Source organism: Stenella coeruleoalba (assembly GCF_951394435.1).
Source record: "Stenella coeruleoalba genome assembly, chromosome: 8".
Classification (NCBI taxonomy): Eukaryota; Metazoa; Chordata; class Mammalia; order Artiodactyla; family Delphinidae; genus Stenella; species Stenella coeruleoalba.
In genome coordinates this window covers 87,485,726-87,629,904 of record NC_137154.1, presented here as the reverse complement: position 1 = coordinate 87,629,904, position 144,179 = coordinate 87,485,726, and the positions used below count along the sequence as shown (strand labels likewise).

General features: G+C 43.5%; 3 protein-coding genes across 3 annotated transcripts; 1 reads left to right on the top strand and 2 right to left on the bottom strand.

The window, feature by feature from the left end:
• Positions 1–13,436: 13,436 nt before the first annotated feature.
• POU2AF1 (POU class 2 homeobox associating factor 1) lies at positions 13,437–35,323 on the top strand. Its single transcript, XM_079929895.1, is given in 6 exon segments — positions 13,437–13,646; positions 13,648–13,808; positions 31,134–31,264; positions 31,784–31,826; positions 31,911–32,176; positions 34,855–35,323. Coding segments are annotated over 6 exon segments (1,041 nt in total). The 5' UTR covers positions 13,437–13,521; the 3' UTR covers positions 35,170–35,323.
• A 34,767-nt stretch (positions 35,324–70,090) lies between these two features.
• Positions 70,091–79,432, bottom strand: POU2AF3 (POU class 2 homeobox associating factor 3; the record flags this gene model as incomplete). The annotated part of the gene is made up of 6 exons (XM_079929588.1): positions 70,091–70,462; positions 71,855–72,084; positions 73,490–73,544; positions 77,471–77,565; positions 78,342–78,794; positions 79,426–79,432. 6 exons carry the CDS (start codon positions 79,430–79,432, stop codon positions 70,091–70,093), a joined length of 1,212 nt encoding a protein of 403 aa, XP_079785714.1.
• Positions 79,433–88,624: 9,192 nt separating this feature from the next.
• On the bottom strand, positions 88,625–117,690 carry POU2AF2 (POU class 2 homeobox associating factor 2; the record flags this gene model as incomplete). The annotated part of the gene is made up of 4 exons (XM_079929315.1): positions 117,586–117,690; positions 93,020–93,062; positions 90,220–90,518; positions 88,625–89,026 (listed from the first exon to the last, which is right to left on the bottom strand). The coding sequence occupies exons 2-4, from the start codon at positions 93,024–93,026 to the stop codon at positions 88,625–88,627; spliced, it is 708 nt and encodes a 235-aa protein (XP_079785441.1). The 5' UTR covers positions 93,027–93,062; positions 117,586–117,690.
• Between the last annotated feature and the right edge of the window lie 26,489 nt (positions 117,691–144,179).

Here is a 144,179-nt window from a genome sequence, read left to right as displayed (position 1 = left end):
GCCCAGGTAAGTTCTCTCTGGGTAAGTGATGCTTAATCAGAAAACTGAAGATTTACCAGGAATCGACCAGGTGAAGGCATGCAGGGGAGGGAAGGAAGGAGTGAGGAGAAGAACAATTTATAGACAGCGGAAGAGCTCATGTGAAGGCCTGGAGTCGAGAGAGGGCATAGTATGGAAGTTTTAAGAACTGCAAGCTGAATATGCAAATCCTAGAAAGCACAGCGGATGCGATAGAAGGTGAGGTTAGAAAGGCAGCAAGTCTGGATCACCCAGGGCCTAGGAAGTTAGGTGAAGGATTTGGACTAGGACCTAAGGGCAATTGGAAGCCTCTGGGAGGTTTAAAGCAGTGGAAGAAGATGACAGATTTGCATGATAAATAAATCTCTTGGCTGCATTTTGGAAAGTGGATTGGAGGGGGGTAGAGAGGGTATTGGGAGACAGGAGACATGTATTATACAGACCAAACTTATGAATGTTTGCTTAGGAAAAATCAGAAATGAACTAAGAAATTATGAGATTAAAATTGTGTTTGCTCTTACATTCTTCTTTCAGCCTTTTTTTCTTTGGATGAAGCAGGTTTATGGCAACCATCTTCAAAGAGTGTGTAAGTATATAACATGTGGCGGACCTAGACAGTGCATGGGTAACACAACCAACATTAGTTAAATACTAGTTGTTTTCAAATCACAGTATAAAACATGGTGCTGGACACCATGGGGGATTCCAGGAAGGCTTGGTCCTTGACTACAAGAAACCAACAACTGAGTTATGGAAATAAACAAAAGCACTTCAATGTCCATTGAAAATTCAGGCAGTATGTGATTAATTATCACAATTGAGGATGGAATCATAAGTAGTTTCATGGAAGATGTAGGTCTTGGGCAAGGCTTTGAGGATCCTGGGAAGTGAGTAGATGGACAAGCATGGGGAGGATGTTCGAGGTGGGGGAGTAGGATGGGCAGTGGGCCTTGCGGTTGGATCCACATTTGTGGCTTCAAGTTGTCATGGTTTTCAGGGAAAGTCAACCAAACCTCAGACATGACAGCAAAGCACGCTAGCTTTTGGCAAAGAAGAAGGGAGTGGTGAATGTTGCCATCTTAATTAGTGGCCATTTTTCTGCTGTACCTGTTGGAACTGCAGCAGAACAGGGGCCTGTGGGTAGACTTGCTGGAAAGGGATTTGGGGTTGACTTGGAGGAGGTCTGGCAAGGGTGGGTGAGGGGCCTAGGCTCTGCTGCAGAGGAGCGCAGTGGGCCTTCACTAGCTGACCTGTCAACCCAGAAGTCAGAGTGCTCTGGTTTTTCGAGCATTACCTAATACCAAAGCAGTTTAGAAGTTACATGTAACAGGAAGGCTCATTTCTGAAGCCCCACCCCTCACTCCCCCAGAAGCCCTAATGCTTCGCCCCTTAGCACTGAGGCAGTCTGCCTTGTGCAGGAAGATCAACTGTTCTGAAGGGTAGATTGGGCTCTGTATTGCCCTCAAGTTTCAGGTGCAAAATGCCACTGGATGGCCACCTGCCATCATCCTGGGCAGGGCGTAGGGAGGCGGTGGAAGGGCAGAGGGATGGAAATGGGACCCTGTAACAGCAGAGTCAGGTCTGGACCAGGCTGGGAGAAGACAGGCGTGTCTCTGAGGTGCCTCCTGGGAGCCGTCTGTCATGGCCAGTGGGCCAGGATGAGAGGCTGAGCCAGGTGACGGGGCTGATGCAGGGAGTGTGTCTCAAAGTCTGTGAGGTGAGCTCAAAGGGGATGTTCTGAGGCAGAGCATTTCCAGCTGTGTGTGTTCTGTGCAGGTGCTTGTGGGGCTGCCTGGACTGAGGGCTAGGGAAGCTGAAATGTGGGGAGACCCAGAGACAGCCTACAGACCCACCCTGTTTTCACTGGAGTTGGTCCTCCTTTATCTGTTTTATACTTTGGGGATCTGCTTAATAACTCATTTGGGGAAAAAAAAAAGGGTTCTGATGACAGAAATCAGTTAAAAATCTATGTCAATTAAATGACTTTTCCACAATACACTGCTTTGGTTCCTGCTTGAAAGAATGTCCCCCAAATAAGAAAGTGCTTGTTGAGCACCCCGACTCTGTGGTGCACACCAGGGTGGCAGTGCTGAGCCCCAAGGCTGGCTCAGCGTGTCCAGAGTGGTGAGGCTCTGCTGGGGTCGCGGGGGCAGCAACCGGGAGGAAGAGGTAGAGAGCCTCCGGCAGGAAGAAGAACAATGGGCCAGTGTGAGTGTGCCCGAGGGTCCGCGGAGGTGACAGTCCACCAAGACTGTGGAGGCGTGTTTGTCCAGGCAGGAAGCCACAGGGGATCCTGAGCCAGCCTCCCTTGGCACGTCTCCTGACCTCAACTACAGTGGAACCCCGGGCACCTTGAGGATGGCGGGAGCTGTTGCTGGGAAGCCCGCCCCGGTCCACCTGGCAGGACCAACTCTTTCCTGATTTCATGGTTGTGCTTGAGGGCTCCTTCCCGTCCCCACTCCAGGCAGGATTCTCCACTGCACTCAGGTTGCTCAGCCTTCTCCCTTAGTCACCTCATGGTCTCACCGTCCGGGGAACATGTACTGAGCCAGGTGGGGCACTAAGATCTAATGAAACAGCGGCCAAGGGGGAAGGGTCCGACGGGGACAGGGCACGGCGTAGGCTCTCCTTGACACACGCGGAATAGATGGTTCTATGAGCATGCTGGGGCTCTCCCACCGTGTGAAGACTCTTGGGCCAACACAGGTCTAACCATATCTTGGTGGGTGGGAGTAACTGTATGACAAGACGACACCATTCCTGGCGTCGATGGCTCAGGGAGGAGGCCTGCCTCTCAGACCAGGTATCGGGTTGGGCACAAGTGTCTGTGAAGGAGTGGGAGTGGGCCCACGAGGAGATAAATAGTAAAAATGAAGGGGCAGTAGAGGTGGGACATGGATCTGGCATTAATCTGAACATCGTGTATGGAAAAGGCAGGGCCTGTGAGTCAACAGAAAGAGCTGGTCATTCACCACGGATGGTGTCTTACATGTATGTTTTCCATATAGCTAATCTAACCCTCATAGCAATGTTATAACATATGTACTCAGAGACGATAAGTAACCTGCCCAAAGTTGGTGGAGGCAGGATCAAACCTAGGTATTTGGCTGGTGAGTCTGGACTCTCAACCACCAAGTTATATATACACCATTGCACAGCCTGCAATGCCTATTCTCCCCAAAGCTCAGAGCCAAGCAATGAGGGGTGACAGAGCCAGGCCAGGCCTCCCCGCTTTTTTTTTTTTTTGTTTAGAAAAGACAGCTAGGTATTGTAGAGGGCAACTGGGTAAGGCAAGACGTTCTTAAATGTGATCCCTGGACCAGCAGCTGCAGCATCACCCTTTGGAGCTTGGTAGAAATGCAAATTCTCTGACCCTATCTCGGACCTATCAAATCACAAACTCTGAGAATCATGATTTTGACACATGACAAAGTGTGAAAATCACTAACCCATCTCTGCCCTTGTCTATCTAAATGACAATGGGCAGGTAATTTCTGATCCTGGTTTCCTCATCTTTAAAATGAATGGCTTACTCCAGATTCATTTACTTTTTATTAATCCAACAAATACCTACCACGTGACAGATTCTGAGACTACAAAAACACTGTGCCTTCAGAATGGAAAAAAATGACAACCAGGTGGCTTGGGGTCATCTATGGTCACCACTCTAGGTTCAACCCTAGCTGATTCTTGCTGGAACAATTGTGAGAAACACTCTCTCTGTACCTCCCCTTTCTCCTAACTCCAATATATCTCAGCACTGTTGCCAAAACCACATTTAAAGGGAGCATAACTCTGACCCTATTTCTCCTCGGTTAAAAACCTCCAATAGCTCCCTATCATCTATGCTTTCCAAGTGGATCACAATGAAGGACCAGTCTGCTTGTGATACTTGGAAACGTCAGAGGCCTCAGACACAACTCTGCTCAGGACACATAGGCCTGCAGGATGGTTAGGAGTAAGGACTCCTGGCCAGTGAAGGTCCTAGGTTCTACGGAACATGCGTCCCGTGGATGAAAGAAGGAAAGTGTAAGAATCTTATGCAACATTTGGCAAAACTTTGCTCTTTCTTGGGGATCACATGACATTTCCCCAGGTAAACCTGGTTAAATTTCCTGCCTGCATTTCAAAACCTACAAAATGTTCAGAGCAGAAGAAAATGGATTTGTTGGCTCAGTACTCTCACCAGCGTGTTTGGCCTGCTGTGGCAACTGGAGCTGTTGTGCTCATCAGTCAGCAGCCTGAATCAAGCCCCTGGGACTTAAGGACTGCAGTTAACCTCGGTAGGCTGGGAACTTGCTCTCCAGGTTCAGGTGCAGCCGCTGCTGTCTACATGGTTTTCTCACCCTCTGAAAAAGAACGAAGAACTGGTGATCAATGAATCCATGAGAGTTTAGTGAGCACATACTCTACAACTGGCATTGTGTCAATTTTTCTGGATAAAAAAGAAACCTGAGATGATTCCCCAAGGAACTCAACACTTCTTGCACCAGAAGAGGCAGTCTTCCAAGGTTTCTGCAATCCACAGCTTGGTAGCATCTACACACCGGGCAATCTACGCTCTGGGACTGCTTAGCAATCTGTCTGGATGTTTGCTCTGAGTCTGTGCATCTTCCTGTGAAGGCCACCTCACTGGTACAAAATGGTCCCACTGTTTCAGAAAGACACGTGTTCTGAGTTGCATCTTTGGCTGTGCATGTAGGACTGGAAACCTTTGGAGAAAGAAGGAAGGCAAGGATGTTCAGGTTGTATTACACTGTTAGATTTTGGCCTTAGCATCCCCTGGTAAAATCCTTCTAGGCATCTGTGGCAGAGTGGGAAGCTCACCAGAGCACTGGCCCCGCTTCCTGCTTATCTGACTGAGCTTGGGCCTCCCTGAGCTCAGTTTCTACTTTGCCGCTGTGAGGGCAGTGGCTGGTGCTTAGTTGGTGTTTACGGAATTTGTTGAATGTAGAATATCTGGGTTTAATGCCATTGATGGTTTTATCTGTATCCCTTAGCTGAGTGTTTAGAAATGTTTTTCTAAATGTGCCCTGTGGAAATATAAGGCTGGAGGCCTCAAGACGTTTATTTGAAGAGATTCTTTCTGATCTACTGCTTTCCTTGTTCTGGTGAGAAGAAATTTGTGCTGTCTCTCTTCCACCTCCCCCCAACTCCCACGAAAGTGGAAGCTCTTTGAAGTCAGGGACCTTACTTTACTTGTTCACTGCTGTATCCTCAGTGCCAAATACAGACTGGATGATAGTAGAGTGACAGTCAACAAATATTTTCTGAATGAATAGATGGATGGACGAATAGGTTGAGGGATGGAGGCATGAATCATTGGTTACGTGGGACTTAACTCTCTTGGGAGGTAGTGACATATGGTGATTAAGAGGTGTGGAATCAGATTGCCCAGGTCGGAACCCTGGCTCTTCTGATGAGTTGTATGTTTTAGCCAAGTTTCTTAACCTCATTCTATTTCTTCATCTGTAAAATGAGGCTAATACTTCAAAGCATTTCTATGAGGATTAAATGAAGTAATATGTGCAAAGTATCTAGAACAGTTCCTGGCGTATAGAAAAGTCCAGAAATCTTGGCTATCATTGGCTTTGTGAACAGGAAGGTACATGTGGGGTTCCTGGAGCTGTTGGATCTCTGTCTTCTGCCCCACTGCCAACACTTTTTTTTCATGGTGTGACTTCGTGGAACACCCTAACTAACTGAAATTTGTTTTGTTTTGTTTTTTTAAAGTTCTCATGCCATTCAGTTTATATTACTGTGATACTGTTACATTTCTTGCCCTGTTTTTGCTTTTTGTTTTGTATTTGCTCCCATAGACAGTGGTAGAAATGCTGGGCTCAAGTCAAAAACTTCCATATTCATTGTTAATAAAAGTAATAATAACAACAATAATGGCTACCTTTTATAGAGTTTGTGTGCTGGGCATTGTATACTTTTCTGGCTAAGTAATCTGATCCCTGACCTGGATCAGGGGTCATGGATACCCAGGTACCGACTGACTGTCGTATCTGACTTTGTCTCTGGGTTTGCTGAGGCCAAGCTTAGCTTCGTTCACTAGTTTCTCTCTGGTGTTAGTTTGACCACACATGCCTCACTTAGAGTTACTGCTTGATTGAATTAACTGCTTTGTCTTTGGAGGCAGATCTTTTTTTCCTTTGGACCCTTGAGATGGCTAAAATTCTGAGTTGTCTTTGTCTCTTTCTTGCCTTTTCTTTTCTTCCATTTCCATTTCTATTTCTATCTCCTTTTCATCTTCTCCATGTCTTCATTCATTCATTCAAGTTGCTCTCCTACCAAATTAGAGAAGTGGCAGTTCAAAAAAAGCAGCACAGCTGCCCGCCCCACAGCTCCACCTGTGACCAAAAGTAGCCCAGGAGCATGGCACACATGCAAATAGACTTGTCCTGATGTGCTGGAACCTTTTCCTTTCTGTAGTAAACTAAACCTTTGATTCACAAGGAAATGGACTTTAGCTTTATTGTAATTCCTATTTCAATAGTGTTTGGGCACAAATCATGAACTACACTTAGCGAAAATACTGAGTCACTGGAGGGCTTGGTGTTTCAGAAAGAGGAAGAGGAGGAGGTTCTTTGTTGCATTTTCAGAAGGAAGGGTGGTTGACAAGCATCATCTCAATCATTGGACAAACTCCCTTCACTTTACTCCTTTGAGCCTTTAGCTCAAGGGGAACAGGGTCCAAAAGCATCCCTGATGTCTGTTGTTTTGGAGGCTCTGGTCACTTGGGGGACAGTTTAATGCTACACAGAGAAGCAGTGAGACTGGGCAGTCTGAGTCATGGGCATGCAGAGTGGGTGCCAGGTCACAGGGTTACCTGATCACTATTCCCTGTAGGGGGGGAACTACAGGAAAGGGATTGTCTCTGGGTGCAGAGCATTCATGGTGCCAAGCTCCCTCCTGTGTGTGGGAAATGATGGTTGTGTGCTTAAGTAGACAAGAGATCTTCCATGCTACACTTCAGCTGGAGATTTTTGTTTTTCTTCTTAATTAGGACTTTCTAGGGGCATTCCAATGAATAAGAGTTGAAAGAAGAGAGACAGAAAAAGAAATCTTGAGAAGGAAGGATCAGCTTTTGACTGCCTAAGTTAGTGCTTCCTAAATCCCAAAGTAATGTCACCTGAATTTGTTTTTTTTTTTTTCCACAAAAACCAACCAACCAACCGAGTCATGGACCAACCACTCCAGACCTACTGAGTCAGGGTTTTAGAGGGTGGCGCCCGGAAATGTCTCTTATAATTATTCCGTGTAATTGGAACTACTTACTAGGAGCTCTTGTGGGACTTTCCATTATTAAAAAAAGCAGGTTTCTCACACCAGTGATAATTGCTTGAGCACAAGGCCTATGTCTTCGTCACCTCGATATCACTGACATCTAGCATAATTCCTAGCACAGAGTTAGTGCTCAGTAAGCCTTTGTAGAAGTATCATGGAGGATATTTCTTGAAGGTGGCCATCAACTGTGCAAGACTGGTGGGGGAAAGTATTATTTGTGATGTGGAGGTGAAATTAATTAAACCTATCATTTGGCGTGTACTGCCAAGTATTGGAAGGACAACACGGTGGAAAGAATAACCTGGAGACTTTTTCTTTTGCGAGGGCTGTTTTCCAAAGCTCATGGTAACAAGGGCATCAAAGGTAATAACCACTAGGTTTTTATGACTATCTTCCAGGATTATTTATGACAGTCTTGGGACATAGATCATAGTTACACCAACCTGACCCTTAGTTTTCTCATCGGCAAAAAGGGGGCATGAACACTTGCCAGCTGCCTGTGTTGGAGAGAGTTTGTCAGTATGACTAGAGGCCATCTGTCTAGCGTCAGAGGGCATTCAAGTATAGCCATAAAGAGTTGGGCATCCTGCAGCCTGCCATGGAGGCCAGGCTGTTACATACAATAAAGCACTAGCTTCTGAACGTTGGCATCCATTCAAGTCACTCTGACATAGGTCTCTGCAATCTTTATTTGATCAGAATGAAAGTGATTTCCTTTTATAATTGTTCTTAGTCATAACATCTAATTGTTTAAAGCAATATAAAGCTGGAAATCTCAACCATTAAGGACATTCTTTGATAAGGACCTGCCAAGTAGCTGTTGGCCATATTTGTAGATGGTGCCTGGGGACTCGGGATGCTGAGATGTGGTGTGAATCCCACTACTTCTTTGGCAGGGGTTGTGGGAACTGCTCTTCTCTTGGAAAAGTACAAATTGGCGAAACTTGAAGGGGTCCCTAGTGTGCATGAATTTGAGAACAAAAACATGAAAGAGAATTCAATTATGTAGTCTCTTGATCAAAGTGAAACAATGAAAACTAGTGTACAGAGATGACTCTATACTAGGCTGTTACACTTAATTGTTGCAACTATTCTTCTTCTTATTTTGATTTGGAAGAGGAGGAAACTAAAGCTAGGAGAGTTCAAACAATTACCCAAGGCCACACTGCTAGCAGTGCAGCCATATTTCAAACCAAGCTCTCTTAAATAATCTCTCTGTGATGCCCAGATGCCTTGACCAGAGGCAAATTCTGTGGAAGAATGAAATGATATTCATTTGCAGGAGAAATGAGAAATGGATTTAGTTGACTCAGTGTATAAAGGAAACACAGGAGATTGAGTATAGGCAGCAATGGAATTTGATATTATACACAGGGATTACTCATATCACTTGGGGTCTCATTCTTGTTCTAGTTGAACTTAGTTAATTTATCCTTCATATATTAAAATTTTTGATCTCATAATATTTATCTAAAATAAACAGTGGTTCTTAACCTTGGAATTCTTGTAAACTCTATGGATTGTGTCCCAAGGAAAATATATACACATACGACCCTTCCTTTAAAATCACCCAGGTCCTTCCCTCCTGTTCCACCACACCTCTAATGTCAAGAAATCTTTCTCCAGATATGTAACTTTACAAATTGCTCTGACTTTCTGGGCCACAGACAATCTCTATAGTCTAGGGGCTGTTCAACCCGCAGGCATCAGATTTTCTATGCTCTAGTCTGTTCTGGGTTCTTTCTTTTCTTTTCTTTTTTTTTTTTTTTTGCGTACGCGGGCCTCTCACTGTTGTGGCCTCTCCCGTTGCGGAGCACAGGTTCCGGATGCACAGGCTCAGCGGCCATGGCTCACGGACCCAGCCACTCCACGGCATGTGGGTTCTTCCCGGACCGGGGCACGAACCCGTGTCCCCTGTATCGGCAGGTGGACTCTCAACCACTGCGCCACCAGGGAAGCCCCTGTTCTGGGTTCTTATGGATGTATTTTCTCTTTTTTTTTTTTTTTTTTCTAGCCTTAAGAAAATTCCTACAATAAACTTTATCCAGGTGTTTGACCACCTTTTACTCCTGTATTTTTTGTGTCATTCTCCTGGGTTGCCCTTTTTATCTGATTGCTTCCTCCAAGAGCAATTTTAATGTCAGGTCAGGTATGCTTAAGGATACTTTTGTTATGCTACAATATTTGAATGACAGTTTGGTTGGATTTAAAGATATAGGTTCAATGGTCTTTTCTTCTATACTTTAAAAATATTTTTCATTGTCTATTTGCATCCAGTTTTGCTATTGAAAATTGTACTATCAGTATGATTCTTGTTCCTCAGCTGTTAATATGATCTTCTTATCAGAAGATCACCAAGAATAAAGTTAAATGGCAGATTAGGAGAAGAAATTTGTATTGAGTAAAACTTATTATATCTAGAATTATACATATAAAATATATGAATAACTCCTGGTAATCAACAAGAAAAAGACAGCAACCCCAGTAGAGAAATTGGCAAAGAAATGAAAAAACATTTTAGAGAAGAGAAAATCCAGGAGGTTAGGAAGCGTATGAAGAGATGCCCAGATTTATTAGCATTACTAATGTAAAATAAAACCACAATGAAATATCACTACATCTATTAGTTTGGCAAAAATTAGAAAGCTGGATGATACCAAGTTTGGTGGTGAAATGGAAATACATAAAGCCTCATAGAACTGCTGGTGGGAGTCCTGGTTGTATTTAGTCAACGTAAATACATGCATATCCTTTGACCTAGCAATTCTACTTCTGGGCGTATAATTCCAAGGAAATGTTCACATGCCTCTGTAAAAGGATGCATATCAGAATGTTGATGCATTGTTTGTGGAGGGAGAGGTTGGAAACAATCTTGTTAAGCATGATGCAGTGCTGCATTCCACTGAATACTTTCAAGCCATTAGGAGTGACAGATGGAATGTATACACAGCAATGGGGATGGATCTTACAACATAGTTCTGAGATAAGAAGTAAGAAACAGTATGAGCTCTATAATACAGCACCACTTACGTGAATTAAAAATCTATGTGAGCAAAACAATACACATTGTGTAAGAACAGATACAAATGTCTACAGATAAAAGGATTGACATCAACCAGATGAAAATAGTTGCTTTGATTGGAATGGTGGGTATCTGGTGGAGGTGAAGGGAGTCAGAAAAAAGAATAAGCATGGTAGATAGGGAGGACAGTGAATTAATGAATAAATTAATGAACAAATGAATGAATGAACAAACAAATAAATAAATAAATAAATGAGTCCATCATGGACCAATGATGCTAAAGTGCCATGGATGAAGAGGATGATTAAAGCCCAAATTAAAAGGGAAAAATAACCTAATATAGACAAGGGCACATAATGAGCACTTAGTAAATATTTGTTGAATGAAGAAATGCAGTCTGTGGTGAATCATTTTTGCAAAGCTAAGCGTTCTTTACTGAATTATTTTAGGAGCTTTGATTTTGGCATATCAATTTTTAAAAATATGTGAACACACTGGTATTTCAAGACATCTGGTTGGCATTAACAGAATTTTTTTTTTCTACTTCTTGAGGTATTGCACAAACATGGACACCTTGTCCTCTTTCAAACTATGCCATGTAGTTTGACTTTTGATTCTGACTTATGGAAAATGTCTTCCCAGCAAATATTTGCCTTTTTGATCAAATCTTGGTTCCCAAATGCCTGCCTATATGTGGTCATTGATATCTACTTCGATATCCACTTTCTTTGCTGGAGGCACTGAGTTGGAGTCTGCTTCCTGAGCTTTGAGGTTGTCAGCAGTGGCAGGGTTTAAAGCTGGCCATGACGGTGGATGTGCTGACGTTTTTTTCTCTGCCACTGTACAAGATTTGATTTCTTACAGCTCCTCCGGGTTTGTCCTCGTCCTCCCCTCGTTCCAGAGGATTTATCCCTGGGGATATAAACTTCTAATGATCTGCTTCAGGTTTTAATATTAGCGATCCTATATTTCTGCTAATAAACATAGTTCACATTTGGCTTTCACTGATTTCAACTTAACGAATATATATTTGTGTTAATTATTTAAAATTTCAGCTCTAGTCAGATGAACTTGTGTCTTACACCAAGCTTATCACCTAGTAGCCCTGTGATACTGGGCAAATTAAATTTCCTAAGCATCTGTTTGTTCTTCTGAACAATATGGGTAGAAGTTTTCTCATAGAGTTGTGGTGATGAGATAATGTAGTTAAGGCTCCACATGGAGCTTGGTACATAATAAGTTGTTATTATTACTTCATGGAAATCATTATGCTAGGCCTGTGAGGAGACACAAAGATGAATAAGAAAAAAGTTCTTAATTTCATGGAACTTGGAGAGAATAAGACAGATGCCCAGACTACAGAGCAATGTGAGAGAGGACCATTGAGGTCACATATCCTCCTAAGAAGCCTGTGAGACATTCAGAGAACTGCTTCTTCACTTTATAAACAAGGAAAGTGAGACTCAGAAGAGATTTGTGACTTGGTTAAGGGGACATAGCTAGTGAGTGCCAGAGCCTTGTTGGGAACCCATGTCTCCTCCGATGGAGCCAGGCCTGATGGATGTGTCCCTGTTTCTGTGGATACACTTCAGTGTGGCCCAAGGCCTTGTAGCACTGCTACCTGCCAGGCCACTGACTGGAGCCTCCATGTCCTAAAGCCCAGAGGCTTTGTGCTGAGGGCTCATAACTCAGCCAGGAGATAGACTTTGTTTTTTGAGTGAGTTTGGTTGGTTTATGTGGCTGGTTTATGTGGACAACATTTCTTCTCAAGACCTCCTTTCAAACAAACAACCCATTAGAGACAGTAATTCATTAAATTCATCACTTCATTTGAATGAACTTTTATTGAGAGACAGATATGCTCCAGGTCCTTTGTTGGCACTGGGGAGACAAAGATGAAACCTCCTTGCAGAGCCTACAGCGGCATGCAACAATTTACTGCCACATAACAAACAGACAAAGTGCTCCAGGACCTGAGGAAAGAGGGACGGATATTTTCTGGATGAGGAGGTTTGGTGGGTCAGAACATTTTCCACTGGAAGGATCCTGAAAAATGAGGAGATGATGATTTTCGGGTGAGGAACTGGAGAACAGGAACCGAGACAGAGAGGACAGCAGTGTCAAAGGCAGGAGCTGCACGGGTGCAGAGTGGTGCTTAGAAGGCACTGGGGACCAGTGGCAGGGGTGGGCGCAAGTGGGCCACGAGCTTGGGAAGGTAGACAAGGATTAGATTGCCAGCGGTCTTCTGTGCCTCCAGCTCTGTGGCTGAAGGGACCAGGTGAAGGCTTTTTAAGCTGGAGAATGGCATGATTCAATCTAGGTTGTGTGAGACGGCTCTGAGGCAGTGTGGAGGGCAGAGCAGCAAGGCCCCAGACTGGCCAGAGGGGGCCCAAGTCAGGTGGTCTTGACCCCAGACTGATGGGGTCATTAGGGCCTGAGCATGTGGACTTCAGGTACCCAGTGACAGAAGGCAACCAAACTGGGAAGAAGTCCATGGCCTAACACCCCAAACACTATCAGAGGGTGAACCCCATTTCTTTTCCGCCGAGTCACTTCATGTGGACAGGTGCTGCCGGCTAGGAGGGAGGCTCCTTCACATAACGTCTGCAAGTTCTCTTCGAGTATCCAGCTCCAGTTAAAGAGCCTGGGAGTCTTCTTTCTGCGCTGAGGGAGCTGGCCTCTTTCTCCGTGGGCATGTGGACCATCAGAACCGGTGTTCCCCCTATTTAAGCATGATTAGGCCTGGCCATTTTGGTCGTAGCTGGGGGGCAAGGGGAAGCGCTAACCTGGTTCAAAATGGAATGCACAGAAAAGCAATATTAAAAGAACAAGGAGGTTGTTTAGTGAAGCTTGAAAAGTCTACAGGTGTTTCCTCCTGTGTTGAGAACCAGTGTCCCCTGGGAATCGCATTTCCCGTCGAGCAGGGCCCAGGGCGGACTGAGCGCTGCCGACACCCCGGTGGTGGAGAGTCCTGAATGGGTGCCACAGAAAACCCAGAGTTTTCCAGGGGGTCTTAGGGCCCATCGCAGCGCGGAGGGGGGCACGACTGGACACACACGCTCACGGAGTTCACACTCACGCACACTTGCCCACGCCCCGCGCACCCTGGCACCCCGTGGGGTTGCGTCCCGCGGCTCACGGCCTCCTGGGCCGGCTGGTTGTACAGATCCAGCCGGCTGGCCGCGAGCATGGCGCATGGAGGGGTGGGCCGCCGGTGGACCCGTGAGCGCGCGCAGGGGGGTGACGGGCGCCCCGCTGGAGAAGAGGGGCGGCGGCGGCGCCCGGGGTGGGAGGATGTGATGACGCTGTGCCCCCGCCGCGGGAACTCAGGCCTTTAAAAGCCGAGGAAACAGCCTTGAGCAGGCGGTGGCTCCACTGGAGGCAAGCACACCCGGGTCTCACATTAAAGAAGCCAAACTGTCTACTTCAAAGAGAAAAGGCAACATCCTGTCGCAGGCCATGCTCTGGCAAAAACGTAAGTGGTTTGGCTGTGGCTGTCGGAGCCGAGTCAGCGAGGGAGGGCCTGGGCTTCGCCAGGCATCCGGGAGCCGGGGAGGTGCGGGGTGCGGGCGGGGGGGGGGGACCGGCAGTGGGGTCCCGGTCCCCAGCCAGGGGAGCAGCAGGGGCGAGGTAGGCAAGATGGAGCGGGGTGGAGAAACCAACCTGTCAGAGGTGATGCTGATTTTCCAGGCTGGAGGGGAACGAACTAGTGTTCCAAGGTGGGACAGCTCATCCTGTCTCCGCTGCCTGCATGAATCACTGTGGTGAAGAAAGGGCAGCTGATGATTCACAAAACACAATTTAGGGGGGAAAGCGTGGAGCTCTTTACCAGAGTGTCTTTACTTTTATAAACAGCTACTCTACCCTGTGGTTCAGTTCCGTGGGCCTGTTTCTCTCTGAGTTACTGAGCTTTCTGACAAAGGCACGATGTGTCTCTGTGACTGCATCGGGACGATGTGGAAACTTGGCTTGTCAAGCCTGTCCTCACCTGCCTTGCTGTCTTTCTCCTGTCATTCTTCTTCCCCTCTTGTGGCAAGGCTCGTGTGTCCCCGCGCAATGGGGCGCGGGTTTACCTCTAACCTTAATGTTTATCCCTGGAGTTGGATGGAACATCTGTGAACTTTATTTTCCATATGTGGGACTGAACAGAGACTCGTGTTATTAATAATTGAAATCACACAGAGATTATCAACAACATTCCTTTCTCAGAAAAACAAAGTCAACTCAATGGCCTCATGAGAGTTGAACCTTCCTGGGGCTCAGTTCTGTACTTCCTCAAGAAAGAAGTAGTACCAAAAAATTTCTCTGTCTTTTTAAAGGTGCTTAGGTCTTTAAAATGCCCTTTAATGAATTCAGGTACACCCTACCTCAAACAAACTTAATATAAGAGAAACTAGATTTACAGAGAAAGATACATTAGGGAGTGTTTATTTATTTCACAAAAGATATTCTAATGGAGACCTTACAGTTCTGAAAATATACCATCATTGATTAAGTCATAACTTACAGTCACTTATCAGCAGTTCATTGTTTCCTTTATTTCTTGTGTAAATTCTTTGCAACTGAGCTTGTTAATGTGTAATGTGAAGGAATGATTTCAAAATTTCTCAGATTGTGAAGTCTCATCATTGTTCGATGTTGGCAAGATGCAGTTTTTTTCTTCAATGAAAGAAGTGAATTCTAATTTGCATTTGAGAGTTATGGAATCCTTCCAAGGTAACTAGGGATATTCTAGTATGGGTGGTGGCCACCGCTCCCAGGAGCAGGATAGAGCAAGACCCTCCCCTGCGGGGGCAAAGGCAGCCGGCCCTGTGGGAGTGCATTAATGGTGGTAGGTGGGCATTAATGTCCCTACTGGGAGCTGCTGAGTGTCCATATGCCCGGACCCCGACACTTAGAGCCCGATCTGTGGATTTTATGTAAGCCCCTGGAGGGACTTCTGCCTTTATTCCTACCTATGCAGAGAAAGTCACTTTCTTCTTTTTTTAATCCTCAGGTTTCTTATATGTAAAATGGGGTAAAAATGATACCCATTCCACAGAGATACCCTTAGTAAGGTGAGATGCCACCGAGATGATGTTGATTGCTCTGGTTCTGCTTCAGTGCCTGAGATATGGGTTGCTTCCTTGCACTCATGAGCTGCCATATTTCCCCCTCTTTGTTACACACTGCATTTTTTCTTCTTTAGCTCCACCTAAGAGATTAACAATTGTTTTTTAAAGGGGATGCTAGAGGCACGCTTCCTGCTCACTCCCTGGAGGTCAGTCAGGTGCAGCAAACTCCATCCTCAGGGAGACCACGTTGTAAATTCATCAGTGGAAAAACTGGGGTGAACGATTCTACCTGTTCAGATGCACATAATCAAAATTCTTTTTAATTGCTCTTTGGCATCTTAAAGGAAATTAGGAAAGGCCCTGGGTACTGGGCCCACCCCCTTACCCTAAGTGAGGCCCTGTCTAAGGCACTGAGGGCACGTGGGTGACTAAACCCTGTGGGAAAACCACTAAAAACAGGGCAGCATTGTCAGCCCACTTAGAATCACCTGATGGAAGGTCAGAATTTGAAATCAGGCACCAAGAGCGCTGAAAAGGCACTTTCTTTTTTCAGAAAACACCCTTGAGGCCTGAGCTGAAATGACTGTACTATGGGGTTCTGGAAAGGGTTAAGAAAACATTCACTTTGTAGATGTTGCCTCCTCCCTACCTGGCCCGTGACCCCTGTTTGTGGACTAAATGTGAACGTGGGCTTTGATTCAGATCAGCTCAGAACTGGGAGCACACAGAGGTAGAAATCTTCAAGTCACAACCATGAATTGGAGATTTGCTTGACCGGCCAGTTGGACAAAGAAGTCATGCTCCCTGCAGATCCACCCACTGCCACCACCCCTCCCCGCCCCGCTGCGGTTCTGCACTTGGTCCAGCAGGTGCCGCGTAGATGTGAAGAACTGACATCCACCCCAGCAAGAAGCCCTTGTTAAGGCCAACTAGTAACGGTGCCGTAGAAATAGCAGGCACGATGGAGTGAGACAGGCCTGGGTTTGAAAGTTGGCTCTGCAGCTTAATTATTTAACCTTTTCACATTCTTACAAATCTGGAAAATGGGGGTTCTAATGCCTGCCTTACAAGGTTTTTGTCAGAACTAAAGTAGAGAATGGGGAAAGTGTCATCATGTCTCCTGAGAATTAATGACAGTGGTAAGAGAGCACCTTCCCTCCTGGGACACCTTTTGTGGGCCCATCTCGAGTGATTAGGGCTATGCCAAATCCTTTCTAATCATTTCCCACACTTTGATTAGCATAGTTAAAAAGGCACATCAAAATATTTTTGAACAATAGGACCTTACATACAGTTTTCCAAGGGTCTAAATCAGAGACCCTTGGAAAATCACTATGGCCTGAGTGCCAAATCAGTCCCACCGCCTGTTTTCATAAATAAAAATTGATTGGGACATGGCCATGTCTATTCATTTACATATTGTCTAGGGCTGCTTCTGCTACAATGGAAGAGTTGAGTAGGTGCCACAGAGAACATATGGCCTGCAAGCAATATTACTATCTGGCCTTTTACAGACAAGGTTTGCCAACCTCTGGTTTAAGATGATTTGGGTAGTACTTAGGATGTTTATTTCCCTAAGTCACTGGGTATCATGGACTTGCACAATGCCAGTACCAAAGGGAGACAAAGCTTGCAGTCAACTGATTACATGATTTGCACGATGCCGAAATTTGACTTGGTTGACTTCTTCCTTAAAAGCAGTGGAACTGTGTATAATAAACTCAACACCACTTGTTAGAAAATGAATGAATTGAACAACTGTTTTTTATTGTTATTTATGTTAGAGAAAGATCTACATGAGAACAGAAGGCCTGCTTGACTGATTTTCTTTGAATTGACTTGTTTGTCTTGATGCCCCATAGACTTGGTCTTGGTGTTTCTTTGCTGTAGTGCTCAAGGAGGCATCTTAAGAACAGGAAATACTTATCAAATTATTATGGCATGAATGTTTACTCTCAGACAACTTGAACGGAGCAGAGATTCACCAAATAGATAAATTAAGGTCTCAAAATTCTCATTGACATAGAACTCTATACTTTCTCCAAGCTTCCACTAAATAGCCAACTTTTTGAGGACAGTTAAAAGTTCAGTTAAAGATAAGAAAAACTTGTAATATACATATAATTTTTGGAACTCTATCTCCTGCATAAATTCAGATGAACTTACAATAAGAAGTAATTTCGGTCTGTGGAATGCTTCTAATATTTCTAGTCTGTGTTATAACCTTTGCTTACTTAATAAGCCTAATAAACACCTTTACTTCTTACTAAGTTTATCTATTGATGCAGTGGTTCTTGTTGATTAGGACAATTAGGATGCAAAAGATATTCACGAATTTACGTGCACAGGGGGAGGTGAAATAAGTGACACACATCTACTAAGCGCACAGATTAATCGGTAAAAGAGCTGATGAGTTTCAAGGTGGACACTTTACTTCTTCTCCCTATATTAACTAAATGAAAAACCAACCATGTCCCCCTCTACAGCCCAAAAGTTTATGAGTCAGAGGTTTTGAAAGCTCTCTTCTGATTCAAAGCTGCAAATCTGTTCTGTTGTGAGGAACAAAAAATGACCAGGGCTGTCCACACTTATTAGCTAAATATCTGGACATTTAATTTACTTAGAAGTGCTGTAAATTTTTGCTTTTAAACTTTCTCATTACAAAGTAAAGATATTAGGTTTTTGTCCTTTTAACTTCTTTCTAAAGTGGCTCATTTCCCACTAAATGAAGATGTCCACCAATTTCTCACTTTGAGCCAAAGAAACCAAGGTTGGCTAATTGGTTATGATCATTAACATATTTTTCAGCTTTATGAAATACTCAGTAACATTGTGGCTTTCTCATTTTTGTAGAGAAACTGCTTGATAGAGTGGGGCTGCCTGGGATGGAGAGGCTTCCTCTGAAACCCTCTTGTCCTGCTTGTGTGATGCTAAGATAAAGCATTACTCTTGCAGGGAGGAAACATGGATTCTACTTTCCAGACTCTGGGTAATTAGGTGTGGGGCCTCAGGCAAGCCACCTAACCACTGTGGGTCTCAAGTGCTCCAGCTGTAAAATGGGACTTCTGTTTTCCTGGCTGAGGACAAGGAGCCTGGACTTGACTGAAATCCTTTTCCATCTCGAGTTGCTGAGTCTTCACGAGTGCTTATAAAAAATAAATACATATTTTCAAATGCATCCCAGGTGATTCTAATGGGCAGTAGAGCTGAGAACTGTTGACCTGGAGTCTGAAATTGATGGCTTATAATATACTTTTGGACATTGCACCACTATGAGCAGAACATGTTCAATCCTTTTCATAGGGATAAATTTCAGTTGAGTGCTTCCCTGGTGCCATGCAGTATACCAGATGTTCTGCTGGATCAGTGTGGATTGCATTTGGTGGTTATTGAAGAGACCAGAAAATACATGGATTTAAATAAATAAGACAGTGGTATAGTTTCTCTCACACAAAAAAGTCCATAGTAGTCTGCAGGGGCTGTATGGAGGCTCTAAGTGCCAACAGTGTCTCAGGCTACTTCTGTCTTTCTGGTCTGAGGTCCTTAGCATGTGGCCTTTGTCCTCAAGTTTGCTTCATAGTTGCACTGTAGCTCCAACCGTCACATCTGTGTTTCAGACAATGAAGAAGAAGAAAAGGGAAAGGCAAAAATATCATGCTTCTCTATCATGGCATCTCCCCACCAACACACAACTTCTGCTGACATCGAATGGCCACTCCCATCTGCAAGGGAGAATAGTGTAATTGTTTAGCTGGGCACATTGCCAACCTTCCAAAATGTCGGGGTTGACAGTAAGGAAGGAGAGGGCAGATGCTGGGTGTGGCAACCGCCAGTCTTTGCCACACTTTGAATGTATTATCTCATTTAATCCTCATAAAATTCCATGAGGTAGATTCTGTTTTAAGCTCTATTTCATAGATGAGAAAACTGAAGCTTAAAGATGAGGTTAGTAACTCACCCTGAGTGCTGTCTTGCTAAGCTGTCCTGTCTCTCTACCATGGTGCCCGTCTCACTCACAGGGCTTAGGAGGATGCTCTTGGTAGAAGCACAGGCCTTCCATGTTAGATAAAGGACCAGTGACAAAATGAAGTGCACCAGCTGGCAGATGTCTGTTCATACTTTGGAAACATTTTTGATGCATGTGTTTCAGCTTGCTTATTGAAGGAAATGAAGTTTTTGCTTTCCTGCTATACCTCCTTCACTGGGCTCTTTGCAGATACTTTAGCTGAAATGGAGGGTTCAAAGGGGAGGGAAGGACCTAGAATCGCCCCAAAATAACATAGCCTGCCTGTTTTCTTGGGAGCCCTGTGTGGCAGCCTGTGCTGGAAGCCAAGGCTTCTCGGCACTTCCTTCATTCTGAACTGTCTAGGGTTTGGAAGAAGACTCAGGCTCTCCCTTCACGTGTGTGTGTGTGTGTGTGTGTGTGTGTGTGTGTGTGTGTGTGTAAGTGAGGTGTGGAAAGCAAGGTAGAGGGGATTATTTTGAATTAGAGAGTGACAGCTCTGCTCTTTCTCTCCCTTCAGCGGTTTAAAGCTCAGCCTCTGGGGCAGGCAGATCTGAGTTTGAATCCTAGATTTATGCCTCAGTGGTTATATGAAGCCGGCTTTGCCTCACTTTGCTGCCATTTCCTTGTATGTACAAGGGGGAATGCAGTTCTTCATAGGGTTGTGGTAAGTGTTTACTACTGTGCTTGGCATTAAGTCAACACTCAATAGCTATTAGTTACTATTATTATGTTCCTATTCTCACTCACTCTACCTCTGAGGACAAAGTTTATGCAGCTAAGCCTAGATTACAATTTGTATGGCCTCTGAGTTCTGCCTTTCTTGTGAAATAGCAGGATGCATATTTCCAGTCTTGTAACTCATGGTGGGGTTAGTGATCAGGGCTTACATGGATGGTTAAGCTGGCCATACTGTGACCAAACTTGGAACTTGGACCACAATTTCCTACCAGCCTCATAAGGTGGGATGGTGGATGGCTTGTATTGACTGGCAAACTTGTGTTTGTTTTTTAAATTCACAAGATAGGACTTGAGGTGTTGTAATCTAGCTTGAAGTATGCAAGAAATAGAACAAATGATACTGAAAACTGAAACAACAATGTGCTGCCTCCTTTTCTCAGTAATGGTTTCATTAGTATCACTTTCTGGGAAGAGCAGGTAGCCAAAGAATTACAAACCAGAGTCATACTCAGACCAGGTGTTGGGACCAAAAAGGATTTGACCACACTTAAGAAAGATGAATTACTTTTTAATTCTCTAGAAAGAATCATAAATTTAATTGGAAGAGGAGTACAAAGATTGCTATAACCTTCCAGGACTGAGAAATGCTGGGAAGACAGAAAAGAAAGGAAAAAGGGAGGCCAGAGAGTTGAAGATAGAAACAAGTTTTAATGCTGGATGAAAGCAGCACCGATTTAGGAAAGAAAAGGTATAGAAGGAAAATCAACCATCCATTTATCATCCCATGCAAGCATGCATCCATCCAATAATGGAATTATTTCCAGCTAGGGAAATCAACGAATGAAGTAAATCCCTTCAGCAGGAGGGAGAGGAAAATGGAATCAGAGAAGGTGTCATGGAGCATATATATGGCTTCAGATGTGGATCCTCAAGAATAAATGGTAATCAGCCTTCTTGCTTAGATTCTGGGGAAGGAAGAGCATCTTAGGATGTAAAATATTATCATTGGGAAGAAAATCCAACTCTATCTATCTCGGCTGGTGTCTAAAACATTTTTGTCACCACCCCCTTTATTCAAACCAAATCTACTGCAGACCTCTGATACAAAAGTAAAAATGGAGCACTTTTGGGAGGCTCTTGGAGCTCTGATTGCTCATTCACCCCCAGACTCCCCCGCTTCCTTCCCTTTCTTGGCAAAAAATTCCCTTTATAGGCACCTTTACTCTATTCCAGAGTTTTTGATTACAGCCTGACAATCCTGACCTGGACCAGTCCTCTGCTCCTTAGCAAGAACTCTGATACCTGGTCACAGATCCTTGGTTTAAATACTTCCAGGGTAAGGACCTCACTCCTAGAGAAAAGTGAGTCACTGTGAAGCATGTTGTATTCGTTTCCATGAAGCTTTGAGACTGTGAAAGTCGTGTTTTCAGTCTACATAGGTATCTTGTGAATACGGAAAGAGGTACATTCCTCAAAGATTGACCTAGTGACGTCTTTCCCAGGCTTGCTGTTCTAACTTCTTCAGTGTCCTTCACAAGGGATTTCCCCCACATCATAAGGCCATTGTTTAGTAAACCCCAGACTTAACAAAAAAGCTCCTTTTGACTGGCAGTTACATCTCACATCATGAATCAATTATAGGGCTGCCTTCACTTATGTAGGCTGTACCCAGGCCACCATGAGCCTTGAGTCTTGGGCAGTTGGGTCTGACCCCAAATATATAGCTGATGCTGGGTCTGAAGAGTCCTTCCTCCAAGGAAGTGTTCCCTACCTGAGGGTCTCAGGAAAATTTTATTTATTTTATAAGAGTCTTTGGTCTTGGAAATCCTAAACTAGATATTGCTTAAATCAAGGAACAAACAACTGAATGTCCTCAGTTCCTAACCACAGGTTTTTCCTGTTCTAGATCATACTGGCAATTAGATTTAGACTTTGTATCTCAGTCTAAAGAGGGTAGATGTATCTGCCTCCTCTGCTCCATCTCCTCATTCTGGTGCTGCCTTTCCATAGAATTTGGGTGGGAGCCCTGGGTTGGTTCACTCCCTGATGTGGTCTTGTGCTCTCAGTGTAGGTCCCTTCTTCCCCCATTTTGATCCCTGTTGCTCTAGGTAAAGCTGAGGCAATACCCAATATGTCAGCCAGAAGCCTGTCTTGCTCTATAGCTGGTAAAACTTCCCTCTCTGACCACTGAAGAGCCCTCCCTCCTCCACTGCCATGTTTGCATCCCGTATGTGATATGTGCTTCTAGGTTTCTAGTCCCTTGAAGATGTATCCATGACTATGGCCTCAGTCATGGCTGCGTCCCTGTCCTTTTGGAGATACATACAGGTTCCTTGAGGGGCTACATCTTACTCTGTCTGCCACTCAAAAATCTCCTAGGAACTCCTTCCTAGAGTTGTCCTTTAAAAAGTCAGATCTGCCACAAACCTAATCCTCTGGTGGCTTTGGAAGAAAACAGTCCTTCTGCTCAGCTCATGGTATCTTTACGACAGGTCAGTGCCAGGATTTTGATGTCTCCTCTCCAGGCTTGCTCTGTTTGCATGTGAGGTCTTTGACCAGTGTCTCTGCAGCATCATTGGCCTCCCTGTCTCCTAAACAGGGCCATCCTGCTGCTGGGGACATAGGCCCAAGCACCTGAGGGATGACTTCCAGGAATACAAGGAAGGCAGACAGGCTTTGCTGGAGGAAGAAGGCCCTGGGTATATTGAGGATAGAGACATTCAGTATCAGGATGCAGCAGGATGAGGGCAAGTTAGGGTCACTGTACCAAGGCTACTTCTCTGATGAGTGATAAACCACAGATTTTTGGCTGAGAACAAGGAGAAAAAGCCATCTCTTGAAAACCTATTACATGCTAGGTGTTTGGTTAATTTCATACAATCCTCATGATAACCCCATGAGATGGAGATCATTATTCTCATTTAACAAATGGAGAAACTGAGGCACACACAAGTTAAATTATTTGCCAAGGGTCACATAGTGATAAGCTCTGTAGCAGGCTTTCCAAACTAGATCTGCTTCGGTTCCAAACAATGCCACACCACTTTTCAATGCCAAGGATTTTAGGGTTGCATTAGATGCTTCTTCCCTTCCTAATTAAAATAAATGCACCATTAGAAGGAGGTGGTCTCTGACTTCACTGAGAGTAATTGTAGCCTGATTCAAAAGCCCCTGCAATTATGAATCTCAGAAAGTTAGATCTGAGACAGCCTAGAACTTCTGAAGCCAGCTGCTTTCCATCTTGGAATCTGAATTCCTAGGACTCGTCTTCCCCTAGTGAGCTAATCAGCCAAGATAGGATAAGTGAAACGTCTTCGGGGTTTATCCAGGGTCCCTAGGCTGAGGAAGGGTCCTGAACATCTGGGGCTCCTTTGTTACATCTTGGGCAAGGCTTCCATTCATGGTGTGGGCTGAGCCTGACCCCAGAGCCATCTCCTTGCACTGGAGACAGAACAGTCGAGCCTCATGCACTCTTCTCTTTATACAGCCCCAGGAGGCTGGGGCCCCTGGCTGGCTGCTCATTCAAGCCCAACTGAATCAAGTGAGGCTTGGACTTGACATGCTACAGAAAGTCTTTCCCACCCAATTTACACTAGATTGCAGTTTACTTTTTTTAATGTAGGCCAACAAAGAAATCCCATATACATGTAAATTTAGGTTTTTATTAAAAACCTAATTAGGTTATTATTATTCAATCAAATAATAATTATTATTATAACAATGCAATTACGAGGCAGATGCAGCTCTGTCACTGTTTGTAATTCTAGGTTTGCTTGTGCAATTATTTGATTAAATCTATATTCCCTACTAGACTAGATAGTAAGCTCCATGATGGCAGGGGCATGGTTTCCTCCGCTCTGTTCACAGAATGCACTGCCAGGGCTCTCCTACTGTTGACCCCACCCTGGGACATGGTATCTGAGACGGGAGCTCTTTCTGCTCTGGTGACCCCAGTTTCTGTAAAAGGCGGGCAGATGCAGCTGGTTTCTCAGGTGGACCTATCCGCTGTCATTTCAGTCGAAAAATACCAAAAATAAAACTTTGCGGGGAATTGTGTGGGTCTCTCAGTTCTCGCCACTCCTCATGTGAGCAGACTGCTGGTAAGCTTCTCATGGACTTCTCTCTCCCTCCTCGGCTGGGAGACGCCCTCTCTTGCGGGAATTGGCAGTCAAGGGAGATTGGATCAGGGTGGTGCGAGCCCAGACCCCCAGCGTGGAGGGAAGAGGGTTAGAACTGAGCAGGGGACCATTCAGTGGCCCACCTCCAGTGTCCCCCAGAGAAATAAATGGGATTTGCCGGGGCAGAGAGGAGGCAGGATGTGAGGCAGAAGCGGACTGCACTTGGAATCAGAGGTCCTGGGTTTAGTTGATGACCCTGCTGTTTACAAGCACAGTCCTCGGGCAAATCACTTAAAATCTCTGGGCATCACTTTCCTCATCAGTGAAAAGGAGGGTAAGAAGAAGACCTCCCCTGCCTATTTCAGAAGTTGTGGTGAGTCTTCATGTGAAATCATTTGTGTCAAATTCTCTGTGAGCCACAGAACATCTTGCAAAGGTGAGTGTGGTGATTTCTGAGTTCCTGGGAGTTAAGATCATGACCAGGAATCACACAGACCTTTGGCAGCCATGCATTCAAAATACCTGTGTCTCCACAGAAAAGAGGTCTCACACTGACACTGTCTCTGGGAGTAGGGAGCAGTATCCAGAGCCTTCTGTACTCCTCTTGTTCTGTGGGAGGGTTGGAGGGAGGATGGATGTGTGGTTTGAGGGGTGCTGAGGGCTCTGGGGGAGGGACGCCTTAGCAGCAGTGCCTGTGAGGGAAAAATCTGAAAGCTCTGCCACTAGAGGCCTTGTGGCTGAGTCTACCCAAGGTCATGGGGTGGGACATCCAAAACTTTTGGCCTGGCCAGGTCTGGGGAAGTCCTAAGTGACTGTGGCCCTCGTTTAGCTTTCCCAGCAACCTGCCTATGGTTGATCAGTGAACTCTGTTTGGGCTGATGGGGATATGCCTCTTAGAATGGGGACACAGGGAGGGGAATGCCTACTGTTCCCTTCCTTTCTGTGACCAGACCAGAGAACATGGGCTCAGCCGCCATCTTTGAGATCTCCTGATGGAGACATCCTACTCTACACATGAAGTTGTCAAGACTTACTCTTGATTGGCTGACCAGTAGCCTTCAAGCAACATCAAATCCTAATTCAGTTGAGGTTCCACTTTCCCATATCTTCTGTATACCTTTAAAGCCACCCTTTTTGTCCGTCTATCTTTTTCTCCTCTTCCCTGTTATGCAGATTGCTAGAATACGTGAGTGACACTTCAATATTTCCTGGCTGCAGGGTCCTCCTCTGTTCAAACATTAGTGAATAGAAAACCTAAATTTACATGTAGATGGGATTTCTTTGTTGGTCTACATTAAAAAAAGGTAAACTACAATCTAGTGTAAATTGGGTGGGAAAGCCTTTCTGTAGCATGTCAAGTCCAATCTTTGGCCAAAGCCCAAGTTCTTTCTTCCTGTTTGGAAAAAAATCAGCCATTGTCCATGAATGCAAAGAACAAATTTTAAGACTTTGACTCAGACCTTCACCAAGAACACTTGCAGTAGTGTTTCAATTAAGGATATGAATAATCCTTCAGCTGAAAGGAGCTAAACTTTCCTGGGAGCCCTCTTCTGTCTTAGGTCAAGAACACAAGCAAGCTTGTTTACATTAAAGTGAAAAGTGTCAGCAACTTTTGTGACTTTGTTTTCAGTTAGAAGCTAGGACAAGTTTGTTAGCCCTAGGCTTGAATTCCTATTGTTCAATTATTTGTTTTTTGTTTTGCTGTAAGTAACAAGAATATTATTGTATTTCTCCTTAGTGGGTCTTTTTTATTTTTTAAAATACTACTGAAGGTTCAGCAGCAAAAGTGAATCATATGTACTGTGGTTATTTGGACTGATCCATAATGTGTTATGTGTCCTTCTGGGCTAGGAAAGCTTTGTCTTTCAAAATGGCCTCGTGTGGCTGCATCCTCAAGTTTCAACTAGACAGTTGTAAATGGGAAGCGCTTTCAACGAGCTAGACTGTCAGGATGGGTGGGCTGGGTTCCTCTTCCTGGTTCCCTGGTGATGGAAATGTAGGCTTAGCATGGATCCCACCTTAGATTCTAAACTTTAGAGCAGCAATCCTGCCTGGTGTCCAGCTCACTGCCTGGGCCTGGTGGCTCATGGGAAATCTGTAACAGGACAATGGCTGGGAGAAGAGTATTCTTTCAAGAATATATTGGAGGCTGTTCTAGGTACCGCCTGCCTGAAGAGGGCTCTCTTAAAGCTGCCCTGAGGAGATGCCTGGGTGTTGGCTCCACTAGGACCTACCTGCTTAGCCTAGCTTTCTCACTGTGGTGTGAACATGGTTTGCATGGGGTCATTAAATAAACAAGTGCTGGCAGTTTTGCATATTTCCTTGGTGATGTTAATTATACCTTATCAAAGGACCGAGGGCCATGTTTATTTAAATCTGTAGAATCCTATGTTCCCGAAGCTTGGTGCAAAGCAAGCGCGGGACCCACATGCAGCCAGAGTGCTGTCTCAGGTGACCCTTGGGCTTGAATCTGTCATGGTCTGTGCTTTCCAGTGGAACAGCAGCTGCAGGACTCTTATTTTTGTGATGTGAAGCATGTCCGGGTATGCGGCAGGGGGAACTGAAATAGCCTCTGCTGACTTTTTATACCTTCAGATTTTTTCGTTGCTCATTTTGGAAAAGGGAAGCCCTCACTGGGGCCAAATTCATAGGTTTTTCTGTAAATGAGTGTTGTTTTTTTCCCCAAACAACATTGGTGACAGACTTGCCGTGGTGGAAAGGTAATATGGCTGAACTTCTCAGACTGAAAAAGGAGATTCCCAATGAGGGTCAAGAGGCTTGTGTTTAGGTGGAAAGATTTTTCTCAGTGCTGGACACTTGGATGCCCACAGGGGACTTAAAGGGCCTTCGAACCACAGGATAAATTGTGAGAAAGCTTCAGGTTTTGAAAGCGTGCTGCATGGAGCTGCAATCTGACCGGTGCTATGAAAATCTCTGGTCAACTGTACTTTGGGAAATTGGACTTTCATCTTTCTCTGCTTGTGTATTACTATTTTGATCTCCTGTTTTATTTTCCTTGGCTCTTCTTTTATTTAGTATTATTATTTGAAGAAATTATTTTAATAATCTTAAATTTTTCTTTTACATATTTTAGTTTAGTTTTTTTATTCAGGGATCCAGAAGACCCAAGGCAAAGCAATCATGACTGCGGGACAAGCTTCTTTTCCTTTTCCAAATTTGAATTTGTGGGCTCATTTCTCATGCTAGCAGCAGTAGGGAGTCCAGCGTTTACTGTGGAATTAGAAATGTTTATCGCTGCTTCACAAAGGTGGTGTGAAAGGCACCAACTGCGTTTTCACCTTGCAAGTACACTTGGCCGTTGGGGTCCTGTGGAAATTGTCTTGAGGCTTCAGATTTTGATATTTCATGGGCACTTTGCAAAGACACTATCAGAAGTGCCCTCACTCTTGCCTACTCACCTGGCAGCAGTCACAGGATTCCTTGGCAGCTGGCTGGGGACTCCTGGGTGGGCAGTCGGGAGGTCCTTGGGAGCTGTAGGAGTTTCATGACTGCAGTAGGAAGAGGTGGGGACTTTGAAACTGTTCTCCATATGGTGGTTGTGCCAGGGCACACCTGTTGACACTGTGGGTTCCAAGGGAGTCCAGACATCAGAGGGTGATGACCTCTGCTCACAGCACCTCCCCAAGCCCTCTTTGTTCGTTGATTCAAAAACAACAGGAGGCAGGAAGCTCTCACTTGCCAAGAAGCTGGAAGTGCCCAGCTGTCCCCTTTGCAGCCAAGTGGTCCATGTGTCCACTTCCCAGGGGGCAGTGGGATTGGAAATCCTCTGGGCCCTTCCCCAGAAGTGTACATGCAACTCAGAGGGGCATGAGCCGTATACCTGTCTTTGATCTGGTCTGAGATGTGTGCATGTGTGATGGGGCCTTTCTTGTCCCCCAACTGAGTTAAGAGTGTGATCACCATGCTCAGACCCCCAAATAACCCTGTCCCTTGAGTTTCTCCCAAATGCACAAGGCCTCAGGCTGCACTTTATGCCTAAGAATAGCTGGAAACCCAACCGGAGACAAGTGTAGGTTGAGTGATACGGGTGTGAACAAAAGCTGGTGTAGTTGTGGGTGACCCTGAGAATGAGTGAACAGAGTGCAGGAGGGCAGGGGCCCTTGTTCTCTGCCATGTCAGGCCATACCTGGTGTCTCTGGTCACCCCTGGGCATCACCCATCATAAGGGGAAGTGGCAAATGAACTTGTGGAGGAGTGAAGCAGCCAGAAGGAAGGTTAGAGGGATTCAAAACATGTCGTTAAGAAATAGCTGAAGGAATGGAATGTTCGCTCAGACTCTACAGGGGACGTGGGGGTCTGTCTTCAGATGCTGGGAAGGGATACTACTACTAATACTAATGATGATATTAGCTCACATCTTTTCAGTGCTTCCTCAGTGTAAGCTCTATTCTAAGCATTTACATGTAATTCTCAAATTATCCTACCGGGTATATACCACTATGATCCTCACTCTGTAGATGAGAAAGCTGTAAATGGATTATGAATTGTGAGTTTCATTAGAAGGTAATGCCAGGAAAAATGGTGCTTGTCACCATGAGGCAGGTCCAGTAGGAGGAAGAGCTTTCCGACATTTGCACTCTCCAGAGGAAGGTAAACATGGGTGGAGGAAGGGGAAGGAAAATAACGTGTGTTGAACATCGACCGCCTGCCGGACATGGCTTTGGGAGCTTCCCGTGTGTTATTTCAGTTAATCCTCACAAGAACCGTGTGAGACAGGAACTATTATCCCTATTTTACAGATGAAAAAACTGAGGCTTAGAGATGTAAAATAAATCAACTGAGACCTTTCCACCAGAAACTGACACCCCAGGTATCTTGAGCTCTTAAGTCCATTGTCACTGCTGTTTAAACAAAGATGATGGTGCACAGGTGGCCCCAGGGTGCAGGTACCTGTCTGGCTCTCTCTGCTGTACACTCCTGCTTCAGCCTGAATTTCACAAGTTGTAACTGTTTTATTGCTTGCCTGTCCCACTAGACTGCAAGATGCGTGTGGGCAGTGGCCACATCTATCTTGCTTAGTGCTGTATACCTAGTGCCCATCGATATTTGAAAGAATGAATGAATACCAGTAGAGATCCCTTGTTATGACAGGGCAAGTTAGAAAGAGGATGTTTAATCTCCTCTTGGGATGTTAGAGGGAGATCAGGGATGCATTAGCAGTGGTCCTAATCCCAGCAGAGCTTCAGAATCACCTGAGGGATTTTTATAAATATAGATCGTAAGTCCACATCAGACCCCTGGAATCAGACACTCCAGGAGCAGGGCCTGGGTATCTGTATTTTGCATCACTCCCTGGTCGCTCCTGCTACTTGGCCAGGTTAGGAAGCCCCCATAAATGCATCTGAGTCTGGGGTTCTCTGACTCTCACGTGTTTCTGGGGCTCTTGGACAACGCTTCTCTCTTCCCCCTGCTTCTCTGCCTGGGCTTCCAGGCCAGGCCATGTGTGTGCCTGGAGCATGGTTGGAGGTCTGGTGCTGGTCAGGCTTGGGGTCTTATCAGGTGGGTATTTACTGAGCAAAGTTTAGTTAGGGCAGCACTGCGGATCCGGCTTTAATAGATACCCAGGCTTCCGGGCTTTTGATTCAGAGCCCAGGTCCCTGGGCCCTTATCAGTGGATGATAATGGACTCCCATGTGAGTCGTAAGGCCCAGTGCTACTTGCCTTTCTTGGCTGACCCAGGCCTGCCCTCCAAGGGCCCAAGGCCTCCGGCTGTGGGCCGTCTGGGAGGGTAGATTGTCACTGCCCAGCCATGGCTGCTTTGGACTTCTTCTCCTGCCAGGGAGAGCCCTGTGTTCCAGCTCATGGTGCTTTGGTTTCCTGGCATTGATGGCAAAGGCAGAGGGAACCCTCTCTCAGAGGCAAGGCTGGATACTCTCTGGCCCCAGGGCACATGGATCACCATTGGGTATTTGTCCTGGGAGACACAGAGAACCTGGGAAGCATTCACTGCAGCCCATTCTAAAGTTCCAGGAGAGGTGAAGGGAAGGTGAGCGGCAGCACATTTTGAATAATCATCCAACCAATTAATCAACAAATAACTTACTGAGCTTATTATGGACATGCTACTTGGGATGATATAGAGAAATAAGGTAGAATATTTCACCTTGAGAAGTTTATAACCTAGCTAGGGGCATAAGAAATTTACCCCAAAAAGGATGACTAATTATTACATAGCAGACTACAAATTTATTGAATGCTTACTCTGTACCTGATTTTATACTTAGCATGTATTATGCTTCCCATTTGCTATGTCAGTGACTCCTTACGACACTCCTTTGATAAGAAACTGCAGGTTAAGAGGCACAGAGAGGTTTAGTAACTCGCCCAGGATCACACAGCTAGAAAGTGGCAGGGGCAGGTTTTGAGGCATCTGACTCAGAGTCCCTGCTCTTATGCCATCCTCTGCTGCCCCCTGTGATGAATACTAATCTGTCTGGAAGTGTTGAAGAGGTTGTAGGATGAAGCAAATTCTGTGGGCTCTGTGGTCAGCTAGGAGGCTTGCAGTAGTAGTCTTGGGTCAGGAAGAATCCAGAGGTCGAGAAAAGTGAGAGGGAATCCTCACCACGGGAAACTGCAAGTAGAGAAGAGGAGGGGAGACCTTCAAGGCGGGTGGAGAGGAGTCTAGGTGGACCTTCTGGCTGGAGTCAGGCTTTTCATAGTGGTTAGTGTACAAAGAAGTTGGGAAAATGGGTTGAGATCACCCAGTGGTGCTCGGGCCTTAATCCTCTGGGTGCAGGGGAGCCGCAGAAGTGTTGGGGCAGGAGGAGTGATAATACTGGGAGGAATACCCTAGGAAGTCTCGTGTGGTCCTGCACGTTCAGGCACAACTTTGGTGAGCAGGCAGACCCTCGAGGAGAGGGGGCACATTGGGGTGGGGCCTGTCTGAGAAGGGAGACCGAGTACCAGTGATGCTTTCTTCACAGCCACAGCTCCAGAGCAAGCCCCGGCCCCACCCCGGCCGTACCAGGGCGTGCGGGTGAAGGAGCCAGTGAAGGAGCTGCTGCGGAGGAAACGTGGCCACGCCAGCAGTGGGCCACCGGTGGCACCGACCGCGGTGAGGGGGCCGCTGTGGCCAGAGTGTGTGTGTGTGTGTGTGTGTGTGTGTGTGTGTGTGTGTGTGTGTGTGTGTAGGGGGCTGGGGGTGGTCAGGTGGCAGTGTATGTCTTGCTCCACGGGCTACTCCTCGAGGGCACGGAGGCTGCACCTTGCCCTGGTGTGGCTGCCAGAGAATGGGCCCAGGTAGAAGTGCCTTGAAGTGGGATGAGGAATATGGGGCGGCTGGCTTGGTCCACTGAACAGCAAGTGTCTCACATGTCCTGGTGTGAGTTGAGGGCTCCCCCTGGGACGTTGATGAAGCCAGTTCCCTCAGTGCACAGCCTTCTTGCTAAACGGGAACACCGATCCCTCGAAAGTATAGGTGGTGATGGTTGGGACATGAGGCTTAGTTCTAACAAGGGAGGTTCTTGCGCCCCACCCGATACCCTCCTGCCCTGGGGCCCTCTGGGCGAGCTCCCTGCAGAGGGCCAGCGGGAGATGGCTGAACCCTGATCCCGGTCTCCCTTCTCCCCTCTAGGTGGTGCTGCCCCATCAGCCCCTGGCGACCTACACCACAGTAGGTAAGAGCTCCCCACAGCCCTGGCCTCCTCCCGGACCCGCATCTGGGAGACACCTGCAGCTCTGTAACTTCCTCCTTCCCACAGGTCCTTCCTGCCTTGACATGGAGGTCTCTGCTTCCACAGTGACGGAGGAGGGGGCCCTGTGTGCCGGCTGGCTCTCCCAGCCCGCCCCGGCCACCCTCCAGCCCCTGGCCCCATGGGCACCCTATACTGAGTATGTGTCCCATGAGGCTGTCAGCTGCCCCTACTCAGCTGACATGTATGTGCAGCCCGTGTGCCCCAGCTACACGGTTGTGGGACCCTCCTCGGTGCTGACCTACGCCTCCCAGCCGCTCATCACCAATGTCACGGTACGTCACACAAAGGCCTTTCTATACCCACCCATGCTGAGGGCACCCTTTTAGAACCAGGGCTGACTTCCAGACCCCTGACCTTCCTTGCTGTTGATTCCCAGGATAATCCCATCATCTAAGCCCACCCCATCCTCCAGGGAGGCCTACTTTCATTCCCAGTGACTTCAAATATCTTTCATAGAAAAGGCTTATGGCCTCCTTTGCCATGCTTTGTGGTCCTCGGGGTTGGCACGTCCTCCAGCCTCTCTGTCCTAAGTCTCCCCTGCTGCCCCATAGGCAGTGAGTCTCGGTGATGAGTCTAAATTTTTATTGAATGGTGATACTTGTGTGGGGTCTCTTGCCAGAGCCAGCCTCTCCTTCCTACTCAGATTATTTAGGAGGTGATCATTCACCCAATAATGGGATTTGCTAGAACATTTTTAGGCTGATCAACAGGTGACACAATTTTTCAGAAAACTGTACTTTTGATGGAGTCAGACCCAGCTGCAGGGTAATTTTTTGAGTTCCACCTCTAGTGTCAGATTGCCTGGGTTCAAATCTCTGCCCCTTCACTCACTAGCTATGTGATCCTGAGCTTGGTGACTTAATGCTCTGAGTCTCAGTGTCCTCATCCGTAAAATGGGTTGATGTCAGGATCAATGACATGATGCACGTAGAGGGCTTAGAACGCTTCCTAGGCTCAGCATAGCTCCTAGCATACAGAAAGCACCCGATAGATGCTAGTTATTATGATCGTTGCCCAGTTGGCCAACAACACTAACCAAGGGCCGTCTTCAAGTGCCAGATAGGAAAGGAGGTGCTTGCTCCCCCAGGAATGGAGGAAGGAAGAGAAACAGTTTTATGTGAATGATGCCTGTTTGACCAAAGGAATGGGAATTCTCCAAGTGTTCAGAGGAGAAAAGACCTGTGGTTACAGCTACATCCAGCTCCAGTCCAAGGAAAACTGCGGGAGGTAGAACAGGGGCCTCATGAGTCACTGCAGAACCACCCTTGATGATGGAACTTGCTTTGGTTCCCCAAATCCTCTCTGTTTACCTCAAGGTCCGGTGTCACCCTGATGCTCCTGCCCCTCAAGCACCGTCCAGGCACAGGCTGCAGGAGCTCTCCCACTCCATGCCCACCTGGTTACTCAGCAAACCAGCTGTGGGGCCTGAATGACGGTGGATGGGAAGGAGTTAATTCAACACCTCTCCCAGGCAGCTCATTTCCATATCAGAGGCCTGGGGTGAGGGTGGGGAGTGGTAGACACAATGGTTTCCCAACCATTTCAGGACCGAGCATTCCTTTCATTATTTATCCTTTCATCAATCTCACCTCTTGCTTTGAAAGGTTCTGTGTAACAACCAAACTATATTTATTAAGAAATAATTTATTTGTTTTGCCATTTTGTAAATTAACTCATCAAAGCTGGTTAGAGCTGCCAATCAGTACTCCAGATCGGTGGGAGATAAGACCTGTTATGATGACAGTTTGATATAATTCTATCCCTGAGCCAGGAAACCTGCAGTCGCAGTTGACCTGCGCAGGTTTATGACTCAAAACTGTAGGATATCTGTTTGGAGTTTTGAAATACTAGAAATAACAAGGCTTTGCTGGGAGGCTGGAAGTCCTCTGAGACCCTTTCCAGCTCTATCATTCTATAGAAAAACATCCTAAAGCCTTGCTACTCAAACTGTGGTCCCTGGACTAGCTGCACTGGTGTCAGCTGGGATCCAATTAGACATGCAGTATTCAGGCCTGACCAGACCTCCTGTACCAGAATCTGCATTGCAACATGGTCCCAGGAGATTAAAATAAGCTCTTCCCTGAGTGACTCCAATAGTTTGCTCCCAAGACACAGTGGCAACTGGAGGAGCTATGACAGAGAAGGGAGTGTGGTAGGGGGAGGTTTTGGCCTCTCACACACACATCTTTCCATGCAAAGACCTTCCTCCCCCACTGCTTCCTCAGCAGTGGAAGATAGTAAGAATCCAGACCCTGGCTTTGCAGGCTTGAGCTGGGATTCGTAGGGTGGCTGCTGTGCAGGTGAAGGATGTTTACAGAGGACCTGGGAGAACGGCCCTGACCTTTGGAGGTCCCTGGGTTGGCCACAGAGGGCCCAGCTAAGAGGCAGCAGAGGGTGAGGTAGTGGAAGGCTAGTGGAGCTGAGTCCAAGGGGTCCTTAAAATGCCAAAGCTGCTGTGTGGAGCCTGGACAGTCTCTGTGTCTGGGCACAGCAGTGGCCGCTTTGGGATATAGCTGCTATGCCGTGTGATGGGCTTGTTGTTTAACATGCTGTGTTTTCACTGATTTTAAGATGCACACCTCCCCCCTCCTCACACATATTTTAATAACTCTGAAATCAGGATGCATTTTATATTCAGTGAAATCTGGAAAAGTATCTCTAATTCACTCAGCTCTATGATGTCAGTCCTCTGTGTAATCTATTTACAGACGCTTCAGATGGGGAAGTAGCATGAGCAAGGACATATAGCTAGTGAGTGACAGGGTAAGGGATGCGGAAGTTTGTCTGGCTTCTCCCTTGGGGAAGACCTTGAGCAGGGAGAGACGGAGACCTCTGGAGTGAGACGGCAGGAAAGGGCTGAGGTGAGGGAAACAGAGATCCCCGTGGGGACCAGGGTGGGCAGTGGATATACCCCAGGGCTGCTAACCAACCAGTGTCTCCCCCATCACAGACGAGAAGTGCTGCCACACCCACAGTGGGACCCCAGCTGGAGGGCCCAGAGCACCAGGCACCTCTCACCTATTTCCCGTGGCCTCAGCCCCTGTCCACGCTGCCCACCTCCACCCTACAGTACCAGCCTCCAGCCCCAGCCCTGCCGGGGCCCCAGTTTGTCCAGCTCCCTATCTCTATCCCGGAGCCAGTCCTTCAGGACGTGGAAGACCCCAGGAGAGCCATCAGTTCCCTGACCATCGACAAGCTGCTTTTGGAGGAAGAGGATAGCGATACCTATGCGCTCAACCACACGCTTTCCGTGGAAGGCTTTTAGGGCTGGCTCCCACCTGAGCATCCTGTCCCCTGAAACTGGGATTTGAAAACGAGCCTGGGATTGAGCCTCAGGTTCATATCTGTTTGGAGTTTCATAATTACAAACTACAGTTTCTACCCCAAACTAGAATTGTAAACCAGACTTCCTTCCTCCCTCCCTCCCTCCCTTCCTCCCTTCCTCCCTTCCTCTCTTTCTTACTCTCCCTTTCTTATTTCTTTTTCCATTTCTGTTTCCTTTGGGAGGGAATTATAGGGATTTTAAAGATAATATTTGATGCCAAGTGTTGCCTAATCTGTGGCCCAGGGTTTTCATTTCTGCCACGTTTCCTTCCTGGAGAAGGCCCCTCTCTCCAATGCCCACTGCTTCGTGGGAGCAGCAGCCCTGCTGAGCCGTCTTCAGGCAGTGATGCCCTGTGCTCTGTCATTTTGAGATGGATGGGGTGCCCTGTGAGAAGACCAGCCCTGCCAGCATCTCCAAGGGCAGAACCAATGCCAGAGGCCTTGAGCTGTCAGTTCCCACAGTTGCTCCTTTGTTTGCTGTTCTCAGCTTTGGCCAGATTTACAGTCTTGACAGCAGGGTCTCAAGGCCTGGGGCTCAGCGAGGTGGTGGGTGGAGGGTTGGGGGGGCGGAAAGGGAACATCAGAGTGTGTAGGGGCCGAGTCAGAGGGACAAAGGAGGGTTGGGGGCATGGAGTGTGGATGTGGGGGGGAGGGGCGAGCAGGAGGGCTGAGGAATGGTTTTCTTTAGATTACTTGGTTATTAAGAAGGGGAATAAATTTAAGAAAATATGGCTTTAATAGGTGGTTTTGCTGCTCTCCTTGAGGATGCTTGCAAGGAGAGCTGAGCTTTGGTCAACAGGATGATGGGATATGTCTGACTGTATCTTTCCATGTCCAGACCCTCTTTGGGGCTATGTGCAGGCCAAGACCCACTGAGGCCCAGGGATGACTGAGACCTGGTTGAGTGTGGCCACATGTGCTTCTTTAGTGTCTTAAGCCTCCATGGACCATGCTTATGTGAAGCCAGGACCGCCTCCCCAAGCACCATCCTTCCTGGGGGTTCTAGAGCCTCAGCAAGAAGGACCATTAGGTTTCATTTCAATTTTTATTTTTTTGCTGGAGAAACATCAGATCTGCAGGGGCCTGAGCACAGCTGTCACCAGGGGTGCACAGCTCCTGACAGAGGCCATGTCCTTCGGGAACTAGCACATCTGTCTGCTAAGGACACCATTGTCACTATTAGGCAGATGCATTAGTTGGAGGACTCCGCATAGAAGTAATGGACTTTTCTGGGAAGTGACCCTTTCTTTGATATATATATATATATATATATATATATATATATATATATAGCCATTTTAAATAAAGACTTTGGAGAAAAATTGCCTTTTTTGGATTTTTCTGCTTTGGGTTTATTTTGACCCAAATTTCTGGTATCTGCCTAAAATCCCCAAACAGATATCTTGAATTGTTTTTATTTAGACAATTTTTAGATTTAAAAGGTTAAGATATCATTTTAGATAACAAATTTCTATCTTTGTTGGCAGTGATGTGAGTAGGAAAGGGAGGGGGGGGTCTCAGGCCTATTTGATCAAAAGCCCTGGCTTCCTATAAAAAACACTATGCAAGAATTTTCCGCTTACTGTTTGAGGGTTTGAGAAGATGCAGAAGCAATCTCCATAAGGGAGTTTAAGCTGAAAAAACAAGCAAAGAAATAAAGTACTTGACATATTTGCTAAGATTTAAATGGTGTTTTCTTTCTTCTTATCTTGAGGTCATGGAAATCTTGGTTGTAGCCATCCATCTAGGTTTCTTCCTGGGTTTTTCTGTTAAGATGGAAACATTTTCAATAAAGATTTGCTCAGACTTTTCTGTGCTGAAGTGTTTTATTTCTTATCAGATTAATCCCCTTAGCTTGCAGTCCCATGTCAGGCAGTGCCATTCTAGGAAGGAGCTTATACTAGTCTTGTTGATTTTGCAATGTGACTGGCTGCCAGGGAAGATAAAACCAGCCCCACTGTGCTTGCAGCCCAGTTATCCTAAGCAGGACATGTGAGGCCAGGAGGCTTGGTCTCCAGGAGAGTAGGGATCTGAGGAGAGGAAGAAAATCTTTGTAACCGTATTACTCTTCCTGTTATTCATGGTACATGAATACCTGCTCATGATGCTGGGGGTCCAGGGATAAATCAACCACTGGCATTTCCACAGCAGGTTCTTAGAGTGCACCAGTCAGAACCCAGGGCTGTGTACACGGTGCTGAGTGCTATGCGCAAAGGGAGCCATCTCTTAGGACCAGACACCACAATGAAATGGAAACTCAAGACGCCAGCAGCCTCCTCTAACACCAGTCCTTGGAATGAGTGACAGTTTGGAGGGATCTCCTTTTCCTGGCGATTTTCTGAGTTGCTGAGAACCTCTGAGCTCATTGCCTTCACTGGTAATATTTACAGGGGTGATTTTTTTTCTGCTGTGTGTCTTATTTCTAGTTTAGGGGGACAAAAGTACATCCAGTTATTTACCTCAGTTTAGATTATCATCACCATTGTCTTTTTTGTTTATTCTCCATATAGATCATAATTCAGAAAAAAGATACGGAAAGAAAGGGATTTGAGGGGTTTTTTTCTCCAGCTTTACTAAGGTACAACTGTAGGGGAAGCTTTTCTTAAAATGCACTTTGCAGGGGCTTCCCTGGTGGCACAGTGGTTAAGAATCCACCTGCCAATGCAGGGGACACGGGTTCGAGCCCTGGTCCGGGAAGATCCCACATGCCACGGAGCAACTAAGCCCGTGCGCCACAACTACTGAGCCTGTGCTCTGGAGCCCGTGAGCCACAACTACTGAAGCCTGTGAGCCTATAGCCCGTGCTCCGCAACAAGAGAAGCCACCGCAATGAGAAGCCATGCACCGCAAGCCCCCGCTCGCCACAACTAGAGAAAAGCCCACACGCGGCAACGGAAACCCAATGCAGCCAAAAATAAAAATAAATAAAATAAATAAATTAAAAAAAAATGCGCTTTGCAGTCCTCACCTCCTTATGTGATAGAAGGGTGAACCACTTGCTGTACGATGTGAAGACGGTGGCCAGCTTCTTATATATGTATATTTAGTAGTTTTTAAATTGTATCCCTGAACTATTCTATAAATATAATATCCAACATAAAACAGTCACGATAATAGAAATTTAAAAGATGAAGTAAGTATAAAATAGATAATATTTTAATAATTATTTTATTAATGGTATAAAAGTACTTTTGACCTCATTTACTATAAATAATATTTAGAGGGAGAAATGTTATTGAATATGTCTAATTGCTTTTAAAAATCTTTGTAATATGCCAGTTTGAAGATCTGGGTCTTAGTTCAATCGATTTCAGTTCTCTGCTTGAATAGATGTTATAGGTGAAAAAGATACCATACAAAGACATTTAAATCCAAATAAAATAGTATATAATTGGCTGTGCTAAGTAAATTACAAAACTCATTGCGAAATTCCTTCCATCAATTTTGCAAAGGCTTTATTTTAACATTTGGCTAGTAAATCTCATCTTAGTTTATGTCAGCTAGTCTTGCAAACTAGTTAAGGGGGTTGACTTTTTATTTTTTAACACAGTGAGTTAAAACCACGCAAATTCTTTATTTGGAAAATTTAAAATAAACTAAAAAATTCTGCTTCTACTTTTTAAAAAAGTGTAAAGATAAGGGGTTTTACAGGGGACACATACCTACATTGTTGTTAGAAATAATATCACATCATGGTGGAATCATTCCTAAACATGCACTAGACTTCACTTTCTAAAGTTTTCCCCATTCATTTACTTTCTAAAAGTACTATTAAAATGTCATCTATAACTCGATGGGCTGGATTAAATGCAAATTGTGATTATTACTTAAAAAAAATCTGCAGGTAGCATATTTTGGACAGTCAACTTATCAACCAGAAAAGATCAGAAAATTTAGTACTATTGCATTTTTAAAAAATTGCTAATAATTTATTTTTAAGTTTGACAGTTCTTTGGAGTTTTTTTGCCATGAGATAATCAGTGATTCTTTTTGTGGTGGAAGAATCTCATATCATTATAAAGATTATATCATTTAAAACTGTTGCACCTATAAAATTAATCACATTTGTAATTGCCCTGTAAACTTCAAAGGTTGCCATATGATATGGAAATGAATAAGCTGAGCAAGGGCATCACCATCACCCCTGCTCTCGCGCATAACTTCCACTTGTCCCCGCAGACACTTTCAGAACCATGGATCACACGTAACCAAGTGGGATGCTAGCATTAGTCCATGTTAGGTGACCAATTTGTCCTGGTTTGCCTGGGACCCTCCTGGATTTAGTCCTGTGTTCCAGGAAATCCTTTAGTCTGGAGCAAATTGGGACGTTTGATCACCTCAGTCCACATATTAGGTACAACTAGATATTAATTTCTTCTTTTCTCTGTTTTTTTCTTATAAATTAGTAGTTTTTTGGTCTGCACGCTAATGGTTTGTCTCATGTGATTACTAGGATACATGCGTCCCACTTCAGAGCTTGTAACTGAGATTCTTGCTGGCTAGAATTCTCAGTAAAAGCTCCCCTGGGGACCACAGGAGGGAAGCTGGCTCTGGCCTGAAGAACCTTGTCCTAATGGGTTCTAAGTCAATACTAGGTCTAGAAACACCAGCGATTCTACCAGGGAATGATCCTGGGGTTTCTCATTTGAGTGGTAATAGCATGAGATACACATTACATACTGTCTTAAAACTAAAATCAAGTTCTCACAAAAGGTTTTCTTTATGTAACCTGATCTTAAAGCAACACCTGTACGAATATGACAATGTCAACTCATTTGGGAAAATCTTAAGAGAAGGCACATTTTTCCTAAGGTCAAGGTGATGCCTTCTTCTACCCAATTCAATCAGGTGGGACACTTTAACAGCGGTCTCTGCCTAGCCTGCATATTAGAACTTCTTGGGGAATTTTTAAAAATCCCTGTGTCCAGACCAAGACTTAGATCAACTAAAACAGAATTGCTGGGAGTGCGAACTGGGCATCAGGAATTTTAAAGCTCTCAGGTGATTCCAGTGTACAGCCCAAGCCCAGAACCACTGCTCATCTACCCTCCCCTGCCAGTGGTTTTGGGATAGCTGTCATATCTGAAAGCTGAAAAAGAGATCTCAGCGACTTGTGCATGACATGTAGAATTGACGCTGTTCTATTTAATTAGCGTTGTTTTCCTACCAAGCCAGGCAGAGGTATAGTACTGCACCATCTCTTCATTAGAGGGTGAAAGCCCAGTGGTCTTAGCAATCACTATAGGAGGGCTCTAGAGTGGATACATTCAGTTAAGAGATAGCAGCTAAAGTCATTTCATATGCCCATTATCTGATAGCACATGGATTTTCTTTTAATATGTGTAGTTCCCACGAGCAAATGTAAGAATGAAACATAAAGGAAAGAACAGGATATTAGAATCTTCTCCCCTTGTCTCACCTGTGTGTTTTAAACTTCAGTAATGGATTGATATATTCAATATGGAGCTGCTTGGACCAGATGAAAAGATAACAGGGACAACAGCTATGGTAGAATCCCCCATATAAGCCTATGCTTGTGGTCAAGTCAAGGGCCTCCCTGGGCAGAAGGCTTTATGACCTTCAAACCAAACTAAACCTTAAAGGATGAGCCATGTAGGACCGAGGAATCTGCTTCTTCCAGTGATGGAATATAACTAAGCCTTGACCAATGTCCTTATTTGCTATCTTAGATTCTATGTATTTTAGTGGAGAAAGATCTTGATGTCTGGAGGGCCTGAGAGAACTGGAGGACTTGGGGCCCAGGAGTGTAAGGAAGGTTGTCACCAACTGCTGGTAAATGAGACTGGAGACCCTTGTTTTGTTTACCAGGTGCAATAGCATTTATGTGCCGGGTACTTGTGGAATTCCAGGCCCTGACCACAGGAAGCTCAGAGTTAGTGGGGCAAGTGGAAAGTTGCAATAGAGTGAAATGAGTGGTAGATCTAAACACAGTTGATTTACCTGTCCCTCCTTTACCAATGAAAACGTTATTACCATCTCATTTAATCTTCACGAAAAGCAAATAAAGACTGTACAATTTTAATTCCCATTTATGGGAGGAAGACATAGATTTAAAGAGGCTAAGTAACATGTCCAAGTTCACACAGTCAGTAAATGGCCCTGCTGGTGTTCAAACCCACCATGCCCAATGCTCATTCTTTTAATCATTTTGTCATACAGCCAACAACATTGGTTCTGGCCTGAAGAGCCCAGTCATAATGGGTTCTAAGTCAGTACTAGGTCTAGGAACACCAGGGATTCTAACAGGGGATGATCCTAGGGTTTCTCATTTGAGGCAGAGAGTAGGGATGGAGACCAAATATATCTATTTCTTACTATAAATCACAGTATCGTAGTGACCAACTAATATGTCCAGACTTGGTGCTGGGACACTTTACAAATCAAAAATTTGTTGCCTTCTTGGTTCCTGGCATACTTAACACAAATCAGAATATTTAAAGGGCTGAAATAAAATGTATTAATATTTTGGTCAACTTCAACACAATATTCAGTTCTGTTAAAGTATTTGTTAGAGTCTCTTAATCTGTAGATTTGGCTAAAAATGACTTTCAGAGGAAGGATATGATTAATATGAAGTTTTTACAGAGATAATTCGAAATATGTATTTCACTTGATTATGAAAAGGATTTTCTTGTGTTTTTCCCAAAGACTTAGATTTACATATTCACATTACCCCTTTTAAACAGAAATCTGCAAGCCATCTATTAAAAAGAAATAGCCTAATTCTTTCTGCACAAGCCAGTAAAGAGTCCAAGGGCTTTGGGGCTAAGATGCACTAAAAATGCCTCAGTGCCATGGCAGACCTGGATTTCTAGAGGTGTGCTTTCTTTTTTTATTTTATTATTATTATTATTTGGTGTGCTTTCTTTATGTCTAGGGAAGTAAGTCAGGATAAAGAGTTTTCAGAGTTGCAGCATTTGGCCCTGTTCACCCCTGGGAACAGTGACTCTGGTCTATGTACTTCAAAAACAAGGAGGCAGACCGGAGATCCTCGTGATGCTGAAGGGGCTTTTGAGCAGACCTGTCTGCTCACCACAGTGACTCAGCACCAACTTACAGAGACTAGCTCAGACTGCTGTGCATTTGCTGCTGTGTTTCATGTCCAAGTGTTGATTAGGGGCACTTTTGACATGGAATAACTGTCTCTTTCACATATCAAAAGCCATTGTTACCTCATCTGAGGCAATGCAGCATAGTGGAAGGGAGAAGAGTTTGGAGCAGACAAAATTTGGTTTGAATGGGGATAATATACGTGATAATATAATTAAAGAGACCACTGTAATGTCTGACATTTCATAAGCCTTTCATAAATGTTAGTACCTCTTAAGTAGAAGGTTAGAAGGTCCTGCATCTGAAGCTTTTAAAATTTAAAAACAGCTCACAGTTTTGATAGAAATACTTTATATAAACAAAATTTAGAGGTAAATCAGTTTTCATATAGCTGATGTTGAAATAGAATCTCCTGGCTGGGAAATAATTTGCCTTCCTGTTTACAGTTGTCATTTTTCACCAATTTTAGGTCTGAAATAAGAGTACTTTTTACATAAACAATGTAGTTCTCATAAGCTTTACCATATTAGTAATCACAGTTTTTAAAATTAGAATGTACACACAGACTTGCTGAAGTAGTAATGACTTGCTGTATATTCTTTTTCTGGGAAAGTTCAGTGCAATGAATGAGCTGGGTTTATGAGAAGTCTGGGTGTTGGATAACCCCTGCATGGCGCAGATGGGCTGATGGGCTAGTATGCAGCACGGAGAGCACATCTTCCAGGGGCTGAATTCCTCAGGGTTATGTCCTGAGGTCACCAGGGAGAGTTTTGATCTTTCACATCAGTGTTACTTTTTTTCTACCCATCATCTTATTATGCAAATGTTCAAGCATGCACAGAAATTTAAAGAATTGTACAGTGAACATCCATATACTCACTGCCCAAGATTCTACAATTAACATTTTACCACAAATCTGTCTAACTCATTTACTCACCCTCTATTTCTCCTTTAATCTGTCTTGTATTAAGATAGATTTCAAAGTGAGTTGCTGATACCAGTACACTCACCCCTAGATACTTTACTATGCATACAAGAAACTGATATTAGATTAGGGTTTTGTTTTTTTTTTTTAATTGTGAGGTCAAATTTGTGTATGGTGAAACAGATAAATCTTAAGGGTACCATTAAATTAGTTCACCTGTGTAACTCAAATCTCTACCAAGACACAGAACACTCCCATCAACCCCAAAATTTCCTCATGACCCTTCTCAGTTAATCTCCATACCTACCTCCTTAAAGGCAACCACCAATTTTTCTTTTCACCATAGATTAATCAGTGTTGCCTCTTGTAGAATTAACATGAATGGAATGACAGAGTGTGCACTCTCTTGTGTAAATCTTCTTTTGCTCTGCATAATGTTTTTTATATTCATCCGTGTTGTGCACGTATAGGCAGTTTGTTCTTTTTCATTGCTGAGTAATATTCCATTGCAAGAATATTTACTGTAGTTTGTTTATCCGTTTTCCTATTGATTGACACCTGGGCTGTTTCCAGTTTTAGGTTATTATGGATACAGTTGCTAAGAACATTCTTGTACAAGTTGGTTTACTTTGTGTGTGTGTGTGTGTGTGTGTGTACATACATTTTTATTTCTCTTGGGTAAATACCTAAGAACAAAATTACTGGAGCATACAGTAGATATATGTTTAGTTTTATAAGAAAACTGTTAGATCTTTTTCCAGAGTAGTTATGCCACTTTACACTCTCACCAGAAATGTATGAGAGTTCCTGTTACTTCACTGCCTTGCCAACATTTGGTCTATCTCATTTTGGTTTTAATTTGCATTTCTTTGATGACTAATGATGTTGGACAATTTGTTCTACATTTATTTATTGATCATTCATCTTCCTTTGTGAAATGTCTGTTCAAATCTTTTGTCCATTTTTAATAGGTTAATTTGTCTTCCTTTTACTGAGTTATAGGAGTTCTTGATATACTGTGAATACAATTCCTTTGTTAGGTATATATTTTGGGAATATTTTCCTCCAGGCTGCAGCTTGCCTATCATTTTTCTGATAGTGTCTTTTGATGAGGATAAGCTTTTAAACTTGATGCAGTACAATTTATCATTCTTTTCTTTTATGGGTGTTTATTTCTGTGTCTTATCTAAGAAATCTTTCCCTCCCCAACCCCAAGTTGTGAAGATATTATCCTGTTTTCTCACAGAGGCTTGGTAGTTTTATGCTTTACATTGAAACCTAAGATCCGTTTGTGTCTGTGGTATGATATAGGAGTCAAGGTTCTTCTTTTTTCCTACATGAGCATTCAGTTTATAGGAGACAAGTTTCTTTTTTTTTCCTACATGAACATTCAGTTTTCCTAATACCATTTGTTGAAAAGCATTTCCTTTCTCCATTGTATTTCTCTGATGTTTTTGTTGAAATTAAGTGACTATATAAGTGTGATTCTATTTCTCAACTTTATTTTCTGATCTTTTGATACTTTTTATCTATTCTTATACCACTACCACACTGTTTTAATTAATGTAGCTTTATAGCAAAACTTGAAATCAAATATGTAAGTCCTCCAATCTTGTTTTCCTTTTTTCAAGATTGCTTTGAATATTATAGGTCCTTTTCATTTCCATGTACATTTTAGAATCAGCTTATCAATTCCTACAAAAAACCAGATGAGATTATGATTGGGTTGCATTAAATTTGTAGATCAACTTGTAGAAGATTGACATCTTAAAACATTGCATCTTCTAATCCATGAACATAGTACGTCTCTCCATGTATATAGACCTTTAAAGTTTTTCTCAGTAAGGTTTTGTAGTTTTCAATGTACAAGTCCTATGCGTTTTTAAAATTTATTATTAAGTATTTTACGTTTTTGATGTTATTATGAAATAAATTGTATTTTAAAATTTTATTTTCTAATTGCTACTAGTATAGACAGCACAATTATTATTTGTGGATTGACCTTGTATCCTTCACCTGCTAAAGTTACTTATTGGCTCTAGTATCTATTTTTTGTAGATTCATAATGATGTCACATGTAAGCATTCATGTCTGAGCAGAGGTTTTACTTCTTTCTTTCCAATCTGCATTATTTCTTTTCCTTGTTTTATTGTATTGGTTAGAACCTTGGGTAAAATATTGAGTAGAAATGGTGAGAGACAATCTATTTGCCTTATTCCCAATCTTAGAAAGAAACAATTCAGTATTTCACTATTATATATGATATTAGTTATAGGTCTTTCTTAAATGTAAAACCTTTATCATATTGAGGAAATACTCTTATATTCCTGATTGCAGAGTTAAAAAAATCACACTGGTGCTTAATTTGGATTTTTTTGATCCACTGAGGTATTCATGGAGATCTCTGAATATCAGAGGAGGGTCTGGGCTATGAACACCACTGTCACAACACACATTTGATGAGCATCAGCTATTCGTCTTCATTGTGTTGTATGTAGTAGAGTTTGGCCTGGAGGCAGAGGGCTGGATAAGGTGATCTCTGGTTGGCTGCCTGCCCTAAGATTCCATGACTCCTTCTTATGTAAGCCACAAGAGAAGCTGATGTCTCAAGCTGCCACTCACTAGGGAAACTGATCTTCCCTGAAGGAGCCCCTCCCTAATTCTCACCTGGCAGTCTAAGCCCCAGGTGGACAATTTATTGGACAATTTATTATGGGGCTGGGCTGCTCCAGCTGGACCCAGGAGCTCAGCTATGCAAATACCAGTTATGAGTTTGTATTTGTGTTGACCTCACCTTTTGCTTTCAAACCTCCAATGCCCACCAGAAGGAATCTGTCTAGGGAGTTTGGACAGTAGTGTTTTTTTTTCTTTTTTTTGGCTTATTGTTTATTTGGTTTTTGCTCGGGATGAATTTTATATCTCATAGACATGAACTTGTGATTTTTAAAAATATACCTAGCTTTGTTACAGTGATTTTTCTTAAAAAAAATGCACTTTGCCTTTGTCATCTAGCCAACTTTAGTTCCATCACTTGCTCCTCCTAAAATAAGCTGTGGACCTTCCTACCTCTGTGTCCTTGACATGCCCTTTCTCTGCTTTTGATTCATCTCCAAGGTCCAGTTCAAATACTGCCTTCTCTGAGAAACTCTCACTATCTGGTCAGAATAAATGATTCTGAGCTCCCAAGGTCCACTGAAGAAATCCTTCCACCTCCTGTGAACCCCAAGGATCCTCTGAAGGAAACACTTTCCCCTTCAAGATGTGTGGGGAGGCAGGGATTGGGCTTCAAACCCACTGTAAGGACAAGACTGAGGGATGAGTTTTGTGCCTGTCACACCAGCCCTGGGTGGTCACCCTCTGCTCATCAGGTTGTCACGTCCTGGGAAACCTCCTTGCATTGATCAACGGTGTCTGTTTTTGCTCTATAGCTGGATGGAAAGGGTTAAGCAGTTAGGCAATTCCCCTGTGGCTTGGTAATTTCTGGAGAATCCTGGCACAAATAATTTGCATAAGGCGGACATCTCCTGGACGATGCAGTGCCCTGCAATCGCAATGCAAATGAACTGCAGCTGTATTAACCTCTGAGGCTTGGGGGACTGATTGGACCGTCCCTGGGAGCCTTTGCAGATCACCCTGCCCCATCTGGCCCCAGGGACTGCAAAGTAGAGACAGAACTTCCTTTGTCTGGGGTTGGAGTTATGCTGAAGGTGATTCTCCCCTCATTTCATCGCATCAGCAATAGGGCTCGGGAGACTGCCGGAGAGCTTCGCCTATGAGGTTATACAGACCTGGTTTCAAATCCTGGTAGTCATGTGACCAAGGGCAAGTTGCTTGGTAACCCTCTGCCCTTGTTTCTCCATCTATAAAATGGGTCCTCAAAGGATTGCCATGAGGATTAGATGAGATAATAATATAATATATGCAAAGTACTTAGCCTAGGGCCTGATGACTTGAGTGATTTGTGGCTGCAATGACGATAAGGAAGAAAACCTGCTCTCAGAGATTCCTCTCTGAAACCTGTGAGATCTGACATTCTCCCCTGAATAGAAGACCATCGGCAGTGTTCTAAAGACATGTGGCCCCCTCTCACTGAACTCTGAAGCTCCATCGGGGATGACCAGGGGTCCTTCCTGCATGGGGACACCCCCATCCATTCAGATGATCTGCTGCCTATTGAGGGATGAAAGGGAGAAAGGGATGACACCGAATCAGATTTCCCACAAGAAGAGTCTTAGGACACCGTGCAAACAGAAAATTTAGTCCTGTGCCTTGCGCTCTGATCAGATTCACTTCTCTACCAGGACGAGCAGAACCTCCTGGATCACACCTGCCAGCAGGGCCCCGGCCCCAAGGAGTTACAAGAGCCTAAGCTCTCTGCCCTTATGAATATCTACCCCTCTGTAGGATCCCTGCCATCAGAAGCCCTCCTGGTGAGGAAGACTCTGCTGGTCTCTGTGAACAAGGAGACCTAGCACGTGGGCTCACCTTCTCCTCATCTCCAAGGAGATTATCATTTTCTATTCTTGCCCCATTAATGGGGGTAAGGGGGTAGGACAGGAGTCTTCAGCAGGGACCTGGGAAGTCCCCAGGGAAGACCCAGTGAAGAGGCTGGGGTCCTGGTTGGCCTAGAAGAGTCTGAAGGGCCTGGTGGGACCAGGAGAACTAGTCACCCTGGGACTGAAGATCATCTTTGCCCCTTCCGAACTTCAATCCGGGCTGGTCTTTTCTTTAGGTCTGGGACTTTTGGACGCCCTCAGACCAGCAGACCCTGCTGACCCCGGGTTGGAGGGTCTGGATTTGGTTCCCACTCTTCACCCCTCCCCATCCCCGGTGCCCGCACCTGCAGGGTATCGCGGCGGTAAGTCCCACAGGTGATATTCCTGCTATTCGGGCCCCCAAACCCAGAGGGCTGAAGCAGACTTTCATTCTAGGATTTAACAATCCAGAAAACTTGCTTTGCCGAGGAGTGTGGGTTCGGATTTTGTGTATCCTGGAGCAGTTTCTTTGCCGAGATGGCTCAGGAAAGACTCTAGGGCACCTGCTGTGGGAGGCAAATTCCACCCTGCGCGCTCCTCGGGGACCGCGTTTCCACCGAATCAAGATAAAGCAGGTAGAACTATTGTCAATATTTAATCGGGTACATGGATTCGGCTCTGTAAAGGCAACACTCAGGACTTGTGTTTGCAGATGCTGACCAAGCGCCAAGAAAGTATTAGTCCCTCCCACGTTTACAGGGCAAGATTACAGAATTTCTCCCAAAGTATGTCACAGGAATTCAGATGAATAACTGAGCTGCATAGCAACCCCAGACCCCTACCTCTTCAAAGCCACGCTGCGGTTCTGTGCTGGGCCGGGCTGGGAGGAACAGAACCTTGGCCTCCTAAGTGGGCTTTCCCAGGCCCCCTTATTGCCCCGACCTGCTCTGTTCACCTTCTCTGCTCAGACAGCGCTGAGAGCTGTCAACCGCGTGGTAGCCTCACAGGAAGGAAGAAATGCTGTCTTTGAGTTCTTATATTTGACCTTTCTCTTTCCAAATGACTTACTCTAGGAAGTTGGTCTCCTTGGTGGCGAGCTCCTGTCCTCAGAGCGAACGGGCTCCGCCAAGTCGGGGCTAGGACCACAGATGCTCTGAGGCTGAGTCCTGGGTCCCGGCCCTACTTTTATAAACATCTTTTGATCTCAACAGACAAATGCCTCCACCCGTGCTTTCCACCCAACTCTCCTCTTGGATGTCACTTGCCCTCCCATTTCTTCTCCCTTGGGGTGCGTGTACCTGCGTGTGCCTGTGTGCGGGGTGGAGGAGGGGCATAAGCTCTTCCTGTTTCCCTGATAGAAATCCTGGAGTTGTGATGAGGTATTGTTACTTCCCAACAGATTTCTGCCCGCTCGAAGGCATAAATCACAGCTCCTCCAGATCTTTAGGAGCAATAAAAGCTGCCTGCAATGATTGATCACGATGTACGCACAGGGTTAAGAGCCTTATCCATTACCTCATTTAATCCTTCACTACACCTTCTGAGCTAAGTGTGATTATCAACTTCATTTTATAGCTGAGGCTAAAGAGACATAGAAAGGTTAAGTAACTTATTTAAGATCACAGAGCTACTGAGTGGTCAAGTCAGGATAGAAGCCCAGATCTGTCTGAGTCTACACTGCATCCTTTACCACCACATGCTATCATTTTTCTAATGTAAGTAATTAAAACAACTTTATATTAAATTTACTATAATTGCACAAGTAACACATGAATACATTATTCTTGTGAAAACTTAAAACTGCTCAGATAGAGCTGGAATCCCCTCTGATCAAATCCCCTATTTTTTGTTACTTTCCCTCACTCAGTGGGTAATTATTCTCAGTCTGGCTAATATAATTTCAGACCTTTTCCTATATATTTACATACATCTAAATATATGCATAGAAAACATCAGCATCACTAGCTGGGCATAAATACATGGAATCATGCTTATAAGCATCATTCTGAAACTGCTTTCCTTTCACAATAGGTCTTTATTCTCTTTCCATGTAAGCATAGCAGATTCGTTCATTCCTATCGCTACCCAAAATTTCATGTTATGTGTACATGCCATAGTTTTTTGTTTTGTGGGTCATTCCACAATTGGTGAACATTTGAGTTGTTATCCACTTTCCATTATCACAGTGTTTCAACCAAGATCCTTGAACATATCTCCTTGTATACTTTTGTAAGTATTTTTCTAGGACAGAGGGGTTGCTGTGTGATAGAGTATGCAAATTTTAAATTTTAATAGATACCAGCAAATGATCCTCCAAAGTGGCTGCACCAATAAATAACTTTAACAATTGTTACACACATGTTGGGGGAAAGGTACTGTCTCTCCAGTGAAGACGGCATGAAAGAAAATGGGCTCAAACGGCAATAGGACACACACAGGCGGTAGGCAGCAAGTGACTGAGCTGTGGCTTCACAGTCTTCTAGTTGGGCAGCTGACAACCTCTCTGAACCTCAGTGTTCACATCTGTAAAATGGAGACAACAATCTCACTAACTCAGAGGGCTGTTGTGAGGATTAATTGAGATGACACATGAAAAACTCACAGTATATATAGCCCTGATGACAGTTATCATTAGCTCTAGGGGAGGTTCGGGACTGCCTTTCCTGGGAAATCTTTAAGGACAGCAAACCCACATCTGGGCTGGACCCAGGTGCTGTCCCCTGGAGGCAGAAAGTTGGATGACAGGGCATTGATGCTCAGCCAATTTAAAACCAGAGCTATAAGCCACTAGCCATGACCTTGAGCTTGACAGGCCAGCCTAGGAGTGGTAGAAGACCATACAGCATGGACATTCACTGCTGTTTTATGAAAATTACAAGGCCATAAGAAATGCTCTTGATGTTTTTGCCCTTGAAATATCTTGACTTTTTACCCCCAACTGCTTTAACATTCTGTGTGGCAAATATTCAGGATTTCAGGCCCTCAGGGCAATGCTAGAGTAGTAATGCTTTATTTGGTGGGTTTTATTTTCCTACCAGCATGGCATAGTCATCTTGGCTCTGACCTTCACTTGGTATGAATAGCCCTGAGAAAGATGTGGAACCGCTTTAGGTCTCAAATCCTTTGTAAAAATTGGATGATAATAATATCTAAAAGTAAAGCTAATGTTTATGGAACACTTAAAATGTACCAGACATTGTGCTAACTAATCACTTTACATGTATTATTAGGTTATTACCTAATTTAAGGCTCACAATAAGTAGAGGTGGGTGGTGGTCCAGGAGGCAAATCTGGATTTAAACCCACTAGCAATAACTGACCCCAAGTGCCAGGCTAGGCCCAGCTCTCCTGGGGAGTGGTCTTCTCTTGGGTCTGGTAGATGAGACCAGTATTGGCAATTCTTGGCTTGAGAGGAAGCAAAGAGGGTCATGTGTTGCTGACCTGCTTCTCGGAAGCCTTCATGGTGATCTGATACTTGCATGGCAGATTGGGACTGAAACCAGAGCTCTTGAACCATCTTGAGCTTCTTAAACCGCCGTCTCCCTTCTCCATCCTTCCCTATGCCCAACTCCGTGTGCCAAAGTGAGGGTGCCAAAACCCAGTCCCTCTTTCTCCGGCTTCTAAACTGCTGAAACCCAAGGGGGAGATTCTACAGGGAGAGCAGCACCTTAGCATCTTGGCACCTTGGAACTCATCAGAGCTGATTTCCTGTCAGATAGGAATGCTGAGAACAGGGCAGTGAGAGAACGAGGCACCACAGAGGTAAGATATGGTGGTGGAGAAGTTCGGAGACTTGGCCTGGGAGGACAGGCCTAAGCATGGAGCAAAAGAGAGAAACACAGACAGAGAAGGAAGGGGCTTCTGAAGAAAATCTATATGCTTGTGACCATCCCTGTCTTGGTGACTCAGTTGTCTCCCCATCAACCCCGGGACTGTGAACTCCCTTCTCGGGATGTGACAACAGTCATACTGTCCTCACTGGGCAGCCTGGGAGCTCAGATGGGAGCTCTGCCTTCTCAGGTGCCTCTTGGAAACTCCTGTTCCCTGAGCAGGTAGGACATGGGGGAAGCCAGTCATAGGAACATGGGTCTGTCTGGGCATCAGAAGCTCTTTGCCTGTATGAAACTGGACATCCCAGGGCCCTTCGACCATCACGTCTAGCAGCACCTGGCTCATCACCATCTTTAAATGAAACCTGTTTCTTGTGTGGTTGTGCCTGGGCCTGAGCTGCCCGCTCCAAATTCAACAGGGACAGTGTTCTGGCCCAGGGTGTGGCTGACCAAGAACAGGATTGGGGACCCTAAGACCTGGGTTAAGTAGCTGGGTAACCCTGGGCAGGTCTCTTTGGCACCGAGCTTCAGTTTTCTTCTCAGCGGAGTATGGGGCTGGCCGGCTCTGAGTGGGGCAACAGTCACCCCACAGCACACAAGGTTGAAGGCAGCTGAGTGTTTAAGCAAAAGAGGCTAGTCTCTTCCTTGGTGAAATTGACAAATACCAGCTCCACACGGAACTGACTTCTTCAGAGGTCCTAAAGCAAAGCTAGTGAGTCTGAGGGTCTCACACATGTGGGGAGCTTCTGAGCTTCCAGATCTCTGCTTTGCCAGGGGCACTCACTGTTCCTAGAATGACCAACTGTCCCAGTTTTCCCAGGACTAAGGGAGTCCCCAGAAAGCTGTGGGGGACGTTGAGTGGTAAAATGGGGAAATTTGAGGCAAACTGGTCAAATTGGTCATCCTAACTCTTCTCCGAGCTCTCTTCTTGGAGGCCTAGGGCGAGGCCCTTCTGCCTCTTGGTCTTGGGCTGAGTCCAAACCCAGATGCCCTTGGCTCTGACCCACTGGAGTCTAGCAATGGACCTGGGCTGCTTGCTTTTCTTGCCCATGGGCTTGGTGTCTTTCTCTCCTCTGTGCCTTGTCAATCTCACTTCCCTCACCCACTAGAGTCAGACAGTCCTGGATTTCGACCCTTGGGGAAGTTATTTGATCAGGTGTTCTCATCCGTACAGCATAAAATGGTACATATTGTGCTCTCATCAGGTGCCAAAGTGCTAAGAACTTTCCATATCTTAACTCATTATTCCTCATAGCAATCTCACGAGCATTATTGTTATCTGTACTATCAGGCATTATTATTATGATCTGTTTTACTCAGAGTTCCCCAGAGAAACAGAACCAATAGGATGTGCATCCATCCATCTATCTATCCAGCTACCTATCTATCTATCTATCTATCATCTATCATCTATCTATCTGGAGAGATTGGTTTTAAGGAGTTAGCTCACATGATTAAGGAGGCTGGGAAATCCAAAATCTGTTAGGGATGGGGAACAGCAGGCTGCAGACCAGGGAAGAACTGATGAGCATGGAAAATGAGGCATAGAGAGGTAAAGTAACTTGCCCGAGGGCACATAGCAGTAAGAAGGGGAGCCAAAATTTGAAACTGGGCAATCGTTTTTTCAGAGCCTAAGCCCCTAATTACCACGGTAAACAGGCTTTGTAATATGGGGCTATTACTATACCTATTACCTTGCTGAGTTCTTGGGAGGATAAAAAGAGATACATTAATCATTAGAGAAATTCAAATCAAAACCACAATGAAGTATCACCTCACACCGGACAGAATGGTCATCAATCATCAAAAAATCTAGAAACAATAAATGCTGGAGAGGGTGTGGAGAAAAGGGAACCCTCCTACACTGTTGGTGGGAATGTAAATTGATACAGCCACTATGGAGAACAGTATGGAGATTCCTTAAAAAACTAAAAATAAAACTACCATATGACCCAGCAACTCCACTACTGGGCATATACCCTGAGAAAGCCATAATTCAAAAGGACACATGTACCTCAGTGTTCATTGCAGCACTACTTACAATAGCCAGGACATGGAAGCAACCTAACTGTCCATCAACAGATGAGTGGATAAAGAAGACATGGCACATATGTACAATGGAATTACTCAGCCATAAAATGGAATGAAATTGAGTTATTCGTAGTGAGGTGGATGGACCTAGAGTCTGTCATACAGAGTGATGTAAGTCTGAAAGAGAAAAACAAATACCGTATGCTAATACATATATATGGAATAAAAAAAAATGGTTCTGATGAACCTAGGGGCAGGACAGGAATAAAGACCCAGATGTAGAGAATAGCCTTGAGGACACGGGGTGGGGGAAGGGTAACCTGGGATGAAGTGAGAGAGTAGCATTGACATACATACACTACCAAATGTAAAATAGATAGCTAGTGGGAAGCAGCCACATAGCACAGGGAGATCAGCTACGTGCTTGGTGACCACCTAGAGGGGTGGGATAGGGAGGGTGGGAGGGAGACGCAAGAGGGAGGGGATATGGGGATATATGTGTATGTATAGCTGATTCACTTTGTTGTACAGCGGAAACTAACACAACATTGTAAAACAATTATACTCCAATAAAGATGTATAAAAAAAAACAAGAGAGATACTTTAGGTGCTTGGTGACTGGCAGTGAGGAGACACTCAATACTTGCTACTTCCCTTCTCCCAAATCTTTTCTGTTGTAGACAATGAGCCGTGTGGCCACAGAGAGTCTGGTGACTATTACTATTAGACTCAGATGGTTGGCACCCACGAGCAATGGATTTTTAGCCAGGAACGCGTGTGCCTTATGCACGCTTATTATGTTGCATGGCTGGGGGCAGTGGGGGTGCTGGGCCAGTCACCTGCATTCCTCTGTGTGTCTCTAAGCCAGAGCAGGACCAAGCCAGGAGCCTGGCGAGAGATAACAGGGTCTGGGGCAGGCCTGTAAAGCCCAGGGCCCTGCAGCCAGCAGGGAGAGAGGGGCCAGGTGGCCTCAGGGGCCTTTGTGAGCCTGCCCTTTGTCCCAGGCCATGGCCTTGGCATGGGCCCAGCCCCCCGTCTCTGCTGCCAGATGCTAGGATGTGGAACCAGTCGGACGGTGATCCCTGAGGCCGCCTCACCTGACCCTCTGCCCCAGTTATCGGTCCATCTGACCTGAGATCCACGATGAAGCTATTGAACTGCTGGCTGTGGTATGTGCAGGTGACATTCACGCTCATGTCTGTAAGCTGTTGTGCAGGACTCTGTCAGCTTTCGAGGAGACGCCACCAAAGGCAAAGAGGTGAGCTCTGGCGCCAGCAGGCCTGGGCTCAAATCCTGACTCCATTTACTAACTTTGTGACACTGATCAAGTCAATTTATCTCTCTAAGCCTCGGTTGACCTCTGAGCTGGTGGGTTCAGCTACAGGGACTCACACATGTCAAAGGGCTTGGCCCAGAATAGGAGCTCCTTTCTCTTCTGTGCTTGGAATCACTCCTCATCTGCTTAAGATGTTGATCCCGAGGCCACCTTCTCTGACCATCTGCTCTGTTTTCCTTGAGTCTAGAAGCATCAGGAAGGGCTCAAAGCATCCTTGACTAGTCCCATGCTTGGGCCTAGGCTTACAGTGACTGACAAAGCCAGGCTGGGCTCCTGACAGGGGGGCCAAACTTGGCTGAAACCCAGACGGTGGCAACAGTCTCGCTGCAGGGAAAGCGCCCCAAACTGCTGGGGTGGATTCTTGTGCATTTCAGTTATATCTCCCGGGAACAAGTCCTGGCTGGTTTTGATTGATTTTTTTGGCTTTCAAGTTATAGCATATGAATTTCTAAATTTCAAAGCCCTCTAGCCAATATGCAAATGGCTTTAATTTGAGGTGTGACAGGTGGAATTAACACTAGAAAGCCAGCACGTTTTTGGCTCCTGCCATAAAGCTGATCACCGAAAAGCAAGATTATTCTTTCAATTTATAGAAATTGTTTGGGTCTCTTCCATCCCATGATGCTTCTAGGCTGTGGTGTTGAAGAGGAAAACACTTAAGGAGAAAATTCTAAGAAGAAGGAATTTTTTCCCCTGCTTTTGGATATGACACCTCGTTCTCTGTGCGGGTTTAGCAGGAGTGCATCGGGGGCTGTGTTTGGATGACAGTTGGGTCAATCTTGGATCATAGAGGACAGGACTTGTTTTGCTCCTTTCTTGTCAAGTTTTCCTTTTTCTTTAACTCCTTATGGACTTTTCTTTGGGGGACACTCTGGCCCTACAGAACAGTCCCTGTCTGAGTAATTGGGATTAAGATAATGGTTAAAAGCATGAGCTTTAGAGATGGACAGATGTGGATTCAAGTCCTGACTTTTTCCACTTCCTGTCCTTGTGACTATGGGAACTTCAATAACCACCCTAAGACTTGAGTACCTGTAAAATGGAAATCAAAACAGCACCTGCTTCATTTTGCCAGGGTGAAATACATAATTATGTAAACCACACAGTACAGCACATGATACTTAAAAACTCCCTCACAGAATGTTTCATTCTTTGTTTACTGTATTATTAACAAACGAAGGAGCTCCAACCCATTAGCAGCTGATGGGTCATACTGTGGTTCCCGACTGTGCTGAGTGCTTCATTCGGAGACAAGAGAAAGATTAGCCTTGTTTCCTGGCTTTGAGGAGCTCCGGGAGAGACAGGACTTACACATGAATAGAAAATGATGAGCCAGTGAACAGCCAAGCCAGTGTCTAATAAAATGCTAAGCTGAATGAGACCGCTGATAAGAGGGATTGAGATTCAGGGAGGGAGGCTGCTATGAGAAGTGAGGAGGTGCCCAGCGTTTACTGAGTACTCACTATGTGCTGGCTTCACAGGACTGGACCCTCAGTCCTGACCATAGCCCCGGGAGGTGGACATTTTCACACGTGTTTTACTCACCAGAGGGCACTGAGGCTCAGACACGTGAAATAACCTGTTCGAAGTCATTCAGGTAGAATTGGCTGGAGTTGGCACTGGAGTCTGGATGACGGAGGGTGGACTTGAGCTGACCTGGAAAGAGGGGTGGGGTGTGGAGAGGCAGAGGTTGAAGGGGAGCTCTATTCCTTGGTTTGCTGCCTTTGGCCCTTGGAGCTGGGCCCTGCTAGGAAGACACTAGAAGTTCTGCCTGGGACCCACCGCTGGGCTTGCCACTCCCGACAGGCAGTGGGCATCAGTGCCAGCCAGTCCTGGCAGGTGGAGACCACATACAGCTCCTACCTTGCCACAGTCCAGCAGTGAAACCCGACCCGTGTCGTGGCTCCACAAGGTGCCAGGCATTTGCCTTCTTATCAGGCTGGGCACATTCCATGGCCAAGTGGCCACCTGGGTTGCCTGTCAGGGTAGATCCACTTTGGGCTGTGTGTGCATTTGCATTGCTGCCTGTCCTGCGACTTTTGCATTTTTGAGAGTCTGGCCTGGCGATGTGGGAGCGGGTGCCAGGGTGCGCTGCCTTGGCTGCTGCCCTTTGTGGCAATGAGACATACTGCATACTGGGAGAAGCGTGGTTCTGGGGTAAGAGGACCTGGCTTTGAATCCTGCCCTCCTTTCTTGGCTGTATGATCTGGGGCAGGTCACCTAACCTCTCTAGGTCTCAGCTTCCTTTACCCAAAATGGAAATGGTAAAAAATTCCTACGCTCAGTTTCAGTTTGAATATCAAATATTATAAAGACCCTGACCTACCTTCCTAGGTGCTCCATCAAGTTAATAATCATTATTTTTAATGGTAATCACTGCTTCTGGAATACTGAGAGTTCTAAGCTCCAAAATCATGCTCAGAAGGGAGTGCGTGGGGATGAATACAAGCGTGTGGTGTGAGGCTGCCACAGTGTCTCGCTTGTGCAGACTCGGGGGAGCCCCAGCTTCCAGTGCTCAACTGTGTGAGGGAATTTGTGCTTGCAGAAATCCTGTGCTTCACCAGATGGCTCAGAAAGGCTGTGTGATTGTGATAAAACTTTGCCCCTACAAAGTCTCTGTTGGGCTGGAACTGGGTTTGAGGAGAGTTTAGCTCAAATGCATCACCCAGTAGGGAGCTATAGTGATCATAACGTGCAAATGCATGTATACGTTTCTCGTCCGTCATGTCTGGGGCTCAGTGGAGAAAGAACACAGTATGTGTCAGATGCACCTGGGTTTAAGCTGCAGCTTGGGTTTAAACTTCAGGTGATCTGCGGCAAGTTCTTCCACTTCTCTCAGCCCCCTCTCATGTCAGGAGGGCTGCATTCCTCTACACTTTCTTTCACTTGGCATTTACAAGAGCCTGTGAGGTTGGCGTTATGACGATTATTATTGAGCAAACAAGCTCGGATCACTTAAGTGACTTGCCCGAGGTCACTTGTGTAAGAAACCCAGAGTGAGAACAAGGTGTCACACAGGCTTGAGCCTCATGTGTTGAAAACTTCATCTAGATTCCCTGGGACCCTCTCGAAAAAGTTCTAGGCCAGTGGTCCAGTTTGAGACCTTGAGTTCTTCCTTTGGCTTCTTAATCACTGTGCTTTTCCAAACAAAATTCCTGTCCTCTGGTGATACCGACGGCATGTTTGCATAGTGTATCTCTGAGAACAATCTCAGGCCCCAAACCTGCCATTTTATGACAAGTTGGCTAATTATAGGAGGCACCATCGGTCTGCAACATGGAGAAGATAGGGTAGATTGACTGTTTCAGGGGATTGTAAAAATTCCCTGGATGACTGTTGCTAAAAAAGCCCTAAAATGGACTACAAGGTGGTTCTACAAAGACATTTTTGGGGAGGGGAGGTCTGGCTTTATGGAGAGTCACTAAAGAATAGTCTAGATTGGCCTGGGGTTTTGATTTTGATCAATTCAGTCTGAAATCAACTTTATTCTCAGAAACCTGGTCGACCAGCCTACACCTCTAAAGTCTCAGTCAGGTGAACACAATGCAGAGTTGGTGAGAGGGTGAAGGTAGTTCTGGTAAAGTCGGGGTTCTTTTCTGAGTTTCAAAAAGTAGAATGACCCCTTAGAGGAGGCAGACCCGTGGATCAAACAAAAATTTTATTTTCCTCCAGCAAACGAACAATTCACAGTGGCTGGAGGAGAGGCTGTGGCTTTTGTGGATGCAACCTTAGCACTGTTTTCTCTACGAGAGCACATGGCAGCCGAGTGGCGAGCAGGGCGGAAGAGGAACCGAATGATGGATGGCACTCGGCCAGGAGGAGCAGATTTCTGCAAATCAGGCTGCGGGTGATTCTGAGACCTCTGCTTGATCTTAACCTGCCCAGCTCCCAGCTTGGAGAGTGAGAGACAATCCCCACTCCACATGGGGAGCTGAGGTTCAAAAAAGAGGCAGCTAATGGTTGCATGAGTCAGGCCGAGAGCTGGAGATGCAGTGGTGTTTTATTTTTTAACATCTTTGTTGGAGTACAATTGCTTTACAACCATATGTTAGTTTCTGCTGTATAACAAAGTGAATCAGCTCTACATATACATATATCCCCATATCCCCTCCCTCTTGCGTCTCCCTCCCACCCTCCCTATCCCACCCCTCTAGGTGGTCACAAAGCACATAGCTGATCTCCCTGTGCTATGCGGCTGCTTCCCACTAGCTATGGGTTTTACATTTGGTAGTGTGTATATGAGACGTAGTGGTTTGATTGGCAGGTTTGGAGACTGGGGCTCAGGAGCTGGCTGACTTCTTAGCTTCAGCCCTCCAGCCTCTAGGTGAGTGTAATTCCCTGTCCTCCCCACTCCCTACTTCATAGGCTGTAAGTGAAGCGAATAGAGGACCCAGAGTAGGCTTCAAAGTCTTCCTTGAAGCCAAGGTGACCCAGTTCTGCCTTTCCCAGTACCACAAGCTGGCGAACCCCTCAGTCTCTCTTTGAGTGTCTACCTCTTCTTCCTGGCTTATGCGGTGGGTCGTTCCCTTTTCTGGGAAGAGTCAGGAGGCATCCCACAGTGGACGTGCTAGCACCTTCATGCTTGTTCTCTTTCTTCTTCTTTTTTTTTTTTTTTTTTGCGGTACACGTGCCTCTCACTGTTGTGGCCCCTCCTGTTGTGAAGCACAGGCTCCGGACGTGCAGGCCCAGCAGCCATGGCTCATGGGCCCAGCCGCTCCGCGGCATGTGGTATCCTCCTGGACTGGGGCACGAACTCGTGTCCCCTACATCGGCAGGTGGATTCTCAACCACTGTGCCACCAGGGAAGCCCTCTCTTTCTTCTTAATCAGCACTTGAGACATGCTAGGAATAGAGTCCTTGCTTTCTCCTTCTCCCCCTCTCCTCCCCTCACTCTCACTCTCTTGCTCTCTCCCTTCTTCTTTTAACCTTTTCTGTTCCTCTTCTTCTTTTCTCTCTTTCCCCAGCCTTTCTCCGTCCTTGTTTGGATGCATTGATTTGGTCCCTACCCCTGACAATGTTGCCTCCTTAACAAAAGCGTGGGCTCCCTGAGGCCAGGGACCACGGACTGAACTTGCACCCCGATCTGACATATGCAAGGACTGTCTCGAAACATTTGTCAGTGTGGTTCTCAGTGAGGCTGTGTCCTTCCTGGCCTGTGACTCCACTGCAGAGACCAAGGCAGGAGTGCCGCCTTCCCTCCCCAAGCCCTCCTGGGCTACTTTCCTGGGCTGTGGCTCTGTTGGGGCAGATTTAGTAGATGGTGGTGGCTTGTCTCTGCCCTGGATGGCATGTCCTGTCGTCAGCCCAGTGTCAGTCCTCAGCTGCTTGTCTCCACTGCACAGACTCTTTTTTAGCAGCAGAAAAGGTCTTGGACAGCAACTAGGAGAGTCTAAAGGTCCTTGTTCTCTGCATTTCTTTATTCCTCTGCTGGCAACAGGAATCCTTAGTGGCTGGAAAAACCAAAAAATATCTGAGCTGTAAGTGTCTGACCCAATCTGTCTGAAAAAATAACACAAAATAAGAAAATGAATTTGTTCAATTCTACTTGTAAGATATTACTGCAGACAAGCATATATCATTATCCAACTTTAAGGGTGAAATCTTGGCTTTTCATGGCTAGAGACCGACCAAAATGCAGAGGTGCATGAGAGTTGGGATCAGGAAGTCTCCGTGGAAGGTTTAATTGAAACCTTAAGGTAAATGGCTAACTGCCAGGCACCTGGTTAGCTGCTTCGTATACATTCTTGCTGAGTCTGCAAACAATCCTAGGAGGCAAGCAAGTGTTATTTTTATGCCTATTTTACTCACGAAAAAGCTGAAGCTTAGGAAGGTTTAAGTAGTTTAGACAAACTTATGTGCCTAGAGATTCAAACCTGGGGTGACTCTGGTTGGTGTTTATGTTCTTAGCTTCTATATTGTACTGCCTCCAAAAGGAAGTATAGTGTCAAGTTTGGAAAGCCCTCAGGTCCTGAAGTGAGGATATCCAGTCGATAATGAACTCTCAGATTAATAAGTCATCACAGGAGGATTATGCTGCTCGCCTCTGGTTTATATGTTTGGGCCCATTAGACTAGCCCTAAAATGTGTACTCTTTACTTCTGGACACCATTACTACAATTCGTGTAGCTGCCACCGGGTGAATAAGCATCTTGGTCTTGCTACTCAGAGTGTGGCTGAGCAAGGCACTGAAAATACCTATAGATGAGTTTATTAACTCCATAAACACATAGGTTCGGTCCCAGCCTACCAGCAGTGTCAGCCTCATCTGGCAGCAGGCTCTCAGACGCACCCGACTTGCCCAAGCCCAGTCTCCACTCTAACAAGAGCCCCCAGTGACCCATGTGCTCATGAAGAGAGTTGGGCTCACAGCCTTGGCCTATGGCTATGTTACCTAAGCAGTTGGATTTTTCTCAAGAGTAGAAGACAGAGCTAATTGATTCATAATTCAGTCCACCCATTTTTCTAAAGGGACACAACTTTTTATTATTTAAAAAATATTTAACCAATCATGATGTAACTGATAACCATGACTAGCTCATAAGAACTAACCATTTAAAAACATTTCTGTTGAACAGTGACGTTTACCTGAATCCAAATACCTGGGCACACCTCAAGTACTTCATTCACTGAACATCACCTGTTCTCATTCTAACACCTAGAGACTTTCTGGGTCACTCCACAGGATGAGATCCTTGAAAATCACTCAACAAAAGCATTTAGCCACCTGTGTGCACTTATTAGAGAAAAGAACAAAGATGGCCACCACTTATTAAGTACTTCTACTTGGGGTCAATACCCGTTACTCCTATTTCTCTCAGTTTTTTGGTGTGGTACTTCAATTTGCATCCCTTCTGATTTTTTTTTTGGAGAGAATTTCATACAGTATTGTGAGTTTTTGTCGACAGGGGCTATCTTCGTCACCTTTCCACCTGCAGAGTGCCTGGTGCAGTGTTTTATATAGGGTAGTTGCACAATAAATGTCTTTTGAATGTGGGACAGCCCAGAAACTCCAAGCTCTTCCCAAGGATGCTTCTTAAAGGAGCCTTTTGATTTTTCTTTAGGACATTAAAAATAATAGTTCCATGGCATCACTTGAAACAGAGTTGTACTGGAGCAGTTTCTTTGCAGAGGCCATGATAATATCTGATCAAATTCTCTTAACTCCTTTTCTGTTCTGTACCATGTTTTACCCCACAGCTTTCCATTTCAGCATTTTGTTGTTAATCAGAGATGCCCTCATTCTGCTGATGGATAGCGCTGACTTGTCCATGGATGAAGAGTGGGTCAGTAGTGTGAACCTCAGGAGAATTCTGTTCTAGAAACACCTAAGGCCTTTCCTAGGGAAAGGAGGTCATAGGCTATGGGATTAGACAGATTTAGGTTTGAATTATGCTCCTTTAACTTATTGGCTTGGCATTTGACTCAACCTTTCTGAATTTTAGTTTTCTTACCTATAAAATGGGATAACAATACCTACCTTATTGGCTGGTTTTGGGGACCAAATGAGATAGTGGCAGGTAGGTGACCTAGCAGAAACAAAGTAACTGGGGATCTCTAACTGCAGGGGTGACCAGCTGAAATCAGCAAAACCATGATTTTCTCCTAAAGTGCAGAGAGAGCAGAAAAACCAGATAGTTAGGGAAGTCTTTTCCAAAGGAAGGAATGTGACTCTTCTCAGACCCCTGTAACACTGATGATGCTCTCACACTCTCCAAGACATGATGACCTCTTGTCTCAATGTCTTAGAGAATTTGGAAAGGTCTTGGATGCTCTGGCCATGCAATGTGACCCAACTTCCTGAGCTCTTTTTATTTTAATTGAAATATAATTGACCTAGAACGCTGTTAGCCCCAGGTGCACAAATAGTGATTCTGTTTCTATACATTACAAATGATCACCACAATAAGTCTAGTTACCATCTGTCACCATACAAAGTTATTACAATGTTATTGACTATATTTCTCATGTTGTACATTGCATCCCCTGGACTGTATGAGCTCCTTTTGATCAATGCAAAAAAACAAAACAAAACAAAATAGTACTCCATAAGTTGTTCCCAGGACAAAACCAACTTTGAAGAGTTTTTCTGAATGAGTATATTTTACTCCATTGATTTGTGTGCTTTGGTCACTAAATTGTAGCCCAGAGAGGTTAAGGCTCTTGTCCAATATCACAGAGGAAATAAGTGGTAGAACCAGGAATCAAACCCAGGACTGTCTGGCTCGAAAGACTGTAAGTCTGGGCTGTATTGCTTTGTGCCCGGGGAGCTGGATTCCCTCTCCCCTCGTCCTGCTGCAGGAAGGAGACAGACAGAAGCCAATGCTCCTTTCTTCCATTGCAGGGGTGGGAAGGAACACAGAGGCTCAGGCTCCGCTTGGCTACCCAGATCAGGAGGCTCATTTCGTCCTCCCCAGGTAACCTCCTCCAGGTGATCAGCCAGGTCTGTAGCGGATGAGGCGGGGGCCCTCCTCCAGCCATTCCCACCACAGAAGGAGGAAGCCTTAGGAAAGGGCAGCCAAGCCCATCGTAGCTTTGATCCTTCCTGCAAAACATTGGGAACACAGAGAAAACTTCAGCCTTTTCATTTTCTTATTCACAAAGCTCGTTGAGTGAGTGCTTAAAACTCTTGAAGAAGAACTTGAAAGAAGCCGCAGGGAGACTGTCCTGCAATCTGAGTCTACCTCTGCTTGCTGAGCCTGTGGCAGAGAACAAGTTGCTTGGACAAGCCTGGCCCCTCAGACCCAGCTCAAACTGGCTTCAGCTGGCGTGTGCCAAACAGGAGGGCGGAGAGCAGGGGACAGGAGCCCCAGGGTTCTCATCTGCCACACCCATCTCTGCAAGCCCTCAACCCACTGTGCTGCCCTGGGGCCAGACTCCAGTTAAAGTTTAGATGGATGTCCTGGCTGTGTTTTTCTGTCTCAGGTAAAGGGTGGCCCGTAGAGAGATTTACTCAGGCAGGGGAGGTGCTCAGGCTGGACCCATCTCACCCGCGTGGGGCCACCTTCCGTGCCCTCCCCCGGCTGTGCCATGTTTGGTGGACAGAGCAGTTCCGTCAAACTGTGGAACATGTCTGTGTAGGAGCAGCTGCTACAGAAGGAGGAGACATTCCTGTGGCTTCCTCAGGCCAAAATGCACATACAGTGGAGACACAGAGCCCCAGAGAGAGTAGGTGATCGCCTCCACCACCTGGCTCAATGCCTCAGTGGAGATGGGAAGACGGATCCCCAGAGAGAGCATGGCAGGAGGTCATCTGAACAAGGCTGACTATATGTCCCAGCCACTGCCAGTCCCTTTGCAACATGAAGCAAGCAAAAGGAGCCACACAGAGAAAAGGTCGAAGGATATAAGAATGTCCACATGATGCCAGACCTGAGATCCCTCCAGGCCAGAACTCTCTGATAATAATAATCAAGGTGGGGGAGGTTTTCTGTTGGCCAGGGCTTATGCTTTTTTTTTTTGCGGTACACGGGCCTCTCACTGTTGTGGCCTCTCCGGTTGCGGAGCACAGGCTCCGGACGCGCAGGCTCAGCGGCCATGGTTCACGGGCCCAGCCGCTCTGCGGCATGTGGGATCCTCCCGGACGGGGGCACGAACCCGTGTCCCCTGCATCGGCAGGCGGACTCTCAACCACTGTGCCACCAGGGAAGCCCAGGGCCTATGCTTTTTATGAAACTTTAAAAAACGTCTTTCAATAACCTTATGAGGTTTGAAGGGCTACCAGAGGTTGGATTTTCTGTTTGTCCCTTAAGGGGACCTAAGCAATTAGTCACGTGTCCCTTCTACCTCTTGCTCCCCCTCTCTGTCAGCTCTTTCTCAGTAGCTCATTGTTGACCTGTAACAGCTTTAGGTGCAGTAAAGAACTTCCCTCCTGAAAGAGAGTCGTGTGCTTGGACAAGTCACCTTGCCCCTCTGGACTCAGTTTCCTCACTTGTGGAATGAGGGTTGGTTGGACAAAACCACTGGTTCTCAACCCTAACTCTGCATTAGGATCTTCTGGGGAAGTTCTTAAAACATATGAATGCTCATTTCATAGACACACACACACATCTATGACACATAAATGCATGCATGTGAAAAGGGTGAAAACTGCATAAGATCTGTAGTCTAGCTAACAGCATTGTACCAATGTCACCTTCCTGATTTTGCTATTGTACTGTAGTTATTTAAGATGTCAGGCACCAGTGAGGGCAGCTCTGTGAAGGGTACATAGGACTTTAAGTACTAATTTTGCAACTTCCTGTAATTTTAAAATATGGAGTTAAAAAAATCCTAATCCCCAAATTCTACCCCAGAGATTGTGATTCATTAGTCTGGGGCTTGGATGGCAATGTTTTTTTAAAACCTCCTTGGTGATTGTAATTCGCAGCCAGGGTTGAGGACTCCTGAAGTAGATGATGTCTGGGTCCCTTTCCAGCCCTGAAATATTATCAGCCAAATTAATCTCAACCCCTTCCTGAAACTGTTTAAATGTTCAACTTGTAGGGGTAATTTTTTAAAGTTTATTACCCACTGTGTAAAGGCGTTCTTTTATTTGTCCTAAAGTTACCCCTTGTCTGTTAGCCTCTTTCATTTCCAAGCACTGTCATCCTCTAGCTGGATCTTGGAATTGCTGCTACTCATTGATGCGCTTTCCCTGTGATACTCTTGCCACCACTCACTGGCTGCAGGTCATTGCTTATTCACCCTGGGCCACAAGCCCCTGCATTAGATGCTGCCAACTCCGCACGGGTCTCAGCAGATAGGGGTGAATCGGGCAGGCTTCCCTTTAAAGTCTCTTCACTTTATTCTCTGGACTTCCACCCAAAGCCCTATGGGGAACCAGACTTTCCTGAGCCAGTGGGGGGTAACCAGTAAGAATTATAATGTGGGAAGGGGAGGATTCAGACATAATGCTGAATGGCACTGTGCTCACCGTCTGTAAGAAAACCATGTCAAACTTAAACCTCTCACGGGGAGTCCAATTAAGGATGTGCCCCTGTTCGTATGCTAGATCCTCTGCCCTCTGACAAACTGTCTTTTCAGAGAACACTCCCTTCTTTTCATAACCACAGTGAAATTGTTACCCTACCCACCTTTAGGAAAAGTGTCACCTACCCACAAATTGATCTCTTCTGGTCATCAGAGCAATCCTAGGACTTGAGTAGCCCCCAGCAGAGCTCTTCTCAAAATCTGGCTTATGCAACTATGAATTACATGGAGGGAGGGAAGTGGGCCTCGATAGGACAGCCCCGTGTGAGCTTTGACAGGGTTTAGTCCTGACAGGTTAAAAGTGAATATCTCTTCTTTCTTGCTGATCATCCAGGTGGCAATGAATGAATGTCTCTCTCTCTCTCTGTCTGTCTGTCTCTGTCTGTCTGTCTGTCTGTCTGTCTCTCTCTCTCTCTCTCTCTCACACACACACACACACACACACATTTTCCAAGACCCAACTGCATGTTATTTATCTATATTAAGCAAGAGAAACTGTTTTCTAAATGGATGCAGATTCCTGCCCTCAATGAGTTTGAAGCTTCATTACTGTGCAGAGCTGTGTCCACTCAGATTTGTTCATCTTCCAGCTCCTACATCTTGCCCAGAGGCCTGTTGGAGCAGAAGAAATGGGTCTACTTTCCCTGCCTTTGAAAGCACGGAGCCACCTAGTCCCGAATCCCCCCTCCGTTGCCACACTAAAATCTAGTCACTCGGGCTTTGTGATGCCCCCAACCCGGGACCAAATCTTGTTTCTTAGGCAGGGCAGCCCCATCCCCTTAGCTGTGAGAGGAAGGGAGGCAGTGTGAGGGTTAATTTTCCTGAGCAGCCCTGCCACCATTGTGCAGGCATCACAGAGGGTTTGAGGATTTAGAAACGATTGTAAGTCTGTGTTTATTTTAGTCTATTATAGTCAGAGTTTTCATTGGCTTTGATTCGAACTCATTGTAGCCTTCATCTTTCTGGAATGAATAATGATTTTAAAAAACAATTTCTATCAAACAGTAGCACTGCACCACCTCCCTCCCCGTTCCTGCCCTGGCCCCATCATTCCAGTTATCCTTATCTGTGCCTTGCTTTCTGATGTCCACCTGCAGTCTTAGGCAAGCTGCCAAATGTCACCGCTCTGGCCCATTGCTTGAGGTAATAGTTTCCAAAGGTTTACTGCTTTCAACTTTGTCTCGTCTTATCTCTCTCAGGCTTCAAGGCTTGACCCCTAATGTAAATTTCCCAAGAATTTGAAAATCAGTCCACGCCCATCCTCCCCGTTTAAGATTTTTAAAATCACACCCTCTTTTAAACATTTGACTGGATTTTGAAGGCATGTGATCCGTCTTGCACACAGTAAGCACTTGATATTTTGTTCTATTGATCTCTCTAATGGTTCTGAATAACAAAACGATTCATTCATTTAAATTTCCATTTGTAATCTTATTAAATGCCTCTGAGGTGTGAGGAACTGGCTACAGATATACATGTACAGATACATATATGACTTTTAAGGCAAAAGATCAAGTTCCAAATAGATTATGTCTCCAGGTCTAATGCATGAAAAGTACACTGAGACTATTGGAAGTTCTGACTGTGGCATCAGGTAACCTGAACTGGAGAACTGTGATCCCGATTTATAGGTTGTGTGACCTCAGGCAAGTCATTTCACCTCTCAAAGCAGCAGTTTTATCATTGAGAAAAATGAGAACCATAATAGTATCTATCGGGTGTGCTTGTTTGAAGATTAAACGAGATAATGCTCACGTCACTGGCCCATAGAAAGAGCTTAGTCCATGTAAGCTATTATTATTGTGCTTCTAGGTTCTACAAGGGAACAATCCAGACATTGAATACATCAGTGTTTTTCAAGTGTTTTTCAGAATCAACTTAGGTACATTAAAAATGCAGAGGCCTGGGCCTCACCGCTGGCTTACTGATCATGCTTTCTCACACTGGGGTGTAGGCACCTGTATTTTACCCAGCTTCCCAGGCATCTGTTGATGAGAAGCCTTCTAGGTTGTCCCACTGCTGCTGCGGGGCTCCCGAGCTGTTGTGTGAGCTGCAGTGGGTAAGAGACTGGGTGGTCTGTGACAGACTTTGTAATGTGCCAGGTGATCTGTTGCCCCAAATTTCTGCAAAGGTCTTAAAGACCATTTTAAGGTTGGAGATATTCATCGTAACGCACAGTAGCGATATTAGCTCTTGTCTCACATTTTTAAATGAATCTTTTTCCATGCCAGATTTAGGGAAAACCTCAGGGGCATGTGAAGAAAAGAACAAGAAACAGGGAGGTAGGAAGCGCTCTCTGTTTGTTAGAGCTGCAAGATCACCGATTCAGAAGGCAGAGGATAGAAGTGGGGAATAAAAAAAAAAGAATGGCATCCAGGAAAGAGAGATTTTGGTGCCAACCACTGGACATCTATGGGTTCTCTGCTCTCTGTCCCTTTGGGACAGCTGCTGGGGGTGGGGTGCAGGGCATGCAAGGGCTTTGGGCTGTGTGAACAGACGTTTGTTGACAACAGGCCAGTTTCAGTTTAGTTCGAAACTATTAAAAATTTAGTTTTATTGGTGTCTCAGAAAGGCAGTAATTGTTCTGTTCCCCTGGCATATCTATTCCATGAGGCAGGTTGTAACTCGTCTTGTTTGCCCAAGCCTTAGCAGAGTCCCCAGTGAGGGGACAATTTGACGGTGTCAATTGGAAAGCAAATCTGTCTCCTGATCAAAAGAAACCCACTGAGGTAGCCGTTTGTCACCTTCTTCCCCTCAGTCCCCAGCGTGGGGGACTCTAGCAGCTCTTGTGCTCGGCATCTTTGTATCCTGTGGACAGCTCGACCCGTCTGGGGAGCTCTGACTATTGGTAGTCAGCTGGGAACCCAGCTTTGTGTGTGCAGGGGTTTAATGGAGGATGATTCCACAGGTTCCTGAACAGTCTTTCACCAATGGTGACAAACTTTTCACCAGTGGAGAGTAGGAAGCACCACTTGGTGTTTTTCAGACCCAAGTCCAGGCACTTATTGGCTGGGTGGCATTGGGCCGGTGACAACTTCTCTGAGCCTCAGACTCCTCATTTTGCTATCAATGTTGTTGCGAAGAGTAAATGAGAGAAGTAAATGTGTGAGAAAACGCTTAGACAATTCTGGCACACAGGAAGGGCTCAGAAAATGGTAGCTGTGGCCAGTACCAATGGTACCAGTACTGCTGCCATTGTGCCGAACCTCAAGACGAGGAAAATGTCCCCCAGACCTCACAGCAGGGATGAAGTCCTGGGCCTTAATGCCCTCTGCAAACAGGATGTAACAGTATAGTCTAGCACAGATGGCTTAAGTAGCTCCTCTTCAGCTTGAAAGACAGTTGGCCTTGTTCAAATAGATCAATCAGAGGAAGTTCAGTCGTAAACAACATGGTCAATCCTACAAATCAATCTGTAAACACCAGTGATGCCTATTTAAAGACCTAAAGCAAAAATTCAGAAATAGAAGGTAACAAAGAATTCTAACCTTTTTGGTACATCAACTGCATGGTAGCTCTCAAGAGAAAGATCAAGTATTTGCCCCGAAAGTTTACGAAAAAGGATTTTGGAAATGAAATATCTACAGGTTAACAGTGCTGTAGGTAAGATGTGTTTTTTGGTCATATTAACCTTCCACTGACTACTGATAGATATGAGAAACTAGTGATTCATAAATGTCTTTCTCTGATGTTTCCCCAAGATGTACACTCTCATCTAGCGGTGAGGCTGACTGTCCCTCTTCAGCCATCATAGCTGTGTCTACCCTCTGTCTCCATGGGAGCCAAGGCACCTCATGATATTAAAATAATTTTCAATCCATGAACAAGTGAGATTAAATACTGAAGAGTAATTAGTGATTTCCGGAATTAGTTGATATTACTCAAATCAACTGGGGAATGAGTATTGGAAAATAAAAAAAATAAGCCAACTTTTAATAATACAAAATTATTTATTAGTTAAAAAATTATAATTTGTTCATTACACAGAAAGTAAAACGAATATTCCCTACAACAATTTTAACTGTAAGCGTACAAAGTAGGAGTGGCACTATGACTGGGTCTGAATTTCATATTAATGCCTAAATTAGTGTTAGAAAATCGAAAGTGGTGACATGTAAACTGCGCCTGTGATATTTTGTTAGCAGGTTGCATATTTTGAGTTGTCATCTAGAGGTGGTAAAAAAATAGATGTATGCATGCCATGTTCCAAACTAATGTGATTTCTATTAACTATAGCAGATGTCCCAGTTTGCTTCCCTCCTACAGAAATCACTGCTTGCTGCTGCTGAGGGAGTGAAGTTCACATAGTCTGTGCTGGGGTAAGAAAAACACTCTGAAGCTCTGAAGGTGTCCAAGTGTTCTGCCTCGCAGGACGCACAGCAGCAGACAGAGGCGGTGGCAGAGGAGAAGCAGTTGTACTGGGTGTGTGAGGGCAGGTGAGGGTAGGAGTAGTCTTCCGAGGGGTAGCCACAGTTTCTGGTGTCCAGAGAAGGGGGAGAGGTGTAATTCTCCGGAGTATATGAAGGTAGCTGAGCAGGAGAGTAACTGTAGTCTAAGGAACCAGAGAGAGTGGAGGAATCCGAAGGCCATCCTGGGGTCTAGAGAGATGAAAACCAAGGAACAAAAAGCTTGATAAATTAGACAGAATTAAAAGAACTGAATAGAGTAGATTTAGTAACTCAGAGGAAGAACATTAGGGGGAAAAAAAAAAGAAAAGCACAACAAAACACCCAACCCAACCCAAGTCTGCAGAAGTAATTTTATTTGCTGGCTGGCGTGATTTCATGACACCGCATTCTATACTTACCTATTTCTTTCCCAACAATAAATTGCCTTGCTTCACTGGCTTTCTTTGTTATAAGCATACTTTAGAGCGTGCTTTGTTCTTAAACCACAAAATCCCATTGTGCTTCATCACCTGCGCATCAAATCCTGCTGTGTGCCACGATATAAGCTGCAGGTGGCACCCCGGATGTTCTCCACACCCTTGACTGTGGAGAACAAGGTGAACATACACAGGTAGAACCGAGATCCTCAATGAGCCAGCGTCTGGGAGACTCCAAGACTCGAAACTACTGTTACAGGCGCTAAAGTCTTGACCCCTGCAGAGAAAGGTACTTTCTTCTTCCTCTTAAGCAGGTCCACAATTGTTACTGAGAAAGCCTAACTTGGAAGCTGGAAGAGAAGTGAATGACTGGGGCCCTGTGTGCATATCCTGTGGAGTTAATTTCTTATCCCCTTAAAATTTAGTCAGATACCTACACGGACTTTTGACAAACCAAAAGAAAAAAGTATTTACATTAAAAAACTACTTTCTAAGGTTTAAAAAAAACTATACGAGTATCTAAAAGACATCTTCAACAACTGGTATCTACCAATGGACACCTTATTTCCATTTTAAGTGGTAACACATTTTCAAACATTTGAGGTCCATGAAGAACAGACAATCCAAATGTTTTCAACTATTAGGACTTCATTTTTTTACCAACCATCTCAGACCCAAATGAGTTCTTGTGCCTGTACCAGACCAAAACAACCAGTTAGTAGAGCCAATTCAATGCCAGAATAAAACAAAAAAATCCCTTATCAGATGACAGTTTGTACTGTGTTGAAACAGCCTTAATTCTAATTTCTAGAACTCAAAAATCCAAGGGCCATTGTTTAAATCAGTAATTTCCAATGAGTAGATTTCTGAACTTTACAGTTTAAAAACATTAAATGAGTATTGCCGGGAAACCTCTTTTTATGGCCACACACCAAAAGTACTTGGGCGTAGCCGACTTGGGAAATCATAATTACGTGTGTATCCAAAGGATTTTGCCCTTCAGTGTGTGGCTATTTCTACCTCCATTGAGTTTTAAATGGTTCTTTGCTTGTTTCCTGGATGATTTTCTTGTTGATAGTGTTTTTATGATTTCTCACGAGATGATACAAACTCTCTGCCCCATAGTAAACAATAATAGGTTTTGTAAAGAACAGAGATAAATTACCAGGCTCTGGTTAAAGCAGAAAGGGGCAGGCTGGAAGCTGTCTGGGAAATAGTGTGGAGTACTTTGCATGGAACTGGGCGAAGGGTCCGGGTGTGTCTCTGTCTGAAGGTAGGAATCAAATATCTGGTCGAGGAAGCCTGGATTTTCTTCACAAGAAACACAACTGGAAAATTCTCGGGGTTGGAAATAATTGGGTGTGGAAGGAATTGGTTCAGGCTCAAAATACTGTCCTAGAAGAAAAAGGAAAAGGAGAGATTTTTGTTTAAAAATTGCACTTACAGATCTGAATGGAGTTCTGTTCTTTATTCTGAATATTTACTACCTCTAGGGGGAAAGGGGGCTTAAGAAGTTCGAGAAAAGTAAGCCAGCAGGCAATCTGGATTTTTTAGTTGCCTTAGAGAATTCAAGTCCACTGAAATGAATCTGGTTAATAATGTGGAAACTGGCTGTAAATGCGGCCTGGGCAAAAGAAAACAATGGTGATCCCATTTCTGTCCAACTGTCACAGTCAAGCTCAAACTTCCCCTGTCCACTCTCCTAGACTATAAAGCACCAACACCCCACCCCTATCTGCAGTCCAAGTGATCCTCATCTCTCAGAAGTAACTTGTAGTGTTGTTTGAGACTTTAAGAAAACTTCTGATGCCATGGGAAATAATTCTCTTGATCTAGGGTTAATTGCTTTCCAAAAGTTTTCACACTTACTCAGTAACTTAAATTTTGAGGAGTATTACAAATGGCAATGCATATTATAAATAGAGAAACCAGGAATGTCTACAGATTAGTATTGCTCATTTTATATTACAAAAAGCAAAATGTTTCCTTAGTGAACATGTTACACATGATCATGGAATTAATATGTTAAATACCAAACAAGAATAGTTCTGAAACCCCTCCCTTTTCCATTTCAGTATTAATAGGCCCCATTTCTGATTATTACCCTTAAATGCTCATAGAAGATAGGTTTAGAGTGTGTCCATCAGAGGAACGACAGAACACTGGAGTTTTTGAAGTCTCGAGGCTCCTTTAAGGTCAAGTGGCACATTCAGTGGGGAGCTCCCATAGCACTGGTTTCCTTATATATGACCTCCTTAAACTCTGAGCCGTTGAGTGGCATAGGTAGGAGTGTTTATGTAATAGAGTTATTCGTAATGGGCTGAGAAAACTTACACTTGTTTGAACTGCTTTCTGGGAAGAGAGAAAAGGAGGGGAGGGAAGCCCCTGTTGGCTAGAAACTAAGCGAAACAAGAGCAAAGGCATTATTCTAGGACCTCGGGATGTTCTGTATTCCATCTAATAGTACACTAAAAAAGATAACAGGTTTCTGAAAACAGTTCTGATCTTTTAATCAGGTTTAGTTACTTGGAGACAAGGACCTGGAACTAATGTGAGGAACAAGCTCTTGGAGCAGAGTAGGTAGCAGGGAATAGACAGTTCAGAAATGAGGACAAAATGTTGCACTTGTTTCCTTGCTGGGCTTGTATTTGGAGTCACCATGCCTTTTTTCACCTTCTGATTGGTTGGATTCCAATTAAATGGTGGTGCCTATCCTAACCCCTGAATCAAGTACTGAAAGCCTTTCGAGATGGACTTTTGGAAGAGTTTTTGAGGGAATTGTAAGGCTGGCTTTACTGACCTGCAGAAGATGGTGGAACTGGGTCTGAAAGGTGGACACTGTTGCCTCCGGACAGCTGCCAAAGCAAGAAGATGACCACAAAGCAAAGTGAAATAAAAGTTCTTTAAAGGGAAATCTAAGACATTTTGACGTGAGCTGTGTTGCCTCCTGCTTAAGGTAAGCCAGATTCTTTCTTCTGAAAAAAACTCACTGTTGTGAAATACAACCAATGTTATATCGTCTTTGGATTCAACTTTCATTTTTGCTTGGGGATTTTTTTCTAATATCTCCCACTTAAATTATACAGGTTGTTAATTTTGATAAAAATTAATTTAAATGATTTGTATATGACATAAATGAACAGTGCAAGAAAACACAGTAAATAGCCTTTCTATTAAACTATTTAATTTAAAATAAATAAGGATTAACATTTATTTAATCCCAACTGTCCGTAACTTAGTCAATCATTTTCCTTAAAAATTTCATATACTATCTGGCAGCTTAATCCTGGATAGCTAAAAATAGTCACATGTTCTTCCTAGCTATGAAATATTAAAATAGAGAATACTTTCTTAAAGTTGTATTCAGTGAACTGGAGCCTATCTACATTCTAGTTAATGGCTGGGAAATATTTCACCGCTCGGTATGTTTTTTACTATTTTCTATAAAAGTTGCTTTTTTTCACTACGATAGTTAAATACCTGAAGTTTATGAGACTGTTCCTTTTAACTATTCAAAGTAAAGTAGCCTGTGTCTTCCAGTTAAATTGATAATTGTACTAACTGAGTAATTTAGGACTTCTTTTTTTTTTTAGATTTCAGGTGGTGGCTTTAAAGTTTAAAGGGACCAGCCTTGCTCTGAGAATCTGTGCTGGGAAGCAGAGCTCAGCATGCCTCTCTCCTGGTTTACAGGGTATACTCACTCCTGTACCCTGAGCCGCTGGGAGCCTGCACAGTCAGCCGCTGCTGAAACAGGAGGTGGTGTTAATTTTGAAAACGATCCATGCTGTAATATCATGAACCAGGAAGCTGGAATCCCTCACCAGTTCTTTATGCAAATATTTGGCTGCAGCTTAAGCTCAAGCACTTGCAAGGAGTGGGTTTTAAAAACTCGGCTTCAATGTAAAGCTCTGGTTAACCCCATTCCCCCCCGAATGGTCTGTTTGTAGGCCTCCCCAGGTTATCTCCCTCAGGTATGTTTACAATACCCTACTTGATATTATCTTTCTAGTCATGGGTTCACTTTCTACTTTGCTGCAAGAATACAAAGTCTCCTCTCTCTTAGATTTCAAACAGCACAAAAATCCACAATCTACAATTTATAAAAATACATCAAGGCTGTTTAAAAAAACTAATGGTACAAAAGGGTAAATTATGCCTTTTGATAAGTACTAACTCCAGTTTCTCTTTATCCTAAAGGTAAAAGAGTTGTGTGTGCATGCGTGTATGTGTGTAGGGCTGTTTGTAAATTGATCTGGCCGAAGTAAGTTTTTTAATCAAACTGACAAATCTGGCATACACGTGTTTCTCCTGGCATTGAGACCCTAATGTTTGTCTCAATCTATAACTTCCATTCAGGATTGCCTTCTTAAAATTTCAAATTGTGGATGCTACTCTGACTTTATAGCAAATTACGATACATTTCTTCCTGCTTTATATATTTGATAAAGTTAACTCTTTCCTTGGCTTAACGCTTCCCAGAGGTATCCTTAAAGCACTGAACAAATTGGAGATGATCTCTGTTAAACCAGAAGCAGGCATACACCATGCCCTGTTACCTGCCATCCCTGCCTACTGAGTATACCTCACAGCTTTCCTAGAATCCTAGATCCTTCTGATGGTGCCCAGTGAGAGATTTTACATTTGGCTATCACAACTAAATCAACTCTGTGTTACTCCTCCATGTCTGTGAGGATCTGGGTGGATAAAATCTTCCAGAAAGCAAAGTAGGGCTGGCTTTGCTCTGCATGTTCCTGAAAGGCACTGGCTCAGAAGTACTGCTTGATTATTTCTCAGGGAGGAATTCAGAAAATTCAGATAAGTCAGACTGCTCCAGGGAACAGATACTGGTCAGATACACAAGTGCAATGTCTCAGCCTTGCCTTCCTTCCAGCAGCTAGCTAACAGGGGAACAGTGGCCAAACCAACCTGTAAGAGGCCAAGAGTAATCAAATTGCCATGTGCAAGTGGGCAATTGCAGTGCAGGTTGCAGCTGGAGCAGAATTCTACCAGGTACCAAAGCTCCTTAACAAAAGATTACATTTTGTTAGGAACGTCTTGATGATTTTTTTTGGCACCAGCAGTATTTCGCAGTTCCCTTGCTCCTGGTTTTATTAATTTTATAATAATCTCTGAACTGAAGGGGTTGATGGTTGAGGCTATCAGACTCCTGCTCAGCACAGCTGGATCTGCAGAAAGATGAATTTTAAGAGCCATTGGGTGGGAAGTTTCTTTAAATATTAAGAACAAGAAGATCTTAGTCCCACTTTTTGCTCTACCATTAGTGACTGTAAGGCTTTGACCTTTAGACGTAATAGAGGCATACAGATCCCCGATCTACTTACCTCCCCTGGTTGTCATAAGAATTAAAAGAAATAGTGAGTGTGCAAAAGTGCTTTAAAAGAACCACTGGAAAACCCTGTACAAATGGAAGGAAGTTTTATGGTGTTAGCTGAAATTCTACACATGGAGGTACTGACTTTACACCCAGAAAATGTAAAATGTGTGCTGTTCGTGCCATCACAGCAAGCTCACACCAGAACGCTAAAACTCTGAGCAAAGGGCGTGAATGAACATTACTGAAGAGCTGGCTTTCAATCCCTGTTTGTACTTTTATTTTAGCTGCTTTTGGGAAATAATTATAATGATAGTTAACATGTATTGAGCACTTTCTAAGTGGAAAGCACTCTTCTAAGTGCTTATGGGCAGTGACTCATTTAATCCTCACAAAATCCCATTATCTCCAGTTTAAAGATGAGGAAACTGAGACTGAGTAACTTGCTCGAGGCTTCACGCCATGGAGGAGCTGAGGTCTGAACCCAGTCCATTGGTTCTAAAACTTGTGCTGATCACCCCTACCGCATCTGCCTCTTCCCGAAAAGGCCCAGTTTCATGAAGTCGGGCACTGCACACAAACAGCACTGGACACAAAAACTGTTGTGCGACAGATGCCAATAAGCTGGAGACAGGACCAGTCTTACCACGGGCAATATGGGCTCTGTCCTTCATATCCGACATTCACACCCAAACCAACCCAAAGGCAACTGTGTGATCAAGGGCTCTCGGCAATGAACTGCCCTCTCTTGGAGGATAACCCCGCCTAGTTTATTTGGTTCTGCTGCTGCCCTGAGCACTCTTGGTAGTACTTTCTGCTTTAGGATGTACATAAAATGGCAGGGTACCCTTATGACTGCCCAGATCAATCGCATGATAACTTGGAACTGCTCAAGGCTTCATTGCATCTTAAGGAGGTTCTGTATTTCAAGCTGTCTCCTCTGAGGCTACACGGCCCCTTTCGGCTGGGAAATTTCAGTGCCTGGTGATTTACAGATCAATGACCTCAGAGGCTGGGTTCCAGAAGAATGAGGTGGCGGGGAATGCTCCACGGAGATTCTCTCCTTGAAGGGCTCCCTAAAAGGAAGTTCCTGGGAGAGATTTTCTTTGCATATGTGAGGGCACAGACACTGTCTTCCTACAAAATAACAACCTACTTACCTACTGGCTGCTTCTATCCCTGTATTGGACCAACATGCTCTTATACTCCACTATGATCAGTGAGGGATGGGCTCCCCCAAATCTTGAGCTCCACAACATGCCCCAGCTGTTCTCTGTTGCTTTCTGTGGTGAACTGGGATGAAGGTGGGCACAGCGTTATAAGAACCGCTATGGAAGGCCAGGCCCGGGGATGGTGACTGGGGCCTAGAGTGGCCTCCTACACCTTCCCAGACACAGGGCTGAATGAAGTTGAACACGAGTTGGGAAGAAGTGAAGGGTTTATGCTTACGGTTCCCCCCGAGGCTGCCTGGTGTGCCCTTCTCTGCTGCAGCAGCTCCTTCACTGTGATCTTCACCCGGACACCTTGATACACCTTAGGTTTTTCTGGGGAAAGGCAACCGAGTCAGTGGTCAAGTGTGAGGTTCGGATGTCAGGCTGGGGTGTGGGGGAGTTCTTTATAAACTATGGCATCTGAGGCCAGATCTCTAGGTCTGGAGAATGCAAAGAGAACGCTAAAAGACAGATGGGAAAGAAACTCAAATTTCTCAAACTCGAAAGGATGAAGAGATACCGTGGGCAGGTTTCAGGGCCCCAGTGGAAACAGAACCTATGGAAATCTGTGGGGCTACCTGCCCCAGGCTGAGCCCTATCCCTAGGCCAATAGCACAGGTTTTTCTGCTCAGGAATGTGGAGACCAGTCTAGGGGAGCTCACCCCTTGGCTAAGTTAGGGGAACCTTGGGTTCTGGTCTGGGAGAGGATGGAGACCTCTCCCAGACCAGAACCTGAGGAGGGGCTGGGCGTCGCCGCAGCTGACATAGCCCACCCCACTCCCACGCCAGTGGAAGTTTTGAGTCCCTTCCTTCTCCGCCAGGGCAGACGTGGCTTCTGGGGAGCCTCTGACCTCTACGTGCCCTTGGCCTGGAAGCCAGCCCTGGGGCAAGCAGCCGGCAGGTGGGTTTGGCCAGCCTTGTCCTTGGGTCGGTGAGGGACTCGCCAGACTGACCCCAGTAAAGGGACCAGGCCCGAGAATTCCCTCCCTCTCGTCTTTTTCTTCTGCCTTCTCTCCCTCACCCCCTTTCTCGCCTTTCCTGCTCTCCATCTTTTCCTCCTCCCTCCTTAGTCTCCGCTCCCGCTCGCTCCTCTTCCCGTCTCTCCCCACCCCCTCCCTTTCTGGGGCAGGCATTTCTCCGCGGCGCCCGAAGACTCCGAGTCGAGTCCGCGAAGCGCGAGCTGGGGAAGGCGTGCGGTGCGGCTGAGGACCGCGCACTCGGCCGGGAGGCCGCCCTCCGGAAGGGGCCGCCCCTGGGGCTGGCGGGGCCGGGCCTGGGTGCCCGGCTCGCGGGAGAGGCCGAGCGCGCCCTAGGGGTCGTTGGGGAGGGCGTCCTGTGCGCCGGGAGCGGGGGCAGCCGCGGCCCCGGGCGGGCCCCGCGGAGCCGCGGTGAGTAGGTCGGGCCGGGCGGGCGTTTGCGGGCGGGGGTGGCCGCGGGATCCCAGGAGCGACTCCGGCCCTGACGTCGACCCTGGAGTGAGCGCGGGAGAGCCGCGCGGGGAGGGGCGGGCCGCGCGATCAGCCGGGGCGCCCGGCGACAGGGCCGGGCCGCCAGCGCCTCGCCTGGTCACTGCGGAGACCGCAGCAGGACAGCTGGGAGCCCCCTGGGCCGGGTCCTGGGAGCTAGGGTTCTCCCCAGGAAAGGAGGTCGCGGTGTTCGTCGCCCAGACCCAAGGAATCCCGCGTCTGGCCCGCAGGGCCTGGGCGCCGCGCCCTGTCCGCGGTCCAGCGTCTCCCTGCGACTTCCTTGCCGCGTCCGCGTCCCCGCGGACAGCGGGTGCTGCCCGGGGTCCGCACAGGGACCGCCACGGCTCAGCCCTGCGCGGGCCGGCTCAACCGGCTTGAGTCCCAGGCTCACCGTGAGCCTCTAGCTCCCGCCGCCGCTGCTGGGCGCACAAAGTCCGCGCCGGGAAGTCCAAGGGTCACAACTATGACCAAGTGAAAGGACCGGTGGTGGACCGGGGTACGCGGACGCCACAGCGGCCAACTGGACCTGTGGGCCTCTGCCCTCGGGACCAGGCGTGGAGTGGGAGCGGCCACAGCGTGGCCCGTGCCCTCTCCGGATCCCGGGCTCCTACTTGCATGCCCTGACTTTGTGCCTCTCTGTTCCATGCAGGAAAAGCCGTGGAAATACACCCGGATCAAAACGCCCCTTACCCTCGTGACCCTACCCCAGGACAAGAAGCCGAGTTACCCGACATCGTGGTCAGCAGAAGCTGGGCTGGTGGCTGGATGCTGCAGCTGCAGGGGCTCAGCGCCTAGGAGGGCTCCTGTGCAGGGGGAGAGGCAGAGATGCAACATTTTTAAAGTTTCACAAAGCATCCAGCTGCACCCAGGTTCCTGGAGCAGGAGACAAACAGAATTAATGTTTTATACCTTCGGGTATAGGTTTGAGTTTTTTCCCCCTCATGCCAAGTATTTAAAACCTCTAGAAACCCATGATTTGACAATCAATGATTGCGCGATACTTTCAATTTGAATATTCAAAGGCTTAACAAAATGGACTATCTTCTGCAGAAATCCTGCACACAGGCACCCCACAGAGAGTCCACAGAAACAGGGGGTGAGACCCCTTTGGGGCCTGGCCCTTGCTTTTATTGTATTTTGAGCATTTTGCCCACCTTCCCACAGACAGAGCAGGAGTCCTCAAAGATGCTCTGTATTTCTGCCTCAAAGGCAGCTCTGGGAGCCTTGAGTGACTTAGGGTGCCCTTCATGACCACCTGAGCCAGGCTGGCCAGGCTGACTGATTTCCATCTCTTCAGTCTCTGTTTTAAGAGAAAATCTCAGGTTTTGGGGAGTGAACATGGCAGCCAGTAGGTCTGGCCTGGCAAGGAGTCACTCTGGGCCCAGACTGCAGGCTGGAGGCCTGCAGAGGCCTCAGCTCTGCACCTCATCTCCTTCTGGCCCCGCCTGGCCACGTGTTGGCTTCCCTCCCCTTTCTTCCGCTCTTTGTCTGTGCCCCAGACACTGGGGTTTCAGTACAGAATGCCTGCCTGTTAAGACCCTTTGCTCCTCCCCACAGAGCTGGGGATGCCTGTGGGGCTTCACCTTCTGGAGAGTTTCTGAGGCTGGTGTTTTTTTTTTCACTATGAAGTTCCCTTTTTTCTCCTTTTTATCCCTGTAGAGCCATTCCTGCCTTTTTGTTGCAGGAGCGTGTGTTGAGAGAAATGATAAGCTTGGCTTCTGCTCATTCTAGCTGAAAGGATATGGATTTGTGTCAGGCCTTCACACTTTGGGTGAGAGGTGGGAGGGATATGAAGTCAACTGCTTCATTGGTCCAGGCCTAAGCCCCTCACAAATGACCAGGGATTGTGCTGGGTTAAGTTCTCCAACCACTTGCTGTACCTCTTCTGTGTGATTTGGAAGCTGAGAAGACAGGAGTGGTCCAGAGAGGGAGTGGGTGCCAGGCCAAATCCTCTCCTGGCCCCCAAGAGAGGGCAGGGTGGGGCTACCTTTCCATTTCCATGTTGCCAGGACAGGCAATGGTTATAGGCCTCTGTTCTTTGTTCTCTGAATTCTCTGAAATGCAAGAGGTGGAGTTGAGCCCCTCAGGCCACCAGAAAAATACCCAAATGCCCTGGAATGTGTTGGATGCAGGAAGGAGCACACAGAAATGGAAGAAAGGGGCTCTAAGAGTGACAGGACACCAGGGTCTGTGATGGATCAGAGTTGCTTGGCAACTGAAGTTGTGTCTCTGGGGGAGGGAATCAGGGCTGGGAACACGTGAGATGGCACCTGGCAGTAGGTGTGGTGTGTGTTTGTCCCCAGCCCAGCTGGAATCTGTCAGCTTCTGGAGCCTCTTTCTCCAAAGGCACTGAGCCTGTGTCCTGAGTTTCCCTGATGTACTCAGGACCAGACTCATGAGGAGGCGAAGGACACTGGGAGTTCAGAGAGCCCCTATTTCTTTCTCCCTGTCCTGCTATGTGTGGGCACGGCCCCCTTCTGAAGGAACAGTGAGCAAAGCAGCGTAGAATTAGGGACAGTCTCTTGTCCTCATAACTTTTTCCATAACTTCTTTTCTCTTTTGTCCTCCTTTTTGTTTTATACTTATTTTTTGGTTTGCTTTAAAAAAATCTTCCTCTATGGCCTTTGTGTTTATTTTTTTCTGAGTTTCTTTCTTTTTGTCTCTCTTCTCGTCATTGCTTTCTATTTCTTACCTACATTGCTGTTTTTCTCCCTGGCTCTCTGTGTGTGTCTGTTTTCCCATGTTCTGGGGTGCTGTCTCATTTTTTCAGGCTTAGTCTCCTTCCTAACCTCTCCTTTCATGTGGAAGTGGACAGGGATGACAGGAGGCCATTGAGCGCCCTTGGCAACATCATCGAAATTGGTGCTGATGATTGGCTGACCTTTGGAGAAGGCAGGCAGGGCTGAGTGAGAGGTGAGCTCCTTGGAAGTCACGGGCTCTGTAGAGACAGCAAAGACCTCTTTGTCCCTTCCTCCAGAAGCCTCTGCCCAAAGAAGGACAGCAGTTCTGGGGGCTTCTGCGTTGGCCCCTGCTCCTGGGATGGATGTTCCAGTGCTGTTGCTAGCCAGCAACTTCAGAAAACTGGGTTTCCTTAGGCCTGAGCCCTGATTTGAGAAAGAAGCCCCCAGTTTTTAGCTCAACAATAAGGAGTTTCGTTGCCACTGTTTCTATAATTGCAGAACCCCAGCACAGGTATTTAAGAGCCACACGCCACACCTGTGGGGGTAAGGGAGGGTTCTTCTTAAATTGGGTCCTGTGAACCCTCCTTGTGGGGCTGTGTGTGTCACAAGGCCTGGAACAACCGGCTCAGCACTGAGGCCCCATGGAGTTGGATGTTCCTCATAGACTTTTTAGAGTTTGTCCTTTATTGAGTGTTTATTGCATGTCAGGCACTGTATGGTATAGCCTCCCCGTGTCACAGATGAGGAAACAGGCTCAGAGGGCTGAGCGGCATGACCAAGATTACTGAGCACACACATGGCAGGATTGGGAGTCAAACTCTGATAAATCAGATGCTAAACCCTTACTCTTAATTAACATTGTTGTCTTCCTGATCTTTTATAGCAGAGGCTTTCAAACTTTTCGGACTTCAAACCACACTAGGAAATTCATTTTACATGTTCACATACTATATCTATAACAATATTTATATATTTACAAAACAAACTTTTCATGGAACAATGTACACCTATGCATAAGAGATATCCTGAAAATTTCTATTCCATCTTTTCCATCTCATTCTATTCATGAAAACATCTATGTTGATTCGGAGTCTCTAATATAATTTAATGACCCACCAGTGCGTTGTGACTGACATTGGAAAATATTGCCTGTGAGACATGCAAACCCACTTGTCAGAGCTGTGCTCGTGGACAGCGTGTCCTGTCTGCTGTACTGTCGGGGTGTGTGGGGAGGCTGGGGCAGTGCAGACACTGACTGGAGAGTGGTCTGTAAACACTGGGGTCACCGGAACCCCGAGAAGAGGCTGACTGGAGGGGAGGGGAAGCTGCTAATTAGGCTTATGACAGTTTGTGCGTCTCAGACTGGAAACTCTTCTTTCTTGCTGGGGTCATGGTCACCTTCAAGGTGTCTGCCCTGAGGTCCTGATCATCTCTTTCGGGTTTTTAATAAAAGACTGAAAACAATGTTGTGGGTTTTAACAGGCTCACTTGCTTCAAAATATAACATAGGATCCAGATGTTTGGATGTTGGAAGGGGTCTTTGAGGGACTGAGACAGACTTGGAGTGTTTTTCCAACATTCCTGACGGTCATTGTCCGGCCCAGGCTCCCTCCGCCACTTGGCTGAGCTGCCAGCCCACAGAGGAAGTGGGAGCTCACCGTGTGTCAGGCCGCCTGTTCCACTATTGGACTGCTTTAAATATAATTGGCTGAGACAAAATCCAATGCGGTGTATTAACTGAGCACCATCTATGTACCAGGCCTGGTGCCAAGCACCAGAAATACAGACTGATAGTCATGCTTTCTGTCATCAACTGCTTGGTGAGTAACATGGAATACCTGTTCTCCCATGTCCACACCACTGCTCCTTCATTACAGGTCTGTTTGGCTCATTCATTTGTTCATTCATTCATTCATTCATTCAACAAGCATATACTGATGATCTGCTCTGACCAGGCCGAGGACTAAGCCTGAAGAAGGTATCGTGTCCCCTTCCACCCCCACTGCAAACCTTCTCTTTTTAAGGTTCACCATCTGTAATTTCTCTAGTTCTTCATATGTTATAGTATTTCAAATCTCTGAGCCACGGATCTCAGAAACCCTTTAGTTGGTCCTTGGCCTTCTTAAAGTCCTGTAGCACCAGAATAATGGGAATAGAATACATTTTTTTAAAAGTTTTAAACCGAATATTTTAACTGAAATTTTTTGGCAGGCTTTTGTATGCAAATGACACTGCAGAACATTATATTTAGGAGACGTTATTAAATTAGACACACATGACACATGAATATGAAAAGACTTTCAGTAGAAGAAAAAGAGGGAGTTTATTCCCTCCAAATTTGACTGTGGCTCTAAATTCTCTTCATTAATGCAAAGTTCTTTTGTCATTCTGACTGTGGGACACTGTTACCAAACTTTGTGGGAAATATCAAGTTCCAAAAACATGGAGGAAACAAGTATTTACTGGGTCCAATGTGAATGTTTGGTCCATATGAAAATGACCAGGAAGACTATTAGAGGAAGGTTATTTAATGATTTCTGGTAAGTCAGTCTCTTCCCATAAAATATATCCAAAGTTTTTACATTAAGAGACTTCCATGGGGAATGAGCATTTGATAGTTTATCATTTAAATTAGGAAGATACCATCAGATTCTGCTTGAAAAGTTCATCTTTTACTTAAGACATTTTTTTTAAACATCTTTATTGGAGTATAATTGCTTTACGATGGTGTGTTAGTTTCTGCTTTATAACAAAATGAATCAGTTATACACACACATATGTCCCCGTATCTCTTCCCTCTTGCATCTCCCTCCCTCCCACCCTCCCAAGACATTTTTATTATGCAACATTTGAGACATAAAAAAACATAAAGATTACTGTGATAAAAGCCTGTGAATATATTATCAGCGTTAAGAAATAAGTGATATTTCATTTATGATTAAATTAATTTATTAAGCCTTAAACTTTTAGATTATCCACTCAAGATATTTGGTTAAGAGAGAAGGTTAGCAGGGATGGCTATCAATTTTCCCAATTTGAAAAGCTAATTCTTAGGTACTATTTGATTTGTCCACATTTTCTTCCTTTTGGAACTTGTAAATTTTTTTTTTCACTCTCTTTTCCTTTTGGCTTGTAATATACTGACAATGACATTACATATTGCAAACCCACACGTTTATCAGAGATTATGATTAGAGGACACTTTTATAGCAAAGATCAAATATAACATGGTGTCATCATTTACAAATAATTATAGAAGATTTTCTTATTATTTATTTAACCTGATCTTTAGGGATTCTAATTCCTGATCTATTTATCATATGTGTTTTTATCACACCAGAGATAATACCAAACACTGAATAACTTTTATTTATAAGAATTCTTAGCAATATTTATAGTCTACATAGATACTAAATGAATATATAAACATTTTTCTATGCTACTTCAAAGGTTCAGTAATTTTCCTTCTTAAAGACATTTAAAAATATGAAATCAGTCATCTTAAATATATTACCACTACAACTCAATAGCCAGTACTGTCATGATTTGCAAAGAGTATGACTAAGTTAAATCCTAAGCATGGTGAGGACTTTCCTATACATCAGAATTGTCACCCATAGTGTTGAGGTCTAAGTTGTTACTCATCTTTGTGGTATAATTTTCCCTCAACTTAACAGAGATTTACTGAGCACCTACAACTTGCTGGACACTAAGCCAGGTGCTGAGGACACAGAACTGTCCTTCCCTTGATGAGTTTAGTTAGAGAATCCTCTTTAGCCAGAGTGTACGATTTTGCACTGAACCTCTCGAGAGTCAGTAGTTATCAAATATGGTGTGTAAGATGAACAGTGTAATATTATTTGAACAGTGAGGATACCTTAGACAGAACCTCATGATCGAACATAAAGAAAGAGTATAATTTTGATGTGTGGTTGGTAGAATGACTGTAACGTAATGTGACTTAAACCTTGGACATCAATTGTTGTTTCAGTTCTTTAAATATACCTGATGTTTTATTTCTTGTGAATGTATTATTTAGATTTACATATTAAAAATGGATCACAGAGGTACTAGTAATTCCTTTATATATGTTTATATTTACATGTATATAGATATATATGTATGTATGCAAATATATATTTTACTATTGGGATTAGTAATTCTTTTCCCTTTGTGGAATTTTCTGTACAGTACTCTAGTACTGAAGTCTTCCCCTTGCCATCATATTGTATTATTAACTGAGCTGTAGCAAGTCATAACGCTGATTTAAAAGCAGTTATTAAGTAAATGAGGTAAAGCTGTGGTTTTCTTCTCTCTTTCTTTGGGGTTTGTATAACATTGTAAGAGAAGTACAAACAGTTTCAACTACATACTATAGTATCTGTTTTTAGCGATGTATGGGGGGATTGCCTATATTTTAGCTTTTACATGGGAAAATTTTGCTTTCCACTTTTTTTGGACATTATCCTCTAGGGAGATTTCTTAGCTTGAATTTGACATCACCATCTCTGCTTACTTTAAATCTTAAAGGACCTGAAAGAAATGGTGTTTTGAACCTGAACACTTAAATTTTCTCTGGCTTCCCCAGGAAAGCTGTGAGTCTGGGAAGAGCAGGTTTGAGAAGGAGAGGGAGAGGAGAACATGTATAATCTTTATGTTGGCATTCTGCATTATTACATAAAGGTGCAGTTAGTCCCTGGCATGTGGTAGGAAATAGAGAGTACTTGAATGGGAAATGGGACAGGGAAATATAATTCATTTTCCTAGCATAATTTTCTATCTTGGTTTCACTTTTTACAAAGTATTGTAAATTCCCAGAACAATAAAACAGAACCAAATTAAAATATATGCAATATAGCAACACTGTCAAGCTAAATAGAATTCTTAAAAGTCATTTACCATTTGGAAATTATTAGCGCCATTCCCCACTCCACTTGATCCTTTAGACTAGAGAACTGAAACGGATACTAGACAGAGTATGGGCCTGTGTGTGTCTCCTTTTTTATAAATTAAATTTGCCAAACACTATGAAAGGGCTTGGATGCTCTAAGAAGAATGTAGACACCACTGGTCACTGAGCTCTACTTATCTGAGAGCCAGTGAATCCTCAGGTTGTGAGAAGATGAACATAATAGGTGAATAGACAATAGCAAACTAAAAGAAATAAGCATGCCTAACGTTTAGTGTTATAATTAAACCAAAATTGAAGTTATAGGAACACATATTTATGACTTACACATAAACTTATGATTATTGTGTTATATGCTACTTAGTAACAAATGGTAAGCAGTAGATGACTGTAATTATTATAAAATTTATACAACCAATCTAGAAAAGTGACTTTGAGATCCTTCCTTGTGAAGACCCTGCATCTACAGGGAGGGCCAGATTTCTTCCTTCTGATGTGGGGCCTGCCATCCAGGTATGAGTGAGGCTGGATGACAGATGGCTCTACTGAAGATGCTGGCAACCAGGACTAAGGTCTCCAGTCTCAGCAGACTTGAGAAGGGCAGCTCTCTCCCATGGTAGACGCTGTCCCCTTCCACTGAAGAGCAAATATTGAGCAAAGTAAAGATCAGGTTGTGAAAAGGAGTGGTGGGAGGGAAGGAGTAGGCAGGGGACCCGGGAGAGTGCAGCCCAACAGCTATGGACCATGAATGCTCCTTTGTTTGTTTCTCCAGGGATGCTGTCCCAGGAGGGGGATGAAGGTTGTGAGGTAAAAGAAGGCTCCTATTCAAGCATTTCTTTGAGAACTCCACAAATTATGTGTGTGTTTGCTCAACCAGAATATATACCCTTGAAGGCCTAGACAAGGAGGAATATCAATTATTCACTTCTAAATGTGAATTAATATCCGTACTTGACTTTCTAGACTCCTACCTAGAGCATGGAACCCTGTCACAGAGGATGCGACGGAGACTGTATTGAGGGGCTTTGGACCCCCAGGAGATGGAGGGAAAAAAGCACTGCATCAGGAGAGATCCGATGGGTCAGAAAAATGTGGTGAAGAGAATAAAGAAAGGAAGGTGGTAGGAAGACAAGAAGAAGATTGTGGGTGTGACCTATGAGCCTTGACTCACACTTTGCAAAGTTAAAGTGTGTGCAAGGTGTTTATGATGGGCTTGGCCTGCAGAGAGGCACACTGCTTGGTGGGGATTACTATGGGAATTTAATTGCCAAAGAAGTCCACACCAGTCAGACTTACATGAGACAGATTGATGCTTCAAATGTCAGTTTCTTCATTTATACATAGTAAGAGCTATATATTTCTGACCAGTGAGCCATCAACAAGGTCTTTCTTCAAAGGTCATGTTGTCAAAGGACCTGACAACACGTCCTTCTCCAAAGACCCTTTGCTTCTTGGTGTTCTGTAGTCTTGTTTCTTGCCGACAGCCCAGGACTGCTCTCTGTGTTTTCCTTACAATGCATGCATTCTTATTTGATCGTAGAATGTCCATTTTGCTAATGCATTCTGATAACTGTCGGTTTATTCCATCAGAGAGACAATGTCTAGCTTAATTAAGGCTACCATTGATCAAAGAAAGTCTTTGGTCTGTGTTGTTTTTTGGATTAGCCTGATTTTTGGACATCCTGGGCTTTAGTGCAGAGTCAAAACCATGTTATTTATGAAGCCATAGTGTCCTGACCTCATTTTAATGACAATAAAGCATTTATATGTGGTGTCACATTTGTTACCTGCAAGTTATTGTTATTTGCAAGTCGCCATAAGGGGATAAATGCATATAATGCTTCACACTTTATAAAGTCACATGATATAAAATGAGTTTTGTTCTATGCACCCTAATCTATATTATATCCTATGCATTCTCTTTTATTGAAGAACACACATAGTTCATAATTAAGAAAAACTGGAGCGAAATCAGTATGTTTTATGATCTGCATGAAGTTTTTAATGTAATTTAAGAAAAAAAACTATCAGTGCTAAAAATGATACTTCAAAGATAACAAAAGATTCAGAACATAATGGGTTACTAAATTCCCCCAGAGACCCCTCTGTCAGGCTGTCTAAGTAGAATATGGTCCCTGACACACTGAATTCACATTGTGGTGTGTTTCAGTGGGGTTATAGGGGGAGGATCACAAGTGAATGCCATCATCATCTATTAACAAAGGGTGGCACCATGGCTTATCCTGAGAATCCAGTTCTGAAGGAGCCGCCACACCACGACAATCTGCGAGTACAGACACTGACTTAAAGAAAAGCACAGAAGTCCTCTGGCATCCTCAGTAAGCTCGGTGGCACTCATATGCCCCCCATGCCAGGCTCCCATCTTCTTTGGTCCACGGAGAAGGGTCCTGGAGGACAGAAGTGTCTGCCCCCTCGTCCAGGGAGAAGGGCCCCACCTTGGGTGGTGGGTCATCGGACATTGTCATGAAAGAGGTGAAGGGGTAGGGGGATGGGGTTGGGTACCCCTGCACGTGGTACAGATCCTCCAGTGTGTGCAGAGAGTAGGACTGAACCCCCGCTAGGGGCGCCGCCCAACCGGAGCTCCTGTGCTGGGCAATGCTCCCCGACTCTAGCTGAGAGAGGCAGCCTGTGCTGGGCGCCAAGCTCTGCAGGGCATTGGTCGGCACGGGGTCTGGTTGGCTGAGGTCTTCGGGCACCATCTGCTCCCATGAGTCCCTCTGAGGAGGATGGAAAGGTCACTGGGGTTAGTCATTAGATGATCGTCTGACGTGGGCAGATTTCCTTCCCAACATAGGGTGCTGCTGGCCCATGTCTTCCAAAGCAGACTAGGTGTCCTCCTTCTGCTGTCCAAAGCCTCCCTACCAGGCAGCTCTCCCCTCTGGTGTTTGACATCGGCAGTGGGAGTTTTAGTTCCTTTCTTACTCTAGAATTAGACTGTGTGTGTGTGTGTGTGTGTGTGTGTGTGTGTGTGTGTAGAGAGAGAGAGTCCTTTCCCCAGAAAACATTAAATGTGAAGATAATAAAATGAACATTTTGACAGCGTTTTCATCATTTACTCCTGGAAGAAGTAGACCCTAAGCTACACAGTGGGCTTCTGAGAGGGCTAGGAAGGCTACCGGCCCTCAGTGAGCAAGGGGGTAGAGCCTCATAGGCTTGGAGCTGGAAAGATTTGGCTTCAATTCATGGCTGGGCCACTTACTACCTTCCTGATTCTGAGTATTTCACTTTGTGCATCTGTAAGATAGGGCTTTAATAACTATACCCTGAGTTGTTGCAAGTATTAAATGAACAAGTGCACATAAAAGTTCCTGGCTGTAGTAGATACTCAATAATGTTAATTCCTACTCTCCCACAGCCTGTTTTGTCTAAAATCCCATCTCCAGAGATTCATGCCTTTGTGGTTGAGGGCTTTACAGTATAAGAAATTTACTAGTATTCATCTTTATGAACTCATCTCTGGAAGGACTGCGAGAGAACAGGGTTCTAGAGGGTAGAAATATCGTGGGAGAGGGGAGGCAGGGAGGGGGAGGGCGAGAGGAGTCCTGACGCGCCTGCCCTGGCTGACAGCCTCGCTGGCTGCGAGGTAACTTCAGTGCTCTTTCCTTATGCACGGGAGGAATAATGGGGAAACATCTGGCACAATCGGTAGAGTATTAACAAAATGGATATATATCCTGTTTTATCAGTCGTCCCCGCCCAAATCCCTAGATAGAGCTTCTTGCCGCGTGGCTGGCACGGATCTTTGAGGAGGGCTCCCTGGGCGTGGATCCTGGCATCTCCCGGGGCGGCGCAGAGCAGCCTTCCGGGGGTCTCCGGGGCAAGCAGACCGGGTTGCTAAGCACATAGGCTGGCCAGGGCCGCGGGAGCCCCGACGTTAGTGACCCCCTAAACTAAGCCTCTGCATACTCACCAGCACGAAGTGTGCAGGCTCGCTGGGGAAGGGCAGCGGCAGGAGCTGTGGCAGGGGTGAAGCGCTGATTAGGGAGTCGCTGTTGGGGGTCAGGGCCGTGGGGCGGTGGTCCCCGTAGAGCTCCGGGAAGTAGGAGTCCAGGTGGGCCGGGTGGCCCTGCCCTGCCGAGGACTCGCAGGCAATGTCCTTCGCCACAGTTCGGGTGCAAGCATCGTTTGCGAACTGTTTACTGTTGTGGAAGTCCGAGTCGGTTAGGAGGGATCTCCTGATACCATAGTAACCTGACATCACCGGTGAGCCTGTTGCCAAGGGGAAAACAAACGGGCAAAAGTTGTTTCGTTGGAGGAAGTCAAGGCATCTCTGTTGCAGCCAGGTCTCTCCACGTGTGAAATGATATTTCCAACGCAGGCCTGATGCCAAGGCCAACATTTAAATAGATAAATGTCTTGAAAGGCATTAAATATAGCGGCATTATCTCTTTTAACTGGTCCAGCCCAAATAATTCATACATTTAAAGTTCGCTCTGCCTTTGGGGATAAGTTCACTTTAGATGGAGCAGTAACTGTTCAGTGTCTCTCACTTCTTGTGCACCTTCAATGTGCCAGGTGCTGTGCTAGGCGCTGTGCTTATTCTATCTCTTTGGGCTTAAGGAGATAGAATAAGAAGCCCTTGGCATTTACATTTCATCTAATGAAGTATCTTTTTCACAGCTTCTGAGCTCTGTCCCCATAGATACAGGACCGTTTGCAAGAGGCTGCTTCTGGGGCATGTTATGTGAGACTCAGCATCTCTAGATAAGGTGAGACAATAACCCCGCCCCAAATCAGAGGCAGGCAGTACTCTTCTTCTAATTTTTTTGTACACTGGCCGTGACTTGCACCTATTAGGCACCCGGCTGCTTGCTTTGCTTCTGTGAAGCAAAGTTAGAGGACCACAAAAAATGTTCTCTGGCTTTGATGAGTCTGGTGTTATTTGCTGCCCTCTTGTGGCCACGTTGAGTCTCTCACTCAGCTCACCTGGGCACTGCAAGCGAGAGAAGGGAATGCGTGGCACAGAAAGCTCCCCTTGGTGGAAACCTGGAGAGGCTGAAACTGAGAAGAATCTCATTTAAGGTAAGGCCAGTGAGATAGTCCCAGAGGAGAAGAGATGTGTTTGCTAAAGACTTTCTGATCTCGTAGCTCAGTTGTAGCAGGAAACCCTTCATCACTTAGAACGTGGTCAGGAGCATAGACTCAAGGGCTGTAAAACTGATTTTTTTTTTTTCCAGCTGGTGGTGGGTGTGATCCAATTAGCTAAGACCTACTCCCTCAGGTCACAAAGAGGCTGAGCTGGGAGGATGATGCGGGTGCTTGTCTTTGTCACCTTTCCCAAACACAGTGAACCGCTTCTGAGCTTTGTCCCTGCCCACCCTGCCCACTCTTCCACAGGGAGAGAAGACAGACTCATCAAGACCCTCCTTCTTATTACACTGACTCAGTCATACATGACTCTCCAGACACAGCACTTTGGCCCCTGCCACCTGATGTGGCACTTCGTATTATGCTCGATACTCTCTCTCCTGAGTTACAGCCCTCTTTCCAATCCATCTGCAAGCTCCATGGGGGCAGAGCTTAGGTCCTACACATTTTCTGTAAACCCAGTCATATAATACTATGTTCAACAATTACATGTGAATTTATTCATTCATTCAGAGGAAATCAAAATTCCCTGTAGAAACTTAAAGCACAATTCCACTCACTCCACTTTCATCTTAAATTCTATAGCCCCAAACTTCTAATCTGCTCATGAATTTGAAAGACGCAGTTCGAGGTTTCATCGTAAGCATAATTCTCCAGAAAAAACATCTGTGCAAGTGAAAATTAATACCAATAAATGAGGTTTCGTTTCATGCCAGGAATTTATATCCACAGTAGTGGTTAAGGCTGAGAACAGAATGAAGAATAAGTAAACAAGGCTTCCAGGATCTCATGTCTGTATTTCCAATTTCCAAGTAAAAAAATACAGAGAAAAAAACTCTTTGCTTTTTAAGCATGTATTTTTCTTCCTAAAAAGAGGAAGAATAATTCTAGATGATAACAGAGGCTGCAGAAATTTTCTTCTGTAGAATGGAGCAGATACAACCAGATTCCAGGGACAATAAATATGATTGGGAAACACAGCATAGAGACATTCAGATATGTGGGATCGTCTCCTGCTCTTACCCCCTCCCCTTTTCCAGCTCTGAAGATTACCAAAATTAGTGAGAAACCGTATGCCCTTCTGAGTTTGGGATCTGGAAGGAACATGTGTGTGTGTGTGTGTGTGTGTGTGTATGTGTCTACGTGTGTATACACACACATATGAGAGTGCCCCAAATTATTATTAAGAATTCTCCTATTCCATCCCAACAGGAGTACTTAATGAGACATATGTATTAAAATGAATGTAAGATGCTTAACTAAGTGCCTGGCATATAGAAAGCACCAATAAATAATTGTTATTCCACCTGCCTTCAGGTCTTTCTCTTTCTGTTCTGAAGCATGTGCATAATCTATCAGACCACAGTGCCAGAATCTTAAACATTTTAAAACTGTATCAAGGGCTTAATTGATATTGCTTTTGCCCAATAAACTTATGCTGGACGGAATGCGTTCCAAATTCAGGAATGAGGTCTGCTTTCCCTGATATTACATCTTAAAAATAAATGTTTCAAAGCTTCAAAATTTTGCAAGTGCTGTAAGGCAGCTATGAAAGAATGGAAGCCTAAATGCCTGATTTTGCTCAAAAGAGAAGGAATTGCCCCTTGAACTGCAATACTCACCTGGCATCGGGCCAAACGGAGGCTGAGTAGAGCTGACACTGCCCTGGAAGACAGAGGGGGCACAAGTGTTTTCTTCTTTAGTTGCAAGTTTGAACTTAAAAAAAGTTTAGGAATACGTTCTACAAGCTTTATTTTCTGCTACTAAGAAACATTTTAGGAGAGGTTAGCTTAGGGGAGGGTCAAATGAGAGTTAAGAACACAATACCAGAAAACAAACAAGGGACAGAGAGAAACCAACGTTTTAGATTCTGATAAACTTGCCAAAAAGCACAGTTTAGATGAAATAATTTATCTTTTTTTTTTTACTGTTTGTGTTAATATCCTTCATCAAATAGATATCAAAGATTTATATAAATACAAACATACATGCACACACGAATATGTTTGTATTTGGTTTTAACATTGAATGGCCACTTTTTAAGCTGTCTGCCTCCATGTTGAATGGAAGTTTCACTAAGGGTAGAGACCTTGACTGTGACTTGTTCTCAGTGTCTGGAACAGAGTGTGATCCATCATAGACACAATAAAAATATATGGAATAAAAATAGGCGTCAAAGATCCTGCAGGTTAGTGAGCATAGGAGGCTGAGGGATATTGTCGGTTGAACTATGTCCCCTGAAAAGATATATTGAAGTCCTAATTACCAGAACCTGTGAATGTGAACTTATTTGGAGATAGAAGGTTTGAAGATGAAACTAGTTAAATTAAAATGAGTTCGTCCTGGAAGATTGTGGGCCCTAAATCCAATATGATTGTTGTCCTTATAAGAAGAGGAGAGAGACACGCAGAGACACACACACAGAGGGGAGAAGGCAGTCTGAAGAAAGAGGCAGAAATCTGAGAGCTACAACTTCAAGCTAAGGAACACTAAGGTTTGCCAGTAACCACCAGAAGCTAGGAAAAGGCAAAGAAATATGCTCTCCTAAAGCCCTCTGAGGGAGCCTGGCCCTCCGACAGCTTGATTTTGGACTTCTAGTCTCCAGATTTGTGAGACGGTAAATTTTTATTGTTTTAAGGCATCCCATTTGTGGTAATTTGTTACTGTAGCCCTAGGACACTAATACAGGGAGTGACTGATGATGAAACAGATAATTCAGTGTAGTGTGAGAAGTGGCATTGTAGAAGTAAGGTGGGCTGAGGTGGACACCTAAGCCAGTATTAGGGATGGGATGGGGGACATATCCTGGAGGAGGTGATGCTTAAGCTGAGTGCTGAAGGAAGAGTATCCAGGTGTGTAGAGTCTTAAGATATACAAATGCAAGCTCTGGCTCCAAGATACCCAGGAACAATGTTGCTGTTGTAAAAGGTGAGTCCTCAACATCTAGTTCTTCGGATTTGAACACTTAGTCTTGACCCTAATGATCCTACAGACCCTCAAGAGTTGCAAGAGAGTTTACAGAGAGTCTCATTCAACTACCACTCAAGGCTGACATACTCTCCATGTTATCAGCCCTGGGTGCATTTAGCCTACAGTGGTGGAGAACTTAGCACCCTCTGAGAAAGCCTATTTCTTCTTTGGGGCCCTCCAGCTGTGATAAAGTAGGCTGAAAAGAGTCATATTCTTAATTCTAATCTTGGTCCATACAGAATAAGGTAAACCCTTCTTCCATACATAGCTCTTCAAATATCTGAAGATAACCCATCATTTCTCAACTGTCTTAATCAGTCTGAGCTGCTAGAACAAATACCATAGACGTGGTGGCTTAAACAACAAACATTTCTCCCAGTTCTGGAGGCTGGAAGTTTGAGATCAGGGTGCAAGTAAGGTCGGGTTCTCTGGGGGCCCTCATCCTGGCTTGCAGTTGGTTGTCTTCTCACTGTGTCTTCATGTGGCACAAAGAGAAATCATCTTTTCCACGTGTCTCTTCTTATAAGGGCACCAATCCCATTCATGAGGGCAAAGCCCTCATGACCTAACTACCTCCCCAAAGGCCCCATCTCCAAATACCATCGCGCTGGGGATCAGGGCTTTTTTTTTTTTTTTTTTTTTAGATTCCATATATATGTCTTAGCATACAGTATTTGTTTTTCTCTTTCTGACTTACTTCACTCTGTATGACAGCCTCTAGGTCCATCCATCTCACTGCAAATAACTCAATTTTGTTCCTTTTTCTGGCTGAGTAATATTCCATTGTATGTATGTGCCACATCTTCTTTATCCATTCATCTGTCGATGGACACTTAGGCTGCTTCCAGTGATGAGGGCTTTAACACATGAATTATGGGGGTGGGGTGCAAACATTCCATCCATAACCCCAAACTGGAATTGTATCTTCTTCAGGCAAAATGTCCTCCAACCGTTCAGAAGTAGCACAGTATTTGGGAGTGAAGACTCTGGAACCAGAGTGTGTGTTTGAATCCCAGCTCTGCCTCTTGTTAGCTGTGTGATCTTGGGCACATGAAGATTAAATGTGATTTTATGTGTCAAGCACTTAGAATAGTTCCTGGCTTAGAGTAAGGAGGATGTAAGTATTAGCTATTATCACTCAGATGCATTTTTATGTCGCTTCAAATCTATGGTATATGCCTCTAAACATGTTTTCCTATTTAATAAGTTAATACTTTGTTTTTTTGTTAAATTTAATTTATTGACATATAGTTGATTTACAATGTTGTGTAAGTTTGTACTGTACAGCAAAGTGATTCATTTATGCATATATGTTTTTTTATATTCTTTTCCATTATGGTTTATCACAGGATATTAAATATAATTCCCTGTGCTATACAGTAGGACCTTGCTGTTTATCCATTCTATATATAATAGTTTGCCTCTGTTAATCTCAAACTCCCTAATAAGTTAACAATGGCAAATGGCAGAAGGAAACTCGTGGGCATGCAGGGTCAGAGATGGGTGTAGGTCAGGGTACTGTGATTCTTATATGGGAAGGAAAGGAGTTACTGATTAACTGTAGAAGCACTTGTGTTTGGGCACATTTTCCCATGTTGCCAGGGCCCATGTTATCCAGTGTTTCCCTCTGATTTCCAGCTCTGTCCATCTGGGTCTTTCCTCCGAGGCCTGTGCCAGGGCCCATTCCCTGTGGCTTCTGCCTCAGCCTCCTTCACTGGGTAAGCAGGGTGTGGCAGGGTGGTAACTGTCCCGGGTGCTGCCTGGGGAGATGTCCTGTTGCTCTCCTGCATCTTTTCCTCCCTACCTGCTCCCTTAAACTGCTCTGGCCAAGGCTGGGGCCAGGAGGAAGGCTTCTGTGAGATGCAGTGCATATGCCCAACCTGATGGACAGAAGTATCGGCACCTGTCAGCCATGCACTGGTTCATCAGCTGCTGTGGCTCTGCCTGGCCTCTGCCTGAGGCGTGACAGAACTCAGTCTGTGCCAACACAGCCCCTGCAGCATCTACCACCACCAATGCCACCATCTACCACCACCAATGCCACCAACAGTCTTCTTATACCCCTTCTTCGTCTTCTGCCCAGTTTTAATTATTACTGTGGAATTGCCAGCACTGTACCTCCCACTCCAACCCAATTTTAATACCTGAAGACTCTACAAAGCTTTCATAATTACTAGCCTAGTTGATTTTATTTATTATTTGATGAAAAGAAGCCTCTTGTGTTTGTTTCTCCTGCATACTTTTGCCCTTTACCTGCTGTGGAAAGTAAACACTCTATTTCCATTCTTTATGGTTAGTCATAAAATTTTACCTGCATATTTAACAAAGATGACAAGCAGTATCTTTTTAAAATAATTTATTTATTTTATTTTATTTATTTTTGGCTGCATTGGGTCTTCCTTCCTGTGTGCAGGCTTCCTCTAGTTGCGGAGAGCAGGGGCTACTCTTCACTGCAGTGCACGAGCTTCTCATTGCGGTGGCTTCTTTTGTTGCAGAGCACGGGCTCTAGGCGTGCAGGATTCAGTAGTTGCAGCACGTGGGCTCAGTAGTTGTGGCTTGCGGGCTCTGGAGTGCAGGCTCAGTAGTTGTGGCACACGGGCTTAGTTGCTCACGGTATGTGGGATCTTCCCAGATCAAACCCATGTCCCACTCATTGGCAGGTGGATTCTTAACCACTGCACCACCAGGGAAGTCCCTACAAACAGTATCTTAAACCTCCCACTGACAGACAAGATCCTTAGGACATTAACTCTTATTGCTCCTCTCCTAATTTACACGAGTATGTATTTTCTTGTATTTTAGCTTGTTTCTTTTTATTAAACCTCCACAAATTAGACTTCATAATTATTTTTATCATTTTATTAAGTAAATCTGTATTAGATTTACTTACATGTTCATCATTTTCTTTGCTTATCTGTCCTCCAAAATTTTTTTCTCAATTCAAGTTTCCTTCTTCTGAAATAACCCTTTAGAAAATTCCTTCCCTGTAGGTGGTGTTAGTGGTAAACTGTTTCAGTTTTTTATTTATCTGAAAATATAATTTCTTTTTCCCTGTACTTAAAAGATACTATTTTGGGGTTCATAATTGTAACTTTACAGTTATCCTTTTGTCAGCACTTTAAAGATAGCACTCCATTGTCTTGTGGCTTCCATGACTGCTGTTGAGAAGTTTGCTATTAACCTTAAACTTATTCTTTGTAACAATCTTTCTTTCTTTTCTGACTACCTTTTTAATATACTCCCTTTGTCTTTATGGTTTTTCAAGTACATCTTATTTTACCTTGGGGTAGATTTTTAAAATGTATTCTGCTTGTATAGGGTATGCTTCATGTGGCTGGGGGTACATGTCTTTCAGAAAAGTTTCAACTATCCTCTACTTAAATATTGCCTTGCCTGTATTATCTGTATTCTTTCCTTCTGGGTCTTCGATGTATGTTAAATCTTTTACTTTTATCCCCTATATATTCTTAACTTTTTGTTACTTCCTCTATATCCATGATTCTATGTTCTATATTTTGGGATAGATGGGTATAGATTTCTTCAGCTCTACATCCAGTTCACTAATTCCTTCTTCAACTGTAGCTAATTTACTGTTTAACACAAACATTGAAATTTTTTGGTATCAATGATTAGATATTTTTTCATTTCTAGAAGTTCCATTGATTTTTAAAAAATTTTGCTTGGTCTTTTGTTGAGTGTTCATTATGTATTATGTTATTATTTATTTTGTATTTGGTAGTTCTAATATCTGAAAGTCCTGAGAATTTAACTTTATTGTTTATGCTGACTGTCATTCTTAGTGACTTGTTTCCTTATGCATTTGGTGATCTTTGATTGAAACTCATATCTGGTTGACCTTAATCTGTGAAAATCTGGGTTCCTAACTTGAGTTGTGCTTCTCCAGAAGAGTTATGCTTATATTTCTTCGGAGGTAGCTCCCTTCCAGGTTCCCTGTCCCAGGTTCAGCTCCCCAATCTTGGCAAAAATAGCTCAAGAACCAGTCTTCATGTATCAGGCTAATTTGAACACCCTTCCTTAGGAGAATCTGCCCTTTTGGTGTGATCAACTTCTCTTCATTCTGTGTCCTTACTTCTGCTCAAACATTTTCCCCACCTTCCATGCTAACCTTCAACCCAACCCCCCCTGCCCCAAACCCCCTAGCTTTGGTGATTTCCCTTACTTCCAGCCAGCCCAACAAATTAGCAAAATTTGTTTTATGCAGGATTCTATTTTGTTTTGGGTACAAATCTCCCCAACTCCAGACTGTTGACTATCTGAAACAGAGTCAAATCCCTAAGTATTAAAACTAGAAGTAGATACTGTCCTGTTTTAACCACAGCAGCTTTTATTTTTAACTTTTTATTTTTCTATGACTGCCAACATTTTCCAGCAGAGATTTAGATTATAAATAAAATTCATAAGCACGCACTTGTAGTAATTTCATAAGCACACCATTAGGCACATGACCAAATGTGTTATATCTACTAACATTTAATTATCACAACCACCCCAGAAGATAAGTAATGCTATTTTCATCTTGATGAGTAAATTGAAACAGAGAAAATAACTCGGGTTCCCCTGTAGGTAGGGTTGTTGTTAGTGGTGGTGGGTGGGATCAAACAAGGAACTTTCTGATTCCAGAGCCTATTTCTTAACTACCACAGCATACTGCCTTCCAAGAGCTTTCATAACTTGAAAATAAAAGTCAGAAAACTTCATAGTTTAAAATATTAGTATAAAGGAGACTTAGGGACATTCAGAGAGATCATATAATTACATAAAAGCTCACAAAGAACTAGTGAGATTTGTATTTCCCTGTGTGTAAATACTATCCTGGGGGGGGGGCTTCCATGGTGGCGCAGTGGTTAAGAATGCCTGCCAATGCGGGGGATACGGGTTCGGTCCCTGGTCCGGGAAGATCCCACATGCTGCGGAGCAACTAAGTCCATGTGCCACAACTACTGAGCCTGTGCTCTAGAGCCCGCGAGGCACAACTACTGAAGACCACGCGCCTAGAGCCTGTGCTCCGCAACAAGAGAAGCCACTGCAATGAGAAGCCCGTGCACCACAATGAAGAGTAGCCCCCGCTCACCGCAACTAGAGAAAGCTCACGCACAGGAGCAAAGACCCAACACAGCCAAAAATAAATAAATTAAAAAAAAAAAACTACCCTGCATATATATATATGCGTGTGTGTTTGTGTGTGTGTATATATATATATATATATATATATATATATACACACACACACACACTCTTTAGTCCTTCAGTGGATATTCTATTTTTGGGGAGGGAAGTCAGCTTTATTAAGGTATAATTTACCTGTAATAAAATTCAGAAATTTTAAGCAAAAAATTTGATAAATTTTGACCACTTTAACAAACTCTTATGACCCACCACCATGATATAAAACATTTCCATTTAATTATTTATAGTTGTAATTAGTGCTGTGCTCTCTATGGTGGCCTGGGAAATATTTAGATGGATAAGTAATATAAAAAGCAATGATAACACATAACTTCACAGAACATAGACGAGCTCTAAAGGGCTTATGTTGGGACTGGGAAGGATTTCACTGGATAGATTTTAGAGCTGGCGTCCCAGATTTATAGGTTGAGAAAGAACAGCTTAAAACATGAGCCTTCGGCATGCACACTAGTTATCATTGCTCATGTGAAGGGAAAACACATTCCTTTTCACCTTGTTCAAGATATCGTATTTGGGACTTCCGTGGTGGTGCAGTGGTTGGGAGTCCGCCTGCCAATGCAGGGAACAAGGGTTCGAGCCCTGGTCTGGGAGGATTTCACATTCCACAGAGCGACTGAGCTCATGCGCCACAACTACTGACGCCCGCGCGCCTGGAGCCCGTGCTCCACAACAAAGAGAAGCCACCGCAACGAGAGGCCTGCGCACCGCAGCAAAGAGTAGCCCCGGCTCGCCACAAATAGAGGAAGCCCATGCACAGCAACGAAGACCCAACTCAACCAAAAATAAATAAATAAATTTATTAAAAAGAAACAAAGATATTATATTCACGCAGTTGCATCTCACCATACTATTTCTCCAGAAGTAGTATTGAAATTAATATCGAAAAGCCCATAAATTTTGACCAAGCGAGATGGTATATAATTTTTATTTTGCATACTGCAAACAACAGGATCCTGCAATGCCAAGTAGCCAAATTTAGAGGTTTACATTTGAATGAAATTTGCCAGTCTGCAACTTCCTGTAGCTAACACAGCAGCCTCACAGCTGCCCCAAATCCCCTCCATGAAAATGAGTTAATTTGAACCAACAGGTCACCATGGTAGTAAAGTGATAAGATTAGGAGTTCAGTACATTTATTGTCATTTTTATGACCCTATAATATTTTTAGATGCCAACCTAGTTGAAGGACTATTTTGAAATGTACTAAGGAAAAGAGCTCCAAGTAGCATAAGCTTTTTCACACTGCTGTATATTTTAAAAATTCTGATTACATAGTTTGAAAGTGTCTCTTTAAAATTAAATATATTGCTATTAATGTTTAAATAAAAATCATAGCCACTTGTGAATAGCTGTGATCCTTCTTCAAGGAATTCACAGTATATTTAGTTTTTCATTGTCATCATATTTATGGCTGGGAGAGAGGTGGAACTGATGAAATATTGAACATTTTAAAACCATCTTTTAATATCTGTTTTGAGACCCACCATAAGTCATAGGATTTTCCTCCAACTTTGAAATGAATGTAAAGTTAATGCCAGATATAATGCTGTTAGCTTTTAAATGGACACCTGTGTTAGGATGGAATACCTTCTTCCTCCAGAAGAAAATGGGCATAGAGAATTAGATGCCTTAGTTAATGTGACAAGTATGTAGTAGAACTGGGGCATTCTGATTGGTGTGAAATTTTATACAGTGACTAAACTATACCATACCTGTTCTAATAAATCTTACTAGTTTTGCAAAGTTTGAAAGAGGTTTTGATTTATGGACCTGTTATCTGAGTTACTGATACATAGTAATTTAATCATAAATAAGAAAAAACACTTCATAATGAATAGGAACTACAGTTTTAAGCATCTACCATGTTCCAGGTGCTTTATATGATGTTATCTTATTATAAAGTAGATATTACCATCTCAAGTTTACAAAAGAGGAAACCAAGCGTCAGAGCAGTTAAGTAATGTGTCCCAAATTATCTATTTAATAAATTACAGAACTAGGATTTAAACCCAAACTCTCTGACTCTCAAATTTATTCTCCTTTAACCAGTAGGTTCTGTGCACTAGCCCTTCCACCAAACCAAAGATATTTACCGGGCATCTCTGATAATCTAGGCACAATGCTGAATGTTTCAGGTGTTAGAAAAAATGCAACAAGGGCTTAGATTAGTATCTACTTAGGGACACAAGCCATTTGTGGTGGATTAAATATGGCCAGAATTACTTTGCAGCTCTTCCCATTGACAAGTTAGTCTATCTCTATACCCCTTGAATCTGGGATGGTTTTGTGACTAATAGAATGTGGCAGAAGTGATGTTGTGTGAGTTTCAGAGTCTAAACTTTAAGAGGATTTGCTGCTTTCACCTTTGCTTGCTTGAAATTCTGCCTTACAATTTCCTCTTAAAAAGTCATTCTAGGACTTCCCTTGTGGCACAGTGGTTAAGAATCCGCCTGCCAATGCAGGGGACTCAGGTTCGATCCCTGGTCAGGGAAGATCCCACATGCTGTGGAGCAACTAAACCCATGTGCCACAACTACTGAGCCTGCGCTCTAGAGCTCGCAAGACACAACTACTGAAGCCCACGTGCTCTAGGGTCCATGTGCCGCAACTACTGAGCCCGTGTGCTGCAACTACTGAAACCCGTGTGCCTAGAGCCCGTGCTCCACAACAAGAGAAGCCACCGCAATAAGCCCGCACACTGCAAGGAAGAGTAATCCCCGCTCGCTGCAACCAGAGAAAGCCTGAGCGCAGCAACGAAGACCCAAAACAGCCAAAAAATAAATTTTAAAACAATTAAAAAAACCCCCAATGTATTAAGAAAAAAAAAAAAGTCAGTCTAGCTTCCTGGAGGATGAGTGAGTGTGTGGAAGCAAATCCAGGCACTCTGCTGACAGTTAGCACCAACTGCCAGACATGGAAAGAGACATCCTGGACTTTCTGACAAGGCTGGACCTCCAGTTGAATGCAACTGCATGAGTGCACAGAAGTACACAGCCAACCCACAGTATTGTGAGAAATAATAAATCATTATTATAAATGACTAAGGTTCAGTGGGCTCTTATGCAGCAATAAGTAACTGATAGAGACATACCCAGGAAAAAGTAACTCATGGTACAGAACAGTATGTACCTAGTGTCCAGGTGCATGGTCCATGCTCTACATACTCTGGAAGTGAGAAAAGGGGCAAATCAATGTGCTAAGGATTTGAATTTGGCACTGAAAGTTGAGAGGATGCAGAGGAGAAAGGAAGCTCCCAGGTGCAAGGAATTTTGTGAACCAAGCACAGATATGGAAAAACATGGCTCTTCTTCAAGGAATAACAAGCAAGTTGGTTTGCCCAGAGCAGAAGTTTCACTTAATTGATTAAATAAAAATATGTTGTGGGGACTTCCCTATCGGTCCAGTGGTTAAGACTTCGCCTTCCAATGCAGGGGGTGCAGGTTCAATCCCTGGTTGGGGAGCTGAGATCCCACATGTCTCGAGGCCAAAAACCAAAACGTAAAACAGAAGCAGTATTGTAACAAATTCAATTCAAATTAAAAATGGTCCACATCAAAAAATCTTAAAAAAATATAGTGTGTGCCTACTATGTATCAGGATTGTGGTAATTCCCAGAAATACAAAGAGGAATAAAGCATGGATTCTAAGGGAGCTCACAGTTTCAAAAAGAAGAGAGTTGCACAAATATATATGTAATTGGTGCAGTAATAAAAACAAGGGTTGGGAGGACTAGCATTTTATGAATACCTATTTCATGCCAGACTCTGTATCAGGCACTTTACATATGTGTTTCATCACTTTTAGTAACAACTAACATTTGTGTGCTTTATATGCTCTGCAGTATGCTAAAGATTCACACGCATTATCTCATTGAAGCCTTGTCATTAACCAACGAAATAGACTGTAGTAAGTTATTACCTCTAGATTACAGATTGGCAACTAATAGTATAAGGACTTGTCAAGGTCACAAAGCTAGTGAGTGGCATAGGCTGGATTCTACTAGATCTACTCTAACCATGATTTAGTGCAGGTAGGGGGAGGAGGTTGGGATTAGGATGAGGGTAGGGGTGGAGGCGAGTTGCTATCTTGAGGGATGACTGAACGTATCATACTGTAGGTGATATATGAATCCCTTTTTGAAGGATGAAAAGAAATCAGTAAGCAGATAGGATAAGGGGCATTGTTGTTGGGGAGGAAAGCAAAGGCTCAAATGTGTGGACAGCATGTCAGAGACAAGGAAATGTGTGCAGGAAGTGTGCAGACAGGGAAACTGGGGAGAAGCTGGAGGAGGGGGCAGGAGTCAGGTTATAAAAAGCTTTTTTGAGCCAGGCTGAGGAGCTTGGACTTTGTCCAGTAGCAGGCAGTGGTCCTTTAGGTGGTTCTTAGCAGTGTAGATGTGCTGAAAGTGGCATTCTAGGAAATTTAATCTGGGGCTGAAAATGATAGGTCAGATATTGTTGGTGGGGTGAGTATATGGGCTATTGCAACTGAACAGATCCAGTGATACAGGTCTGAGGAGCTCTCAGTAGGGCGGGGTTTCAGGAGGCCAGCAGGGGACATTTATATCCACCTCTATTTGGCTTTGTGTTAGAGCCTGGCGAGAGCTGATACTCTCCCTGTGGGTGCTAAGGGCTGCTGGCCACCTGTCCCAGTTGTACCAATTCCCAGGGCTCTTTCTCTCTTTTCTTCTTTATCCCCATCCTCCCCACTGATATCCGTGTGTAAAGAGGGGCCTGGCATGTCTCCCTCATACTGCCCTGTTTACAGAGGGAAAAACTCTACATCCTTAAGTGATTTAATAGGGCATTGTGTAGGTCCAATCCTAAAGCCTATAAGAATTTGTGAGGAAGGAATATTGAAACATATATCCTTAAAAACATTTACCTTGCATCTATAAAGCCTAGATTATAGGGGATTTATCTCACAAAGAAAGAGTTGTATTTGTGCACCTTGTTTGCAATGTCACCACTTCAGGGGACAGCAGGGACTATGTAATTGACATAGATGGAGACATGAAAGGATGAAGTGCTTTACTTAGTGCCTTCAAATGTATAGAAGTGAAATGAAGACTAAAAAAGGTCTGTTTAAATTCTCTCTTGGGGGACAGGAATTCACCATGAGAACATTATTTTATGCATTTTTGTAATAGTACCTGTAAATATCTAAGATTTTATGTTCATTAACTTGGTGCGACAGCTTAATTTCTTTCTAATAAAATATCATAGAGAAATTCTGGAAGACAGCACATAAAACTCAGTATGGTGACCCTGGGAAGTAGAACGAGGGGATTGGTAGGCAGGGAAGGTCAGTAGACTTCTATTTTTTATTTTATATTATTTTATTATATTTGAAATTTTATCATGTGTTACTTTTGTAATTGAAACAACCAGTTAATAAAAATTTAAAAATAGAATTTAAGTAATATCTTTATTGTAAATCTCAAATAAAAAAAAAAACAACTGTGGTTCCAAGTGTCTTGCATTTCTGGTATATGAACTATTTTATGCCCTTTGGAAAGTAACACTGTTTACAGAATTCCAGATTTCTGACAGTTTCTTGAAATTTTACTGTTAAAACTCTCCTGCTTGGCACAAAATTATGTCCAGGCTGCCTTTTGTGGGAAAGTGATTTCTGTTGCTTGAGTTACAAAATGAAACACTTTTTTTTAATTTAACCCCTGGGTCTTGGTGTGCCTTTGGAATGCTATTTGTATTTATGTAGCTAAGTTAGAACAACAGGAGCTACTGGGATGCACATTAATAAATGGTCCTGTAAACTTTGGCCAGAGCAGAATCTGCAGAACTTCAACTCTGCCAGATGGACACGCCATGGCTGTTTCACTGCAAAATCTGATTATTTTTGCAAGCTGTGTGAAAGGATTCACCACCAGGAAATGTTTTAGATTTCATGATATTAAAAAAACCCTACAGAATCAATAAGACAGCTGAAAAAATAAGGTGCTTGCAGAAGGTTTGCCTTTATTATTATTATTATTTTTAAATTTCTGCAATTGCGAAGGAGCAGGTGGTTGGGTGGGGAACATGGACAGCCCTGGAAATGCAGTTCAGTTCTCCAAACAGGCGGGACCGTGGGCTAATTAAAGTCAGACAATGGGCCATTTTGAAAGCTTTAGATAAAACATTCATTCAAATGAATGCCAGGGATATAATATGTACTTATGTATTAAAACATTGGCATTTGGAGTTTACAAGGCATTGCCAGCTCAGAAAATGCCTTTTTTCTTTTTAAATTCTTTCTGGGCTCAGGAAGGGGGTTAGTTGGCAACATTAGCAAGCAATATGCAAGGCACTGCGTTATGAGAGTGAGTGAAAGGTTTGGGGGGACACTCCCAGGGTAGACACTGATTCCATTTATCAATAACTGTGCAAACATTACAGATGAGTGGATCCTTCTGCTGGCAATTCAGAAAAAAGTAGCAAGGGCAAGCAAGATGTACTCATTAAGTAAAAATTATAGTCTTCCTAAGAATTTGATAAACACAAAGAGCATGTGTACTTCTAAAATATAAAAAAATATATATATATAAGAAAACTAAAACATTAGCAAAGCAGAAAGATACACTTTGGGCCATCTGATGACCATTTGCTGTGCCCAGGTAAACACAAAATTCTTACTAAAGCCAGAACACATTGTAGGAAGGGCTCTTTTATGAAAGTGGAAGAGATGAAAAATAACTTTTATGGTAAACTTTTAGAAATAATAGAAGAGCATGAGGATTTCTTGTAATAGCAGTAGTACAGATAATTTGCACTCCTGTGCCTTCAGAGCTTGCGGATGCCTCTGACGATGGAGTCAACAGAACATACATGTGCTCTGTTTTTACACTTGGCAAGTACAGTGAGGGCTGCAAAGGCTGTGATTTCTTCTTTGAACTTATATATGGCCAACTGCCTAAATTTAAAGCATGGATAAGCAGTGTGTGGGCTTATTTACCTTCTGCCTCTTTCTTTCTTTGAGGCTTTTCATTGTTATTTAGCACCACCATTAGAATATCAAAGAGAAGTAGCACAGTATAAAATTGTCCAAGTTTTAGGAGGCTTTGGGGGTTATATCTTGATTAAAATTAGATTTTGATGTTAGTAAAGGCTTCCATCTGTCTTTAGCATGGAATTCTATAAACTGCCCAGGAAATGAGACTATTGGTGGTCCTTCTCTCTCCATCTTTTTCCGTTTGTTCATAAGAGGGTAAGAGCAGAAGGAAATTGCCCTCCCCTTTCCTTAGTGGTTATTATATTTATTCAGAGTATGCATATGATTCTTTAGTGTGTGCAACTGTGAGAGAGTGCTGGACACCACGTAGGCTGCGAGAGCACCTAAGAGGTGTATCAGCAGAGTCAATTGAGCTGGTAAGCTCTGCATTTCCCTGGTCTCGGGGATCTTTTCCAGCCTTCAGAAGGGAGCTGAGATGGTCTCCTCCTCCTCGAGTGGGAGAAGTGACATATTACATCCTGCCCCAGGAACAAGCCATGTGATACCAGCCTCTCAGGTCAACTCAGCAACTTTCAGAAAAGAAATCACACCTCAGCAACAGGCAGAGCAGGGCTATAAGATTCAGGCAAGAAGAAGAGGTCAGAGTATAATGGGTTGGCCGGCAGACCCTAGAGAGCTCAAGCAGAGCAGCAGAGAGGTTTCTGCGAGGTCGGTGTGGTGCGCTTGGACTCTGGCTCCGGAAATGGTTTCCTCTTTTACAGGGAGGGCTAGATGCCATCCAAAGCGCAGGAGAACAGGGGTTCCCGAGTGGTGGGGAATGGCAGAGAGAAACTACACTCTGGAAGCAGGTTCTGGGACAGAGCTAGAGATAGGTTCTAGAAGGAAATTGAGAACTTCTGTGTCCAGTTTCTTCTAAGATGTCCGGGTATCAGAGGAGAGGAAGGTCCTGGCTCTGGTTTGGGCTGGGTGTGGCATCATCTGAGCAGTCTACGGAATTGCTGCAGAGACGGACAGGGATGAGGACATATGGTTGAGAGGGAATGAAAGCATGATGGGGCCAACAGAATGTATGGAGTGTGAAGGGTGAGCTCAGCACTGAGCAGAGAACCCGAAGCAAAGTGGTTATTCCTAAGATAGCCCTTCCTTGGGCCAGAAATGTAAACTTAAGAAGGCAATACTACTTTAAGTAAAATAAAGACCTGGGTCCAAATCTAAGCTCCACTGATTCCTACATGATTCTTAATTTTGTCATCTGAAAAATAGGTATGAGTGTCACCCTCTTAGGGCTATTGTGTTCCTTGTTGATAAGTGAAATTTACTTTCAAATGGATAAATGAAAATATTTGTAAAGTTTCTGTTTCAGAGCCTAGCAGTAAATGATAGCTATTATCATTAAGAATTCTTATTTACCCCAGAGAAAATTGAGGTGATGGAAGGGAACTCAGGCTCAGAAGTCACCGCAACTGTCCTACCCATGCCAATCTTTGACCAGATATCAGTGTAGAATATTTGCACTCCACATAATTGTTCTTGTGCTTTATGTGGTTTTTCTGTTGCCTATTTCCCTTGCAAACTCAATTTGCAAACTCTTGTCAAACTAGAAGAAATATAATTTATCTTTTTCAGAATAAATAAGGGATACAGCTTAGCTTTGGTTAGACCCCTCAGGTCGGGGGTAGGGTCGAACATGTTTTGGGGTCGGGAAAATCTAGCAAAGCAGAAAGATAAGCAGCTGTACCCAGTGGGTATAAGGGAGACACATCAAAAACACAGTGAGTACTGGTCCCCTCCCACCCATATCATTCATAGAATTATATGATCCTTTGTAATTGAGGAAATGTAGGCTTAAAAAAGTAACTCATTAGGTCAGTAAATTGAGAGCAAATCCTGATCAAAATGTTAAGACTTTTATTTCCTTCTTCCTGCCGTTTGAAGTTGGTGTTTTCATAAAACAGTCATCCACGATGGGTAAGTATAATACGTGGTTTGTTATCCAAGACTGGTTACATATTTGGAGATTCAGAACTGCAGGATGGGAGCAGTTGAATCTATCTTAATGAAATGTACCAAGTTGGAGCTTCATCTCTAGCCATCTCAACCCGCAGAATGGAGGAGGGTGGTATTGCTGAGTCAGAATAAAAACAAAGTTGCTAACTGTCGCTTCCACTATTTTGTTGTTTCATTGGCTCATAGTGAATCAATTTTTCGAACCTACAAAAGTTACCCAGTGGCCTTTCTCTGGGTCGATTTATTTATACTCTATTAGAATTTGTAGTAATGGATTCAAAGTATCTAATTCCCAAGGCTGCTGGGAATTCGGAGCTCACCACCAACTGTGGGTGTCTGCCTTTGCGCAGCACACTTGCACGATAAGTAACATTTATCAAATGCTACCACACTCCAGGTACTAGCAAAGCCATACAAGCTGCCATTTGCTGAGCACTTACAATGTGCCATGTACCAGCCGTATCGGGGGCTTTTTATACCTTATCTAATTTAATTTTCATGACACATCTGTGGTGGGTATCACTCTCTCCATTTACATAGGATGGAACAGAAGTCCAGAGAACTTCGATCACCTTGATGCAATAGAGTCAGATCCTCACTCTGTCAGACTCCAAAACACAAGCTCTTAACCGTTCTACCCCACTGCTGTTTCTCCTGGGCTGGAGGCTCCAAAAGGAAAAAAATGGGAATAGCAAGAAATTAGCCAGTTGGGGGAGAGATTTAATAAAACAAGCAATTATCGTGCAGCGTAAGAAGTATTTTAGCAGATAAATATGCCGGAGGCTCTGGGCATGGAGGGGAGTGTCTGGGAGACCTCAGCAGGCAAGACTAAAACTAACTTTTGAGAGGTCATGTCCCAGGCCAGGCCTCCTGACTTCCTCTTCACTTCTCTACCCTATGCACCAAGTGGGTCTATGCACGGCACATCACAGACAGAGTCTCTCCTCTCCCTCTGGACCATCACCCAGGCCTCGTGTTCTGTTTGGACTCGACCCCTCCTCACTGCTCATCTGAGTTACCATCTTCCTTCCAAACTTAGCTCAAGGCTCACCCTCCTCCAAGAAGTCTTCTTCCATCTACCCTGTCCACGCCCTGCTCTCCCCCTTTTCAACCTCCATCTTGTTCACTGAGGGTCACTATTATGCATTTGGCACTTGGAAACCAAAGCCATTTTTAAATTTTTAATCACTTATTTCATGTATAATTCTTTTTTTTTTTTTTTACATCTTTACTGGAGTATAATTGCTTTACAATGGTGTGTTAGTTTCTGCTTTATAACAAAGTGAATCAGTTATACGTATACATATGTTCCCATATCTCTTCCCTCTTGCGTCTCCCTCCCTCCCACCCTCCCTATCCCACCCCTCTAGGTGGTCACAAATCACTGAGCTGATCTCCCTGTGCTATGCAGCTGCTTCCCACTAGCTATCTATTTTACATTTGGTAGTGTATATATGTCCATGCCACTCTCTCACTTTGTCACAGCGTACCCTTCCCCCTCCCCATATCCTCAAGTCCATTCTCTAGTAGGTCTGTGTCTTTATTCCTGTCTTACCCCTAGGTTCTTCATGACATTTTTTTTCCTTAAATTCCATATATATGTGCTAGCATACAGTATTTATCTTTCTCTTTCTGACTTACTTCACTCTGTATGACAGACTCTAGGTCTATCCACCTCACTACAAATAGCTCAGTTTCGTTTCTTTTTATGGCTGACTAATATTCCATTATATATATGTGCCACATCTTGTTTATCCATTCATCCGATGACGGACACTTAGGTTGTTTCCATCTCCGGGCTATTGGAAATAGAGCTGCAGTGAACATTTTGGTACATGACTATTTTTGAATTATGGTTTTCTCAGGGTATATGCCCAGTAGTGGGATTGCTGGGTCATATGGTAGTTCTATTTGTAGTTTTTTAAGGAACCTCCATACTGTGCTCCATAGTGGCTGTACCAATTCACATTCCCACCAGCAGTGCAAGAGTGTTCCCTTTTCTCCACATCCTCTCCAGCATTTATTGTTTGTAGATTTTTTGATGATGGCCATACTGACTTGTGTGAAGTGATACCTCATTGTAGTTTTGATTTGCATTTCTCTAATGATTAGTGATGCTGAGCATCCTTTCATGTGTTTGTTGGCAATCTATATCTTCTTTGGAGAAATGTCTGTTTAGGTCTTCTGCCCATCTGGATTCGGTTGTTTGTTTTTTTGATATTGAGCTGCATGAGCTGCTTGTAACTTTTGGAAATTAATCCTTTGTCAGTTGCTTCATTTGCAAATATTTTCTCCCATTCTGAGGGTTGTCTTTTGGTCTTGTTTAGGGTTTCCTTTGCTGTGCAAAAGCTTTGAAGTTTCATTAGATCCCATTTGTTTATTTTTGTTTTTATTTCCATTTCTCTAGGAGGAGGGTCAAAAAGGATCTTGCTGTGATTTATGTCATAGAGTGTTCTGCCTATGTTTTCCTCTAAGAGTTTGATAGTTTCTGGCCTTACATTTAGGTCTTTAATCCTCATGTATAATTCTTTCTCCCACAGCTGGACTGTACATTTCTTCAGCTCAGTGAATTTCTTATATCACTTGAATTCTAATGTTCCTTCACTGCAGTATTTAATAGCACTAGTATTGATTGAACACATACCATGTGCAAAGCTCTTGACATATTAAACCTAACCTTGCAAGGCACGTATTATTATCTTCCTCTGACACCAAGATTAAAGTACCTTTACAGTTATCATACAGTTGACAAATGGCAGAGCTGGGTAGTACATTCAGGTCATCTTGATCCAGAGCCCATACTCTTCATCATGCTATGCTGCCTGTGCCTTAGATGAGAAAATTCTGTGAACCTAAGTGCTGAAGATTCCCAGATGACAGAGTGATCTGAAACTTCAGCTCAAGGATGCTGCAGCCTGAATATGAGCTAGTTCTCAGAGATTCAGATCTACTTTAAACCATAAGCAGTGAGATGTGAACATTTGAAATATGAATAATAAAGAAGATAAGGGGATGGGATAAACTTTTTAAAGTTTGAGTATTAAAATTGAATACTGAAATGAGAGGAATCAAACTCTACTTTTATTGACAAGGACGCTGAGGCCCAGAGAGGAGAAAGGAATTGCCAGAGACCACTGACAACCAGAAGGAGGGGGTTCAAACAGACTGAGGAGGCAGCAATTTCCCTTTTGGTGCAGAAGAGGAGTCTCAGATGTGTTTTCCAAAGTTTCAGGGAAATCAAAGAAACTTTGAGATGCTGTAATATACAGTTTCCAATTGTCTACTTTCATTTTTTAACACTTCACAAGAACTCCAAATGCAAATCACAGATATGGACATCATGTTTACACTCGGTGATAACTGAAATGCGCATGTCATTGGTGCCACAAAACAGCAGCTGGATATGGAACAAAACAAATCTCTAACTAGCAGTCCTGATGGAAAGACAGACAGTTGTTACAGATGGAGCTGGACAATGTGCATCTGTTCTACAGTTAGAGTTCACTGACCTCCCAAGGAAGATCAAACACTTTCATATAATTTATGCCATAAATGCACTATATGGCTTCCATTCACCTTCAGTTCTTCCAGTTTTTTTCTATCAGTATGTACTATTGTCATGCTTCTTTCTGTGCTTACAATGTTTTACTTCCAAAAATAATTAGGAAAGATTAACCAAGACACCTAGCTGACAGTATGGCTTTAAGGTTAGTATAAAAAGAATCATGCCAAGTGGAAATAGTTAGATTTTGGTCTGTGTATGTATATTATGTATAATTCAAGGTTGATATGATGCAAATATATTTCCCACTTGGGATATTGCTCCTCAACATTTCCCTCAGATCCCTCCCTCGGATCTTCTAAGAACAACCAGAAATCGTCACTTGTTTTTCCTCATATTTATGTAGGATATTAACTTAAAATCACTTTCATATCTATTTCCTTATTGTTCCTCACTCTAGCATTTTGATGAATGAGCAGAGCAGAATAGCTATGAGGGTGTCCATAAACCAGTAAAATGGATTAAATATCAGACCCTGATTGCTAAGCCTATTCTTAATTCCCCCTATATTGCACTGAACTCCCCCATTCCACTACTCAATTTTAACTCCAAATTTGGGTTACTGAGCTCCATTTCCTACTTAGAAAGTTTAGAATTTTTTCCCTCATGCAGCTGTTTTATAGTCAATGATTTTAAATGAATCTTTATGATACCTTGGGAAAAATTTGATTAGAAAGTTCAATAGCCTGCAAATTGTTCATTGAATTTCAAAACAAAATGAAAAATTGTGGCCATTAGGCTTACTGCCTCTTCTTCTTTTTAATTTTAGTATACATAACTGAGAGCTCACCGAATTTTGTGATATTATTTAAAATTTTCAATGATCGGTTTTTATGGAATGTCATAGAAATAGTGTAATTGAAAACAATGCAACATAAACTTACATCAAAAGTCTAAATACATATCTTTTGGTACCAGATGTTGGTCAGTGGCTCATATTTTTAATGATCTGGTCAATAGTATAGTAAAGAATAACCCAGAAAAATTTGAAAAAGAAAGAGGAAACGATTATTTAAAAAGATATCCATGATAATAGCTGTGGAACCACAGGATTATGGCTAAAATGCACACAGTGGTTTTAAGTCCAGTATTTGGTGAAAGTTTCTTTTTTTCTTTTTCTTTTTTTTTTTTGCGGTATGTGGGCCTCTCACTGTTGTGGCCTCTCCCGTTGCGGAGCACAGGCTCTGGACGCGCAGGCTCAACGGCCATGGCTCACGGGCCTAGCCGCTCTATGGCATGTGGGTTCTTCCTGGACCGGGATACGAACCCGTGTCCCCTACATCGGCAGGCGGACTCTCAACCACTGTGCCACCAGGGAAGCCCTGAAAGTTTCTTTTGATGCAAAGGATTTTTTTCCCCTTTGATTCCTACTGCAAAAATGTGAAAAACACTTCATGGTATAGAAAACAGATGTTCATGAGAGAAGTTGAGTCAACATAACCCATGTAAACTTATTCAAGTGCTGTCATAAAGAACAGAGCAGCAATTTGGGCATCAGATAGACACTTCCTAGAGAGTACTTATCTGGGGGATGTAGTTTTCATAATATCTGTGTACTAGTTTCCTAGGGCTGCTGGAAAAAACTACCACCACCTGGGTGGCTTAGAAAGACCAAAATTTATTCTTTCTCTCTCTAGGGACCTCGAGGGGAGAGTCCACTCTGCCTCTTCCAGCTTTGGTGGCTGCCTACCTGCCTGCCTTCCTTGATATGTGATATCTGCCTCCCTGGTCACATGACCTCTTCCTCTTTTGCGTGTCTCTCAAAACTCCCTCTTATAAATGTGGCACATATATACAATGGTATATTACTCAGCCATAAAAAAGAATTTAAATTGAGTTATTTGTAGTGAGGTGGATGGACCTAGAGTGTCATACAGAGTTAAGTGAGTCAGAAAGAGAAAAACAAATACTGTATGCTAACACACACATACACTACCAAATGTATAATAGATTGCTAGTGGGAAGCAGCTGATAGCACAGGGAGATCAGCTTGATGCTTTGTGTCCACCTAGAGGGGTGGGATAGGGAGGGTGGGAGGGAGATGCAAGAGGGAGGGGATATGGGGATATATGTATACATATAGCTGACTCACTTTGTTATAAAGCAGAAACTAACATACCATTGTAAAGCAATTATACTCCAATAAGGATGTTAAAAAAACCCCACAAAAACAAAAAAAAACCCACAATTCTTCCACATTAAAAAAAACAAGAGTACATGGGATTGCATTTAGGGATCACCTCTTCCAGGGTAAGTGGAAGATCCACCCAAGATCCTTAATCACATATTTTGCCATTTAAGTCGACATTCACATGTTTCAGGTATTTGATGTAGGATCTTTGGGGGTCCAGTTTTTGGCTTAGGATAATATCTATGGTAAAACAGTGTGGTAGGGCCTCCAATCTCCTCAAGTTATCCTTTGACTGGTTATTACCCATGTTATCAGTAGCAAATTTTGAACACGTCTAAGGATGGCTTTCCTATCTAAACTTACCTAAGATATCAGACTCATTGTCACCTAGTGAACTGGTATGAAAAAGGGTAAGGAGTGTCAGTATTCCTCATGCCATTCGAGCCTGTAAGTGCTGCCAGTAATGTGATTCTACATGACTCCTGCTCATTGAGTTGTGTTTGACACAGGGACAGAAAAAGTCCTTGAGAGTCAGTGATTAATTAATATGATGTCTTTCTTGGGATTTTCTAGAATAGTGGTTGAGATGAAAGAAATAGACAGTAAAATCAATTCATGGAGATACCTAAAGTCCAAATAGCCATGTAATGGGACTATATGCATTTAATTACCCAAATTTAAAAGGTCTTTGAAATGAGGACGAGAGTAAGATACCAGCAGTGAGACACTGAGTAATATGTGAGAACAGGAAGTTAGGGCTGAGTTCATACTGCCTGTGTACCTGATGCCTGAGAAGAACAACCATAGTTAGAGCTGGTTTGCACCTTTCCAGTCCTTTCTATATGATGATATTTTCTTATGCCTTCATTTCCTTTGTTTGCATGTGCTGTGGTCTGAATGTTTGTGTCCTTCCCAAATTGATGTTGAAATCCTAAGGCCCCATGTGATTGTATTAGGAGGTGGGGCCTTTGGGAGGCAATTGGGTCATGAGGATGGAACCCTCGTGAATGGGATTAGTGCCTTTATAAAAGGGCCCTAGAGAGCTCTCTATGCCCTCCCATCATGTGAGGATACAATGAGAATTCTGCAACCCAGAAAAGGGCCTTCACGAGAACCTTGCCATGTTGGCAACCTGAACTTGGTCACCAAGCCTCCAGAACTGTGAGAAATAAATGTATGCTGTTTATAAACTCCGCTGTCTGTGGTATTTTGTGATGACAGCTCAAACAGATGAAGACAGCATGAATCAGAAATGATTCTACTCCAGTCCACATTGATCTTTCCCTTTAGAAGGCATATGGAATTGGCAGTCAGAAGACCTGCCACTTGCTAACTGCAACTTGCAAACAATCCCTTCCCTTCTTTTGTTCTCAACTTTTTCATCTGTAAGATGGAGAACGATGTCAACGTCAATCTCATAGGAGTAGTGTGTCTATTGAATGAGATAACACACAGGAAGTGCACTTTAAACCGTGCTTATGCAAATAGTATTCCAATCTTCATAACACGTGGCTATGCTGCCTGGTCCTTTGTCTTCAGCATTCAGTGTAGTGCTTGGTTATATGGTCTTTTATTTTTTAAGTGTATAAGTGTTTTCCTTTCCGCCATTGTTGTTTAATGGCACAGATCATGTATCACATGTTTCCTGTACCCACTTTTGTATAACATTTGCAGTGTCACTGGGCCAGTAGCAATAGCTCAGCAACTTCTAATCTGGGTAGAGATAAGAACCTTGGTTATGTGTGGGGTTTTGACAGTTGCACTTTGCTGTGTGGTAAATTTCTTATATTATGATGTGCAAAGAAATCACCCAAGGAGCTTGTTAAGAATGACCATTCCCTGGCCCCAGACCAATAACTCTATGTTAATAGACATGGAACAGGGACCAGGAATTTGCATTTTAAAATTAAATCAAATAATATGACTTATTGTTAATTATGTTTATAGTGTTATATCTTTTAAAAAGTAAAAGCATCAAAAAATAGAGAAAACACACTCTTCGATAGTCGCAGAGCTTAAGTAAGAAATCATGTTAGGTAATTTTTTAATAAAAAATATATTTCCATCCACCATTTGGATAGGTGCCTCTTTGTCTTGTTATGCAATTCCATCTGGCACAGTGCCCTATTACTGTATGTGTGTATGGATGACGCTGCCGAGGAGGGAATTATAGCCTCACATGGGGCAGATAGACTATCTGTTCCTTGACTATGAAGTTATCTTCATTGCGCCTCTTATCTTCCCAACTGACAGTATGCCTGGAACTTTTGCAAGTTTCACAATTCTAGCCATAATAGTGGCCAAGCAATCCACGTTACATCCATGCCGCTATGGTTCACTTAGAGTAGACTGAATTCTCTGTCTCTTTCTTTTTTCCTCTCTTTCTCTCAAGAGACTAGATTTGTATGGATGTTCTTAACTCACATTCCAGATGATTCTGAAGAAGCATGAGGAGAAACATGGCACTAGGAACAGACAAGGAGCCAATTATTCAGATTTCTCTTTATCAACTAAGCTCCATTTGAACTAGAAGAGAGGAGGTGGTTTAAAAGAAAGGAAAGCCAAAAAATGTGTAAATAAAGGATGTTCTTAGATGGGAGGAAATTGAATCTGGAGTTGGTTCATTTGAAACAAGTCCCAGAAGTTTGACTTTGGAGCAGTGTTGAATATGGTGCTGACGTTCTGGGCAGAACACACTGGAAGAAGCAGTTCCCACTGTGTACCAGCCCCTGTGCTCAGTGCTGTATGTGGTTGCCTCCTTTATTCCTGGTCATCTGCTCTCATGTCCTGCCCCCAGCAATGCAGGTGAGTAATTATATACACAACTCGATAACCAACTGCTATTTCCATTCAAGAATCATTATTGGAGATTTGGGTGTAACTACTTAAACATTTTAGGTATAGAGCAGAGCTATTTATAAAGACAAGGATGTCAGATAGAGATTTTAGACTTAAGACAACTCCTACTAAGATGTTTAAATCTGATTTTGCACGTTATATAGAAGATGTTTAGAAGTTGTCTCTATCAGATTTAGAATAACATGTATATGAAGGTCAGCATTATTCCCACCAACTGAGCCTTTGGTAGTTCATGACTGGCAGAAATGAAAAAGTCAGGACTCATCATCATTTCATATCCACTAGCTGAAGTAGCCAGCAAATAAGTTCACAGAGTTCTTGGAATCCTTGCTTATAGATTAATTATATAGTGTGTGCCAGTTAAAGGGGGGCTTTGCTGTGGAGAATATCAGACTCAAGAGGTGAGAGATTGGTGAGAAGATAAAGGGAGAGGGGAGATAATTAACCTTAATAGGACTTAAATACCCAAAGACTTCAGAATGGATTCAACTGAGACTTACATTAAATCTTGAGTTACTTGTATGCTTGGATCGTTTTTCTGCCAGTAGATCTTTGACTGTGTGCTTCACTCTCACGCCTTGATACACTCGTTTGCTGTAGTCTCCTGGGACTTAAGCAAATGGAATAGTAACAATCAAATGTGGATACTATAAGTAGGTTAACCTGTCCAGGGTTAATACTGTGATGCTATTTTCTCATTAGAATGATAGACTTGAATTTGAAGTGGCTTCAACACAGGTCATTTAGTCCTATCTCCTGATCCTTGACAGAAACTGATCCAAGCTAAGTGAAAGAAACACTATTCCATCTTTTACGTATTAGCCACTGACTTGGGAAAATCACAATTTCTCAGCCCTGTTTCCTTCATCTGTAAAATGGGTTTAATAATCTCTCTGAAACTGACTGCAGAGTTACATAAGATATGCATATGAAAATGTTGTGAAAAGTACCAAGTTAAATACAAAATTCCTGTACAAAATGAAGGAGAGAAAAAAACTAGGTTCCAAGACAATTTATTATTCAATTCAAATAAAGCCACATGCAAACTGATTTCAGCAAAACAAAGTTATTTGACTGATCCTTTGGGTCTTATTTTGACAGGATTTGGCCTATATATCTTTTAATTAAAGAGGCTTAAGTATCTCTTTCAAATCAGCCTCAAATTTAAAGCTAAATGATCTTAATGTTTGTTCCAAAGGAATCTAAGTGCTGCTCTTAGAATTGTGTGTGATGCCTTATTTTTTGGGAAAAGCCTGAGGCTACATTTATTCATCGATAATTTATTGAGTATTCTTTATGTGTCAGGCATTGTGTCAGAGCTGGTAATACAAAAGAACATGCCATCTAGTGGGAGGAGAGAAATACTTAAAAATAATTATAATGCAAATGTGCAAAGTACAACAAAAAGTATGCCTGAATAGAATACTCAGAAAAACACAGAACGTGTCAATTTCTCTTGAGGGTGGGGAAGGAGTTAGGGAAGGCAATGTGATAGCGGAGGTAAGCAGTGTGTATGATGGTAAATGAGTAAGAACATTCCAGGTATAGAGGGCAGCATGGGAAAAGTCCTGGAGGTAAGAACAGAAGGAGGGAGAAACTGAGCCTGGGGAAAGGAAATGATCAGGGCGCAGTCATGAAGTTTCTTGTAGGCGAAGGAGTTTGGATTTCATCCTGTGTGCAGTGAGCCATTGGAGGCTTCCAAGCATGGTAGTAGTGTGGTTAGATTTGCATTTTAGACAGACATTTCTAGCAGCTGTATGAAGGTGGGTTTAGATTTAAGAATCACAAAGCCACAGGGAGAACAGTCAGGAAGATTCTAGGATAATTCAGGCAAGAGATAGTGGGGTCTGAGTTGTGGTTGATAGGAGGGCAAGGAGAGGACAGATCTGGAAATTATTTAGACGTAGGAGGGAAAGGAGCAGGAAGATTCAAGGCTGATTCTCAAGCTTCCACCATGGGATTGGTCTGGGTATATAAGTTTCAGAGACATCATAATGTTGATAGTAAGGAAACCAGGAAAGAGAATGAACTCTCTTGGAATGTTTGAAAGGTAGAGTCATAACAATGGCATTGAGGGAAAACTTATGCATCTGGCATATTAGGATAAATAGACCAGGCTACTCTCAACGGCTGAGATCAATATCCTGGGAACTCCTACAATACTGATTCCTGACACACTGGTTGGGAAGCTCTGGACTAGATGGTTAAAGATGGAAGCCTGGGGAACATCCACATTTGAAGGCTTGTCTGAGGAGAAGGAGAGAACCCTAATGAAGAAGAAGTGGTTGGAGAAGAACCAGAATAAAACAGGAGAATGAGGTAGAATTCAAGGGAAGGGATTTCAAGAAAGAAGGAAAAAGAGTGAGATACGACAGAATTGTTCAGGAAGATAAGGACAGCAAAACATCCATTGCTTTCAATTCAGTGGTTGGTGTTGTCTTAGCAAGAGTAATTTTGGAAGCATTACCTAGAAGCCAGGTGATAACGTCAAGGGCAGAGGTGGAGAAAGGGAGGGAGACTATTTCTTCTTGAAGTTTGAATGAGGAAGGGAAGCAAGAGATTGAATGATCATTGGAGACAATTACAGGGACAAGGAGAGGTTTGCTTATGTTTTTACATCTATTTAATGAATTCGTGGATAGGAGATATTTGAGGATATTTGAACAGGAAGAGGGAGGGACTGAAGATTTAGGGAAGAGGGAGAAAATGATGAAAGGAGATCTTGAAGAGCTAGAGAGAAATTGGGGTCAAGGACACAAGTTGGCTCTCAAACTTTTGAGCCCAGAATAAAGAAGGGCAGGGGAGGGGTGGTGGCCCAGTCGTATGGTCAGTGACTAAGACATCTCTAGTGCTCGTTCCAGCAGCCTGGAGTAGGAGAGTGACACAGGCACTAAATGTCAGAACAAGGCAGGAGTCAAGGCCAGACAGAAAAGTCCAAGTAAGAATACACACCAGTGATCCTCAGAGTGTGAATCTTGGGCCAGGAACAATAGCATCGGCTAGGAATGTGTTAAAAATGCAGATTTTCAGGTGCTGCTCCAGATGTACTGAATCAGAAACTTTAGGGGTGGGCCCAGCAATTGTGTTTTAACAAGCCCTTTAGGTGATTCTGATGTTCTCTGTAGTTTGAGAACCAAAGATATGCATAAGAGTAGGGATTTTATAAGGCTCCTGTGGAAGAGGGGGACAACTCTAACCTAGGCATTCCTAGCTGGCTGATTGATGGTGGATGTGGACTTAGGTCTGAGAGGAGATTGGGGTGGACGTTGAAGAGGTCCAGTTGCCCAGTCCCAAAGGTTGATCCTTTGTGTGTTTGCAGACAGTCTTGGTTTCACTTTTCCGAAGGGCTTTTTAGTTGGTGGTTTCAATCTGAATTATCCATTTATGCTTTATATGTATGCCAAAAAGCCTAGAGGAAATATACCTATTCTAAATAAGTTTAACAAATAAGCACATGGTGACTAATGGATAAAGTTCATGAGATGGCAAATAAGCAGATCAAAACTTCTGAAGTTTTGCCATAAAACAATCAGTCTTATGTACCAGTTGGCACCGACTCTAGTGCAAAATGTGGGGCTATATGCCACAGTGGATGCAAAATAATTTTAGAACATATAACAGATGTCCTTAAAGACATCTTCTTTTAGTGAGAGAAATAAGACATGCACATGTGAGGGATTAAGGGAGAGGGAAGAGTATACTTTATTGATGAAAATTTTGTGGGAAGGGATGGGATTTAGTCTGGATTCAGATAGATGTGGATAGGTTAGGAGGAGGGAGAAAGGCCTTGTAGACATTAGGCATGGCATGAGCAAAAGCAGAGGTCGGAAAGAGCAAGGCATGTGTAGGAAGGGAAAGGAATGAGGGTAACTGGAGTTAATGGATTTAAATGCCATCAATATATAGATGAAGTTCAGATGGATATCCCTAGACCAGACCTGTCCTGGACTTTAGATGTGGATGTCCATTTTCACTTTGATGTCTAGTAGACATTTCAAACTCCACATGTCCAAATCTGAACTCTGTCCTTCCCTTTATATTTGCTTTTCTGAAACCTTCCTATTAGTTGTTGGCAACTCCATCCTTCTGTTTGCCCAGTCCCAAAGCTATAAAGTCATTCTTAGTTCCTCTCTTTTCTCTCATACTTCACAACCCATCCTTTAGGAGTTCCTGATGGTGCCACCTATAAAATAGAGCCAGAATCTGCTGACTTTTCTCCACCTCCACTGCTGATATCCAGGTAAAATAGACTGTCATCTCTCATGTAGATACTGCAGTAGCCTTCCAACTGATCTCTTTGCTTCCACTCTTCCCCCATCCCCAGTGTATCTCAACACAGCAGCCAAAGTGATTCTTTCAAAAAGAAAGTCCAATTGCCTCACTCCTCTTCTCAAAACCATACAGTGGCTCCCCATTTAACTCAGGGTAAAAGCCAAGGTCCTTACAATGGTCCTACATAACCTTGTTCCACGACACCTCTGATCTCATCTCATAACACTCTATTGTACTCCAGCCATTTTCTGAAATGCATCAACCACACCACTTCTACCTTAGGACTTTGCATTGGCTGTCCACTCTATCTGGAATATTCTTCCTCCAGTTATCCACATGACTAAATGCCCTTGTCTCCTTCAAAATTTGGCTCAAAAGTCATTTTCTCAATGAGAACATATTTAAAGTTACACCTTCCCATAAAACATCTCTATTCCCCTTTATCCTATTTTACTTTTTATTTCTACGTAGTACTTGTCTGTTATAATGTCCTATATAATTTCCTTATTTATTAAGTTTATTGTTTATTGTCTGTTTCTTCCTTGCTAGAATGTAAGTTCCATAAGGGTAGGAATCTTTGCTTGTTTTTACTCACTGAAACATCTTAAGTGCCAATGCCTATAACAGTGTCTGGCACTTAGTAGGCCTTCAGTAAATATTTGCTGAAAGTATCCTTTTTTTTTTTAGTTGAGAATAATGGAAATGTTGAAGGTGTTGAAAAGCAGGTGGTAAAAATTTATACTTTATGTTGTAGGTGATGGAAACCACTAATCTTTTTGACCAGGGCTATATTATGACTTTATCGTATTTAGGAAGATTTGGAATTTTTTTGGGAAGATTAATCTGAGTGCCCATCTTAGGATGGGTTGAGGATGAGGAAGAAGAGAGGATGGAAAATGATAAAACAGTGAGAAGCTAACCAGAAACATTGGAAATGACAAGGGAAGGGCAGATTTAAGGAATCTTAAAGGTCTCTTTCAAAAGAACACAAACACACACACATGTACACACACAATAAAAAAGACTACCATGATTAAAAAGAGAAATCAAGGAGGCAGGGAAGAGGGTTGGTTTTGATGTGGAAAGAAGAGTTCAGTTTTGAATATGCTGACTTTGAGGTTGTGGTGGCTTAATCAAGTGAAATCATCCTATAGATAGACGAGAACTTTGACCAGCATTAGAACTGTACATCTAAGAAACATCTATAAAACTATGATAACTAGAGCTATGGAAATAAAGTTCTCCAAGGAAGACTTTGTAGCAGAAAGGAGTAGAAGCCCTGGGAAAAGGCTATAGTTCTTTTTTTTTTTTTTTTTTTTTCTTGTTAACCCAGCAGTTTTAGTTTATCACAAAGAAATGTAAAATTCACAGAAATTTTAATGTAAAACATATTGTTGCAGCAAGATGAACCCAGGAAGTCTGATTCTACACCCTAAGCTCAGGGCCAAGACCAGGGTGAAGTCTACACTTAAACACTGACACCAAAGGGAATAAAACAGCTTTTCATGTTTTATCAAGTAACACCCATTAAAACTGGTATTCCTGAAGTTCTTTTTTTTTTTTTATTTATTTTTTTTTTATTTTTATTTTTTTTTATTTTTTATTTTTTTTTCTTTTAACATCTTTATTGGAGTATAATTGCTTTACAATGGTATGTTAGTTTCAGCTTCACAACAAAATGAATCAGTTATATATATACATATATTCCCATATCTCTTCCCGCTTGCGTCTCCCTCCCTCCCACCCTCCCTATCCCACCCCTCCAGGCGGTCACAAAGCACCGAGCTGATCTCCCTGTGCTATGCGGCTGCTTCCCACTAGCTATCTAACTTACGTTTGGTAGTGTATATATGTCCATGCCTCTTTATCGCTTTGTCACCGTTTACACTTCCCCCTCCCCATAGCCTCAAGTCCATTCTCTAGTAAGTCTGTGTCTTTATTCCTGTTTCACCCCTAGGTTTTTCATGACATTTTTTTTTTTAAATTCCATATATATGTGTTAGCATACGGTATTTGTCTCTCTCTTTCTGACTTACTTCACTCTGTATGACAGACTCTAGGTCTATCCACCTCATTACAAATAGCTCAATTTCGTCTCTTTTTATGGCTGAGTAATATTCCATTGTATATATGTGCCACATCTTCTTTATCCATTCATCCGATGATGGACACTTAGGTTGTTTCCATCTCTGGGCTATTGTAAATAGAGCTGCAATGAACATTTTGGTACATGACTCTTTTTGAATTATGGTTTTCTCAGGGTATATGCCCAGTAGTGGGATTGCTGGGTCATATGGTAGTTCTATTTGTAGCTTTTTAAGGAACCTCCATACTGTTCTCCACAGTGGCTGTATCAATTTACATTCCCACCAACAGTGTAAGAGGGTTCCCTTTTCTCCACACCCTCTCCAGCATTTATTGTTTCTAGATTTTTTGATGATAGCCATTCTGACTGGTGTGAGATGATATCTCATTGTAGTTTTGATTTGCATTTCTCTCATGATTAGTGATGTTGAGCATTCTTTCATGTGTTTGTTGGCAGTCTGTATATCTTCTTTGGAGAAATGTCTATTTAGGTCTTCTGCCCATTTTTGGATTGGGTTGTTTGTTTTTTTGTTATTAAGCTGCATGAGCTGCTTATAAATTTTGGAGATCAATCCTTTGTCAGTTGCTTCATTTGCAAATATTTTCTCCCATTCTGAGGGCTGTCTTTTGGTCTTCTTTATGGTTTCCTTTGCTGCACAAAAGCTTTTAAGTTTCATTAGGTCCCATTTGTTTACTCTTGTTTTTATTTCCATTACTCTAGGAGGTGGGTCAGAAAGAATCTTGCTGTGATTTATGTCATAGAGTGTTCTGCCTATGTTTTCCTCTAAGAGTTTGATAGTTTCTGGCCTTACATTTAGGTCTTTAATCCATTTTGAGCTTATTTTTGTGTATGGTGTTAGGGAGTGATCTAACTTCATACTTTTACATGTAGCTGTCCAGTTTTCCCAGCACCACTTATTGAATAGGCTGTCCTTTCTCCACGGTACATTTCTGCCTCCTTTGTCAAAGATAAGGTGACCATATGTGCGTGGGTTTATCTCTGGGCTTTCTATCCTGTTCCATTGATCTATCTTTCTGTTTTTGTGCCAGTACCATACCGTTTTGATAACTGTAGCTTTGTAGTATAGTCTGAAGTCTGGGAGCCTGATTCCTCCAGTTCCTTCTTTCGTTCTCAAGATTGCTTTGGCTATTCGGGGTCTTTTGTGTTTCCATACAAATTGCAAAATTTTTTGTTCTAGTTCTGTGAAAAATGCCAGTGGTAGTTTGATAGGGATTGCATTGAATCTATAGATTGCTTTCGGTAGTAGAGTCATTTTCACAATGTTGATTCTTCCAATCCAAGAACTTGGTATATCTCTCCATCTATTTGTATCATCTTTAATTTCTTTCATCAGTGTCTTATAATTTTCTGCATACAGATCTTTTGTCTCCTTAGGTAGGTTTATTCCTAGATATTTTATTCTTTTTGTTGCAATGGTAAATGGGAGTGTTTTCTTGATTTCACTTTCAGATTTTTCATCATTAGTATATAGGAATGCCAGGGATTTCTGTGCATTAATTTTGTATCCTGCCACTTTACCAAATTCATTGATTAGCTCTAGTAGTTTTCTGGTAGCATCTTTAGGGTTCTCTATGTATAGGATCATGTCATCTGCAAACAGTGACAGCTTTACTTCTTCTTTTCCGATTTGGATTCCTTTTATTTCCTTTTCTTCTCTGATTGCTGTGGCTAAAACTTCCAAAACTATGTTGAATAAGAGTGGTGAGAGTGGGCAACCTTGTCTTGTTCCTGATCTTAGTGGAAATGCTTTCAGTTTTTCACCATTGAGGATGATGTTTGCTGTGGGCTTGTCATATATGGCCTTTATTATGTTGAGGAAAGTTCCCTCTATGCCTACTTTCTGCAGGGTTTTTATCATAAATGGGTGTTGAATTTTGTCGAAAGCTTTCTCTGCATCTATTGAGATGATCATATGGTTTTTCTCCTTCAAGGCTATAGTTCTGATGCCCAGGGAAAGTAAGGGGACAGGGAAGGTCAGGGCAGAAGTGGGGAGGAAGGGGCAGAGATGTAGGTATGTGACACAGCAGAGTGGTAGCAACAGGGAAATGAAGGAAAGATGGAGTGTAGAGAAAGAGCAATAATGATGGAGGGGGAAAGGCCTTGTAGACATTAGGCATGGAGAAAGAGGTGATGTCAAGTATCTGGCACCTAGTAGGTGCTCAGTAAATACTTGTGGGGTAAAGAAAGTGCCTTAGAGAATTTGAGGAAAATGAAGACATAGAAATATCATAGGGTTTGGAAAACCGGAGATCTTTAGAATGTGGGAGAGAGCAGTTTCATAAGAGGTGGGGAAGAAACCCTTTCTCTGGGGCTTCAGCATGGGTGGTAAGAAAACAGGGACAATGGAGATAAACCAGGCTCTGCAGTAGATACAAAACAGCAAATGCATTTTACACAGCATATAAGGTGGATAAAAATACATTTTAACTAAGAGATGGAACCTAGTAAAAACTCTTTAAACTATTACCTGGATTATTCTTCCTATTTTTGGGAATTCTGAAAGTTCCTTAACCTACCCTATCCTCCTTTTTTAAAGAGGAGTGATATTTAGAGTTTAAAAATGTTGCTAGTATTCCTACTTCCAAATGTATTTCCCCTTGTGCACTGTGTCTATTTAAAGAGTCCACACCTGCATAAGTGAGGAGATGCTTAAGAGGTTTTATTCAAATACCCTAGATACAAACTTGCATTCAGATCAGTTGTTGAGAAAACAAAGACGTGTGTTTCTGGAGAGAAAGCACAAGCAAATTTATTAATAAGAATCATTTATCCTTTCGAATTTGGGAAAAAAATTCATGCTGTTGTATCGTGACTGTGTACATGCAGCAAACTGTCCCAGTCATGCCCTTTCCACATTCCTGTTCACTTTGAAGAAGGATTTGGCCCACAGTAGATTTAATGATGCTGTTGCTTTAATGTTGTTTCTGAAAATTACATCTTTTCTCCATCAAATCAAACTCATACATTCTGAAATTGGCTATTTAAAATGTAGGCGATTCCTCAACTGTTTTTAGTTATGAAATATCAAATATATTTATGACATTTGAAGCACCTTATTTTACTACTTTTGATGACAGTTTCTGTAATACATTTTCTTGCTTTTAAATTCTTTAGAGTGTTTGAGCAGGTGCTTGTTACATAAGGTAAGGGAATAAAGAGACAGTTCGAAACAAACAAAAAAAAAAGAGTAAAACAAAAACAATCCCATAACTTTAGAAAACAATTCATATTTTGAGTTACATCATTAGACAATGGTAAAATTAAGATAATAGATGATGTCTCTCTGAATTGTGGTCCCTCATGGTATGAAATACAGGCACACTCTCACTTAAGAAAGAGCAGAATAAACATCCTGGATTATTGGTGAACAGCATCTACGTTTGTTCCATTTCTCTGCCGGTCAGGGAAGTGCCAAGAATGAGGTCCTGGACAGGCCAGTGGCAATACAGTGCTTTGGCCCACCGTCTGGCTCAGGTGACAGCCTTGAGACTGTAGGTACCCCTCTCCTTACCCCACCAACACAGCTCAGCCTGTCTTGCTGAGGCTGAGAACCCTCTCCCCAAGAGGAGGCAGATCCCTACGTAGGAATATAGTGCTTGATCTATACCCACTAGATGCTCAGCATTTGTGGTTCCACTTTTGATCTGGGAAGATGATATTACTAGTTTTATTATGCAAAGCCTCTGGAAGAATACAAGGAAAGACAAGGAAATACAAGGAAAGTTCAGAAATTAATCTTGAAATGTTCAATATATTAATTAATGTATACTACTTAGGAAATTTCACACTGGAAATAAAGACTGAAACTTTTAAAGAAGTGGGGCTAAATTAGTTAACATGTGAGGATTTTCTAGCAGTTTAGTTTGCCCATACCATAGGCATCCACAAGCCACTCCCAATAGCCACCCCCCTCTTCCACTTTTTAAGCCTCAGAGCTGGATCCAAACACTTAGCACTTCTGTCATAACCAGTTCCATACTGCAGAAGATAGATGCCCTTATGGCTCTTTTTATCTTTGAGGAGCTGTGGTGTTTTAAAAAATATTAATTTTTCTTTCAAGCTACTTTACAAAGTGTTTAAAGAATATTTCTTCTATCATCACTTATTACCATTTAAATGCAAACTTTTTAATCTAAAATTTGTTCCTGAAAGGGGTTTACTCTATGTTGACACTAACATTTGTATCCTCAGAGTGAACACACTGAGAAAGATCTATATATAGTTTGAATTCATGAAATAACAGCCCTTCCTTACCATGTGTATGTGGAAAGCCCTTCATCCTTAATCTTAAAAGCAAGATGCATGAATAAAAGATATTTCAAGTTCTATATAAATGTGGATTCTTCTCCTGCACTTTCTTTATAATTGAGGGCTTACTGGAAGTTGTTACTTTTAACATAAAATTTGGCTACACTGGAAAAGAATGCTTTAATATCCAAGTTCTCATTTTATAAAAATAATGTTCAATAGAATTGATCTTTCAGAAACCATACCTCCATGAACTTGAAACAGCAAAATAAACCCAACAATTAATAATTAAATGCAACAGAATTATGAAAATGTTACCAAGAGTTCAAAGTTGTTGGTCTCTGGTCTGTGTTTTTATACTTTTACAGTATATGTTCTAGCTGGACTTAGGGATATTTCTTCTTGTCCTTTGCTTTATGTTATGCATTTGTGACGTTAAAAATAAACATTAGGATTATTAAAGTTTTAAAAAAGTTTTAAATCATTGATATTGACTCACCACGTTCCATTCTGGATGGTTCTGGTGAATTTCCTTCTTAATGGCAATGTAGGATTTCTGGTGAATGGTGTATTTTGCTTGATAAGGGAGCCTGGTCTCCTGGAAAGGTCAGCCTGATGCTGATGGGAACGGCTTCTGTACATGGTAGTGATGCTTCTGAAATGACTTGCTTTAGATTTGATTAAATGTAAATACTTTTGTGTCAGTTTCTCTACAATTTGCATCCTCAATGTAGATTATATATGAAGGTACTTTTTTCCTCCCCAAGAGGATTTTTAGTCAGCAACAATGAGTTTCCATTGGGAACAAACTCTCTTGAACGTTTATTATGGAAACAAGGAATCCATTATTTGCTTTATGAATAGCAGTGGCATTTTCTATCCTTTTAATATAGAGTTAGGTTTTAAAAAATAGTACGTATGAAAAAGCCATATTTCCCAGTAGGAAATATAGGTACTATGCTGTTAATACTGTAATTATGAGTACACGATTTTTAAAAGCTAGACTATCTTTCAGATAAAGATAGAATTCAGAAAGGTTTTTTATTTAGGGATAAAAATCAAAATGAATGTCACTTTACTACAATAGGATATACTTTTTATTATATATAAACATCAATATATGATCTATAGCAGAGGTTCCTAAACCTGGCAGTACATCAGAATCACCAGTGGAGCTTGTTAAAAATAACTTTGCCCAGCCCCCAGCCAATTCTAATTCAGAATCTTTTGAAGTAGAGGCCCAGATAGCTATATTTTAAAACAAACTTTCTGATTTTTTTTTAAAAATTGTCTTTTTTGATGCACTATCAGTGTGAACTCCTTTAGACCATAATTTAAAGAAACCAAATTTGAGGTACTTTCTGATATTTCCATCATTTATCTTAACCCACTATTGCTGCTTAACCTAATTTTGGTTTTTCTCCCAGTCTTTTTTTTTTTTTAACATCTTTATTGGAGTATAATTGCTTTCCAATGGTGTGCTCCCAGTCTTTTAAATTATTTATTTATTTTTGGTTGTGTTGGGTCTTCGATGCTGTGTGTGAGCTTTCTCTAGTTGCTTCAAGTAGGGGTTACTCTTCGTTGCGGTGCACGGGCTTCTTATTGCGGTGGCTTCTCTTGTTGCGGAGCACGGGCTCTAGGCGCATGGGCTTCAGTAGTTGTGGCGCACGGGCTTAGTTGCTCCACGGCACGTGGGATCTTCCTGGGCCAGGGATCAAACCCCAGTCCCCCACATTAGCAGGCAGATTCTTTTTTTATATATACAATTTTTAAAGGTTATACTCCATTTACGTATATTACAAAATATTGACTTTATGCCCCATTTTTTTTTTTTTTGCTGTTAGTAAGATTTTTTTTTTAACATCTTTATTGGAGTATAGTTACTTCACAATGGTGTGTTAGTTTCTGCTTCATAACAAAGTGAATCAGCTATACATATATCCTCATATCCCTTTCCTCTTGTGTCTCCCTCCCTCCCACTCTCCCTATCCCACCCCTCTAGGTGGTCACAAAGCACCGAGCTGATCTCCCTGTGCTATGCGGCTGCTTCCCACTAGCTACGGGTTTTACATTTGGTAATGTATATATGTATATGCCACTCTCACTTTGTCCCAGCTTACCCTTCCCCCTCCCCGTGTCCTCAAGTCCATTCTCTAGTAGGTCTGAGTCTTTATTCCTGTCCTGCCCCTAGGTTCTTCACGACCATTTTTTCCCCCTTAAATTCCATGTATACGTGTTAACATGCGGTATGTGTTTTTCTCTTTCTGACTTACTTAACTCTGCGTGACAGACTCTAGGTCCATCCACCGCACTACGAATAACTCAATTTCATTTCTTTCTATGGACAAGTAATATTCCATTGTATATATTGCCACATCTTCTTTATCGATTCATCTGTCAATGGACACTTAGGTTGCTTCCATGTCCTGGCTATCGTAAATAGAGCTGCAATGAACATTGTGGTACATGACTCATTTTTTTTTTTGCAGTATGCAGGCCTCTCACTGTTGTGACCTCTCCCATTGTGGAGCACAGGCTCCAGACGCGCAGGCTCAGCGGCCATGGCTCACGGGCCTAGCCGCTCCACGGCATGTGGGTTCTTCCCGGACCAGGGCACGAACCCGTGTCCCCTGCATCGGCAGGCAGACTCTCAACCACTGCGCCACCAGGGAAGCCCACATGACTCATTTTGAATTATGGTTTTCTCAGGGTATATGCCCAGTAGTGGGATTGCTTGGTCATATGGTAGTTCTATTTTTAGTTTTTTAAGGAACCTGCAAACTGATCTCCATAGTGGCTGTATCAATTTACATTCCTACCAACAAGTAGGAACCCTACCAGCAAGAGGGTTCCCTTTTCTCCACACCCTCTCCAGCATTTACTGTTTGTAGATTTTTTGACGGTGGCCATTCTGACTGGTGTGAGATGATATCATTGTAGTTTTGATTTGCATTTCTCTAATGATTAATGATGTCGAGCATTCTTTCATGTGTTTGTTGGCAATCTGTATATCTTCTTTGGAGAAATGTCTACTTAGGTCTTCTGCCCATTTTTGGATTGGATTGTTTGTTTTTTTTTGATATTGAGTTGCAAGAGCTGCTTGTAAATTTTGAAAATTAATCCTTAGTCAGTTGCTTCATTAGCAAATATTTTCTCCCATTATGAGGGTGGTCTTTTCGTCTTGTTCATGGTTTCCTTTGCTGTGCAAAAGCTCTTAAGTTTCATGAGGTCCCATTTGTTTATTTTCGTTTTTATTTCCATTTCTCTAGGAGGTGGGTCAAAAAGGATCTTGCTGTGATGTATGTCATAGAGTGTTCTGCCTATATTTTCCTCTAAGAGTTTTATAGTGTCTGGCCTTACATTTAGGTCTTTAATCCATTTGGAGTTTATTTTTGTGTATGGTGTTAAGGAGTGTTCTGACGTCATTCTTTTACATGTGGCTGTCCAGGTTTCTCAGCACCACTTATTGAAGGGGCTGTCTTTTCTCCATTGTATATTCTTGCCTCCTTTACCAAAAATAAGGTGACCATATGAGCATGGGTTTATCTCTGGGAATGTTCCATGAGCAGTTGAGAAGAAAGTATATTCTATTGTTTTTGGATGGAATGTCCTGTAAATATCAATTAAGTCCATCTTGTTTAATGTATCATTTAAAGCTTGTGTTTTCTTATTTATTTTTATTTTGGATGATCTGTCCATTGGTGAAAGCGGGTGTTAAAAGTCCCCTACTATGATTGTGCTACTGTCGATTTCCCCTTTTATAGCTGTTAGCACTTGCCTTATGTATTGATGTGCTCCTATATTGCGTGCACAAATATTTACAATTGTTATATCTTCTTATTGGATCGATCCCTTGATCATTATGTAGTGTCCTTATTTGTCTCTTGTAATAGTCTTTATTTTAAAGTCTATTTTGTCTGATGTGAGAACTGCTACTCCAGCTTTCTTTTGATTTGCATCTGCATGGAATATCTTTTACATCTCCTCACTTTCAGTCTGTATGTGTCCCTAGGTCTGAAGTGGGTCTGTTGTAGACAGCATATATACAGGTCTTGTTTTTGTATCCCTCAGTCTGTCTACATCTTTTGGTTGGAGCATTTAATCCATTTACATTTAAGGTAGTTATCGATATGTATGTTCCTATTCCCATTTTCTTAATTGTTTTGGGTTTGTTATTGTAGTTCTTTTCTTTCTCTTGTGTTTCCTGCCTAGAGAAGTTCGTTTAGCATTTGTTGTAAAGCTGGTTTGGTGGTGCTGAATTCTCTTAGCTTTTCCTTGTCTGTAAAGATTTTAATTTCTCCATCAAATCTGAATGAGATCCTTGATGGGTAGAGTAATCTTGGTTGTAGGTTTTTCCCTTTCATCACTTTAAATATGTCCTGCCACTCTCTTCTGGCTTGCAGAGTTTCTGCTGAAAGTTCAGCTCTTAACCTTATGGGAAATCACTGGTATGTTATTTGTTGTTTTTCCCTTGATGCTTTTAATATCATTTTTTTGTATTTAATTTTTGATATTTTGATTAATATGTGTCTTGGCGTGTTTCTCCTTGGATTTACCTTGTATGGGACTCTCTGTGCTTCCTGGACTTTATTAACTATTTCCTTTCCCATATTAGGGAAGTTTTCAACTATAATCTCTTCAAATATTTTCTCAGTTTCTTTCTTTTCCTCTTCTTCTTTTGGGACCCCTATAATTCGAATGTTGGTGCATTTAATGTTGTCCCAGACGTCTCTGAGACTGTCCTAAATTCTTTTCATTCTTTTTTCTTTACTCTGCTCTGCAGTAGTTATTTCCATTATTTTATCTTCCAGGTCACTTACCCATTCTTCTGCCTCAGTTATTCTGCTCTTGATTCCTTGTAGAGAATTTTTAATTTCATTTATTGTGTTGTTCATCATTGTTTGTTTGCTCTTTAGTTCTTCTAGGTCCTTGTTAAACGTTTATTGTATTTTCTCCATTCTATTTCCAAGATTTTGGATCATCTTTACTATCATTATTCTAAATTCTTTTTCAGGTAGACTGCCTATTTCCTCTTCATTTGTTTGGTCTGGTGGGTTTTTGCTTTGTTCCTTCATCTGCTGTGTTTTTCTGTCATCTCATTTTGCTTAACTTACTGTATTTGGGGTCTGCTTTTCACAGGCTGCAGGTTCATAGTTCCAGTTGTTTTTGGTGTCTGCCCCCAGTGGCTAAGGTTGGTTCAGTGGGTTGTGTAGGCTTCCTGGTGGAGGGGACTAGTGCCTGTGTTCTGGTGGATGAGGCTTGATCGTGTCTTTTTGGTGGGCAGGACCACGTCTAGTGGTGTGTTTTGGGGTGTCTGTGACCTTATTATGGTTTTAGGCAGCCTCTGTGATAATGGATGGGTTTGTGTTCCTGTCTTGCTAGTTGTTTGGCATAGGGTGTCCAGCTCTGTAGCTTGCTGGTCGTTGAGGGGAGCTGGGTGCTGGCATTGAGATGGACATCTCTGGGAGTTTTTGCTGTTTGATATTATGTGGAGCTGGGAAGTCTCTGGTTGTCCAATGTCCTGAACTCGGCTCTCCCACCTCAGAGGCACAGGCCTGATGCCCGGCCAGAGCACTAAGCCCCTGTCATCCACACTGCTCAGAATAAACTGGAGAAAAAAAGAAAGAACTAAAGAAAAAATAAAATAAAATAAAAAGTTATTAAAATAAAAAATCATTATTAAAAATTAAAAAAAATTAAAATGTAACAAATAAAAAAAGTGAAAGAAAGAAAGAAGAGAGCAACCAAATCAAAAAACAAATCCACCAATGATAACAAGTGCTAAAAAGTATACTAAAAAAAAAAAAACCTAAATAACAAAGAAACGGACAGAGAGAACCCTGGGACAGCTGGTAGAAGCAAAGCTATACAGAAAAAATCACACACAGAAGTATACACATACACACTCACAAAAAAGAGAAAAAGGAAAAAAAAAAATCATTGCTCCCAAAGTCCACCACCTCAATTTGGGAGGATTCGTTGTCTATTCATGTATTCCACAGAGGCAGGGTACATCAAGTTGATTGTGGAGATTTAATCCGCTGCTCCTGAGGCTGCTGGGAGGGATTTCCCTTGCTCTTCTTTGTTTGCACAGCTCCCGGGGTTCAGCTTTGGATTTGGCCCCGCCTCTGCCTGTAAGTCACCTGAGGGCATCTGGTCTTCGCTCAGACAGGACGGGGTTAAAGGAGCAGCTGATTTGGGGGCTCTGGCTCACTCAGGCCGGGGGGAGGCAGGGGTACCAATGCAGGGTGAGCCTGCGGTGGCAGAGGCTGGTGTGAGGTTGCACCAGCCTGAGGCGCATTGTGTGTTCTCCCGGGGAAGTTGTCCTTGGATCATGGGACCCTGGCAATGGCGGGCTGCACAGGCTCCTGGGAGGGGAGGTGTGGATAGTGACCTGTGCTTGCACACAGGCTTCTTGGTTGCAGCAGCAGCAGCCTTAGCGTTTCATGCCCGTCTCTGGGGTCCGCGCTTATAGCCGCAGCTCGTGCCTGTCCCTAGAGCTTGTTTACACGGTGCTCTGAATCCCCTCTCCTCGCGCACCAGGAAACAAAGATAGAGGCCCGAAAAAGTCTCTTGCCTCGTCGACAGCTCCAGACCTTTTCCCGGCCTCCCTCCCGGCTAGCCGTGGCGCACTAACCCCTTCAGGCTGTGTTCACGCTGGCAACCCCAGTCCTCCCCCTGCGCTCAGACCGAAGCCCGAGCCTCAGCTCCCAGCCCCCACCCACCCCGGCAGATGAGCAGACAAGCCTCTCGGGCTGGTGAGTACCGGTCAGCACCGATCCTCTGTGCGGGCATCTCTCCACTTTGCCCTCCGCATCCCTATTGCTGCACTCTCCTCCGTGGCTCCGAAGCTTTCTCCCTCCGCCACCCGCAGTCTCAGCCCACGAAGGGGCTTCCTGGTGTGTGAAAACTTTTCCTACTTCACAGCTCCCTCCCACTGGTGCATGTCCTGTCCCTATTCTTTTGTCTCTGTTTTTTCTTTATTCTTTTGCCCTACCCAGGTACGTAGGGAGTTTCTTGCCTTTTGGGAGGTCTGAGGTCTTCTGCCAGCATTCAGTAGGTGTTCTGTAGGAGTTGTTCCTGTAGATGTAGTTGTTCCTGTAGATGTATTTCTGATGTATATGTGGGGAGGAAGGTGATCTCCGCGTCTTACTCTTCCGCCATCTTGAAGCTCCTCGGCAGGCGGATTCTTAACCACTGCACCACCAGGGAAGTCCCTGTCTCCTAGTCTTGAACAAAGTTAGTTCCTGGACACTTTCCAGGTTGTTCTGGATTTGTATAACATGGTATTTCAGGTCTTCAAATGGGTAACAGCTAGTGGTCCTCGAGCTCTGCATCACATGCCCATTTCAGACAAATGGAATCCAGATGACAGTGGTTGTGTTCTGTTCAAAGTGTGTTCTGGAGATCCTCATAGGTCCCAGAGAATGGTTCAGGAGATCTGCGTAGTTCAAACTGATTTCATAATAAAAGTAATACGTTATTTGCCATTTACTCTTTCATTTTCTCATGAATGTCCAGAGGAGTTTTCTAGAGGCCACATGACCTGTGATATCGTAGCAGATTGAATGGAGAAGCAGATATGAGAATCTGGCTGTTTCTTTTTGAAGCCAGACAGGCAATTTGTAAAACAGTGCCACCCTTTTCAATACATTTGTTTGGGTTTGGAAAGCATAGCTATTTTTTTGGAAAATTTATTTATGTTGACATGTTATGGATTATTACTGTTATTTTAAATGAATAATAAATATTTTAAATACTATTAGTTTTAATTTACAATGTGATAAATATACGTCGATATAAGTCCTATAAAACAGCTGTTTGGTGTCCTCAATAATGTATACGAGAATAAAGGTGTTCTGAGACCAAACAGTGTGAGAACTCTCCTCTGGAAGAACATCGGTAGTTTAAATGAGTTTCTAGAGTGTTCTAATGCACACTTAATTTGAGGACTTTGTGTCTGTGTTTGTCTTACTGATAGAATACACCTTTTTTGGTCTCCACATTTCTAAAAGAAAACCAAAACGACAAAATTTGTCTCAATTTCCCAGTTTCTCATACCTGTTTTCTTTCCTCCTTTAAGCAAAGAAAGAGGAAGAGCATAAACACACTGGTTCTAGAGCTGGTGATTTGCATCCTTTTTTCAAGCAGGAGTGCATTCTTGCTTAATCTTTGAACCAGTAGCTCTATATTAAAATAAAATATAAAATTTTTAAGTGACAGTAAATTCTCCAAGCATGTAGATTTTTCTCAACACTGTAGTTTTAAAGGAGCTGGAACATTATAAAGCTTTCAAGTAGAATGGAACCATTTACAAACACAGATACAGCCCCCATTGCTGATGGAATAAAACTCAACTTCCTTAGCCTGGCACTCGACGTCTTCTATGATCTGGGCCCATCCTACCTTTCCTCTTGTTTACTAATTCTTCCCTCCACACAGCCTCAATCCCAGCGCACAGTGTGGTCCTTGACCACCTGCCTCAGAATTACCTGCAACACTTAATAAATGCAGTCTATCTTAGATTTACTGAATCAGAATATCAGGCCATCATGACAGATAATCTGTATAATACACAAGATTCAAACCCCCCCCCCCGTTTTGATTCTTAATAAACATTGTAGTTTGAGGGCCCTGCTCTAGCTATAACTAATAACTCAGTGATTTTCAAGATTCAGCCCAAATTACTTTCTCCAGGCAGTTTGCTTGTATACTCACCAAGATGGGTTCAATGGCCCATTTTATGGTGCTTCTTGCTTGAGTCTCTGTAATGGCAGTGATTTCATGCTGCTTTCCATTCTGGTCAGTGGCTTGCATAGTCATCCTCCATCCCCATGCAGACTGCCTCTCTCTTCTGCTCTGTATTCTCTCCGCTGTTAACTGTGTTGATGGGGCTGTGTACCCCTTGTAGGTCCCCAGTGAGTGCCTGCCATGCTGAACCCTGCTACAGAATCTATCAGAGATGACAGTTTCTGGATATGAGCAGCAATAAGAGATAAAACATAGCAGAGGGAATTCCGTTATTTTTCATGGTAGAGGAACGTTATTATAAGTATAACCTTTCTCTTTCCACAATCTGGACACAAAACTGAAGAGTTTATAACCATCTCCCTGTAGGCTGATCCTGCATCCAAAACTCAAAGACACGATGATTTTCTAGAAGAAGTTTAATGTAGAGACGTCTAGTACCCTGCAGAAGCATTTCAGAGACTAGACGTCATGGGAAGAGCTGGAATGCGTTGACGCTGAGAAATTGATTTGAAATAGGTATGGGCTTGGGCTTTAAAAATACCCTCTGGTACACTTGCTGCATTTGCATAGAACTCCAGAATTGTTTACATGGAATTAAATACATTTAAAAAGAAATCCCAGAAAGGCTGTTTTCTTATCCCAAGGAACCAAGTCTTCAGCAGATGTGAGTGGATGGTTGTTGCTGGAAGGATGTGGGTTGGTGACCTATTTTGCCTGTGTTCGCTTCAGTTGCCTGTGGGTTCAGAAACATGGCACATGCACAATCAGGCAGGTTGTTGGGTCATAGTGAGGTCTGATGATGGTGTGGAGCAGCTTGTTATGAGTGAGGGGAAAACGAGTGTAAGTTTACGTAAGGTAAACACAAACCCACATAACGCAGGCACCACTAGTATTTGCTTCCTTTATCTTTTTGGGGAACACCTGTCAGATGCTCCCAACCACAACATTTCTGTACCAGCTTCCCTATCCTTTCCAGGGCCTGCTGCATGGGTTGGGTAGCTCGTGACGACTTGGCAGGTGCTTCATTGACAAACTTGCTGTAAGGCAGTCAAGTGGAGGTGAGGTTGCAGAGGGCAGGTGAGAGGAAGCCCAGAGCAGGCCTGCCAAGGTGGGAAGCACAGCACCCTCTGTTTCTTCCACCCTGCCTTTGTTCCAAGCCTTTCCTGTTTTCAAGGCCTCTTTATGAGGGGGCGTTGAAGTGAGCAGTAAAGGCCGCCTGGTGGTTTGGGCTTCACGGCACAGTGCACAGGGGCCCAGGGCACCCTTACTACTGGTGCAGGAGCAGAAGGAGGCAGAGGTGAAGTGTGCTAGTAACATGTGAGCTGCCTCTTAAATGGAGAAAAGAACAGGCATTATGACATAGTAAATATATATTCAGGCTCTGCTCTTGATTCTTGACACAGAGCTTCTAAAATCCTTGTAACTTCCTGAGCGTTAGGGGTGCTAGGAGCATCTTTTTTTCTAATATTTGGCCTTTGACCCTGGTTCCTGACACAGAGTTCCCGAATCCCTTAGAATTTCCTGGTTGATAGACGAGTCTGTTTTTTTTTTTTTTTTTTTTTTTTGCGGTACGCAGGCCTCTCACTGTTGTGGCTTCTCCCATTGCGGAGCACAGGCTCTGGACGCGCAGGCTCAGCGGCCATGTCTCACAGGCCTAGCTGCTCTGCGGCATGTGGGATCTTCCCGGACCGGGGCACGAACCCGTGTCGCCTGCATTGGCAGGCGGACTCTCAACCACTGTGGCACCAGGGAAGCCCGAGTCTGTTGTTTTAAGGAGGTGACGCTTGATGGGCTCTTGGATAACTTCAGAATGGGTGCTGGTCACCAGAAAGACCAAGCCACGACTGAGAGCTTGGAACATTCAGCCTTACTACACGTCCTCCAGGGAGGGGAGAGGAGCTGGAGTTTCACCATGCTTACATGATGGAGCCTCCATGAACATCCCTAAATGGCAGCGTCCAGAGAACCCCAGGGCTGGTGAGGTGCCACTCTCTGGGAGGGCGGCACCCCGGATAAGGTGTGGACCTTCCCACCCCTTGCCCTGTGCATCTCTTCCATTTTTTCCTGAGCTGCATCCTTTATAATAAATGCGTGATAGTAGGCAAACTGTTTCCCTGGGTTCTACGAGCCATTCTAGCAAATTATTGAACCTGAGGAGGGGTCATGGGAACTCCTGATTTATTGCCTGTTGGTCAGAAGCACAGGTGACAACCTGGGACTTGTGACTGACCTCTGAAGAGGGGGCAGTCTTCTGAGACTGAGCCCTTACCCTGTGAGGGCTGCACTAAACTCAAGGCACTTAGCGTCAAACCTGAGTGAAATTCTAGGACAACCAGTCGGCATCTGCTGAAGTTGAACTGCTTGATGTGTGAAAACCCATGCATTTGGTGTCAGAAGTGTTGTGAGAAGAGAAAGGAGAAACAGTTTTTGTTTTATTCTTTTGGGCTTGAACAGTGGGCCCAGTGGGCCCAGTGGGATTCTCACATGAAGATCGAAGTTACTTTCCTCTCTATGCTTGGGCAGGTATGAAGATTAGGGTGCCTCAGGCACCTCTGAGGCACAGACTCGTTTCTCGGTCTGCCCCGCAGCTTCACGCTTCACTGTGGGTGTGAGGGCACGGTGGTCCTGATGAGGACTGAGCAGAGAGTGGGCTTGGCCACCAGAGTTTTCCATGTGAGGGTGAGGATGGCTGGAGAAAAGATCTGAGGCACAGAGAGGGAAGGGAAGGTGCTAACACAGCCACTTTAAGCCATCTAAATTGTCATTTGGAGGGACCTGCCTGGGGTTTGCGGTGGTGACCTGGTGACTTATCATCCAATCCTTCTACATGCAGCCAGTTTCAGGCCACAAGCTTTCTTTCAAATCTGAAAACGACTGTTTTACAAATACTCTGGCATTGGGCGTAAGGAAAGTCAGCTGGGAAATAAAACGTGGATGTTAGGCTGTGTCTGTTGGAAGGGACATGGGAGATCAGTGACCTATATTCCTCAGTTTGCATGGGAGAAAATGCAGTCCTAGATCTGCCAGGTCAGAGTGAATCACCACCCCTGAAAATGATTAAATTGGCCCTGGTGGTTTGTTTGGTAGAGCAGGCACATTGGAGTTACAGACTTGAGGGATCTTGAGGCCCCACCTAGGGACTGCTTTGTGGCCAGACATGCTCCAGGGGAGGTTGACCTAGCCATGGGAAAGGAGGAATGAGAGGGCCTAAGGAAGACTTTGAGGATGCAGTTATTTATTTCTTAGGTGACACCATTCTGTGACCCCACTCGATCCTCCAGGAAGCAGTGAGATTGCTGAAAAATCTCTTTAGGCCAGGGAGGTGGATGGGTTTATTTGCTGAGCAATGCATAGGGGCTGAAGAGGGTCTTGGACGCTGAGATTTACAGAAATCAGTCAATTCCCTGAGCCTGTTCCCAGAATCCTTTAGCGAGGGGAGTTTGGGTATTGGGGGAAATGCTGAGTGAGCTGGTCTGGTGGTGCTTAAGGTGAACGCCTGCCCCTCCCACCCCCGACTCTCAAACCTTTTTCTTTGGTGAAATAGGCCACCTCTGAGTCCCTCAACCATGGTGTCTGAGGGGGAAGAAGCAGTGATGAAAGGATGGAAATAAACCCTCTTCCCAACCATGATCCTGATTAGCAAAAATGCCAGAATTTTGCAATCATAAAGTTCCTATATACCGAGGTTCCTGAATGTGACAGTTGAAGTGGAGATCTTGATTATACAAGTCAAGTGGGAGACTCAGTAGATTTTATTTATTTATTTATTTTTAAAATTTAAAAAAACTTTTTTGGCTGCATTGTTGCTGTGCGCGGGCTTTCTCTAGTTGCGGTGCGTGGGCTTCTCATTGCAGTGGCTTATCTGCGGGGGCACAGGCTCTAGGTGCTTGGGCTTCAGTAGTTGCGGCATGTGGGATCAGTAGTTGCAGCACATGGGCCCTAGAGCATGTGGGCTTCAGTAGTGCGGCTTGCAGGCTCTAGAGCTCAGGCTTAGTAGTTGTGGCACATGGTCTTAGTTGCTTCGTGGCATGTGGGATCTTCCCAGACTAGGGTTTGAAGCCTTGTGCCCTGCATTGGCAGGCAGAGTCCTAACCACTGCACCACCAGGGAAGTCCCTAGATTTTATTTAAATAGCGATTTTATTTCACTTTTTTTAGGTACAAGAGCATGTAAGCCCGCAGGGGGATTTTTGCTTTCTGGCCAGAGCTGTGCCTGAAGCTTGGCCCAAGCACACTGCTGGGAGGATCTGAGGGGACTTGATAAACCACCCTGACAAACAGCTTCAAGTCAGATACTTTTGCATATTTTCTACCAAAAAAAATTAACACGCCTCTATGGACTTTAAGTATCTACTTTACTTGGGTCTCATGGACACTGGATTTTACATTGTAAGAAAAACCTGGAATTGTGGCCATTTCTCCAACAATGAGTACTTGTTTTAGTAATATCAAATTTACAGTCCACTGCTGTTTCTGTGTCTTTTGTGGACATGAGATTTTAAACTTCAATGCTTATCACAGTATAGTCTGTTTGAAGACATTTTGAATGACATTTACATCCAGCATACATGGTACTAACTAGATGTATCACTAGGGTGACCTTCTGTCCACGTTTGCCTGGGACAGGCACCGATTACTCTTGTCATAGCGTCCTGTCTGGTTACTGTCCCCTTTCATTCTCAAAAGAGTCTCATTTTGGAGGATCAAATTCCGTGGTCACCTTACATATACTTCAACTGGGGTGGCAGCATGAACATCTATGACCAAGTGCAGTGACACACGCAGGGATGACTAGACATAACTGCTGCTCAGATGGCAGGGATTGAGAGGTGCTACTCAATTTCAGAGATGATGAAACCTGAAGATGTAAGTGTCTTAGAATCCATAAAATAAGGAAGAACTCTTATAAGATTTGCATGTCTGAGTGTTCATTTTCCCAAACTGCTAACATTTTCCTGTAGTAAGGGGTACAAATCCATTCTCTTCAGTCCTTCAAATGGATCACACTGTGTTTGAGGAAACCATAAAATCCATTCCCTTAAGGGGCTTGTGGTTTAGTGGGAAAGACAAAGAAATGAATGATTAGCTTGCAGTGTGATAAGAGCTATTAGGAGATTATTATTCCTGCCCTCAAAGTGTTTACAGTGCAGGTCAGTGTTTCCCAACCATTTTAAAATTCGTGTTTCTTTGTGTTAAAGATTAAAAATCGGGCTTCCCTGGTGGAAGTGGTTGAGAGTCCGCCTGCCGATGCAGGGGACACGGGTTCGTGCCCCGGTCCAGGAAGATCCCACATGCCGCGCGGAGCGGCTGGGCCCGTGAGCCATGGTCGCTGAGCCTGCGCGTCCGGAGCCTGTGCTCCGCAGCGGGGGAGGCCATGACAGTGGGGGTACCGCGTGCCGCAAAAAAAAAAAAAAAAAAAAAAAAAAAAAAAAAAAATTAAAAATCTCCTCCTCCTAAAGATTCAGATAGTAGCAACTTCCTCTTCACTTTCACCCCCCATTTCCTCTCTCCTTCGTCTACTTGTCTTCTCTGCCTCATCCTCTTTCTTCTTAGTGGAACAAAGAATTCCATTCAAATTAAGGTATATCAAAGAACAGCATAGTGCCCTACTAATGGCACAAAATGTCTATGAGTAGCCCAGAGAAGGTGTTCAGAAGGCAGGAAGGTTACAGAAGGAGACATCTGAGCTGAGTCTTGAAAATGTATGTGCGTGCAGATGTGTGCGTGTGCATGTGTGTGTATTGGTATATAATGAAAAGTTTCCTATTTACCCATCCCTTCTATCCTATAGATAATCATCATTGCTAGTTTCTTGTATATTTTTCCAGGGATTCTTTATGCATTTACTAGTAAATACAAATATAAATTCTTATCTGGCTCTCAGCTTCTACAAAAAGATAGCACACTGTATACACTATTCTCCCACCTTCCAATTTTTGCTTCTTAATTGTCTTGGAGATTCTTTTAAATTTCTACATTGTACTCTTTTGTATGCCTGTACCACCATTCATTCAATCAGTTTCCTATTAATAAACATTTGAGTTGTTTCCAATCTCTTATTGCAAACATTGCTACAATAAATAATCTTGGACATCCATCATTTCATCTGTATGCAAGTATATCTATAGAATAGATTCTCAAAGTGGGATTGCTGGATCAAAGGTAATGTGCATTTATTTATTTATTTAAATGTTTATTTTTATTAATTTTTTTCCAGTTGTACTGAAGTAGAATTGACATATTACATTGTATAATTTTAAGGTGTACAACATAGTGCTTTGATATATGTATATATTGGAAGTTTATTTTAAATCTTGAGACATATTGTCATATTACATAGCCTTTGTACCAGTTTCCCTCCTGCCAGTAATTGTGGGAGTGCCTGTTTCTTACATCCTCATTGGTAGTGTCTATAGTAGGTAGGAAGAATAATCCCCTCCCCCCATGTCCAAGTCCTAATCCCTGGAACCTGACTATGTTAAGTAACATGGCAAAGAGGAATTAAGGTGGTTAATTAGCAGACCTCAAGATAGGGAGATTTTTCTGGATTATCTAGGTGGGCCTAATGTAATCATAAATGTCCTTAAAATAGAAGAGGGAGGCAGAAGAAGAGTCAGAGGAAGATGTGTCAGTGGAAGAAAGACAAAGAGATGCAATGCTGCTGGCATTTCAGATGCTGGACTAAGACCACCAGCCAAGGAATGTGGGCAGCTCTGGAAGGTGGAAAGAGCAAGGACGCATATTCTCTCCTAGAGCCTCCAGAAAGGAACGCAGCCCTACTGACACCTCGATTTTAGCCGGTGAGACCCATGTTGGACTCTAACCTATAAAACTGTAAGAGAATTAATTTGTGTTGCTTAAGATTTTAAGTCTGTATAATTTGTTACAGTAGCAATAGAAAACGAATACATTGTGCTGTCAAATTTATAGGTCTTTGCCAATCTAAGGTAATAAAATGTTATCTCAACTATTTTTCTTTCTTGGCTGTGTTGGGTCTTCATTGCTGCGCGCGCGGCTTTCTCTTGCAGTGAGCGGGGGCTACTCTTTGTTGCAGTATGCAGGCTTCTCATTGTGGTGGCTTCTCTTTGCTGCAGAGCACCGGCTTTAGGCACCAGGCTTTAGTAGTTGTGGCGAAAGGGCTTAGTTGCTCCGTGGCATGTGGGATCTTCCCCGACCAGGGCTTGAACCCATGTCCCCTGCATTGGCAGGAGGATTCTTAACCACTGAGCCATCAGGGAAGTCCCTCTCAGCATAGTTTTAATGTACATTTCCCTTACTATGAGTGAGATTGAGCATCTTTTTACACATTTATTTCCTTTTCTGTGACCTGTATACTTTTGCATTGGGTTGATTGTTTTTCATTTTATCAAAATCTAGTATTTTATAAATTGAGATCATCTTTTTCTGTGATATGAATTGCAAATAATTTCCCCCAGGTTGTCATTGTCTTTTGACTTTGCTATGGCTTTAAGTTTTGTAGGTTTTTTTGCACAGAATTTTAATTTTTATTTAGCAGGATGTATCAATCTTTTCTCTAAGTCTTCTAGAGGCCTAGTCTTCTAGGCCTTTTTAAAATACAGGTTTATAAAGGAATTCTCCCACATTTTTCTTTAGTATTTTAATTAATTGTTTATTTTTAAACACTTAAATCTTGGATCCAATTGGAATCCAGATGGTAAAACAATTATTTGAAAAGTTATCTTTTCTATACTGATTT